This window comes from Felis catus, chromosome C2 (assembly GCF_018350175.1).
Source record: "Felis catus isolate Fca126 chromosome C2, F.catus_Fca126_mat1.0, whole genome shotgun sequence".
Lineage (NCBI taxonomy): Eukaryota > Metazoa > Chordata > Mammalia > Carnivora > Felidae > Felis > Felis catus.
Window position 1 is genome coordinate 85902074 of NC_058376.1, and position 128408 is coordinate 86030481.

Consider the following 128408-nt stretch of genomic DNA (forward strand, 5'->3'; position numbering starts at 1 on the left):
TTTTTTCCAGTATCTTTAAATAGTTGTTCCATATATTTTCTTTGATTTTCTAGTTATTTATGATGCAAAGGCAATTCCTGTAGCAGTTCATTCGTATGGGAGGGAGTAGAAGTCTTAATACACTTTGAAAACAAGTCAGCCTTGGGGCACCTGGGTGGTTCAGTCAGTCAAGCACGTGACCCTTGATCTCAGGGTTGTGAGTTTGAGACCCATGTTGGGTATGGAGATTACTTGAAAATAAAAATCATAAAAAAAAAAAAGTCCACCTTCACTTTCTGTGGTCTGCATTCATCTGAAGAGAAATCTGGTTGTCAAAGCTCTAGTTGATGATTTCATGTACTTTTCTTGACCCCTTCTTCAGTTCAGAGTCTATGTACAATGCAAGAATCCAGAAGCTCTGATCCAGTTTGGTATCCTTAGTTTTTTCCTCTCACCTTCAAAAACAGCCCCTCAATTCAGATAATTTCTCCCAGCTCTACTCCTTCCAACATTCTAAACTCTCCTGACTTTATTTTAATGTCTCTAGTTCCCATCCCATGCCATGTTCCTAGTCTCTACTTCTCAGATCAATTCTTTCAAACTGATACACTTTTGACCTATTTTCCTAGCCTAAGTTCTTTCCTTACTGCTTGTTTCAAATGCTACACATTACATTACAAGTGACATAAAATCCAACTCAAATTAACTTTCATGAAACAAGGTGTTTATTGACTGGTTGAAGTCTGGTGGTGGGTCAGGATTCTGAGTCAGTTGATTCAGTGGTTAAAAGATGTCCCCACACTTTTATTTCCAACTTCACTGAGGTATAATTGACAAATAAAAATTGTATATACTTAATTGTATTAATTGTATATACAATTACATATAATTGTATATATGTATATATTGTGAAATGATTACCACACTCAAGCTAATTCACCCATCAGTCTCCTCATATAGTTACCATTTGTTTTTGGGTGTTGGTGTGGTGACAACATTTAAGACCTACTCTTGCTCTTTCTTTGTTTTCTCTTGCATGATATCAACTTTAATTCTAAGGCCAACCTCACTCATTGTAACAATATGGCTGCAGTACTTCCAGGCTTCTTATCTGAACAAAACAGCCCAGAAGATGAGAAAGATAAAGATTCTTTCTCAGATGTTACTAGAAAATATTTTTTCCAGTATCTTTGGCTCAAATCAGCCCGTGTCACTTCTGAACCTAAATCTTGACCAGGTGACAGAATAATGTTGCTGCATATGCAGCCCCTTCCCTAGAGATAGGAGTGAAGTCAAATTCCCACAAATACATGGGTTGGGTCAAAGAGTAGATAGCCAAATGAAAATAAGGTGACCAAGAGGAGGAACAGATTTGAAGACTACACCCTGAACTTTGCTCCTCAGAGCTCCCTTGGCTCCATGTTCTGAAATTCAATAACCATATTCAAGCCTCTCTCATACAACTTCAGAGCCTGACCCCAGCCCCAGGAAGCACTGATAGCCATCGCTTACTCAGCAGGGAAGTTTTAGAATAAATAATATCCTGGAAATAAATTTATTTTGTGACTTTATTTCTCTATATGAAACTATATATATCTTCAGTGTACTATACACCCTCACTGAGCTGAAGTAATTTCAAATACTTAAACCAGTACTTGAGTATCTTACTTACTCTAGCTCTGCCTCTTAATAGGTGTGTGACCCTAGGTAATTTACTGGTCTTCTATGTGACTCATTTATCTCATTTGTAAAATGGGAATAATAATTGTACTTACTTACAGAATTTCAGAATAAAATTAGCTTAAATGTATTAATACACATAAAACACTTGAAATGTGCCTCAATATAGGAAACATTCAATAAATCTTTATTATTTCTTTGTTATTTCATATTATTATTTTTAGTAGTAGTAATACTATTAGTATTGGTATTTCAATATGTGACAATATACAGGTCTATTCATGATGTGATTCAATCATAGACAATTAATCTTCCTATATTTATCCCACAAGCATATCATCCCTTTATCATCTCAAAACATATACATAATACTGTCCCAAACCATCCAGGCCAATTTTGTCTCCCTAGAAACTTGTAAGTTAAAATAAATTATGTTGATGTGGACAACACATAAAAGGGCTTTTTTGGTTAAACAAAATGATCTATAAGAATTATCAAAAATTAATTTTGATATTACAGAAAATGAATAATAAAATATATGAGTGGTACATTCCAAGCATGTCATGATGATGGGAAAACCTTCACACGCTTCTAGTATTTGAGGTAAATATTCCTGAAAAGGGGGGTTTCCAATAAACTGAGATGATAGAAAAAAGGCAGTTTGATGAGTAATCAGGGCAGTCAGATAAGCCAAACTGGGACAAAGATGGTAAGCCAAGGTAACAAATATTTAAACTGTTTGGTTTTTGGGGACGCCTGGGTGGCTCAGTCGGTTGGGCATCCGGCTTCGGCTCAGGTCATGTTCTCACAGTTCGTGGTTCAAGTCCCGAGTCAGGCTGTGTGCTGACAGCTCAGAGCCTGGAGCTTGCTTCCAATTCTGTGTCTCCCTCTCTCTGGCCCTCCCCCGCTCACACTCTGTCTCATTCTCTCAAAAATCAACATTAAAAAAAAATTTTTTTAACTGTTTGGTTGTTTTTTTTTTTTTTTTTAAGAAAGGAAAAAGGAAAGGGAAAGAAGGGAAAAGGGAGAGAAAGGCAATAAAAAAACATCTAGCGGGGAAAGATCTGGGTTTGTTTCCTGAAACTGCCACTTACCAGCTATACACTCTTAGGAAAACAACCATTCTGATTCAATTTATTCATCTTTAAAATAAGAGAAATAATAGTACCTACGTACTATTGTCTTTCATCATTCTAGCATTTTAACATGAAATGAAAAAGAGCACATTTTATAACCTATGGAATCTTAGAATCAATGAAATGTGGTAATACTATGATGATCATTAAATAAGATTATGCATGTAAAGCACCTAGCACAGTGTCAGGGCAATCTCCTTAACTTCTCTGGCTACACTTGTATTCATTTTCATAAATTAGAAAACCTAAAGTTATTCCACCTAAAAAAAGTGGTTTTCCCAGTGTATAAAATAAATTCTGAAGAATATAAAAATGTCTACTAATCATAAATAAAATTAAATCAACAAGAACTAAGGAACCAAACTCTAAAATTGACTGTAAAGAGAAAAAATAATCTAATTCCATTTGAAATAAATAATATAACCTCAAAAAGCAAAAAGAAAGAAACCAAAGAACTAGGACTATATGTCCTCAATCTAAAGACAAAATGTATTGAAAAAGAAAAAAAATAATAATCCAAGTAACTTCAGAATGAAGTAACTAATCTAGATCACTGGCCAAATCTAGATCACTGCCTGCTTTTTACACATAAAGTTTTATTGGAAAACAGCCATGTCCTTTTGCTACTTATTTTTTATGGCTGAATCCCCACCACAGTGGCAGAGTTTAGTAGTTGTGGCAGAGATTATATGGCCCACAATGCCTAAAATGATTATTATCTGGCCCTCTACAGAAAAAGTTTGTTGACCCCTGTTTTAGAACACAATTGTGATGGTTAATTTTATATGTCAGCTTGACTGACAAGGAGGTGCTCAGACTAAACTGTTTCTGGGCATGTCTGTAAGAGTATTTCTAGGTGAGTATCAGGTACCTCCTGATTTCTAGATTGAGTCCATGGACTCAGTAAAGTAGACTGCCCTTCTCATCATTCAAACTCTTGATGGCCTGAATAGAACAAAAGGCAAAGAAAAAGGAATTATCCCCTTTTTTCCTGCATCATTGTTTAGCTGGTACATCTCAGCTTCTCTGGCCTTTAGACTGGGATTTACACCACTGGCTCCCCTGGTTCTTGGTCCCTCAGACTTGAACTGAATTACACCACTGGCTTTCCTGGGTCTCCAGCTTGTATATGACAGACCATAGAACTATTCAGCTTCCATTACTGCATCAGATAATTCTTCATAATATATATGAACCTGTTTCTCTAGGAAACTCTGACTAATACAATACATAGACTGTATACTTAAGGATTAAGATAAAAAGATCAACAATCTTGAACTCTATTTAGTAGTTTTCATCATAGTGATATGAAGATAATAATTCTGAAACTATATTTTATGTATTATAGAAGTGACCAAGTGAGTAAATATTGAAATTATTGGGAACCATAGTTCTCACTGTTGGAAAAGAACGATATAAATATGGAATGAGATAACGCTTAGATGAGCCATCAACCTAGATCCATCTGCAGAGATCCAAAAAGTGATGTCCCTAATAGCAATTAACATACCACTGCCTAGATCTTGGTTTCTAAATATCATTCCCATATGAAATGAACCAGAACTCTTTAGAGAAATGGCAGATTCCTCACAAGAGGCAAAAAAATAAGATGAGACTGGAACATCTCATTGTGCAATGAAGTTAAAATTGCTCAAAAATTGATGGGACATGTTAAAATAACCAAGAAGCCCGCTTAAAAAATGTTCTCACAGGAAGATCTTGGAAATTTTTTAAATCAAAAATAATATCTGGAGAAACAGCTGATTCTAAGGGCTAGAGAGGGAAATTACAAAATTAGTCTGGACCATTTTTATTTGAGTATAGTTGACACACAATGTTACATTAGTTTCAGGTATACAACTTAGTGATTTGACAAGTTTATACATTACACTATGTTCACCACAAGTATAACTACCATCTGCCCCATTATATTACTATTACGATATCATTGACTATATTCCTTATAGTCTGCTTTTTACTTCCATGACTTACCTATTCCATAACTGGAGGCCTGTCTCCCACTCCCCTTCACCCATTTTGCCCAACCTCCCACTCCCCTCCCCTTTGGCAAGCATCAGTTTATTCTCTGTATTTATTAAGTCTGTTTTCTGTTTTTTATTCATTTTTTAGATTCAATTTATGAATGGAATCATATGGTATTTGTCCTTCTTAGTCTGACTTATTCCACTCAGCATAATACACTCTAGGTCTCAATCTCATCCTTTTTTATTGGCTGTTTAATATTCCATGGTGTGTGTGTGTATGTGTGTGTGTGTGTGTGTGTGTGTACACCACATTTTTCTTTTTTTAAAAATTTTTTTAATGTTTATTTTTGAGAAAGAGAGAGAGAGGAGAGAGAGAGAGAGAGAGAGAGAGACAGAACACGAGCAGGGAAGGGGTAGAGAAAGAGGGAGACACAGAATCCGAAGCAGGCTCCAGGCTCCAAACCGTCAGCACAGAGCCCGACGTGGGGCTTAAACTCACAAACTGTGAGATCACGACCTGGGCCGAAGTCGGACGCTTAACCAACTGAGCCACCCAGGCACCCCAACACCACATTTTTCTTTTCTATTCATCTACTAATGGATACTTAGGTTGCTTCCATGTCTTGGCTATTATAAATAATGCTGCAATAAACACAGGAGTGCATATATCTTTTTTAGTTAGTGTTGTTGTTTTCCCTAGCTAAATACCCAATTATGTAATTATATGTATACTGGATCATATAGTATTTCTGTCTTTAATTTTTTGAGGAACCTCCTTACTGTTTTCCAAGTGGCTGCACCAATTTATATTCCCACCAACAGTCAATGAGAGTTCCTTTTCTCTACATGCTCACCAACACTTGTTTCTTGTGTTTTTGAGTTTAGCCATTCTAACAGGTGTGATGTGACAGCTCATTGTGGTTTTTATTTGCATTTCTCTGATGATGAATAGAGTTTGGGCATCTTTTCATGCATCTGGTGGCTATCTGTATGTGTTCTTTAGAAAAATGTCTATTCAGGTCCTCTATCCATTTTTTAATTGGATTGTTTGTTTTTGCAGTGTTGAGTTGTTTTTGTGATGCCCTGAAAGTAAGAAACTGCTGAGCCAAAAAGGAACATGTAAAAAAAGACTCAGAAGCCAAACCGAAAGAAGTATAAATGGCTGAAACAGGAATAATTTGAACTTCAAAATTAATAACATAGTATTGAATTATACCCCAAAGTATAAAATAAGTAGGCATGAGTTAATACTGATATAAATGATTTAATAAATAAATATATGGGAGCAAAGGAACAAATTTTCATTACACATGAACTCTAAACAATATATGTAGATATCCCCCACTTTAAGAAGTAGAACTTAATTTAAATCCCTTTGAGTGGGGTGCCTGGGTGGCTCAGTCAGTTAAATGTCTAACTCTTGATTTTGGCTCAGGTCATAATCTCATGATCTCATGAGATCAAACCCCACCTCAGGCTCCACACTGACAGCACTGACCCTGCTTGGGATTCCCTCTCTCCCTCTCTCTCTGCTTCTTTCCTGCTCATACTCGTGCTCTCTTAAAATAAATAAATAAACATTAAAAATAAAAAATAAAAAAATAAATCCCTCTGAGTGTGGGATACCTTCAAAAGAATAGTGTCTAGCTTCCAAAAAATAAAGAAAGGGAAAAACAGAGATATCTGGCAGATACTATCTTAACCAAGTGATCAAAGTTAAAATCATCAGTGATAAGGCAAGTTAATATCATGTACCACCTAATATAATGCAATGAGAAGAATATCCCTGTGGTATTCTTCTCCAAAACCCATAACCCCAGTCTAATAATGAGAAAATATTAAACATACCCAAAGTGAGGTACATCTCACATCTACAAAGTACCTGACCAGTAATCTTCAAAACTGTCGAGGTTATGAAAACAATGAAAGACTGAGAAACTATCACAGATCCAAGGAAACTAAGGAACCATATAGGCTAAATGAACTGTGGTATTCCAGGATGAATTCTGGAACAGAAAAAGAATATTATTGAAAAAACTCATGAAAGGCAAATAAAGTCTCTAATCTAGCTAATAGCATATTCCAAAGTTAAGTTTTTTAATTTTGATAAATATATCATGTTCACATAAGATGTTAACATGAGGGGAAACTGTGAGAGGAGTATATAGGAATTCTCCCTATACTAACTTTTCTATTTTTCTATATACTTAAATTATTCCAAAATAAAAAGTTTATTTTAAAAAATGATAAACAATGATAACCCACTTAAGAAAATAAGAATGAAAGAGTACATACTGATAGTGAATATAAGTGAATGAACAAATGAATAGGAAAAAAGGAAAAGCTCTTTATAACTGCAGAATATCAATTAATAAATGTAAAAAGAATGGCGGAGTTAGGAAATTCCATTTTACAATCATCATAAAAATAATAAATTCAGGCAAGAATCAGAAAAGGATGTTATAACTATTGAGAGAGACTTTAAGGAGAAAAAGATACACAATATCAGAGAAACGCATATCAGTTACTAATTTCAAAGGTAAAAATGATTAATATTATCAATAATAGGACAACTGACATCAGGTACCTCCTGATATGATGCACTAAGGTGGACACAATGTCGCTTATGTAATTTTCCTATCAAAAGTTCATAATCTAGATTTACTTATGAGGAAACAACAGTCAAACCCAACTGAGAGTCTGTAAAACAACTGGCAGGTAGGGGTGCCTGAGGGGCTCAGTTAGGTTAAGCATCTGAATCTTGATTTTGGCTCAGGTCATGATCTCATGGTTGTGGGATCAAGCCCAGCCTGGAATTCTCTCTCTCCCTCTCTTTCTGTCCCTTCCCTGCTCACATGTGCATGTGCTCTCACTCTCTCAAAATAAATAAATAAACTTAAAAACAAAATCAGCAGGTATGTTCCAAAAATAACAACATGAAAGAAAAAGAAGGATTAAGGAACTATTACGAAACTATAGAATTATAACAACAAGGTGTAGTGCATAATCATGGATTGGGTCCCGGGTTGTAAAGAAAAAAATGTTACACTGTCATTGATTCAAGGCAATAAACCATTCAATCTACATCAATTTTTAATTGAATCAGTTCTACCATACATGATTCAGAAAACAGAACCAGACAATCATGCTGAAAAATTAGTATGACTTCTGCTTTTAGGAATTAACACTAAAGAAATAAAGATATTTCAAATAGTTAACAATGTGAACATATTTATTATAGCATTATTTATAAGAGCCAATATTTTGAAAATAATCTAAATGCCCGTATTGTAACATGTTTTAGGTTGCAAATGACCAAGAACTCAACTTAAAAGGGTTTAAACAGAAAGAAACGTTATTTGTTGGCTCTTATAACTGAAAAATCTCCAAGAGAAGAAGATTTTAGGGGTATCTTCAGGTTTCATTAATGTCACCAACACTCATCCTTTGATTCTGCTTCATTTTTTTTTCTGAAGGTCAGTTACATCTTCTAACTGGTCCACTTAATGGTTATTATTTGAATACACCAAACAGAGTATGAAAATCTTATTCCCAGAAGTTCTGACAAATGTCTTCTTAAATCATACTAGCTCTAACATGGCTACATGTCCACCCTGAACATGATCATATGGCTTTGCTAGAGTAATCTCACCCATAACATATGGCTAAAAATTACATAGTGGGAGTTAACAAAAGAAATGCAGAATACAATTACTACTAAGAGGGAGAATTGATACTAGGCAACAGACACAGGTATCTCCCATGATGTCCAGGATTAAGCCACTGCTCAAATATAGTATAATACATCCATTAAAATTAGGTTGAAGATTATTTTTTTTACATGGAAAGATTTCCACAATATATTGTTAAGATAGGAGAAAGCAGTAACTAAAAGAATAAAATTATTTACAACATATTTAGTGGAGTTTATAAATCCTCTGAACTTAGCAAAATTCTGTGTGAATAAGCCATTTAGTATGGATATGCTTCATAGTAATTATCTGGTTCTCAAAGGGTTATAGTTCCCAAAAAAGGAAAGAATGAATGATGAGGGTGCCCTTGCAATTTTGAAGAGGAGGAAACTGAGGTTCAGAGGGATTAAATGCCTTCCTCAATGTCACAACAATCTGCTAATATCAGAACAAGGCAAGATTCCAGTCTTCTGATCCCTGAACAAATGCTCTTTCCATGTTGCCACGCTGCCTTAACTTAGCTCACTGGGCAGTATGGTCCAGGTTGCAACTTCTTTCAAATTAAAATTTTATTAAAAGTTGAGAACTGGATAAGCTTTTCTATTTTCAAATGTATCACAGAAGTTCATAATGTGAAAGGAAGAAACTAAAAAAAGCAATTTTTCTCAAATATGGATCCACTGACCTCTTAGAAATGTGCACCAGAGACTTATTCCCAAAAGTCAACAAGTTCCTTATAGCAATATGTTTATGTCTGATTTATAATAATCTAAAATTAATATTTCAAATCTATATTGATATTCCTAGTAGAATACAAGCTCTCTGGGGGCTGAGCTTTTTTTTTTCTTTTTTATTCACTATTTATCCCCAGTGCCTAAAACAGGGTCTGAAACATATAAGTATCTGACACGTGAATTACTAATGAACAAATCAACTCATAACTAATTTCTGCCACATAAATCCATTACACATGTTTGTGTCATGTTCACACTGGCACTAAGGTGTCCTGTTTCTATTGTTAAAAGCTAAAGAGAGGCTCCTGGGTGGCTCAGTCAGTTGAGCATCTGACTTTGGCTCAGGTCATGATCTCACAGTTCGTGGGTTCGAGCCCAGTGTCGGGCTCTGTGCTGACAGCTCAGAGCCTGGAGCCTGCTTTGGATTCTTGTGTTCCCTCTCTCTCTGCCCTTCCCCTGCTCACACTCTGTCTCTATCTCTGTCTCTCTCTCAAAAATAAAGATTAAAAAAAATTTTTTTTTAAAGCTAAAGAGAAAAAGGGAAAGGTAGATTAAGTAAGTAAATGATATGCTTGCACTTACTTGAGACCAAATAATATCTCAGTTTGCTGTACAAATGAATAAAAGAAATTGGTTAAACAGTTGAGTCATGACTGGGCACTATTAATTAGATATGCCAAATTAAAACAAACTTACCCCATAACAGACAGTATCAAACACAACTTTCAACAGATGATTTGGTTTCAGCAAACAACATCATCCAATATATTAAATTAAAATTTTTGCTTGTTTATGCTTAATTTATTGATTCCCTTCAATTTTGTAGAAGCTACAAACATAAGAAATGCATGCCTAATTTTAGATTCTTAAACTTTTACATACTTCACAATTATTTAAGTCAGTATCATAAATCTAAAATACTTTTTCCTCTAAAAGTTGTCTTTATATTACTCAAGTTTTAAAACCTATAAAGTAGTATATGTGTGGATCAAAAATTAGGAATTAAAAAAGGTAGGAATTCAAATCCGTTTCATAAAAGCCTTATTATATAACCCTGAGTTCTAATACCACTGTGGCTCCGTTTTCATTCGTAAAGGTGAGAATAACTTGAAAAGTATTCAGCAGAATAATTTTATTAATCATAAATTTTAAGAATCTGAAATAATCTGGAAAAGTAATATCCAGTCCAACATTCATTTTACAAATGAGGAAGCTCAGAGGAATTAGAGTGACTTGTCCAACATCAACTAATAAGTCATGGTAGGAATGGGCTGAGAACCTAGATCTAATCATTGCATCTACTGAAAAATGCCAAGCATTGTAAAAATACCTCTTAATCACAATGATGCTTTAACTCAACAGCCTATTGTTCTTAAATTGATTCCTGGGCACTGTTCTTGTTACATTCCTTAAGTACAAAGAAAAGCAGCATACTGTTCTGAATTTATACAATCAGATTTGAGGGCTGACATTATTGTAATTGCTTGGTCCTTGAGTCAACTGGCAGTGCATCAACCATTAAAATCAAAAGTATGTTAAAAAGCAGGAAGATCCTGGCAATGTATAAATGCACTTACAAAGAAAAGTCAAATTTGAACCTATCAACCTTGGCAGTTTTCCTTTAAGAGAGCCCAGAAAAGCCACAGTGGCCATGGAAATTAAAACTGTGTCTTAAATGAATGAGATGCTGAAAATATGAGAAGCTAAGGAAAGAATAATAAGCACTTGAAGCCTCTATACACCAATCAGGGTTTTTAAGATACATTTGGGATTCCATGTAATAGATGAAGCATTGGAGTGAATAATAAGACCAAACTATAAGAATAATTCTGTACTCCTTATCCTAGACTCAGACCAATCAGTGTGATAGTGCACAATTTATATTTAAATGTAAATTTCAAAACTAATTATGATTTCCAAATAGCAGATGGTAATTCAGTTAGAAACACAATCAAAAGAAAGATTCATTTAGTTTGCTTAAAAGGTTTTAGCAAACAGGATGAAAAACAAAGTTCATACTGGTCATGGGTTTCAGAAAGTACACTGGAAGCTGTGGACATCCCATGGATATTATAATCAATTCCATTTAATCAAGATCCTAACTGAACCAGAACCTTCTGATTTCTCACTGAAGCTGTTCTGAAAACTTGCAGAAAATCCAGCATCAACCCATTCCCATAGGGGTTTCTCTTTAGGAACAATTCAGCCAGTAGATGCGCTGGTTTTCTTTGCCAGGCATCTTAGGCCTATCCTTATAGGCTACCACATACTATATGGTATATCCTAGATTTGCTGAAATGATCTCAATCCCAATTTTTGTATCCCATTATCAGAATCATGAGTCCCAATATTTGGCTAAAGAAATATGATCTCCATGACTTGGCACAAAAGTGAACCAACAAGGCCCCATTAAGGGGACTCTCAAATCTTTGAAGCAGGCCTAGAATTTAATATTAAATTTTTTTAAATGTTTATTTATTTTTCAGAGAGAGAGATAGAGTGCAAGCAGGGAAGGGGCACAGAGAGAGGGAGACACAGAATCTGAGGCAGGCTCCAGACTCTGAGCTGTCAGCACAGAGCCAAACACAGGGCTGAAGTCAAACGCCTAACTGACTGAGTCACTCAGGTGTCCCTAGAATTTAATATTAAAGATGAGTTCCTGGTTACCATCATGTGAAAGCCAGTTTCTTACTGGCTTTTCTCTCTCTCAAACATTTTTTTAAATTTATAAATAAATAAATAAATAAATAAATAAATAAATAAATAAATAAATAAAATAGACGCTAAAAAAACAATAGAACAGATCAATGAAAGCAGGAACTGGTTCTCAAAAAGATCAACAAAATTGATAAACTTCTAGCAAGACTCATGAAAACAAAAAAAAGAAAGAGACAGGACTCGAATAAAATCAGAACTGTAAGAGGAGAAATAACAACCAATATCACAGAAATACAAAGGATTGTAAGAGAGTATCACAAAAAATCATATGCCAACAGATTGGGATACCCTGGAAGAAATGGATAAATTCCTAGAAACATATAACCTACCAAAACTAAAGTAGGAAGAAATGGAAAATTTGAACAGACTCATTACCAACAATAAAATTGAGTTAGTAGGATGCATGGGTGGCCAGTCGGTTAAGCATCCAACTTCAGCTCAGGTCATGATTTCATGGTTTGTGAGTTCGAACCTGGATCAGGCTCTCTGCTGTCAGCACGGACCCTGCTTTGGATCCTATGTCCCCTTCTCTCTGCCCTTCCCCTGCACTCGCTCATGCTCTCTCTCCCTCTCTCTCAAAAATAAACAAACATTAAAAGATTGAATTAGTAATCAAAAAACTCCCCAAAAGCAAAAGTCCAGAACCTGATGGCCTCACAGGCAAATTCTACCAGACATTTAAAGAAGAGTTAAAACCTATTCTTCTCAAACCATTCAAAAAAACAGAAGAGGAAGAAAAATTTCCAAATTCATTCTATGAGGCCAGCATGACCCTGATACCAAAATGAGATATAGACACCACAAAAAAAAGAGAACCACAGGCCAAGTATCTCTAATGAACATAGAGGCAAAAATCCTCAACAAAATACTAGCAAACCTGATTCAACAACATATTTTAAAGACATCTCACACAATCAAGTGGGATTTATTCCTAGGATTCAAGAGTGGCTCAGTATTCATAAATCAATCAATATGATACATCACATCAATAAGCAAAAGGATAAGAACTATATGATCTGTTCAAAAAATGCAGAAAAAGCATTTGACAAAGTACAACATATATTCACAATAAAAACCGTCAACAAGGTAGGTATAGAGGGTACATACCTCAACATAATAAAAGCCATGTATGAAAAACCCACAGCTAACCTCATACTTGATGAGGAAAAACAGAGCTTTTCCCCTAACATCAGGAACAAGACAAGGATGTCCACTCACACTCTCTGATTCAACATAGTACTGGAAGTCCTAGCCACAGCAATCAGAAAAGAGAAAGGAATAAAAGCCATCCAAATTTGTAAGGAAGAAGTAGAAGTTTCACTATTTGCAGACAACATGATAATATATATAGAAAACTTGAAAGATTCCACCAGAAACTGCTAAACTAATAAATGAATTCAGTGAATTCACAGGATACAAAATAAATGTACATAAATATGTTACACTTATATACAAATATTGTAAGCACGAGAGAGAGAAATTAAGAAAACAATCCCATTTACAACCGCACCAAAAATAATAAAATACCTAGAAGAAAACTTAAAGAGGTAAAAGACCTGTACTCAGAAAACTATAAAACACTGATGAAAGAAATTGAATAAGACACTAACAAATGGAAAGACATTTCATGTTCACAGATTGAAAGAACGAATATTGTTAAAATGTCTATACTACCCTAAGCAATATACACATTTAATGCTATCCCTATCGAAATACCAACAGCATTTTTCACACAATAAGAACAAACAATCCTAAAATTTACATGGAACCACAAAAGAACCCAAATACTCGGAGAAATATTGAGGAAAAAAAATGAGGTATCACATTTCTGACATCAGGTTATATTACAAAGCTGTAGTAATCAAAATAGTATGGCAATGGCACAAAAAAAGACACATGGATCAATGGAATAGAATAGAAAACCCAAAAATAAACTCACAGTTATATGATCAATTAATCTTTAATAAAGGAAAGAGGAATATCCAATGTGAAAAAGACAGTCTCTTCCACAAATGGTGTTGGGAAAATTGGACAGTTATGTGCAAAAAAAAGAATGAAATTGGACCACTCCTCACTATACACAAAAATGAACTCAAAATGGATTAAACACCTAAAGGTCACACCTGAAAACATAAAAATCCTAGAAGAGAATACAGGCAGTAATTTCTCTGACATCAGCCTTAGTAACTTCTTTCTAGATATGTCTTCTGAGGCAAGGGAAACAAAAGCAAAAATAAACTATTGGGACTATATCAAAAGAAAAGCTTCAGCAAAGTGAAGGAATCAACTAAACTAAAAGGCAACCTCAGGAATGGGAGAAGATATTTGCAAATAACATATCAGATAAAGGGTTAGTAAAAAAAATAGAGAGAGAACTGATATAACTCAACACCCAAAAAACAAACAATCCAATTAAAAATGGGCAGAAGATTGGGGTGCCTTAGTGGCACAGTCGGTTAAGCGTCCGACTTGAGCCCAGGTCATGATCTCACACCTCGTAAGTTCAAGCCCCACACTGGGCTCTCTGCTGACAGCTCAGAGCCTGGAGCCTGCTTTGGGTTCTGTGTCTCCCTCTCTCTTTGCCCCTCCCCCACTTGCATTCTCTCTCTCTCTCTCTCTCTCTCTCTCAAAAATAAACACTTTTCAAAAATGGGCAGAAAACAATAGACATTTCTCCAAAGAAAACATACAGATAGCCAACAGACACATAAAAAGATCCTCAACATCACTCATCATCAGGAAATGTAAATCAAAACTACAATGAGATATCACTTCACACCTATCAGAATGGATAAAATCAACAACACAAGAAACAACAAGTGTTGACGAGGATGTGGAGAAAAAGGAACACTCATGCACTGTCAGTGGGAATGCAAAGTGGTGCAGAACTGTAGAAAACAGTATGTAGGTTCCTCAAAAATTTAGAAATACCTACCATCCACTACTAATACCATTACATTATTTACTCAAAAAAAATACAAGAACACTAATTCAAAGGGATACATGGACCCCTATGTTTATTGCAGCATTATTTGCAATAGTCAAATTATGGAAGCAGTCCAAGTGTCCATCAATAGATGAGTAAAGAAGATGTGGTATATATATGTGATGGAATATTATTTAGCCACAAAAAAGAATGAAATCTTGGCATTTGCAATGACATGAATGGAGCTACAGAGTATAATGCTAAGTGAAATATCAGTCAGTAAAAGACAAATATCATGTGATTTCACTCATATGTGAATTTATGGAAAAAAACAAATGAACAAAAGAGAGAGAAAAAACAAAGAACAGACTCTTAACTACAGAGAACAAACTGATAGTTACCAGAGGGGAGATGGGTTGGGGGATGAGTGCAACAGATGAAAGAGATAAAGAGTACACTTATCATGATGAGTACTGAGTGATATACAGAATTGGTGAATCACTGTATTGTATACCTGAAACTAATATAACACTGTGTATTAACTAACTGGAGTGAGTGAGTGAGTGAGTGAATGAATGAATGAATGAATGAATAAATAAATAAAGACTTGTGATTAGTTGGAAATATTGAGATGATTGGTTCTGTAAGAGAAGCTTTTTCCCTAGCAGGAAAGTAAAGGAATGCTCTGGTATTCAATTGTCACTCACCCATCCAGGAGTGGATAGTGACACCACAATTCAAGTATTCTCTTGGGAAGCTGATTTTGAATTTTTCTTTCTTTTTTATTTTTAAAGTTTACATGCCTTCCTCAGAGGAAAAGCACACCTCTCTTTGATCTCAGTGATATCATGAGACTAAGATGCTGCTATGGACTGAAATGTGTCCCTCCAAATTTATGTTGTCGTCCTAACCCTCACTATGACTGCATTTGGAGATAGGACCTTTAAAGAGGTAATTAAGGGGGCATCTGAGTAGCTTAGTCCAACTTTGGTTCAGGTTATGATCTCACAGTTCATAGGTTCAAGCCCCGTGTCAGGTTCTGTGCTGACAACTCAGAGCCTGGAGCCTGCTTTGGATTCTGTGACCCCTCTCTCTTTGTCTCCTCTCTCTCTCTCTCTCTCTCTCTCTCTCTCTCTCTCAGTCTCTCAAAATTAAATAAATATTTTTAAAATTTTTAACAAAAAAATAAAGAGGTAATTAAGAATAAATGAGGTCACACAGGTGGGGCCGTCATCCAATAAAACTGGCATCACTATAAAAAAAGGAGAAACATCAGGGGTCTCTATGCATACCCAGAGAAAAGGCCATGTGAGGATACACCAAAAAGGCGGCCATCTGCAACCAGGAGGAAAAACCAAACCTGCTGACACCCTGGTCTTGGACTTCGAGGTTTCCAAACAGTGAGAAATAAATTTCTGCTGTTTAAACTACCCATTCCAGGGTATGTTGTTATGGCATATCTAGAAGACTAATGTGGATACCAAATCCTTAATATAACTTCTCCTACTAGACGGTGCCTGAAACTTCACCTTAGGTACTCTTCTTAAATTATTTAAAGAGCACACAGCTAAGGACCAAGTACATGACATTTGGGACACTAAAAATTAGATAGAAACATACAGTCTTATGAACTCAACACGTTAAGGAAAGACTCCAAGATAATCACATCTGGGAAGAAAGGACATCCCAGAAAGAAGAGAGCCAGAAAAGAGTGTCCTAGATTCTGTCTATAATCTCTGCTCAAATCTCTGGCTAACTCTTGAACCATGTTTGCACAGGGCAAATTGCAATCAGCCTAGATAAGGCTAGAGGAGCTAAAATGAAACTTCAGCTATTGCTCTCTTATAGAAAAGACCAAATTTTCAGTTTGAGCTGAGCCAAACTGACAAAACAAATCAGTATCTTCAAAAAAATAACGAGTGACATTACTGCAAATGACAGAATGGAGAACCCCAAACCTTCATCCCTCTTAAAGCAATCAACAAGCTGACAAAAAAAAAAAAAAAAAAAAGTCAGAATCAACTTTTTCTGAACTCTGGATATAATAAAAGACTTAAAACATCCAGAAGAACACATAATAAAGAAAGAAACTACTGAGTTTTGGTAAGAGAGGACTGTAGCATTTATTTACCTAAAATCCCCACCCCACCCAGATCAGGTGGCAACCATGAAGATAGTGGCCCAGATTCCTGATGCAGCTTTCTGGTGACAAAGGTGAACAATATGAACCTTGTCCTTAAAGAACTGTAGTTGTGTTTTTGTTCTATCTGACAGCTCACTGAGGTGTCACCTCAGGGGCTTCTCTACTCCCTCTTTACACCCACATAATTTAGAGCTTTCTCAGGCCTGAAGAGTGGTGGGAATATAAAATTATGCAGTTCTTTTGGAGAAGAGGTTAGGATTTACTCAAAAATGTAAGCAGAGAATTAACATGTAACCCAATAATTCTAATCCTAGGTACATATCCAAAAGAATTGAAAATAGGTGTTCAAATAAAAACTTGTACATTAATGATTCTAGCAGTTCTATTCACAATAGCCATAAGACAGAAACAACCCAAATGTCCATCAACTGGTGAGTGGATAAACAAAATGTGGCATATCCATATAATGGAACATTATACAGCCATAAAAAGGAGTGAAATACTCATAGACATACTACAACATGGATTAACCATGAAAACATAATGCTAAGTGAAAGAAGCTAGACACAAAAGACTACATATTCATTATTTGACTTACATGAAAAACAGAGTTGGCAAATCCATAAGAAAGAATGCAGATTAGTGATTTCCAGAGGATGGGGGCAGGGGAGAATGAGAAGTGAGTAACCAACTGACACAGGTTCCCTTCTAGAAGATGAAAATGTTCTGAAACTAGATAGTGGTGACAGTTAATATTATGAATACACTAAATGCCAGTAAATTGTAAACTTTTAAATGGTTAAGGGCACCTGGGTGGTTCAGTCAGTTAAGCGTCCAACTCTTAGTTTTGGCTCAGGTCATGATCTCATGGTTTGTGAATTCAAGCCCCAAGTCAGGCTCCGTGCTGAGAGCATGAAGCCTACTTAGGATTCTCTCTCTTACTTTCTCTCTGCTCCCCATCCCCACATCACATGCTTTCTCTCTCAAAACAAATAAACTTTAAAAATAAATAAACAAATAAATAAAATGGTTAAAATGTTGGGTTTTATGTTTTATGAATTTTATGAATTTATTAGAATAAATGAATTCAGTAATGTTGTAAGATACAAAACCATTACACAAAAATCTGTTGTATTTCTATGCACTAATAACAGACTATCAGAAATGAGAAATTTGAAAAACAATCCATTTAGAATTGCATCAAAAAGAATAAAACACCTAGAAATAAATTTAAGTAAGGAAGTGAAAGACTTGTGTAGTGAAAACTATGAGACATTAATGTAAGAAATTGAAGATACAAAAAATGGAAAAATAATTTTTGATCATGGATTATAATAATAAATACTTTTTAAATGTCCATACTACCCAAAGCAATCCACAGACTCAACGCAATCCTTATCAACATTCCAATGGTATTTTTCACAGAAATAGAAAAAACAATCTTAAAATTTGTATGGAGCCACAAAAGGCCCCAAATTCCCAAAGCAATCTTGAGAAAAATGAACAAAGCCAGAGATGTCACACTCCCTGGTTTCAAACTCTATTACAGAGCTATAATAATTAAAACAGTATAATTACTGGCATAAAAGCAGACAGATTAATCAACAGAATAGTGAGCCCAGAAATAAACACATGCATATTTGGTCAATACAATTACAAGAAAGGATCCAAGAATATATAATGGAGAAAGGGCAGATCAATAAACAGTGCTGGGAAAACTAGACAGTCACATGCAAAAGAATGAAACTGGACTTTCATATACCATACACAAAAATTAACTCAAATGGGTTAAAGATATGAATGTAACACCTGAAATTATAAAAGTTCTAGAAGAAAACATAGATGGTAAGCTTCTTTTTTTAAATATTTTTTAAAGTTTATTTATTTATTTTGAGAGAGACAGTGAGTACATGAACAGGGGAGGGGCAGAGAGAGAGAAAGAGAGAGAGGTAATCCCAAGCAGGTTCTGCAGGGACAGCACAAAGCCCAACAGGGTGCTCAAACTCACAAAACTGTGAGATGATGACCTGAACTGAAATCAAGATTTGGATGCTTAACCAACTGAGCCACCCAGGTACCCCAGGTGGTAAGCTTCTTAACATAAACTTTGGCAATGATTTTTTGAATCCGACACCAAAAATAAAAACAAAAGCAAAAATTAGCAAGTAGGACTATATCAAACTAAAAAGCTTCTGCACAACATAGGAAAATAATCAACAAGACAAAAAGGTAACCTACTGGATGGGAAAAGATATTTGCAAATCATATATCTTGTAAGGGGTTAATATTCAAAATATATAAAGAACGGTAACAACCCAATAGTGAAAACAAATAATTCTATTTAAAAATGTGAGAAGATCTGAATAGACATTTTTCCAAAGACATACAAATGGCCAACAAGCACATGAAAAGATGCTCAACATCATTAATCTTCCAGAAAATGAAAATCAAAAACCACAATGAGATATCACCTCACACCTGTCAGAATGGCTAGTATCAAAAAGATAAGAAATAACAAGTTTTGGTGAAGATATGGAGAAAAGAGAAAACTTGCGCACTCTTAGCGGGACTGAAAATTGATACAGCCACTATGGAAAACAGTTTGGAGGTTTCTCACAAAATTAAAAATATAATTATCAGGGTACTTGGGTGGCTCAGTTGATTAAGCATCTGACTTTTGATTTCAACTCAGGTCATGATCTCACAGTTTGTGGATTCAAGCCCTGCATTGGGCTCTGCACTGACAGCACAGAGCTTTCTTGGGATTCTCTCCCTCTCCCTCTCTCTCTGCCCTTCCCCTGTTCATGCTCTCTCTCTCTCTCAAAATAAATAAGTAAACATTAAAAAAATAGAATTATCATACGATCCAGCAATTCCACTTCCAGGTATTTACAGGAATATATATGAAAAATGAAAACACCAATTTGAAAAGATAATAGGCATCCCTATGCCCACTGCAGCACTCTTTCCAACAGAAAAGATATGGAAACAATCTAAGTGTCCAATGATAGATGAATGGATAATAAAATTGTGGTATATATACCATGGAATATTATTCAGCCTTAACAAGGAATGAATCTTTTTCATTTGCAACAATATGAACCTCAAGACTTGAGGATTTTATGCTAAGTGAAGTAAGTTAGAGAAAACCAAATACTGCATAATCTTTTATTTGCCATCTTTAAAAAACAAAAAAAACAAGATCATAGATACAAAAAAACATATTAGTAGTTGCCAGAGGCAGAGAAAGGGTAAGAGAAAAGGGCGAAGAGGGTCATAAGTAAAAAAAAAAAAAAAAAAAAAAAAAGTTTTTAATTAAAAAATAATTTAAACAAAATTTTTTTAACATAATAAAATTCAGTCTCCATAGTCTCCAGTATTTTTCACAATGTCCAGGATACAATACAAAATCACTTATCAAAAAATAGAATAAACATTATTTATACTCAAACAAAAGGACAGGAAAGTGTGACCTCAGGATACTCTGGACATTAAAATTAGCAGACAATGATTTTTCTTAAGTTTATTTCTTCATTTTGAGAGAGAGGGAGAGAACACCAGCAGGAAAACTTCTGCTCTGTGAAAGCCGCTGGTAAAAGAGTGAAAAGAGAAGTCCAAGACTTAGAGAAAATATCAACAAAATATATATTGGAAAGAAGACTCTTATCTAACACATACCAAGAATTCTTAAAACTGAACAATAAAAAAAATAATAACAAAAATAGGGAGATTCATGAGATTCTTTGATGGACTATACCCCACTTCCAGTGCCACCATTCTGTCACTGAAATTGTTCTCAAGAAACTGAATGACCTGTTGGAAAAAGCCAGGGCTGTTAATATGGGTGTTGCTGTGGGCTTGTCATATATGGGCTGTTTATTACATTAAGGTATATCTCCTCTATACCCACTTTGAGTTTTTACCATGAAATGATACTGAATTCTATCAAATGCTTTTCCTACATCTATGGAGATATTTATATGACTTTTATCCTTCATTCTGTTAATGTGTATCGCACTTGATTTATGGATGTTGAACTATCCTTGCATTTCAGGGATAAATCCTTCATGATGATGGGATATAATCCTTTTAATGTGCTGTTGAATTCAGTTTGCTAGTATTTTGTGGATGCTGCCCCATAATGATGTTTTCTCAATCTTAATATTCAGGGTCCTCCAACACAATGGATGGTCCTCACACAGAGCTCCCAGTCAATCTTCATTTTCCTTCATTTCCAAACCAAGAATAGGCAGATAAAAATCATCATATATTTAAGCAAAATCTACAGCATGGAAGAAAAAAATCATGGGAAGCAGAGAAAGAAACTGTCCTTTTAGGAAAAAGCAAGAATTAAGAGGAACAAAAAAAACCATTTAAAAAGTATGCCCTGATTGAAGTAGTCTTTGGAGAGCCAAATATTTCAAACTTATCTCTTGTTTGATACACTGGGATTGTGAAACTTTGGAACAATAAACCAAGATTTGGAGTGGATAAAAGCTACGCTCTTCTTGCAGTCTGATCAAAAGTTTATGGCCGGTAGACCCTTAGGAACATTGTCATATATCCTCAGAGATACAAGTACTCTAAAGATTGCTGTTATGTTCAAATCGAAACTAAGATATTAAAGGGGCACCTGGCTGGCTCAGTCAGTGCAGCATGTGTCTCTGGATATGAGGGTCATGAATTCAAGCCCCACATTGGGCAGAGAGACTACAAAAACAAAACAAAAAAAACACTAAAATATTAAAAAATTTTGATGAGGGGAGGCTTGGTGGCTCAGTCAGTTAAGCATCCGACTTCAGCTCAGATCACAATCTCACTGCTCTTGGGTTCAAGCCCTGCGTCGGGCTCTGGGCTGACAGCTAGGAGCCTGGAGCCTGCTTCATATTCTGTGTCCATTTCTCTGCCCCTCCCCTGCTTGCGCTGTCTCTCTCTCTATATATCCCTGTCTCTCTCTCTCAAATATAAAATAAAACATAACAAAAATTTTTCTCATTAAAAAATTTAGATGAAGTGTTTGATTGTTATAAAAGAAAAATTAACAGAGGAACCTGGGTGGCTCAGTCAGTTAAGCATCCAACTCTTGATTTCAGCTCATGTCATGATCTCATAGTTAGTGGGTTCAAGCCCTGCATCAGGCTCTGTGCTCCCAGGAGATTCTCTCTTCCCTCTCTTCCTCTCTCTGCCCCTGCTCCACTCACACACATGTGTGCGTGCTCTCTCTCTCTCAAAATAAATAAATGTTTTTTGAAAAAACAAAAATTAACTCTTTAAAAAAGAGTCAATTAACAATTGACTCAAAATGAAGTAAACAAACTGAATGGAATAAACTGAAGTGGCAAAGTTCTACATCCCAGTTTTTACCAATGCATGAGAGGGAGAGAGAAGGAAAAAAGAAACCAGGCCCAAAGAGCTTTACTTGTTAATCTTCTATAAAGTCAACAAGTAACAATTATTAAGTTATTTAAATTTTACAGCCTTCATAAAAAGATAGAAAACTTCCAGGGCACCTGAGTGGCTCAGTTGGTAGAGCGTCCGACTTCAGCTCAGGTCACGATCTTGGGGTTTGTGAGTTTGAGCCCAGCACCCTGTGCTGACAGCTCAGAGCCTGGAGCCTGCTTTGGATTCTGTGTCTTAGTCTCTCTCTGCCCCTCCCCCACTTGTGCTCTGTCTCTCTCTGTCAAAAAATAATAAATGTAAAAAAAAAGAAAAGGAAAAAAAATTCCCAAGCAAAAATAATATATTAGCAAGTTTGAATTCAAAATTTGATTAAGAAGATAATATGTCATGATTAAGTAAATATTACCTACAGATGTCAGCAAAACTGGCAGGATAAGAAACTCTGAAAGTTCAATCCTCCATAAAATCAATGAAAAAACTTGCAAAAATTGTCAGAATTTATTTAATCAAGAAAAACTATTAGATATTGGTTAGAAGAGCGAGCTTTGTGGCATTTTAACTTACCCTACTCCCATCTCCTGCTTCCTAGCTATTCAGCAGCTTTGAAAAAACAACAATCCACATTTAGGTACTGGAGAGAGCAAAACAGACCTAGAGCTCTGTCAGAGGCTCAGTTCCAAAAACGAGTCAGTATTTGATCTGTCTTGTTCCTATAAGGCCCTACTCAAAAGATCTGTCGTTATCAATAAGCAAGAAGGAAATGCCTCATCATATACAAGGGATTCGCAATAACATTAATTGCTAATTCCCCATCAGAAACCATGGAGGCCAGAAGGAAGTGGGAAGACATATTCAAAGTGCTAAAAAATTTAAACTATCAACCAAGAATTCTATATCCAGCAAAATTAACCCTCAAAAATGAAGGAGAAATTAAGACATTCCCAGATAATAAAAAAAGTAAGATAGTTCTTCTCTAGCAGATCTGCCCTACAATTAATACCAAAGGAACTTTTTCAGACTGAAATAAAAGGATACTAGACAGTGATAAAATAAAGAGCACCAATAAATGTAACTACATAGGTAAATATAAAAAATGGTATAAATGTGTTTTTTGTTTTTAATTTATTTTCCATCAAATATAAATGACAGGTGCATAATTCAATAATTATAAATCTACTTTGGCAGGCAAATAAAATTATAAAGATGTAATTTGTGACATAACAGCATATGAGGGTGGGTGGAATGGATCTATAGAGGAGCAAAGTTTTGTATACTGCCGAAATTAAGTTGGTGTTAATTGAAACCAGATTGTTATAAATTAAGAGGTTAATGGTAATCCCTAAAGCAATCTAAGATCCATAGCAAAAGAACTGACAACTGATATTTTCTATAGTAGAAAATATCTGCTCTTTCCTTGCGGCCACCCAGTTGCGTGGAGGCAGAGGCTCAGGTGCAGTCAAGATTCAGCTCCACATGGGTGCCTGGGTGGCTCAGTCAGTTAAGTGTCCAAATTCAGCTCAGGTTGTGATCTCACAGTTTGTGAGTTTGAGCCTCGCATTGGGCTCATGCTGACAGCTCAGAGCGTGGAGCCTGCTTTGGATTCTGTGTCTCCCTCTCTCTGCCTCTCCCCTGCTCATGCTCTGTCTCTCTCTCTCAAAAATAAGCATTAAAAAAAAAGTTGTTGTTTTTTTTTTAAAGATTCAGCTCCACCCATAATCTGCCACCATGGCTGAGGAAGGCATTGCTGTTGGAGGTGTAAATACTGAGTTGCTGAAGACCACTCTCATCCATGATGAGAGTACATGGCCTAGTACATGGAATTCGCAAAGCTGCCAAAAGCTTAATAAGCGCCAAGCCCATCTTTGTGTGCTTGCATCCAACTGTGATGAGCCTATGTATGCCAAGTTGGTGGAGGCCCTTTGTGCTGAACACCAAATCAACCTGATTAAGGCTGATGACAACAAGAAGCTAGGGGAATGGGTAGGCCTCAGTAAAATTGACAAAGAAGGAAAACCCTGTAAAGCAGTTGTGTGGTGGCTAAGGACTATGGTAAAGAGTTCAGGCCAAGGATGTCATTGAAGAATACTTTAAATGCAAGAAATGAACAAATAGAAAACTTGGTTCTTATTCCAAGAAAAGAAGGAAAGAAAGAAAGAAAGAAAGAAAGAAAGAAAGAAAGAAAGAAAGAAAGAAAGAAAGAAAGAAAGAAAAGAAAAGAAAAGAAAAGAAAAGAAAAGAAATAGAAAGAAAAGATCTATTTAACACAAAAGAAAAGAGTAATGGATAACTGGAGGATCAAAAAAAAAAAAAGACACAAGATATGTTAAAAACAGCAAAATGTGTAATTATTAGTAATTGTATTAAATGTAAACAGATTAAACTCTCCAATTAAAAGGGAGACATTAATGAACAAAGAAACATGATGAAGCTATATGCTTTATACAACAGACACACTTCAAATTCGAAAACACAAATAGGTTAAAAGAAAATGGAAAAAGATATACCACGTGAAAAGAAATGAAAAGAGCTAGAGTAGTGATATTAACATCAGACAAAACAGAATTTAAGACAAAAATTGTTACTAGAGGGGCACCTGGGTGGCTCAGTTGGTTAAGCATCCTACTCAGCTTCAGCTCAGGTCATGATCTTACAGTTCATGGCTTCAAGCCCCACATTGGGCTCTGGACTGACTCTGTGCCTGCCTCTCTTTCTGCCCCTCCCCCATTCACATGCACGTGCTCTCTCTCTCAAAAATAAAAAATTGTAATAATTTTGTATTATTATAATTTTTGTATATAATAATTTATTATTGTAAATAATAAAAAAAATTCAAAAAATTGTAGTAGAGATAAAGAATGACATTTTATAATGATAAAAAATGTGAACCAAGAAGATATAACATTTATAAACATATATGCATCTAACAGAGCTTCAAAATGCGGGAATAAAAAACTGACAGAATTAAAGAAAGAAATAGTTAATTCAACAGCACTAATTGGAAATTTCAATATCCTCATTTTCAATTATGGACAGAACAGCTAGACAGAAGATCAGTAAGGAAATAGAAGCTTTAAACAACACTATAAACCAACTACACCTAACAGACATCTACAGAATGCTCTGTAACAGAAAAATACATATGCCACTCAAGTGCACATGGAATATTCTCTAAAACAGATGATATTTTAGGACATAAAACAATTCTTATTAATTTGGGAACTGAAATCATGCAAAGTGTATTCTCTGATGACAATGGAGTGAAACTAGAAATCAATAACAGAAGGAAATTGGGGAAATTAAACAACACATTCCAAAATAACCAATGGGTCAAAAGAAATCAGAAAGGAAATTAGAAAATACTGTGAGATTAATGAAAACAAAAATACAACTTCTAACAATGTGGAACTGAGTCAAAGCATGGCTCAGACGAAACTTTATAGCTGTAAATGCCTACTAATAGAAAGAAGCTAGGGGCATCTGGGTGGCTCCAGTTGAGCATCTGACTCTTGGTTCCTGCTCAGGTCATGGGTCCTGGAATTGGGCTCTGTGTTGAGCTCTGCACTGAGCCTGGAGCCTTCTTAAGATTCTCTATCCCTCCCTCAGGCCCCTCTTCCCTGCTTGTATGGTCTCGGAGAGGAGAAGGAGAAGGAGAAGGAGAAGGAGAAGGAGAAGGAGGAGGAGAAGGAGAAGGAGAAGGAGGAGGAGAAGAAAATATTTTTTTAAATAAAATAAATAAAAATTAAAAAAGAAGTTTAATTCTGCATATCTCTACACCCTTCCCTTCAGTGACTACACTCGATAATTTAAAAATAGCATTTATAACATTTAAAAGCCTTCTCTAATACATGGCCCATTTCCTGGCTACTGTATTTCTGTGTAAACAGTAATATTTTCATCACTCACATATAAGACTGGAAACTCTGTCCCCTTCCTACCTTTGTCCCACCTGATCTTCACCAGAAGGGCGGAACAGGATTCTCTCTCTCATCCTACCCCAAGCTCACACCAAATGAAAAGAAGATGATTTACCATAACAATAAATTAACTGCAACAGGAAAGGTCTGTTTGTTTGACAGGTCTCCAGTGTGGAGATGGTGAAGATCCAGGGCAAGCCAGAGCCTGGTAGGGGGAGGGGTAAATGGAAAGAAGACAGGAGAACAAGAGGGAAACAGACTTCCTAGTGCCCCAGGTAAATTCTCAACTGTCTGAAAGGTGACCTGAGGAAAGAAGTTCACAGAAATCATTCAACTCCAAATTTATCCTTGATTCTGTCTAATGAATTCTGTCTGGTATTTGAGACTGAGCCCATATGTCTTTCTAACTATGGCAGTTAATTTATTACAAACTATATTTCAGTGTATGGAGAATGAATGATTCTGTTCTTAATTCCATTTTTCTTTTCATTTGCTTAACAGTCACTAAGCCCCTCCCCTACAAGCTAATCCTACTCTGCTGACAGATTCCTTTCAGTGATATCATTGCTTCACTATTCTTTTTTTCCTTTTATAAAACCCTTCAACTTTGAATGATCTAAGCATCTCAACTAAAGGATATGTCAAAAATAAAGAAATGCAAGCATAAATGAATTGTGTCATTAAAACAATAGAATTTGGGGAGCACCTGGCCGGCTCAGTGAGTGAAGCAAGTGACTCCCAACCTCAAGGTTGTGAGTTCAAGCCCCACATTGGGTGTAGAGAATACTTAAAAATAAAATATTTAGGAGCATCTGGATGGCTCAGTCAGTTGAGCATCTAACTCTTGATTTTGGCTCAAGCCATGATCCCAGCATCATGAGATCAACCCCCTCATCAGGCTCTGTGCTGAGCATGGAGCCTGCTTAAGATTCTCTCTCTCTCTCTCTCTCTCTCTCTCTCTCTCTCTCTCTCTCTCTCTCAGCACCCCCCCACCCCGGCTTGTACTCTCTCTGTCTAAAATAAAATCTTAAAAAATAGAACTTTTTATAATTTATATAGAATCACTATTTTTAACAATATCCTTGTTCTAAGGATATTGATCTCACCTCTAGGCTAATGACTGCCAAATTTGATTTTTCCATACCAAATTCTAACTCATACTCCATAATTCAGTTGCCTATTGAACTTTCATTAGATGTCTCATTGTCACAGCACCAAAATACTTAAATGGCACTTGATTCCCACAGAGTTCCCAGTAACAAATCTTCTCATGGTCCTTCTGTATCTCACCTGTTCCTGGGAATTAGGACAGCTTTGCTGGTGCCCTCATTTCAATAAGCCCATCATTAAGGCAACAACTTCAGCTTCTGCCTAAAGTTTCTCTCTCCACAAGGCTCAGGCTCAATCTAAAGTACCAAGGTCTCCTCCTCCCCATTTCCAGTCACATCTGATGAGGGAGCATAAAGCAAGCTGAGGACAAAACACAAGCTACCAACCTCCCACGCCCAGGTGGGATTTTGGTGACATTCCCCAGGCACTCCTGGTAGCCCAAGAACAAAGGAAAGGACAGAAAACAAGTGGTTAAATTGACAGAGTCTCCATCAGTTTACAAATATCTTATCAACAGCCTTACCTCCAGGAACTCCCTACTATCTTAATGAGAATGCTTTGCTAGAGGTAAAACAACCCTAGCTTGACAATAGCTAGGCCTCCAGTAATCTGTGAGTCTTCTTTAGCATATGGAAATCCCTTTAAGAAACTTCCTCTTAAAAATGAAAGACTGGGACTTCATCAAGATAAAAAGCTTCAGCACAGGGAAGGAAACAATCAGAAAACTAACAGGCACCAAAAGAATGGGAAAAGATATTTGCAAATGATGTATCAGATAGATAAAGGGTTAGTATCCAATATCTATAAAGAACTTCTCAAACTCAATACCTAACAACAAAAACAACAACAAAAATCCAGTGAAGAAATGGGCAAAAGACATGACTTTTCCAAGAAAGAAATCCAGATGGTTAACAGACACATGAAAAAAATGCACAACATCACTCATCATCAGGAAATACAAATCACAACCACCATGAGATACCACCTCACTACCCTATGACCCAACAATTGCACTACTAGGTATTTATCCAAAGGATACATAAATGCTGATTTGAAGGGACACATGCAACCCAATGTTTATAGGAGCACTATCGACAATAGCCTAAGTATGAAAATAGCCCAAATGTCCATCAACTGATGAATGGATAAAAAAGATGTGGTATATACAACGGAAAATTACTCAGCACTCAAAAAGAATGAAATCTTGCCATTTGCAACAATGTCGATGAAACTAGAGTGTATTATGGTAAGCAAAATAAATCAGTCAAAAAATGACAAATATCATATGACTTCACTCATCAAAACAGATGAAAATAAGGGAAGGGAAGCAAAAATAATATAAAAACAGAGAGGGAGGCAAACCATAAGTGACTCCTAAATATAGAGAACAAACTGAGGGCTGCTGGTGGGGTGTTAAGCAGGGGGAAGGGCTAAAGGGTGAGGGGCATTAAGGAGGACACTAGTTGGGATGAGCACTGGGTGTTACATGTAAGTGATGAATTACTAAGTTCTATTCTTGAAAAAAATATATTTTTCTTAAAAAAAAAAAAAAAAAGAAACTTCTCTTGACTTACTTCCCCCAACTCCACAGTATATAAGCAGTCACTCTTCACAACCATCCAGTGCAGATCTTACTGCCCATGGGTCCTGTCCCATGCTTTAATAAAATCACCTTTTTGCACCAAAGATATCTCAATAATTCTTTCTTGGACATTGGCTCTGGACCCCCAACACTCCACAACCCCGTCAACATCCAACCACAATCCTTATGCAATTAAACCCTGTGACAGTTTATCTCACAGGCCTATATATAAATCTGTTTTAGACTTATAGTAATATCACTGTAAACTAGTCTGTTCTCTCTTTTCTCTCTACTCCCTCCTCTCTCTCTTTTCCTCTTCTTTCCTCCCTCTTTATCAACTAAATTCAAAATGTCACATCAGCTTGTCCATTCCATTTATAATCTATGTTATAAGAGCTCCCAAGGAAAATTAGATACATGAGACTATATGAAAACTATATGAAGAGATCTCTTCAACTATGTTCCTCTTCATTGGAAGTAAATGGAATAACCATGATTTGTGATTTCAAGCAAGGTATGCAAGATTTTCTATGTCCATTCCCAGCAGATGAACAATATTTTTGCAACAAAGGAAAAAAATGCAATTTCTTCATATTCTTTGTTAAGATCCTTTATTTATTTATAGTCAGATCTTGCTAGTTTTTTTATATTGCTATAAAGAACAAGGAGACTTTGGATTTCAGTGATGGTGGCCAAAGTAATTCAGATCATCCTCTGAAAAAAGGCAAACTGGAAAGAATAGATAACATACATAAAACATTGACTTGGATAAGTCAGGACAGCTAACAAGATTAAAGAATAATTTATCTGAAATATTAGAGAAGTCAGAGATTCAGAGAGTTTAGCCAAACATTGGCCTCTTTTGCCTTGACTGGTGGCATTTGCCAATTTTGGGTGAGGTGACTGAGATACTATAGAGCGTTTTTTGACAGGTTTATGCAGCAAGGATGACAAAATTGATTCCAGGCTTCCCAATGATAAGAGCTCCAGTAAGCCATCCATCTTTGTATTAGCACTCCCAAAGAGCATTCTCTGTTGAGTTGAGAGAACCAGAATGAAACCCAGCTTCAAGTTAGTTATCTGAGTGGTTTAGAAAATATTAGTTGGATTAAAGTAATTACATAAGTAGGTGTTTGTAGACATTTGGAAAAGGGAGAAAAAAATCCCTTATGGAAAATGTAACATTTCTCAAGTTCCAACTAATTTCTACAAACAATTTTTAAATGAAATATCTGGTAGAAAATGAAGTATAAGCAAATACAAGAGAAGTCAGGACAACAAACAAGAATAAGTATAAACAACAAACAGCTCTAGATTTGATCATACATGAACTTAAAATAGCTATGCTTTTTTTTTTCATTGAAGAGATTAAAAATTTTGTCAGTGGGCTAAAACTATACCCAGTGACCAGAAAGTTTATAAAGAGCCAAACAGAAATTCTAAAATTGAAAAGGAACCAAAATTAGGAACCCAACTGCTGTGTTTAGCAGCATATTAAACTTAGCTAATGAGGGAATCTATAAACTGAAAGATCAGGAAAAAAAAAAAAAAACCTTTAATAAGGAAGCACAGAAATAGAAAAGGATGCACAAAACAGAATTCAGAGTTTGGTGGTTTTAAGAAATATCCATAATATATCTTATATATTCCATATATCCACAATATATCTTAAGATATATCCACAATATATATTTGACATTCGTCCTCTCAAAAGTTAGAGTTTAATTCCTCTCCTCTAGACTGTGGGCTGGACTTAATAATGTACTTCTAACAAATGGAATATGGTGGAAGTAACAGTGTAGAACTTCCAAAATTAGGTCATAGAAGGCATTACAATCTCTTCCTTGCATTCTCTCTCATTTCACTTAATCTGGGGATAGCCAGATACCCTATCATGAGACATGCAACAGCCTTATGAAATATACTATCCACGTGGTGAGGAAATGTGGCCTCCTTTCAAAAGCCATGTGAGCAAGCCATTTTGAAAGAGTTCCCTTTAGCCACATAAAAACCTTTAGATGAGTATGCCTCTAACCAACATCTCAACTGCAACCTCATGAGAGAGCCTGAGCCAGAATGATGATTGCTCTATAATTCTTGATCTAAAGAAACTGCATTATAACTAATGTTTGTTGCTTTAAGCTATAAATTTTGGGGTGGTTTGTTATTTAGTCATGGATAACAAATTCACAGAATAAAAGAAAACAGATGCAGTAAGAATTTTTTACACGTTATCTAACTGAGGTTTCAGAAAAAGAGAAAACTGAAAACAGGGTAAAAATAATACCTGAGGAAATATGACTGAGAATTTTTCAAACCGAAAACAAAAATCCATAAGTTCGTGAAGAAAAACTATTCCCAAGAAATGTAAATTAAAAAAAAAATCCACATCTGGGGCACCTGGGTGGCTCAGTCGGTTGAGCGTCCAACTTCGGCTCAGGTCATGATCTCGCAGTCTGTGAGTTCGAGCCCCGCATCGGGCTCTGTGCTGACAGCTCAGAGCTTAGAGCCTGCTTCTGATTCTGTGTCTCCCTCTTTCTCTGCCCCTCCCCCACTCATGCTCTGTCTCTGTCTCAGAAATAAACATTAAAAAAAAAAACCCACATGTGGGGCGCCTGGGTGGCGCAGTCGGTTAAGCGTCCGACTTCAGCCAGGTCACGATCTCGCGGTCCGTGAGTTCGAGCCACGCGTCAGGCTCTGGGCTGATGGCTCAGAGCCTGGAGCCTGTTTCTGATTCTGTGTCTCCCTCTTTCTCTGCCCCTCCCCCGTTCATGCTCTGTCTCTCTCTGTCCCAAAAATAAATAAACGTTGAAAAAAAAAATTAAAAAAAAAAAATAAAAAAAATAAAAAAACCCACATGTAGGTATATTATAATTAAATTGCTGAGGGAAAAAAAGATAAAGATAAAAACTTAAAAGCACACCCCTCCAAAAAATGATAGAGGTACAAAACTATACTGAGAGACCTTTCTTCTCACCAGAATACAATGGGAACCACAGCTAATGAAATGGCTTATTTAAAGTTATAAAAGAAATTAGCTATTAATCTACAGCTATATATCTACAGGGTATATAGAGAATATACCCTTTAATAAACAAAACAAAGATATTTCTGAGTAAACAAAAATTGTAGGTCACCAACAGGCCTGCAATAAAGAACTACTGGAAGTATTTCTTCAGGTGGAGGGAATGTGATCACAGACAGAGGTATGGAAATGAAGAAAAGAAAAACAAAAAGAATAAAGAACAACAGAGATGATAATTATAGGGGTAAATCTTAGTGAATACTGACTGTATAAAATAAAAATAAGGTTTTCAGCATTTAAAATGCATGTATAATTAAAATATATGAAAATAACACAGAAGGCAGAAAGGGGAAAAAGTCTTTTAAGAAATCACAGAAGTATTAATGTATATTAGATTCTAGTAAGTCGAAAAGCCATGTCATACTATTAAGAGTAGCCACCACATTAACAGTAAAAGAGTGTGTAACTAACAAGTAATGGAAGAGCAGAAACAGAATTCAAAAAACAAAACACTTGACTAATCCAAAAGAGGATAAGAAAGAAACACTGCAGTTAAATTCTCTGCTCAGGGTCTCACATGGCTGAAACCAAGTTGTCAACTCAGGCTGCAATCTCACCTGAGGCTTAGGGGCCTCTTCCCAACTCAGTGCAGTTATTGACAGAATTCAGTTCTTGCAGGTGTAAACTAAGGACTCATTTTCTTATTGGCTGTCAGCTCCTAGAAGTTGTTCTCAGCTCCCAGAAGCCACCTTCAGGTCCTAGCCACAGGCCTTTTGAAACATGACGGCTTACTTCTTCAAAGCAAGTGGGAGAATCTCCTTCCAGTCTATGACAGTTTCTTACATAAAGTAATATAACCACAGAAATGACTATCAAATCACCTTTGCCATATTATGTAATCTAATCAAGAGCAATGAGCCCACCATGTCCACAGGTCCAGCCCACACCCACAGGGATAAATCATGCTATGGATGAACACCAGTGCCTCGGAATCTTGGGAACTATCTTAGAATTTGACTTACCACAGTGTGGACTGTGGGGAGGGAGAGAATACAAAGGAATGGGAAAACCATGAATGGGTAGAGAGTAACTGGAAAAGGGAATAAAACGGATTGAGGAGTGATGGCAAGGGGAAAAAGAGCTGAGCAAACAGCATTGAGGGGAACTGGGAGCGCTTAGAGCTTTGTCTGTCAATAGATTTTGTGTGAGGCAGACAGTAAGAAAGAGACAATAAGGACACAAGACCTTAAAGAAATTCTTCTATTACGTCTTAGTCCCTCTTAAAATATTTTCTTCAGAGACTGCCGAAAATATCTTAATTTCTTTCAACAAATTGTATGTGCAGTTATTTTTGTTTGTTTTTATGTTCTGCTTCACTGTTGTTCCTATCAGTGCAAGTATGTGCTCAGAATGAACTTCAACATGAGCCAACATTGCTTTGATTATACTGGAAAGTTCAGGCTTAGGACGCAAACAGACCTTAAATAAAATCTCTAGTCCTTCACGTACTGGCTAAGTTATGTTTTTAAACCAAGAGCCGCTTATTAAGCACTATGTGCCTATGCTAACTGATGTTGCTTACTTTAGCTGATGATCAAGATATTGCCTCTAGTGGACTGTTTTATCTCCTATAACCTGGTTAAGTGACAGCTGTGATCACCAGCTTATCCAGAGTGACAATGAAATAACTAAATGTTGTTAATTGCTTCATTAACTTCCTTATGGATAAATTGCTTACAGATAAATTCTCTAATGTCCTTATGGTTACATGCATTAAAAAGGGTATCTATAACTGTCTCAAGTACATAATAAATGTCAGCTTCTACTATGATAGTTTTTATTATTTCTTGCATCCTGGTAAACCAAATAGCATATATTATTATTAAGTCATGATCTGAAAAACAGAACAGTGAAATTAAAACATGTCAGGAGGAAAGATCATACTAAGATCATGCTTCCCAGCCTAGACTGCAAAAGCACCACAGAGGCTGAGGTTTTCATCTGTCTCACCATAGATTTTTTTCTCAGAGCTCTGCTCTGAGTGTTCAGTGAGTACAGTAAGTGCTCAATGAGTACAATATTTAATAAATGAAAACAATATTCAATGTCTGAATACCAGTTGTATTTGTGGTGCACAATGGCCTTATTGAGGGATCCAGGTTCGGATCCAGGTTCAAAGTAGAGGTAGAAGACTTACCTGTCAGAAAGTGAAGGGCTTGGTAGGGCTTAGGAGAGTGGAAAATAAATTGTGTTCTTGATAGAAGATACTGTAAGTAATAAGTTCATTCATTTTACAAATATCCTTTGAGCACTTTCTATATGATAATAGATATGATAATAGATCTTGTAAGGAGTAAAGTATATGGGACATGATTTCAACTCACAAGAATCTTCAGTTCAATAGAGAAAATACTTATATACCAATAATTTCTATACAAGGCTAGATGAGGTAAGCGGCATGTGTAAAACAAAATTGTACAGTTTAGAGAAAAGAGATCACTTTAGACCATGGACTAGCTCAGTGCCATGAGCCAAATTCATCCTGTGGGTTGTTTTTGTCAAGGTCCACAAGCTAAAAAGGTAGTTTTCACATTTTGATAGAAGAATAAATAGATTACATATGGCCTGGACAGCCTAAATTTTACTATCTGTTACTTTACATAAAGTTTATGGACACCTGTTCACAATGAACAAAGAAGAATAAACAAAAGAAAGCTTCACCGCAGGCACACTGGATCTGGGCCTTTAACTGATGGACAGAGATACGGGATGGGGAAAGGGCACTTGGAACAGAGAGAATCACTTGAATAAAAACCTAGGGGCAGTGGACTTGAGTGCACATCTGGAGAATACTGGTGACAAATCCTATTTGGCAGGACTATGAGGTTTATGAAGGGAGAAGTGGAAGAGTCTGGAATGATTGTGTGGTGGGTGGGCTAAAGAAGTTGACTATGCAGTCACCAAGGACATCACAGTTGCCAGGAAAAATTTCGTGGGGTTTTTGCAATGACCTCTCTTCAAGGACTCTAGAAGATGATTTGTTTCACAGTAGAGCACTATAGCAATGAGATGCTTATGACAATTAGCCAGGAATGAATCCCATGCTTCATTCTGGCCACCAAATAACTTACGAATGCAACACGTATCCCCTTAACTTCAGCCTACGTCAAACTGAAACTCCCAAACGGGTGCCTAAAGACACCTTGTTTTATTACATCTCATCTCCTCCACCATCTACCTCCCTGAAAATGTGATTTAAAATGGGACTTCAGACAGACCTTCCAGTGTAGCTTTTGTTTCACATGACACTATGTTATTAATTCATGACACTATATTATTAATAATATTCACCAACAAGTCGCAGACCCACTATTTCACCCTCATTTAGTGGCAATCTCCTGCAATCAAATAATTGTGCTTGTCTGTCTGGCCCGGGCACAAGATGCACTTACACAGACTGTTCTGCTGGTCAGTTCCATTTGCTGACAGCTCAGCAGGGAGGGCTCAATTTACTCAATGCATAAAGCTACTACATACACATGGAACCCTGGCTGGGGAAGGGGGAAAAAGAACTGAGAAACACAACAGAAAAAGACATGCAAAGATGGAATGAAATGGAGGGTTGATTGGGAAATCTCCGTTTGGAAAAAGGCACCTAGGCTACCCCAATTTCCAAGTCCCCTGAAATTCTGAGTGCCTCAATTTTCCTTCCTCACAGACTGAGAGCAGAGTCTTTATCTACAAATACATGCCCCCTAAGGCTGTCACCCTGGTCAAATACATTTCATTTTTCTGACTGGCCCTCCACTCATGCTCTGGACCAAATAAGGAGAACAGTTCTGGTAATTAAAAAGTAAATCAGGGAGTCAGACTAAGATGCAGTAAGGAAAAAATGAAACAGCTTGAGAAAAGGGAAGCAAAAATCACAGGAGACATAAATTATTTTATAATAGCCACAGGGCAGGGCAGGCTCAGCTGACTGGATGCAGATGAGGCTGACTGGAGTAAACAGTGTCTGGACCTTGGGCCCTCCTTTCTGGCTTCATAGCAACCCCTCCACTTCCCCATTACCCTAGGTCTTTGAATGGTTCCTACCTGGGCAGTCTTTGGTCCCACTTGTTCTAAATCTCTTCTTTCTTCCTTTCTTTCTGTACTCCAATTAAAGTATTCCTCTTACTAGTTATAACCCCAAAAGTATCTCTTAAAATACTTCACAGAGGAGCTGTTGATCACAGCTCAGTATTCATATCCAAACAGGGAACAACAAGATGAATTCCCAATGGTAGATTGTCAGGTCATGGCAGGATCAGTGGAGGAAAGGAGGGCAGGAATAGGATAAGTGGAGGTGGAATGAAGAAGGAAAGGAAGAAAATATATACTGAGCACCGTTTAGTTTTACATATAGCATTATGTGAGCAGCTGCCTACATAAGATTCCCTAGGCTAAATAGTTGTTAGTCAGGAACTTAAGACTCCATTAATCCAGATCTGAGATAATTCCTAAAAAACAGTGGTCAGGAAAGACAGGAAAAGGTAATTCTGTGACCCTCTCATCTCATGACCCTAACATTACACACACCTGGAGTGTGGACAATAAGGGTGGGCAGTTACTGAACTGTGTCAGCGCTTTAGAAGTCAGTCAACCACTCCGAGGCCCTGTATAAAGCAAAGCTGTTGGGGAAAAAATGGTCTCTACACTTTCTTCTCGTTCTTAAATTATATAATTTAATTTCATCAAAATTATTAGATTCAGTTAAAATAACTGAATTAAAATATTAATTAACTTGGGGCGCCTGGGTGGCGCAGTCGGTTAAGCGTCCGACTTCAGCCAGGTCACGATCTCGCGGTCCGGGAGTTCGAGCCCCGCATCGGGCTCTGGGCTGATGGCTCAGAGCCTGGAGCCTGTTTCCGATTCTGTGTCCCCCTCTCTCTCTGCCCCTCCCCCGTTCATGCTCTGTCTCTCTCTGTCCCAAAAATAAATAAACGTTGAAAAAAAAATTTAAAAAAAAAAAAAAAAAAATATTAATTAACTATATGGTTAAAATATGTAATTCAATGAATTTTGTCAAATTTCCCCCTCTATAAGGTCATTCCTACAGCAGATAAACATACTTTTATTTCTTCCATCTTAAAAAAACAAAAACCCCTCCTTACACTACTTCTCCCTCTGGGAACTGTCCTCTTTCTCCAATTCCTTTCTCAGCAAAATTCTTTGAAAGAGATGTCTTATAATCCCTATCTCTATTCTTCTGTCCCCATCACAGCATAGAAGCTCTTCTCATATCACCAGTGATCTCTAGCAGTCAATTCTCAGTTGTTGTTTCATTTGACTATTAGCAGCATTTTACACACTTCTCCACTCAACACTTTCTTCATTTGACTTCCAGGACACCACACTCACCTGGTTTCTGGTCACCCTTTAGAGTCTAACTTTCTGGTTCTTCCTCATCTCCCTGAATTCCAAACACAGAGGATCCACAAAACAGCCCTTATTCCTCTTCTTTCTCTCTCCACTTAGGCAATCAATGATTTCATCTGTTCCTTGGCCTTGAAGACTATCTCTGGGCTGATGACTCCCAGACCTCTCTCTTGACATCAGACTTATACATCCAAAAGCCTATGTGAAAACATTCTTTATATACCTAATTGATATCTAAATTCAAATTTAACATGAAAAAAGTTCCCCAGCTTGTTCTTCCTGAAGTCTTTCTGGTCCCATCCAGTGGCAACTCAATCCTTCCAGCTGCTCAAGCCTACACTTTTGGAGTCACTGTTGACTCCTTTCTTTTTCTCACACACTACATTTCCTCCATCAGCAAAATCTATCAGTTCTTTCTTCAAAACATAAGCAGGAGTCCAGCCCTCCTTTCCATTTCCACTGCTACCATCATCTCCTACTTGAATTATTTCAGTAGCTTCTTAGGACAATCACCACCCATGTTAGAGACAGACAGAAAGCATAGCCAAATGGAGTAACTGGGGAGAATTTAATAAAGGAACTATTTACAAAGGTATCAACAGGATTAAGAGAAACTCAAAATGATGGCCAAAGTGTCTGCGTCTAATAAGGCCACTGGGGCCTTATTAGTAGTAGTAGTCACTACTACTCTTAGACTTGAAGGAGCAAGGAGTGGGAATAACACACATATGTTCATATGCAAACACACACATACAACAGAAACTGTATTCTTCAGTGGACAAACTCAGTCAGCCTGTGGCAACCACTAGGTATGAAGATGGAGAAATGAACATCATTAACTGACTGTCCTCCTACCTTCTCATCTTCTGATCATGGACATAAATGAACCCCAAGCCAGAATATAAGAGAGCTTCCTAACTTCGTGCGTTCCTCTGGGATATAGAGCAGAATGGAAAATGACAGAGAAGGGATCTGTAGGGAAAAACAATATATATATCTGGCAAAATATCCTCATCTGCAAAACAGAAATAAGTATTATCGTCATGAAGTAAAGTGAAATAATCTACATAAAGAATACAGCACAATGTCTAGCACATAGGTTTTAGGGAAAAACAATCTTATTTGCCTGGTATCATATTTCCAAGTGTGGAATTTTATGGAGCTATGCTTTCCATACTTCCTATCATGACCAATTAATGGGCTGTAAACTTCATGGGTTTTCCAAGCATTTTTTTCTAAGAAACAGAAATGACCAGCATACATCTCATGAAGTAAGGATAAATATTGTCTCAAAAACATTCATTTCAATTAAATTCAATTTAAATACACATAAAATTCAAACTCAAAATAATACCTAGGACTCAGAATGTTTTTTCTCCTTCCATTTGGGAGCTACTGAAGCCTTGGCTATCTCACCCCTCACTTATCTCATGACCACTACTTCCTTGAACTGCTCTTTTGTAATCTAGGATTTTGCTAGCAAAACATCTTTGGCTCAGATGAAATTCAAAGAGGTATTTCCCTGGCTTGGGTACCCCAACTGGTAAGCTACACTGGAAGACATATTATTTTAGTATTTAAAGATGGAGTTGTTCAAATTCTTGAACTCTGCGATCCAAAAGGCCTCACAATTTTGCAGAAAGGAAGAAAATTTCAAATGCAGATATTCATTTGAAATGGTTTTTCAAATCCTATATTGCTTGTGTCACTGTTTTACCTTATGAACATGATGGAGAAATTCTAGCTACAGGGAATAAACACCAAACTGTCTTCTTTGAGGCAGAAAAAGATTATAAGCTAATCGATTATGTTACTAGTCTTGGACCTGTTTGCCAGTTAATATGGTCTTTGACCTCCCATCCTGAAAGTACTTTACTGATTATCTGCGAAACGGCTATGCTCTTGAAACTCTATTTCCAACCATTAAGGAGGAAGGGGAAGATAGTGATGTAGTTTCCTATGAAATCAAAGACATGTGCATAAAATGTTTCCATTCCTCAGGTGTCAAATCTAAGATTCTGTGGTTAACAGAAACAGAAAAGAGAAATAAATAAAAGGAGCCAGAAGAGAAAGAAATGAAAGAAAGGAGGAAACGGACAGCAGCAGAGATGAGAAAAGATGGAGAAAAGGATTTCCAGGGCAAAAAGGAGGAAGAGAAACCATTACCTGAAATCTTTATTCCATCAATTCCCTGTCACATCCTCTATGGATTTTACTCTGAGCCAGGGAAGTTCTAGGCTTTTTTGGGAGGGTATGATTCTGGTTTTCTATATCATTGTGAGTTCCCCCCATATGACAAAAGTAGTGATATCACAGAAAAGAAAGATGAACTTGTTGATTTTCATCTTCTTGAAGATACAGAGGATAATACCATCCAAACTATCACTTTCAGCATTAACCAAGATATGATGTTTTTTGGAATGCAAATGCAATGCAAATTGCTCAAAACAGAGCAATTCAAGTCTATATCCTAAATCAGAAAAATCCTTCATTGACAACTATGGTGGACTACTGGCACTTCAATATGCATGACAATATGCATGGATGAATTAAAGGCATCTATCCTAGCTTGATGACCATTTCTTGGTGACTACTGGAATAGATAATAATGTTTTTGCTTTCACCATTTTTTCTGAATTTGAGCTAAAGAAAGCCATCAAAGCCCAAGTGCTGTTGCTCAGGTTTGGAACTGAAGCAGAGCCAATTACAGAAGATATTGAAGATCCCAAGGCCTACGGCATTGAGAACGCCAGAAGAAAAAGAGAACATGATAAGTTAATGAAAGAAGTGAAAGAAATAAAGGTGGGAAGAAAGAACAACTCAAAGCTTTGAGGAAAAAAATTTGGAAACTCCTAGAAATGAATGAATAATTACCAAAGCGAGGCATCTAAGTGGCTCAGCCATTTGAGCATCTGACTCTTGATTTTGGCCCAGGTCATGATCTTAGGGTCATGGGATTGAGCCCCGTGTCAGGCTCTGCACTAAGCATGGAGCCTGCCTAACATTCTTTCTCTCTCTCCTTCTCTCTCGCAAACAAACAAACAAAATTAAAAAAAAAAAATTACCAAAGCATACACAATTTAAATGAACAGATTTTTATCTAGATTCCAAAATTCATGCCAAGATTGACAGCTTATAAAATTCAACAAGTGGGAAAGGAATTTGCTTCGGAAGAAGAGAAACATCAACTTGGCTTCATGAAGCTACAGAACAGATTTCATGATTCATTGTAAAGTGATACTATTGGGAAGCCTGGGTGGCTCAGCTGATTAAGCATCCGACCTCAGCTCAGGTTGGGATCTTGCAGTTTGTGGGTTTAAGCCCCACATCGGGCTCTATGCTTACAACTCGAAGCCCGGAGCCTGCTTCAGATTCTGTCTCCTTTCTCTCTGCCCTTCCATGTTTGCACTCTGTCTCTCTCTCTCTCTCTCAAAAATGAATAAACATTAAAAAAAATTAAGAAAAAAAAGCAAGTGATACTATTGTGGTTCATGCCATACAAAGTGATCACAAGTATCTTCCTATAGGTTTGTGAAGCCCTCTAAGTACTCCAAGTCCAAATGAGTAAGTCAATCAAAGAGAAGAACAAGTAAATTGGAGAGGTTTGAAAAAGGGAGCTGGAAGAAAGGGTGGCCAGAAACATACAGGTGGGATTATTAGTGTGCTGGAAGAATCGATTACAGAAAAAAGGAAGAAATATCGGCATAAAACCCTAAGTGAAATTATAGTGGAAAATCAAATTGAGAAAAGGAGGAAATATATAAAAACTGAAAGGGCCCAATTTAAGATGCAGCAGTGAAAAAAAAGAATGGAAGAAACCATACAACAGTAAATCTTATGATGACTATGAAGATCCCAAAGATGCTCAAACCATCAAAGAGGCCCAGTTGTAACACGGCAGACTTCAATCTGAAGACAGCCTCAGACTATAAGATACCTGAGCACATGAGAATAAACACTGTCAAGAAGAAAGAGAAACTGGGACACCCAGACTCCATGGCCCATTCAAAGAAAATGCACATGAACAAGTGCATCCTCTCTCTTCAAGACCTTAAAGTGGCTGTCATCAAAGAAATACAGTGCCTGGTACAAGAACTGAAGAGCATTCAGTCAATTCTTCCCCACATATCCCAGCATATTCCTAGTCCCCAAATGCCCCAGATACACCCAGGAGAAGTTCCAGAAAAGATATTTCAATATGATGAGGAAATGCTCCTAGTTTTAAGCAACAGTAAATGAAGAGTCAAGATGAAAAGGCTCCCTGAAGTGGAACAGGCAGCATCTGCAGGCCCAGGTGGAGGATTCCAGGTACAGGAAAACTTAACAAAGAATGTTGGGAGAGGTATAAACAGCTTATCCAAAAAGAGAGAGATGGTAAAACTATAAGCAGAATAGAAGAAATAGTTTGTCAACTAACGATCGGAAAGTTTGGCGGTATGATATACCTAGAAGTCCTTCAGACGGTTTCTGTGAATACAACGCTTGGAGAGCTAAAGATCAAGAAACTTTGAAAGGAATTACTGAATGCAAAAGATGTGGTAGGAAAAGCTTGCTCAAGTGTGATGGGAGCTGATGACAAAGACCAAGGAACACACTGAAAAGCTTCATCAGATGAATGATTTATGTATCGAAAAGAAGGAACTTGAATCTCGGTTGAATACCTAAAGAACCACCAGGGCACTGCCTTCCAGGGCCCTAGGAAAGCAGACATTGTGGCAAAAGAAAAGGTCACAGAACTGATCCAAGTCCAGGCAGAAAGGATTTGGGTCTTAAAGGAAGAGGTTTCTTTTACTTCAGAAAGGTGGTCTCATCCTCTCACCCATTCAGCCTCCACAAGAGAATAAGATGAAGCCCGTATGCATTGTCTCTAAGTATGCCTTTTTCTCAAATCCATCCAGGATTTCTGACATAGAACTGACCAGAAGTTGTTTCCTTGTCTCCGGCAACAATCCTATTATTTTAAAGTAAACTTATCTAAAAGTCTAAGACCAGGGGCGCCTGGGTGGCTCAGTCGGTTGAGCGTCCGACTTCAGCTCAGGTCACGATCTCGCGGTCCGTGAGTTCGAGCCCCGCGTAAGGCTCTGGGCTGATGGCTCAGAGCCTGGAGCCTGCTTCCAATTCTGTGTCTCCCTCTCTCTCTGCTCCTCCCCCGTTCATGCTCTGTCTCTCTCTGTCTCAAGAATAAACATTAAAAAAATAAATAAAAATAAATAAATAAATAAATAAATAAATAAATAAATAAAAGTCTAAGACCAGATCCAGTCATACAGTTTTAATAATTTTTCTCCAACTTGGTTACCTTAGAACTGACTGAAGCACTTAACATCTATTTCCTATTGAACTGAATCATTTTTGATCCATTTGGAACCCAGCGGATTGAATATGGAGTCTCAGAAGGCTGTACCTCAAAATTGCAAGAAAGCATCTGTAATACATCGTGTCTTAGTAAATTTGTCTCTTGGTTATCGGAATTTTTAGCCATTGGCAAGACAAACTATCATTCAGCAATCTGTGAGAAAACTTGCTTTTTTCCGATGCTTGGAAAATAAACTCTGAAGTCAAGTGTTCCCTGAGAGGACAAAAAGTAAAAGCACAAACTATTCTGCCAACATTATCTTAGAATAAGAAATGCAAATTAGAATTCAGACATTGTTAACTTCACAGAGCAGTTATTTAAGGGTTCAGGATGCAGGAAACACAGAGCAGTTTGCTTTGGACTGGCAGAAATCAGGAGACTACCCAGTTCCCTGAATCGCCTCTGGTTTCAGCAAATTACTCAGCTCTGAATGGAGTAGTGTGTTTTACAAAATGGTCAATCAGGAGGCTTTTCTCTGAAGATGTTTGCAGCTCTACCAGTATTCTAGGTATTTCCATAGTTTCTCATGTCCTATGCCATTTTCTTTCAGGTTCTAGTAGAGTCATTTACAGTTTTTGATATAGATCCAGAAGAAATGGTAGGTTACATTGCCCTGAGAGATCATCTCTAACAATCACTTTTGATTGTGCATAACATTTTTTTAAGTTTATTTATTTATTTTGAGAGAGAGAGAGACAGAGAGAGAGAGAGAGAGAAGGGGGGAGCATGAGTGAGCGAGCATGAGTGGGGGAGGGGCAGAAAGAGAGGGGGAGAGAGAATCCCAAGTAGCCTCCTCGCTGACAGAGCCAATGCAAAGCCCGATCTAAGAACCATAAGATCAAAAAAAAAAAAAAAAAACAAAAACAAAAACAAAAAACAAAAACCATAAGATCATGACTTCAGCCAAAATCAAGAGTCAGATGCTTAAGTGACTGAGTCACCCAGGCGCCCCATGATTGTGCATAACATTTTAACTAATTTGAAAGTGTCCTTTTCGTTTGGAGGTTAAGTGCTCATGGAATTCATGGCTGTACCCACTTATGGTCCCACTGATATTTGGATTCCTATTAGTAATAGAACAGAGCAATTTAGATTCAGAGCTCTAATATTGGTCCATATTAATGAGCTACTCCACTGAGCTGTCCCAGAGTATAAACTGATTGCTGAGAAGGAAAGCTGAAGAAGCTAATATTGCATCAATGCAGAAAGTGACTCAGCAATGTCAAGTCTTCCTAACCTGATGAGGTTGCTGATCTATGCCCCAAATTAGATAGGACTTGTTTCTTCTCATAGATTTTTTTCATATTCCTAATTAAGAGGTCTGAATAGTTCAGACCTATTACCATAAGTCTCTGGTATAGGAGCTTCTATACTGGAGAACATCCTTTACCTGCTTTTTCTGTTGTATGCCCTAAACTATGTGTGCCTTTCAAGCATTTTAAAAAATGTGTCAGTCATTAAAATAAACAAATAAACAAATAAATAGATACATACATACACACACACACATTAAATTCAGTGCGTATTTGTGTGTGCATGTGTGTGTGTGTTCAAGTATGTATTTGTATGTATTCTCTGTAATGTAAAATGTATCTCTTACTAAGAGATCATAGTCTCAAAGTATTTGAAAGGCACAATGCAAGAACACTTTATCCACTCTCATATCTCACTTATTCTTCCCCAAGAAGTTACTTACCTGACTAGCAAATTTGGGAAAAAAAAATTGACCAGAGTCCTTTCTCATTCTCTTGTCCCTACAAGCTCCCTCTTTTGTCTTCTCTTACTCTCTGTAGTAGACAAAATAATGGCCCCCAAGATATCAGATCCTAAAATCAGGAACCTGTAAACAATACCTTATATGGCAACATCTCTGCAGCTATGAATAAGGATTTTGAGATGCAGATATTATCCTCGATTATAGGATTGGGCCCTAAATGCAACTGTTGCATCCTTTAAAATGGAGGAAGAGGAGATTCTATACATAAAGTCAATCTGAAGACAGAATAGAGAGAGATTTCAAGATACTGACCTTCCCTGAAGACCGAAGTGATGCAGTCACAAGTCAAGGAATGCTGGCGGTCATTAGAAGTTAGAAGAAGCAAGGAATGATTATCCATTCTTCAGTTGCTGGAAATTTCAAAAGATTAATTTTAAAGGTTCTTTCCATGCCCTTAGTGTGAAAAGATTACCAGACTTATATCTATGAGTGAGGTGAGATATCCTGAGAATTGGGAAGGCTCTGCACATCAACTTGTACTTCAACATGCCTCATAATAATAATGGCCAATACACTGAGTAATAATTACATGCAGAACATACCATGTACATAATTCGGTGAGGTGTGCATCATTACCCTTGTTTTACAAATGAGAAAACTCAGAGTCACAAATAACTTATCCAAAGTCCTACAACTAATGACAGAACTAGGTTGTACATCTACTTTGATTTGCCTCCAAAAACAGAGCCCTGTCCACTTCAACTTCAAGTGTCTCTCTGTGTTACCTATCCTTGGTTTCCTGAGACTGGGCTTCTGTATGTTAACCTGTTCCTCAAGCAAGCTGTATGCTGCAGTTTGTACATACAAAAATATACATAATAAGAAATTCTTTACATATTACATAACAAGAAATTTTGTTCACAAGAAATGACATTACAAAAATATCAGGGTTAGAAGAATTCTTAAAGATCCAAATAGCGAATCTTTTTACAGAAAGGGAAAACAAGGCCAACAAATTTGCATACATGTCTAATATGCAACCAGCTAATCAAAGCAAATTTCCTTGCAATGTAAGCAAATTTTTAATACTTTGTAAATTCTAAGTGGAAAGTAACTCCAAACTTACTTGATCATCCAAACACTGTAAAACTTCGATTAATGTCTCCGTTACTTTTATCTTCCCAAGCATATATGTAGGGCTATATGAAGCTGATGCCTTGTAATGGCAAAACCACCCCTACTTTTTGAGGGGTTGTGGGGATTTGGGGATCCCATGATCAGAATACTAACTGTATTTAAAGTGGTAATCCCACTTTACAAAACAAACCCCAAATATTCCCACAAGGTCCCATCAAGTCACAAATTAAAATTCTTTTAAATATGAGAATGCTACCGAGCACCCCTGAAACATAGTGTGGTTTGTTGTTTTAGTTTTCTGGGACATATTCTCGTTTGCTATACTGGCTTGCTACATATTTATTTGGCTTCAGGTGGAACTGTTACTGCACATTTAAGAATATTCATTACCCTCGACAATCATAAACGAAATAAACGGTGAATGCATGTGCTGAGAAGGGAGGAAAAACGTTCTGAGTAAGGCTACACAGTATTTGTTCACGCCCTGTTGCACCAATACCTTTCCCCACAGGAATTTCCAAATACCTCCGGCCAGGTAGCAAAGGGCAAAACACAGAAAAGCCCCAGCTTTGAGCCCAGTAAGGAGGCCATCCGCCCACCCATCAGCCAATCTGAAGCCGTATTCCGCACCTGCCCACTGCTTGAGCGACCTTTCCCCTACGGCCCGCTGCGGTCCCCTTTTACGACAGTTTTCCGGCCTAATTTGCGGCCGCTACTGCCGTATTTCCTGGGCACTTGTGTCTGAGCGGTTTGTGCCTGCTCGTGTCCGCGTCGCTCTCTGGTAGGGGCGTGAAATTTTGTGGCTGCGGCATTTGGTCTGGAATGAACCGCGCTCTCGGTGGAGGCCGGGGAGCCGAGCCAGAGCCATGGTGAGTGCGGTTTTCTGGTCCCCTGGGCGATCTCGGGCCCAGGCCACAATCTCAACTCGTGACCTGGGAGGAGGGGAGCCGAGGTTGTCTCCCCAGTGAGACTCTGAAGATGTAGGGCCCCGAAGAGTCGCACCCTCTAGGACACAGAGCTGCTGGCACAGCTCTCTAGGGCCTTTGTGTTCTACTATGGCCTTTGTGCAGGGGGCTGCAGTCCCTGGTCCATTGTCTCCGAGGCTGAGAGATTAGTGGAAACGCGTTTGATTAGATCTGCCCTTTCGCAAACATCCTAACAGTACCTTCTCTACTTTGCTCTTTTTCCTTGGCTCTTGCCGATACATCTCTTCTCGGTTCCTGATCACATTTGGGCGTCGGTTCTGTGGTCGAGAGACGCCCCAGTGCCGAAGGCACTCTGAAAAGCGAGTCTAGTGAAGTCCACATTTGACGTTGAGATGCGTTATCAGAATTCTACAGTGACCTTAAACAGTTCTTTCTCTAGCAGAAATTTTATTTCCATTATTCTTGATTGAACTTGAATGTGGCCTCATTTGCCCGGAGATGCAAAAGACGTTTTCAAAGGGAGGGAAATCATTCTTTTCACTGCTGTAAAGGTAAATATGCAAGTCCGCTCGCCCTTCCCTTTCACAGTGAAAATCCAGTATCTCTACAATGAATTGGACATAAAAGTCCTTTTAAAGGGCCATTGGGTAGGATATTTTCATCCTAAAAGTTGTTTCTCCCTTTGAAATAAAACTTGTGATGAGGTGGAATGGGAGAATGGGTACCATAGGGAAGGGTGATGATTAAAAAAGTAAATATTTACTCTGCTTCCCCTTACCAGGCCAGTACAGTGGTAGCAGTTGGACTGACCATTGCTGCTGCAGGATTTGCAGGTTTGTTTATGGTTTGGAAGTGGAAATGAAGCAGGGAAAGTTGGAGACTTTTTAATTATTTTGTTGCTTTTGTTTTTAGGCCGTTATGTTTTGCAAGCCGTGAAACATATGGAGCCTCAAGTAAAACAAGTTTTTCAAAGTCTACCAAAATCTGTAAGACTTATAAACATTTTTGCTAATTCTCTGCTGTGTTATGAAGCCCAGAGTCATATTTGAAGAGGGTAAATTTCCAAACATCCATGAAGCTCTTAAGAGATTACTTTGGGCCCCTTCTCTTGCTTCCCGCAAGAAGGGTTCTGAGCTTTGTAATGTTGTTACCCTGAAAAAAATCAAAATGTTTTGTGTGACAGAATTGGGGCTGAGGGATTAACACAATTCTGGTACCATGAAAATCAATTCTACTTCATTGTGTAGATACTATTAACTCCAGCATCATTTGTCCACAAATTCTTGCCTTCCCTCATCTGCTCTACATCACAAAAACACAGGAATCTAGGAATCTGAAGTGATCCATTCTTAACTGTGTGGCCCTGGCATTCTCTAATAGATACTTGGATATCACTGGAATTAAGTAGGCTATAGGGTATGACTGGATATGAATGTCACACCTTCCATGGTCACAGTTCAGAATGAAATTGGCTGTGGCAGCCTGTTGAGTATTTTTATTGTTGTGATTGAATGTGAGAGAATAGAGTGATGGTAGGCTTTACCAATATGATCTCTGACATAACAAGGTCAGAAGAGCTGGTAGCATAATTTTCTCGATACTTAGTCTTGTTTTAGTAGTTGCCTTGACCCTCAAAATACCCTTGACTCACTCATCTGAAAACATCTCCAAATCCTTTTCTTGAGGCACTTGTTTTTCTAAAACATATAATCATATTCTTACATCAAATTTTTATCTGTAACACAGTTAACTTGGAATAATCTTCCTGTTATTCCCAGAACTGGCTTTGAGGCACTGTTGTTTTGTCTTACATTTTTAAGACAGTTTTTCTGGGGGAAAAAAAAAAATATGGATGTTTAACAATCATTAAAGTGTTTGCTGCTACTTACAAAGCTAAAATACCATAGGAGTTGCAGTTAAAATTCTCTGAAAAGTCTTAATTTTTCTGCTGTCTAGGAACAGTTATCAAAATTAAACTTTCAGTTTTTCAGTTATCAACTTTAATAAACATTCAGTTTATTCTAATAACCCATTTTTACGAATGCATTTCCTCTTTCAGGCTTTCAGTGGTGGCTATTATAGAGGTGGGTTTGAACCTAAAATGACAAAACGAGAAGCAGCATTAATACTAGGCGTAAGGTAAATAATTTCTAGTATTTGTAATATTTTTCTACAATTCTAGAGCTATGAGCAAACATAAAAAGATCTTTTGTTAAGAGTTATAATAGTTGTATACATTTTTAAGATCTAAACACTCCCTACAAGTCCATTGAGAAGGCACTCTGGTACATAAGCACTCAATTCATTGAAAGGCTTTTAAACAGATAATTGCAGTGCTCAGTGTTGTTCTCTAGAACACTTTTTTTTTTTTTTTTTGTGGTGAAATTCTGCCTTCATTTCCAGATACTTAAACATGTTTTACCTTTCAGTAAAAGGGTTTTTAGGATTATCAAGTTCAACTAATTTTTTAAGAATGTCTTATTTTTCTAAGGAGCGTTTTAGTTCCTTGATTCAGAATATTCATCTTCCATATGTGATATGAAAGAGGTTCCTAAACCACTTCTCATATTGTTTTGATGACTTGACTCCAGTTTCACAGCATCTTTAATTGGCTTTTATATACAATTTTTTGATGTGATCCAGACATAGTCTGAAGTAAACTATACCTTTTCCTTTTTAAATTAGCCCTACTGCCAATAAAGGAAAAATAAGAGATGCCCATAGACGAATTATGCTTTTAAATCACCCAGACAAGGGTAAGTACCTGTTAAATTCTTACACATGTTTTAAAGTGACTAGTTGTTACTAGTGGAATAATTTCATATTTAATTCTTGGCTATTACAAGGGAAATGCTTAAATCTGTGTGTAAGCACTGTTGCCCAGGCTGGATCTGTTTTCCGGTGTCTTAAAAGAATAAATCCTGAGTGAAAAAATTTATAGAATAATGACCATGTCATTTGAAAGTAGGGGTAAGCATTAACAGTGTTTTCAGATCTTAAGTAGTGATAAAATGTGACTTCTAAATACTATTAATACTGTTTTTTTTTTTTTGGTGGGGGGACATATTCTTAAAGGAAATGTTAAGTTTCAGTTAAACTAAAAATTTAATTTTTTCTATCCATTTAGACCTTTGAACTATAGGTTTCCTAGTTAGAAACCTATAGGATATATTTCTCTCTGATACATGTCTAAGCAGCCTTGGCTGTGTTCAAAGAAAGCAAATAATTATTTAAGAATACCAAAATAGAGACCACAAAATACATGTTCCAGTGCACAAATCTTTTTACTTTCGTAGGATAGGCCTTTCATTTAGAGTGTTTTGAGTTTAAACTTGGTTGTGATTGTTTTTATCTGACTGTAGTAGCCTCCTTTAACGAAATTTAGCTTGCATTAACTGGGGGGGCTTCTGATTCATTAAGTATAGTATGGTGCCTATAACATTGCATTTCTACCAAGCTTCTTACTGGGATGCTGATGCTTGCTGGTCTGAGAATCACACTTTGAGAATCATTGCTCCAGCAGAGTAGTAGGAAAGCACCTGCAGATAACATCATGAAGGCACAATTAGTAACATGAAAAGAGAAAAACTGTGAAGGATAGAAAAGGAGTGCAAATCATAGTGAGGTCTTTCCAACAAAGCTCAGAAACCTCTGAGAACATCATGTTTTCAAAATAACATAGTACAATAAATTCATGTTCATTTACAACTTATAATCATCATAAATAGGTAACATACACCATTTCAAGGTCACATGTGGAGGTGTTTTTAATCCTATTTGTCAAGTTTAAGTTTTTAAAGGTGCCATTTTTGTGGAAATATTCCTCATGTGATTTCGTTTACTGTTGATCATACATATTACCATACACTTGGTGATCTGGTTGCAGTGTCCTCATTATTTTCTGCTAATTCCACCTATCAGATGAGCATAGGGATCCTTGAAGAGAATAGGTTTTCACCAAGCAGAAATTAAGAAGCCATATTATAACTATTCCTTTTGGGGCACCTGGGTAGCTCAGTCGATTAAGCAGCTGACTTCAGCTCAGGTCATGATTTTGCGGTTCATGGGTTTGAGCCCCGCGTTGGGCTCTGTGCTGACACCTCAGAGCCTGGAGCCTGCTTCTGATTCTGTGTCTCCCTCTCTCTCTCCCCCTCCCCCACTCCGGCTGTGTTTCTCTCTCTCAAAAATAAATATTAAAAAAAAATTTTTTTTTAATAAAATAACTATTCCTTTTTTTCTTTCTTCCTATAGGAGGATCTCCTTATATAGCAGCCAAAATCAATGAAGCTAAAGATTTACTAGAAGGTCAAGCTAAAAAATGAAGTAAATGTGTGAATTTTAAGTTCTTGTTAGTTTATGTATATGCGTGCTAGCTTTTTATAATAAAAGGCCTCAAAGCTACAAATTTTAAAAATGATTTAGCACAAGCTAAACCAAAGCTTGGGTATAAGTTTCTTTGAATTTGAGGATTTTAAATCAGATGATAAAATATTTGGAGATTTTAACACTCAGTAATTATGGATAAATGCATACCATCTGAATGGAAATAGTTTTCATTATTCATTTAGCAAGTAATTTCTTACCCACTTCAAGGCAAAATGAATGTGACAGTCTGACTTTGAAAGGGCTCCTAATCTAATGGGATGCTGATAAACTGGTAATTAAAATACAGCGGGGATAGGGGCACATGGATGGCTCAGTCTGTTAGGCATCTGACTTCAGCTCAGGTCATGATCTCACAGCTGTGAGATCAAGCCCCACATAGGACTGTGCACTGGGCATGAAGTCTGCTTAAGATTCTCTCTCTCCCTCCCTCTCCCAGGCTCACACACGTGCACACACGCATTCTCAAAAAACAAAAACAGAAACAGTGGGGTATTAGGATGGCATGAATTCACACAGGTTTGTTATAGGAGGGATTCATCTTATTGTGAGAAAAGGCTGTTCACAGTTCAGAAAACTGACCCTACTGCTTGTAACCTTAAATTTTAAAAATGAATTTAGGTACATCTTTGACCTAAGAAATATATCTAACTATATTATTGACAATTTAGATTTCATACATTAAAAACTATACCACTGTAAGATGTTAGAATATAAGTCTTGTTTTTAATCAAGAAAATAATTACATTGTATTGAACTAGCCACTTAAGAAATGGAATATATATATATATATATATATATATATATATATATGCATAATAAAGTTTTGCATTTGCTATAACCAAAGTTAACCATAATTAGTAAAACTGAAATGAAATGCTCTCAGTTATCAAAATACTCAGCTTGGACTACTGGAGAATTTATACTCCTATTTAAATGATATTTGAGGGTAAAATGGCTATTGGCCTAAACCTCAAACCTAGGGATCTTAACCACAAGACCTGTGTAAAACATATGAAGTAAATAAGTAGTCTGTGGCCACCACTGGAAATACTATCTTTAGCTCTAAAATGGTAATTTATACTACCTATCATCTAAACCTTTAAGTCATCTTAAAGTTCCTAATTGTCAATGGAGAACACAAGACCTTCAAGGTCAAAATGGTGGAAGGCAATCATATTTAGTGTTGGAATGTGTTTACCTGCGCTTCAGAGTTGGGTTAGACCTGCTCTAGGTTTCCCATCCTGTTTCCTTGTTTAAAATCTGATCGAGTCCACTTGTTAAGATTTAGAGTATGAGAAAGCACCAGTTTACAGCAGCCATGGGTGTTACATATGAGAAGTCTTTTTTAGTAAAGAGGTATGAAGGTAGTTTGTGATTCAAAGTAGTTATGTTCTAGAAGTTACTGAAACACTGAATTTAACAAACACCGAACCATTTGTTCATACCTCTGAACTTCTGGGTCCCATTTTTATCAACCAGTCAATATATAACCTTGTTTTATGTGTGCTTCTATTTAAAGACATCTTATTCATGTTGATTCATTAACATTAAACTTGTAGTCAACAATATGGCTCCTGTCAGCATATCGCAGCCTTGTGTTTAGGAATGCTAGGCAGCACTTCACTAGGCTTGAGGACAGTTAAACAGGAAAGCCATCAATAAGGACAAAAATGTGATGAACTTGGCATTAAATGGACCACAGAAGGCATACTTGTTTACAGTATAAATGAAGGCAAGCTTCACTTTGGGCACTGGGTGATTAAATTTTCACTACTCTTTATGGCCACGAATGACTAGGAAAAGTACCTACACATGTTGATTTTGGGGTTACAAATTTTACCAAGTAGGTGAATTTGCAAATAAGGAATCTAATGAAGAAGACCAACTGTATTTTGGCTTACTAACCTTTTATTTCAGTCTTTTCAACTAATCAAGTTTCTTGAACAAGAGCTTTAAGAGATATCAATTAAAACTAAAAACAAATTTTTGAAAGACAAATAGAGTGTTAATATGCCCACAGGCAGTCAAGCATGAACCTTGAAAGGGAAAACGTCATGTAGTAAGTAGGTATATTTTTAGGTGTGTAATACAAATAGCACACCTGTTTAAAGGCAAATATTGACAATGAAAAATGCTTTAAAATAACACTGAGCACAACAAAGCATGTTTTTCTTTCACAGTAATCGGTTTTATTTCCTCTAGGCTTACCTTAAATGGAAGAATCCACATTTCATTGTAGGCTATTAAGCACTCCTACCATTTTTCTTGGGGAAAGGTCACTTGCGAGAGGGCTTCCAGATCATAGTGGGTAATTGATTCAAGTATGATCTGTGTAAAAGAGCCTTCCTCTTTTAATGTGTTTTTTTTTAATGAAATACTTGATGTGTAATGTTAATGTTGACTACTTAACAGTGTGCTAGACAAGTAAGCATTTAAGCGTTTCACAAGGAAACAATAGTGAGATTAAGTAATTTACCCAAAACAGCATTCTGAATGAGAAGGCTGATCTTTCTCAAACCTAAAGTTCCATGCTTTGTTAACCTCTGCACTGTGGTACCCCTCACATATTTGAAAACCCAGGGATATTTGCCTTAGTGGTAAGGAAATTTGAGTCTGGGACTTTGTCCTTACACTTTCAGCTTGGGTCCTTTTTATCAGTAGGTACTCAAATGGTTTTTTAAGGGTGGGGTGGGGGGAAGTAGAGGTATGAACACAACACTGGGACATAGGAATATCTGGCATACCAGAGATTTAGTTCCCCTAATTTTGCCTTGACTGCCTCAGAGTTGACATTATGAGTCCTATGCTGCTTTATAAAAAATGCTTTGTTGGTGAGGAAAGTAGGGTATAATAAGTGGTTCTCAAAGTTAAACCTTTTCCCTCTCTTATTCTCCAAATGATGGAAATACCTATGGGGGGAAAAAAAATTGGGATGCTTGGGTGGCGCAGTTGGTTAAGCGTCCAAGTCTTGATTTCAACTGAGGTCATGGTTTCACCATTTTTGAGTTCAAGCCCCGCATCAGGCTCTGCACTGATACTGCAGAGTCTTGCTTGGGATTCTGGTTCTACTTCTCTCTGACCCTCCCCCACTTGTGCTCTTTCTCAAAATAAACTTAAAGAAAATTCCAGTTCTACAAAATCAGTATCCCAGAACACCCAAACCATTCAAGAACTTGTGTGAAAATAGGTGGAATATTCATACATATGTATTCTAATTCTAGAAGATTGATTATATGGTTTTCTCTGCTATCCTTACTCTAGAATCGAAGCAAAAAAGGGCATAAGGCAGCTAGAAGTAAAAAGTAGGTAACTAGCATCTTTAATACAGGGGTAAAACCCTAAGCATGTTAACTGTGCCACACTACAGTTATATTCAGCGTACTGAAAATGTACACCTTACCTTAAACCCTGCGTCAGAAATGATTATTTAAAAAATTCACTCAGGCAGAATGCTTCAAAGAGTTGACAAGTCACGTTTAAGTTTCAACACTCAGGCTAGAATTGAAACAGTTGTTTCAATGGGAGAACAGGATAGAAAAAATACCTAATTTGAGATAAAGTACAAAAACACTGTTTAAAATGTTAGAGTGGGTTTTTGGTTATAAAAAAGAATCTTGGACTGAAAGTAACCTTGAGTACCAGGAAACATCAATGACCTAAGCTCCTTTTGCTCTTGGCACTGTTGAGTACTGTGTATCTCTGCTTTACAGCCAAAGCCAAGTGTTGCCTTAGCAACAGAATATAGAAGGAGCTTCTATCTAGTGTTACTAGTTTTTCCTGACCAAAAGACAATGTCTACAATCCAGTGTTAAGGTCTAATATGAATATGTTAACACTTGCTGTTACCTTAGTACAAGTGCAATTAATGGCATGTCAAAAGTAATGTTTACATTCTTCTTTACAACCTGAAAATGGGCAGGTTGAAAATGAAGCTCAAACAGGTTGACACAAGCTCCAAGGCAATATAAATTGGTTTATCCACAAAAACTGTGGGAAATTTTTTGCAATACTCTCTAAATTAAAAAATGAGCAACTACTTTTGACAATGCAAGTAAAAAAGTTAACAAAATTATTCACAGAATACCCCTGTAATTTCACCCCAAGAAAAATTTACCAATCACTGAAATTTGGCAAGTTATTAACCAGTATACTAGGGAATAGTGGGGCTTTAGGACTGAGATCAGTGAAAAATAATCTTGCCCTTGCTTTTTGCTATCTTTAGACTGCACATGGCATAGTTGGAAATGTCTGGTTTAAGTACACAGAAACTCCCAATTCTATAAACCTATACCTGCAATTTTCAAATTACCAAAGAAGTAATACGCAAACCAAATGTATTATTGGTGGAGATCCTCTTAAAGAGAAAGCTACATGATAGTCTACACCTTATTTCAGTACTTGAAGTAGTAATATAGAAGGTACAGATGATTCTTTATAACGTGATCCACTGATAACCTTTTAAAAAACAATATATTTCTTGAGTGTATGTACATCTCTCACCAATAAGGGGTTTTCAGGATGATTAGACTCTTGGTTGATTTCTAGAGTAAAATGATCATACTTAAAAAATAAGAAAATGCCACGTTTGTAGGTCAAAAATGGTCAACTGTGGCAATCTCCTATATTTCAACATATTGGACTTTCAACGAGTGCAACTTCAAATTACTACCACTTGCCAAAATTTAACTATACATAGCAGACTGATTGTTGCTTTGAGTTTCTGAAATAAAACCCAAATGCTATCAAAGGTTGTGACTACTATCCATTCAAGAAAGCTTTCTAATAAAACAAAGTTTAAAAAAGGAGTCCCCAAATTCACTATACCAGATGTCCTTATAAAAAACATAGGGGATCCTGGGAGGGGCCCCTGAGTGGCTCAGTCCATTGAGAGTCCCTTGATTTTCAATTCAGCTCAGGTCATGATCCCAAGAGCAGAGCCTGCTTGGGATTCTCTCTCTGCCCCTCCCCTGCCTGCGTGTGCACTCTCTCAAAAGAAAAAAGGTATAGGGGAACCAAAGGTAGGAAACTCAGTGAGGATTCACACCATTCCTTTTATCTTTTGGAATAATGCCAAACACAGAGATCCAGTTCAATCCAAATTCCTTAAAGCCTTCTAGAATATCCAAGTGTAAAAGTAATTTACCTTTACTCTCCAATAATCACCAGTACAGGGCTTAATGCATTACAATCAGGTTTTCCATTCATCTGTCCTTCCTTAGATTAAAAGCTTTATTGTAGGCATAGCCTATGAGAAAACTAGGTTGATTTCAACCTCAAGAAAATGCAAATCTGTGTGAAGTTGTATCTGGTACTATTATCCAATCTAAGTGCAACATTGTTAATATGCCAACTCCGCAGAGAGCTCTCTCAAATTACAAATCAGATTTCTAGCAAATAACAGCTACAAAAATACCCGATGTTAGCATCGAGGTGATGGATCCGAGCTACTAAAGAATGGCTGACATGGAGATCCAGAAAACAATAAAATACCAGCTACTTTTGCCTCTTCCTCAGTAACTTATTAGTGTTTCTGTTCTTAGATATTTTACTTCCCTACGTGTACCTGTATTTGTTTTGCACAACTATTTAGGCAACTTCCCTCAGTCTTGTTCTAAGGAATGTCTGAGGTTTTCACGAACAGTTCGATATCCTGCTTCTCTTAACTCCACATTAAAATACACAAAACGACTTAAAAATTGGTGTATTCTTAGTACAATTTTACCAAAGGTGACTGTTTTACCAAAGGTGACTGATCTATCAACAAAGACCCATACACACCATTTTGCAAGTTTTAGGCCCACTGAAGGCTTTAAAAAGGTGATTCCACGGGCGCTTGGCTCACTCAGTTGGTAGAGTATGCAACTCCATCTCAGGATTGTGAATTTGAGCCACACGTCCGATGTAGACATTACTTAAAATCTTTAAAAAATAATGAAATGAAAAGGTAATGCCAAACCCAAGATCCTAGGCTTGCCAAAGTTTCAGGAAAAGATTTTTATCCCCACATAATCTTAATAAGCTTCCAGATGTGATTTCACCTAAGTATACTGAAATATGGGGGTTGCACAAGACATTTGGGCTTTTCTGTTGAGTGTCTTTTAGCATGGCCTAACTTAGCAGTAAGTTTTCCCAGAGCAACATCTCACTTAACTGGTGTAGTAGCCAAAAAAACATATCCCTCTCAAATAATCTGGTGGGCTACCTAATCACCAATAGCTGCTGCCTTTGGGGAATAGGCTTTTTTGAATCAGAGTATACGGTATTTACCCAAGAAAAGACTCATGGTTCTGCAGTACAGAAGATGCTGGGTTTAGTTACTTGTAAATAATGAAATCTTGATACTAATTTCCTAGAATGTGGTTATTCTGAACAACTGCTTGTACAATACCCACTTTCTAAGATGGTTTTAGGTTACTTTCTCAGTGAAGCAATCTTTATGGCAGAAGAATCTTAGTGAATCTATTCTACATGGAAGAAAATGAAAAATCATTTTTTTCTTTACACCGTATTTACCACTTTGGGGATTAATGAAAATTCTCTTAACTTGTAATTAATCTGTAACCCTGTTACTCTAGACAAGAATTAAAAGGCCAACAGTTTTACTTCTTTCTTTTGATGGTTAAAAAAGACATCTGTGGGTTAAGTTTTTTTTTTAAACTCAGGATATGATTTGATACTGTTATTCAAAATCCAAGGATTGCACTATTCATACCACACCTTACTTATAAATTCTATTATTAGGATTTTAGGGAAATGCAGTTAATGCCATCACATGTTAACCTCAGTGATAATAAACGTGAGGTCTAGGGTTATATGTACACTGACCTGACAATTATTACATTTTTAGCAATACCTTGAAATGTCTTTCAGCCATTATAAATTAACTAAAACCACTTAACAGTTTTATGCACATAACAAATTAACACAAATTATGCACATAAAAAACACTTTCAAACATCAAGTGACAGAAAGGGCTGTCTTTCTTGCTCAGTGGTCTATATATACCACTATAGAAAAAAATCCTCCAGTAAATCCACAATTATCTGATATGACCTCACAATTATCTGCATAATTATATCATTATTACTCTTTGAAACACTTTATGTGAAGTGTTCATCTTCCTAAAATTAAGTAATGTGGCTAAAATATATACAAAAAATACAATCATTAGTTTGACAATCTTCAAAATTATTTCCTTGAGAATCAAAAACCAAGTTCATGGTCTACTTCTTACTTAAAAATTGCTCACCATTCTGATTTATAAAAATATTTTTTAGTAAATTATCAAAGGCCAAAGTAAAATTCTGCATTTTATCCCACTGCCTTCCAAAAGTTGCCTTTGAGTAGATTATAAAACTTTTCCTAATCATTAAATGTATGACCAATTCCCTAAGCCAATCTATTCTAACAGACTAAATTTTAAGCTTTCAGAGGTTTCATTACAAAATAACTCATCAATTAATATTTTTATACTATTTATGAGCAAGTAATGCTTTTTTAAAAGCAATTAGGATAACTATTCTAGGCCTATTACTAGTTCCAACTACTATGCTATAAAAAGTATACTGGTATAAAAAGTAGAAAGTTAAAAATCAGCAAATGGAAGATCAAAGTTTATTTACTACCTGCATACAAAAACATATTGCACATCAAACAACCAAAATCAAAAAAAAAAAAAAAAGAAAAAAAAAAGAAAAAAAGGAAAAGAAAAAGAAAAAAAGGAAAAGATACTCTACTGAAGACTAACATGTACTTTTATACAGAATAAACCTGGAAATTGATCTTTTCAGTAGTTCAGGTTATCTCTGAAATGGACATGACTAATTCAGCTTAGTGTTTTAACTAAAGCTATGTTTGATTTTTAAATACTGTACACTTTAATAAATAAACCAAACAAAGCCTCAATGTAGAACAGTCACTGCCAATATCACCCAGTGTCCCTGCAGATGAGAGTTTAACAAATGTATTCCAGTGGTCTGCAGATTTTCCTCAACATACAGCATTTAAAAAACACATTAAAACAGACCAGTTTCCAGACTAAACTAATGAAGAATTACAATTCAGTGCAAAATATTTTAGACTGCATTTCATTCTAGTTTTCCTCAGGTGAAGAAGTGGTTGCATATTATTAAAAATGTAACAAAAGCAGCTAATGCTTTCATAAAGAATATTACGTTAGGGATCCCACCCCACCCTCCTCCCCCCATCTCTGCCATATTTTGAAAACAAAATAACATTTCCTATAGCCAGCAACTTTTTTTTAATGTTACATATACTATTCTCAAGGCACATCTGATGATATATTTTATAACACAGTAGGTGTCAAAGTATGTTTAACATATGATTTCTTCAGGATCCCTCCCCTTTCTGAATTCCAAATGGAGGAACTGAAAGTGCGATGTAAAGACTGGCGATCCATATTCTATCTTTGGCAAGCTTGTACAAGCACTATTGTAAAATGTAATGTAAAAGAACTGTAAACTAGGAACTTCTTCAGTTTATGAAACACCATTCAGGACTGCTGCTTCTTGAGTGTTTTCTTCTTTTAAGGTATTAATCTTTTCTTCTCCTGGAGTACGCTGTAGCTTAGAAATTTCATCGCCAGAAGCACTAGTTGGGCCATTTATTGCCTTTTCTGAAGGACCATGCTCTTCAATCACATCTTTTGCCTGCCAAAGGGAGACAACTTTTTCAACTTCTTTATAAATGAAATCTATAGCTGAGGAGGAAAACAGCTATATAAACATTAGCTAATAAATCATTTCAGTTTCACATACGACATTGGATCAAAGAATTAAAATGTTCTTAAAAGTTTCAAAGCATATACCAATGTATTCCACCTCTACTGGTCTTTCAACTCTATCTCTAGTACCTAGCAGTCCTTAACAACAGGAAGAATCTGGACTTGTTTACTGAAAACTTGAACCTAATTTAATTTTAACCACTGGAAAGCTCACCATGTAAAAAGATATAAGGTTAATACCCTAAGCAAATAATGCCTATTTTACTCACCTTTACATTTCACATCTGTTAAAGCATTTAAAAGACTTGACACTTAAAGAGGTCTATAGCTATCACTGAGAAGAGATATATATAGCCTATTGCTCCCCAAATTAAGCCAATAGTCTCTGTCCAATATCTTTGGATAGACTGAATTTTACAAATGCTATTTGGAATTCTAAATGAAAAGTATTCCAGGCTCAAGCATGCATATCTTCAGTTACCTGGGGCCAAGAACAAAACAAAGAGTAGTCTTTAAAATATTATTTGTCTAGTTGGGGAAACAAGTGATCATACAATAAGATAAGAAGTAAACATAAAGCTAAACCATACCAAAAAAAATAATAAAAAAATAAAATAATAAAAAACAAAAAAACAAAAAAAACAGAAACGAAAACCAAACCAACAAAACCTACAGGTTAAATTCTCCTTACCATTTCTTTCTTGTTTTTAGCCAAAGTTTCCCTTGGGATGTTTCTTTGTCTGCTCTGAGACTCAGCTCTAGAAATATAATCTGCAACTGTGACTGTTGAAGATGAGAAAAAAATTACAGGTGTTGAAAAAATATTTCTAAAGTTTATTTATGGATAAAGAGTAATTTTACTTTTAAAATAAACTGACGGTGGGTAACCCAATTTCAAAATTTTAAGCTGGGTACCACCTCCAACCAAAAACAAAGCTTGAAAAATGTGCCTGTGATTTAGTGCTGACAATAGAAAATTCCAAGCTGGAGATCAAGGAAGCCTAGATTTAAGTCAGCTTTCTTAAGAATCCAGCCATTGCTTCTGGTTGACTCCACGGTTGGGATAAAGTTTGATACAGAAATCCACAACCAAGAATAGGAAATGCAGCATTCTCAGCCCAGTGTTTGCAATTCTCAGTGGGGAAAAAATGGGGCACATTTGGTGCAAATCACGGTGTGCTATACTTCACCAGAGATATAAAAGATGTACTCATATATTAGTTGTTTTTGTTTTTTTGTTTTTTAAGTACAAGATATCCAAGTGTGGTATTTTACAGTCCTTCTTTTAACATTTCACACTAGAAACCATTGTGAGTGATCTAAAATAAAAAACTACAAGCAAACTAAAGATGGCAGACCATCACCCTAAAAACGTGGACATTAATTCTGGTGGGGAAAAGGGCCGCCATTAATTCTGTAACAATCCCTTCCCGGCTTCAATAATCTTTCAAGGGACTAACTGAAGTGTTATGTGTGTCTGCAAGGAAGTGGATGGCAATAGTGACATAAGAAAAAGACTAACACAAGCTAACACCCTTCTGCCAACCCAAGTGGAAAAAAATGATCTGTTCTACAGGTATTCTGGCCTCACTTTACACCTCAATCCTTTCTCTTTAGGACTTTATAGCTTAGAATTTACTGATTTGAAGAAATGTCAAAATGATTGCTCTCTTTCAAAGAATTATTTTCTCCCAGAAACTGGTGAAGAAAATCTCTGATTATGTGAAATACAAGATATGTTAAATTACAGGATGAGAGCAGGTTTATGTAAAGAATGAAAACTTCAAGTAAATTTTAAATTATTTATTTAAAGTCACTAGGGGAGAAATGGTCAGTCCATTAGTTTCAAATTATATGAAAATAAATCATTTTGATAAAATAAGAAAGCTGGATGGTATTTACAATTCACTTTTTTGTGATCACAAATTAACATAATCCCTTTATAAGATCCAAGAACGTTCTGAAACTACTAATCTTTTTAAATCTCAAAAAACCACTTAATTCAAAATGCAAATCATTTATTAGAAACAGCACTAAATAAAAGATGTTTCCTGCCTAAAACTGCCTCTTGTCTTCCAAATTGTAAGAAACTCACTGTGCTCATTTTGAAGCTTTTAAAATCATTTAAATCCACTGTTAATTTATAAAAACATTGAGTAATAGTTTCCACAATTAAGAAGAGGAATACTGTCAAGTCCATTTCATTATTATGTACACATATATGGTGGCAAAAACATTCTAGAAATGATTCTAGTTTGTGTAACACCTTCATGAATTCATTCTGTTTCCATAGTTCAACCCTTAGTGACACCCGGAAGAACTCAGCTACTTGGAAACCCTTCTGCATAGACAGACATATTGCTAACTTTGAGTATGTGACAATTGTTAGAACCCTTGATCCACTATGCACACACACAGAATAATATACTTTTTTGATATGGGTATCAACATTAGAGGCACATAGCTGGAAAGGTAAAAACTTACCAGTGCCCCTCCCCCATAAAGGGAGGTACAACTAAAAACAAACTTAATTGACTCAAAACCTGTTTATAGCTAGTCCTTACAATACTAGCCACTTAAAAGGTCAATGAAGATTAATTAATAATTAGAAAAAAAGATAGGCAATTTGTGCAGCATAATTTGGACTAGAATTTCCTAAGTGGTCTAAGTAAACCAACTTGACAGAAGTGTTATAATCACATTCTTATTAGTAAGGAATATTCACTGCTTAATTTATACTAAAAACAAGAAGTCTTGAGCAAATGAGAATAAATTAAATTATATAAGGGAATGTTGACATTTTAGGAGGCTACTTTCCTAGAAGCACTGCCAGGGGCAAGGAGAAAATGATGTGCCTGTTCCATTAATCCTATCTTGGGGGGCTGGAGGGGGGGCTTTTAACAGTTTTTTAGGGGGAGGCGGCGGAAAGGCAGGCTAGGGAACAAGAATTTCTAGGAAAAGTGGCAATCCAAAGAACAGAGTAAAATAGGAATAAATGCACTATAGAACACAAACCATATTACTGGACACCCCAAACTACTCAATTTTCAATTAATATCATACAGAAAAATCTGCCTCTTCTTTAACACCACTATGTTTTTGATGTCCACTGACTTAATAAACCACCATCTAGTTAAAAAATTATGTTATATGTTAAACCCACAATGTAGCTTGAATTTTCTTATTTATAAACTATGGCCAGAAAGTACTGTATTCACCACTGTGCCAACTTTAAAGAACAAAATAAATATGATCGCTTGATCTAAAGAATATTTCTAACACTACAGAGAGAAGAAGAGAAAGGAAAACAATAAAAAAACTTGGTGGAAACTTTCTATTTTTGACAGTATTAAATTCCTTTTAAATTTACAACTACCTTTAAAACACGGACTTTTCTTCAAGAATGGAACTAACACCTTTAAAACCAGTTTTCCCAAATGTCTCTGCAACCACTAAACCTAAAATATTAAAGATACTTGAATTTACATTCTGTATTTGGGGAATACACACCCAAAAATTTGCTTTTGTAAAGAATGCAGAAAATGATTAGTTCAAAAGGGGTTTATTTTTGGTGCACACATTTTCTTCATTGTGAATATACACGTGATTCTCTGTACACAGGAAATGGAATTATGTTCAAAATAATATAGACACAGCAAACAAGTTTCTTTGAAGTTACTAAAAATTATGTCTACTTAAATTAACATTCTAAAACTAAGTAAGTACTATTAATTTGAATAGTTAGTAGGTGTAAGGGAAAAGGCATCACACTACAGTAAACAAACAAAACATAACATGCATTCCTCTTATTAGAAAAAAGACACTTTCAAGTATTTTTCTCATTTATGCTTTTTTTTTAACTGTGGGTATTTACAATTCCCACAAAAATGAGGTGCTGAATCCAGATATAGTGAGCAGCACCATGCAAAAGTTGCCCAGTTTTGCCAATCAACCTCAACCACAAACTACAACATAGCCCCTGGGATGGCAGGCCCCAATTCAAGTATGAAGAATCTGCCAAGTGGACAAAATAATGGTCTTCTCAATAGTATTTCCATGTAAAAAAAATTAAAACACAACATTAGTTCAATTAGACAGGTTACTAAACATTTACGAAGTGAAGGAAGAATGCATTTTAGTAGTCTTATTAGTTGAGAAAACAATTTATGTAATGCACATCTTGAATGTATATGCACACATGTGTACATGTAAGTATAATATATTTAGAAAGCAGACACATGACATTTTTTTTCATGCTTGTGACCTGGTGTTGTCAACAGGTCCACTCAAAAGTTACCTGGCTGTCTATCTTCTGCCTGACCCCTGAAACGACGCCTGCGGCTACGATTGCGTCGCTGGGGTTTTTTTTCACTATCATCTGTAATTGCAAAGTTTACCATGAACTATTCTGACAAAAACAAAAAACAAAATAAAAAAAAAACTTCTTTCCTTCAAAGATTTAAGAAAAGTGAGAGAGAACCTTTTAATTAAACAGGGAAGATAAAACGACATACATTACTGACAGGAAAATAATTTTGTAGTTTTAACCATTTCAAATACATTAAAAATGGAATTACCATCTGGAAAGTAAGAGGGTTTTAACTCTTAATTGAACAAACTGAAAGACTTAATTTAAATTACCATGATTCAGGAATAAAGTCTTCCTTTCCAATACAATTTAGTTTTTAGCAAAGTTAATAACATTTTAGCCCTTTGAAAGTTAATGCCTACTCAATATACATACCTTCACTAATGTCATCATAATAATTTCTAAAGAAGCAAGCTGAAAGCCCAATTTTGGTTTATGAACAGTAAGAGTATTAAGTGCCTTGCAGTTTGAATATTTATATTGATTTAATGGCATCAAAGGGCACTTTTAATAAACACTTTCAAGTTTCAAATAATTTGGCTATATAAATCTGAAAAACAGACATTTCAGACAGATACAAAGCTATCTACCTTGTTTGAATTGAAGTAAACACTAAGAAAACTTCAGTATGTGAATTGCATTAAGTTTGGGTTTTGTTTTGTTTTTGTTTTTTGAAAAAAGCATCATACATTAACAATAGACAATAATATATCTTTTCCCTAAGTGCTTACATACCTAGCCCATTTTCGTTAACTGAAGCTGTATCAGATTCAGTCATCCCATCCATCAGAACAGCATCTTCATCAGTCCTTCGTCTACGAGACCGCCTACGACGGTTAGTACTGTGATGAGATTCGCTGGCATCAGTGTCTGCAGTCTGATCAGATTCTGTATTATCAAGTAAGCTGTATGGATTGCTGTCTGGATCTTTGAGCACTATATGCATGTCAGAGGCAAGAAATATTCGTTTAAGAGAGCTGCAGTCATTAGAAATGCTTTGATCTATATTGAACTACATCTACAATTCTCCCCCTATATTCCATATTCAAAAAAAATGTTTCCTGTATGACTATTTTTCCTGGAAAGTAATATGAAGAGCTTTAAATGGCAATGAAAAATTAAAGCAGAAGATGAGCAAACACCCTCACCTTCCTACCACTTCTCTTTGACTTGTTTTGAACATGTATTAGAAAACAGTATATTATTACTTGCTATTTTTGACATTCACATCCTTAGCTAGTCCTACCCAGAAGCTAGAGAAATGAAAAGTGGAGAGACATAAATACACAATTTTGTCCCCTTTACCAAGTTCAAGGTGTCAGCTGCTTCTTTGTGCTAATGTTAATGTGCTATACCCAAGTAAATCACAACACCTGCATTCCATGGCATAATAGAAATGTTACTAAACTGAAGCAATCAAAACAAGTCTATACAAAAAAAAAAATCAAACTAAGAAGGTTCAAATTCTAACTGGTTATAGGAAAATATAAAGTTGACTAGTACTCCCATCTCCAGAAACAAAGAATGAAGGTGGGGTAAAGTAGGGTGAGGGTGAGAAAAGGGAAAGTTTTAAGATATAATCATAAGGAAAAAAAATACCCATCTTACCTATGTGCATTTATTGCCTCCACCAATCAAATTATAGAAGAAATTCACCTAATCACGATTTTTCCTTTCTAAGTTTCCGTAACAGCTAGCAAGCTAGCATCTTTGCAAAAGACACTAAGTTTATCAATTAATCATAAGCACTAGGTAAAGTACATTTATTGTGCAATTCAGCATACTACAATTTTACAAACCTTGGTAATAGTGAGCAATGTAGTAAAATATAAAAGTATTTCCCTAAAAGCCTGTAAAATAAACTTAGGGCTCAAAGAAGATCACTGGAAACGGAGTACCTTTTAAAAATTGTGTGATTTGTTCCAGTTTTTTGTAGTTTGTAAGCAAGTCTGGTATATATTTAATTATATATACGTATGTTCTATAACATTTAAAATACCATATAAACTTTCACGAGGTATATATATACATTAAGAAAACATGGTTTTCTTAAAGTAGTATACAATAAAGATATGTTAAGGCTGTATCTATGACATAATCTAATTCACACATCTCTAATGATTCTGTCCCCCAGCCCATTAAACTAAGCAAAAACATTCTCACAGCTCCTACCAAAAAAAAAAACAAAAAAAAAAAAGGGAAGGAAGAAAAAGACAAAGTTGCTCATGCATCTCAGTTCTCAGTCTTCTATACAGCTCAATTCCTCAAACAACACAAAAATTTTTAAATTTCACAATTCTTCCGTTCCCAAAATCGTACATAGTGCAGCAAAAGTTCTCAGTTGATTTTCAACATTAAGAATATTTAGTATTACATAACTTAGATCTCTCTTTGCATTAGAATTTTCTGGGTCTGGCAAACAGAAATATAGAACCCAAAAATTCTAGCGGGGAAAAAAAAACCATTCTAATTAATTATGTAAGTCCCCCAAAACTAGAGAAATCTTTGACCACTGAAACAGAATCAGCCAACCAAAATTTCTGACTGGAAAATTCTAGCTAAACCTTCACTGAGAAACACTCTCCAAGGTTTCTCCTTATCATATGCTCCACTACCTTCTTCAGCGAGAAGACACTTGGGGAATGAATTAACTTGTACAAGGTTATACTGTTTACAAAATAAGGATGCTGACATAGTATATAAAAGACTACCAGAACTGATGGAGGATTTGCCACCACGTGGTCCACCACGACCTCGACCCCCTGAAACACTTCTCCCTCTTCCTCCTGGGCGTCTCCTACTGTCACGCTGATGTCGGCTCTCTCGATCATCTTCTCCTGCCAATGACCAATCACTCAGCTCGTCTTTACGCTCAGATTCTGTTTCAGAGGGGTTAGACAGCTCAGAGTTTGTACCTTGGGAAAGAGAACATAAGCCAATTAGATTCTTGATTTTTTTAAAAAAGGGAAAATAAGGAGTGAAACTTTCCAAAATTATTTCCTACAATTTATTTTTATCACCCTATTAATTGGCTGATTCAAAGGAAGCTAAATTAAAATTAATGTGAAATTTACTCAGTAATAATCAAATATAATATTATACTAATAATATAGGATCTACTAGTGCGAGATTAAAAATTGGTTTAGATATACTGTAACTTGGTAATTATACTTAGCAGAGATTTGTTTCCATGAATACAGAAAATAAATATTAAAAACAAGCAAAAAAAAAAAAACTGGTTTAGATGTGCAGAAATACAGCCCATATAGTATTACAGCAAAGACACAAAACATTACATAGATAATGCAAATGCAGTTAGTATCTGGAAATAGTCAAAAAAAAAAAAAAAACTTGCCCACTTTTAGGTTTTAGTATAATGAAATAACCGCTATTTTATTTTAAAGCAAATTTAATCATATTCAGAAAAACGAATAGTTTAATTGTACTGTGTATTCTACCATTATTTTATTGATTCTAGGAAGCACACTATTTCACACTTTAACATCTGTGAAATCACAGTGTTTCTCATAATTGATAGTGTCTTATAAATTGTGAGTGTATCTTTAGTGGTTGTACATAAAACAATTACATTTTACGAACAGTGGCTTAAATTAGAATACACTATTTGAAATTACAGAATAAATTTTAAGAATGTTACTGAGAAGACGACTTTAACCTGACAGAAAAATTTATCATGACTCTAAGAGTTTACAGACCATTTCTAAGGTTCCAGTGACCTATTTTAATAGTGATCTTTTAAAAATTTAAACATTGCAAAGATTCTATAAAAGCCTGCAATATCATTATCATTATATCACAATTATGTGTTAGATTTAGATGACTCAATCACTACAATACTCATTTCCACTTCTATTCTTTGTTAATTCCGGGATGCCACTTCCATCCCTCCCTTTTATATCAAATATCCAAATAGATCTCTCCTTGAGAGCCCAGTTCAATTTGTAGTTTCAGACCAATTTAACTGAAAAGACTCCTCCCCTCCTCTTATTTCCTTAAAAGTAACATGTATCTATCATGCAATGCTGTCATGTGTAGTTTTCTATTTTTTTCCCTTTGGATTTACATCTCCCTTGGCCTATGGTAGAGCTTTCTTCTACCTCTAAATGCCCCCCCACACCTAACAATGTGCACAACAATTCTCTGTTAAAGCAATCTGCTGCATGACTTTGATATTCATTTGCTCATCTCCCAAATAAAAGTGATTCCATGATAAACCACAAGTTCCCTAGAGTTAAACCCCAGTCATTTGATGATGGAAGTAAAACGTAAGAATTCTTCAGATGCACAACAGTAAGGTACCCACAATAAAACTTAACAAATGAAGAGGCCTAACAATTTCCTTTCTCCTTTAAAGAAAATTCTTCAACATTCATCTTTTTTTCTCCACTTGACATTAAATATGGATGTAACCAGTCAGTGATATAAGAATGACTTAGTTGGAACTTTTATAAAAAATACAGCAAGTTTCTAGTATTTACACTCAAGTGTGTTTATTAGGAACGAGAATCTCACAAAAGAGAATGTCTCTCCCAAACACTTATTTATCCAAATGACAAAAACGAATTTATTAACTGATGTCACGGTTTTGTTGGAGTAAGGGCAATTTATCATTTCATGAGTAGTGAAAACATCCTTTGGAATGTATCTGAATTTACTGACAAACCTATGCACTGCCTGAAAACATTACCAAAATCTGAAGATAAGTAATCTCATTTTTTAAATTTTTACAAAGTCCCTATTGAATTCTCTCTAGAAATACAGTGTATTTAACTCAATGTCACAAGCAAGGGAATTCCTACTAAAGTTTAACCTAAATCTAATATTCACAGGAGTGCTGGTACATAGGGGCACATGTACCCCAATGTTTACAGCAGCACTTTCAACAATAGCTAAATTATGGAAGGAGCCTAAATGTCCATCAACTGATGAATGGATAAAGAAGATGTAGTTTATATATACAATGGAATACTACTTGGAAATGAGAAAGAATGAAATCTGGCCATTTGCAGCAACATGGATAGAACTGGAGGGTATTATGCTAAGTGAAACAAGTCAGAGAAGGACAGATACATGTTTTCACTTATATGCGGATCTTGAGAAACTTAACAGAAGTCCATGGGGAGAGGGAAGGGGGAAAAAATAGTTACAGAGAGGGAGGGCGGCAAACCACAAGAGACTCTTAAATACAGAGAACAAACTGAAGGTGGATGGGGTGGGGGGGTGGGGAAGAGGGGAAAAAGAGTGCTGGGCACTGAGGAGGGCACTTGTTAGGATGAGCACTGGGTGTTGTATAAAAGCCAATTTGACAATAAATTATATTAATTAAAAAATATAGTATTCAAAAGACTTAAGGGGGAGTGGTCTAAATCATGAATACATTTCAGTAGATAAGACAGATACTGAAGTCAAAAACAAAAATGACTAATGAACTGGCTAGTGCTTTTGCTTTATTCATATTAAATAAAGCTTAAACGTTTCTGGGATGGCAAAAAGAACTTTGCAGATGTGATAAGGTTAAGGATACTGAGGTGGGGAGATTATCCAGGTGAGGCCAAACTAATCGAGTGGATCTCAGCTACAGAGAACCAGAGACAGAGCAGCAGAACTCTACAGTCACTGGCTTTACAAAACAGACAAAGAGGGGGTCAGAAGCTGGAAATATCAAGGGAACAGATTCTAACCTGGAGCCTCAAGAAAGGACGAACATACAATCCTGCTGACAATTTTAGCCCACCGAGACTCATGTCTGACTTCTGACCTAGAAAACTCTTAATACATCAGTGTTAAAGCCTTTAAATTTGAAATGTGTTAAAGCATCAACAGAAAACTGTGTTGAAATCACTGCAACCATTCCTTTAATTTTGTAAAATAGAAGTTAATGAATCAAAAAAAAAATGATTTACACTGGGCTTTAAAAATGATTCAAAGTAATCCATTTTTTTCATGACTCCAAATACTTATTTTTAACAGAACTTTACATCATATTTTCCCCTCTCCAAAACTTCTAAAAGCTCTTATGAAGATGCTTTACATCCTTTTCTTTTTTTTTTTTTTTTTAATTTTTTTTTTTAACATTTTATTTATTTTTGAGACAGAGAGAGACAGAGCATGAATGGGGGAGGGGCAGAGAGAGAGGGAGACACAGAATCGGAAGCAGGCTCCAGGCTCTGAGCCATCAGCCCAGAGCCCGATGCGGGGCTCGAACTCACGGACCGCGAGATCGTGACCTGGCTGAAGTCGGCCGCTTAACCGACTGAGCCACCCAGGCGCCCCTACATCCTTTTCAATGATCATGACTGCTTAACAGCAAAAGTACCATGTTTTGTCAACTCCAACATGCCATCCATTCACTGAAAGACATATTTTGTGTGCCACTAAAGAAAATGCTGCCAATTGCAGTTTTAAAACATCATCCATTCTAAGGTATATACCAACTTCAGTGCTACTAGAAAAAGTTTCTTACATGACTGACACACACACACACACACGTATATGTGTATGTGTGTGTGTGTGTGTGTGTGTGTATTATCACCTAAAAATCCTGGTATTAAGTAGACAAGAGAACATCTATAACCAAATTCAAATGGTTCTCTCAAGCCCACTAAAATTCAATAGCTATTTCAACAAACGCAATGATACTACTAGTCTGCAAAGTCTCAGAGGTAAGAGTGCCATCTACTGAACAACTTGCATAACTTTCTTCAATCCAGAGGATATTCCCTCTACCACTCATAAAAACTTATTATCTAATCATAAAAACTTATTATCACTTTCAACAAAGGTATTTTGCAAAAGACTGGCCTCAGTAAGTTGACTTCCCAAAGGTTTATAAAAGTCTTCAATGAATTCACCATCCTCATCATCCAAAAAAAAGCCAAATCTAATTATCTGTACTAGTAATTTGTGGCTCTAGAATCATTCAATATACTTATTTTCTCTTTAATCACTCATTATCTGTCTTCTGTATTAAATGTATTTTCAAGAATACAGCAGTACTTCACAATTCTCAGATCTTCACATGCTAAAAACATGTTCCTGGAATTTTGCTTTTCAGCTCTCAATACAGAGTTAACTTTAAGTAATAAAAAATATCAAGAAATTAGAACATGGAAATATATGAAAGGAAAGGGATAATTAACCTTTCAAGTCTACAACAAATCAAAGTACAGATTTAATATAATGTTGGCATTAGATGAGTCTTCAAACATGAAATCAGATGTGGAATCTGCACACTGTAAGCTTTTATGTATTCCCACTTTCTCTAAATGCCTTCTATTTTGGAAAAGGCTTATGAAATATTTTCCTAAAGCAGTTAGGATGAACAGAGGAATGGAGAAAAGAGAAGGAAAAGAGAAAGGGAAGAAAACAAGGGAAGACAAATCAGGTCACTGCTAAGATCCAAGTCCAAATGCAGAAAAATGGAACTCCGAAGCTGAAGAAGAATAAGTGAAAATTTAGGATTAGAAAATTGTTGACCACCACCATCGACTGGCCCCTTCATACATCGGTTAGGGCCCCATCCTCACAATGAAATACATTTTAGAAAAATGTTCATCTATAAAGTATTGATTTGGTTCTGGCTTTTAAAAAGCCCTCATTTTAGTGAAATGTTCTTTGGACAAAATATTGGCAGATGTGAGAGATTTATATTCAAAACTGCCAACAGAGCTATTAAGTATATTTTAAAAAGCTAGTACAGATGTGCTACATACAACCTTAGCACACTAATTAGCATAGTATTTCATTTTTACTTCTCCTGGAGGGTAGGCAAAAGAGGATTAAAAAAAAAAAAATGATTCCTAGCAGTATCATCACCATTAGGTTTGATATGTTTACATTCTATATATAAATATGTGTACAACAATTCCATATATATTTAGAATAAACATGATCATGAACTGCCAACCTAACAAAAAACATGTTTGATCTCATTACATAGCTCCTTGAACATCATATACCTTTTACAGTCATTACTATAAAGACATATGACTTGGAACACTCTCCTGCTCTCCATGCCAAAACAGAGTGAAGAACTAACTAAATCAAAAAGTTTAAAAAAAAAAAAAAATTGTTTTTTTTACCATAACCGGAGGTGTAATTAGGGCCCCGACGACCTCTGCCTCTTCCACTATAAGACCTAGAACCTTGTACAGAAGAGACGGTACTTTCATCAGTGGCATATCCTTTTTCCTTTTCAGGCCCTCTGGTGGAAGAAGGTCTGAAACCCATACCAATCTGTCGTAGCTGTTCATCAATCTGTAGGCGTTCCATTCTTAGCTGTTCTACTTCCTATGAGTAAAACAAAAAAGGTAAATATTCTTCTATGTTGTATCATTTTTACCATCTTAAAAAAAAAAAATGAAGCTATACTACTCCCTACCAATGAAAGAAACTATGATCGTGACCAATTATTTGGTAAAATACAACTGTGTACTTAATAAATACAATTCACAAGGTCATTTGCTGACTCAATTCATTAAACATTTATTAAATACCTTACTGAGCACCAACTACGCTAAGTGTTACAGGCATACAATATTAAAAAAGACAAGGACTCTCCATGTTCAAGGGTATGTTTAACGGACAAGCATTAAACTATTCGTTGGTGGTTACAAGGTAGAATAAATGTTTCTTATGCTAGGGCAGTATTCTCACTGGGAGTTTTAGTTCCCGTATGTAATAATGTATGTATGCATAAACTGTTAAATAGCTAATAATTACACAATATTACCAGACTCACCCCTCAAGAAATTAAAACTCTGCTAAGTGGGATATAGGTGCCATGTATAAGAGGGACTATTAACCTACTTTTCCATCAAAACAGTGACACCCAAGTTGTGGCCTAGAGGTACCAGGAGACTTGGTCATTCAGAAACTAAGGTCATTACAAGATGTGAAGGTAAGGTAACTTGACAAAGCTCTTGACTAAAAGGTAGTAGAGTACTAGAAGATAAAGCATGAACATAAAATGCCAGACTGAACTAAGATTTCTAGAGATGAGTTTTAAAAGAATGGTATCAGATGTGCTTTCAAAATATTAACATAGCAGCAATGATATGAGTGACTAAAAGAAAAACCCACTACTAGAGACAGAGCTGTTGAAGGTTTTACAAGAGAAACTTAGTAATAAAAGTAAAAAAATAACAATTGTAACTTTTAGTAACTTATGGGGCATTTTCCTAAAACCCTTGCTCTTTATTTATCAACTCAAATAGATTATATTAGAAACAATGGTTAAGATCAAATGAGGTCTACAAGGTAGTGCGTCTGATTCAGAGAACATCAGTTACCAAGAAAGCACACTTTCACTCCCAGTTCTCTGCCCTATTTGCACCTAAAACATCAAGGTAAAATAAAATGGTTTCAGTGTAGCACAGGTAGATACATAAAGTGATGACAGTCACATTATAGGAACACAAGCATGATCATTTCCTAAAGAATAAGGAAAGAAATATAACAGTTCAGAAAAAAGAGAAACAACGTGCATAAAGCCCATGATTTTATTATGGGACTTTAAATTTTTAAAATTTTTAAAGGACTTTTTACTTTTAAACTCTCATGTAGAAAAACAGGGTAAATCTGAAGCTTGATTAAATTATTTTAAAATAAAGAATTGAAATTTAACATAAATATAAAATTGATGTAACCTTTAGTTTAACATGTGAAGCAACAATGACATGAATGTGTAACAGCATACAAACCTTTAGATAAGCAATATGGTACTCTAAAAGAACTTGCACATTTCCGATGCTTTCTTTAGTGCCAACAAATACAAATGGAACCATACCCTGTAAGAAAACACAATGTCTTCAGTATTTAATATTTTAATAAAGTTCTAGTATAAATGTGACATACCAATGTATAATTTGGAAAACTTTTCTAAAACAGTGATTTAAAATTTAAAATTTTTACTTTTAAAATACCAGTTTATATCAGATTTTCTAATTTCTAATTCAATCTTTCTCTGTATACAAACCACCTTTTAAAGACATTTTCCTTGAACTGGTATGAATTTACAGACTAGATATCTCACCTTGGTGGTGATGGCTTTAAAATGGTAAAGTACATCACCTAGATTATCCCTGACAAGGGCACATAACAAAACCGTTAACATCTGTGTATTGGAGGGAGTGCTTCCTGACCATTAACACAAGTGTCACCTAAGGAATACAAACATTTACACAATATAAAGGAATTACTAATATGAGCAAATATTTAGTCACCACTATTAAAGCAAATCACAGGATTAACTTTGCTGAATTTATGAAGTAGTACACTTCCAGCTTCTTAATGGCTAAGGAAAATAAGTAAAGCCTAAATACACTCACCCAATCAGTTTCAGTGCCTTGCCTTATTTTGATTCTACAAATTAGTTCCTAACAGCTATTTAAACAGATTGGCTAAGAGAGCCTGAAAAAAGGGAATATAACAAGCTTAGGAAGTACGGAAGTCTTGACCCTGTCCTCTGGAATTCACAAGCAGATATAAGAGAGTGCAAAGTGAATTAATAAGGGGGGGGGGGGGGAGGGGCGGGGAGAGGGGTGGAATCTAAAACATTTTAAGCACATACTATATTTCTGGGAGTATATTATTTATTCTACATCTGTATCTTAATATTCATTAAAAAGTAACTTTAATACTCCAATTAAAAAAAAATAATCCACTTTTACAGTTGAGAAAGCAATTTGCCCAAAGTCATATAATTAGCAAATCAGTCAGCCAATTTCATATACGGTCACCTAACTCCAAATAACAACTACATGTTACTTGCCAGAATCTACACTAAGGAAAATGGACAAATAAAACAAAGTCCCTATTCTAAAGGCAATCACAATCTCAGAAAAGATACTAAACATTTCTGCAATAATCTTATTATGTAATATTAGTGATATCAATAAAAAACACAAGAATATTAAAGTAGAATATGGACTATGCCACCACCCCAGATATGGAAACTTTGGGAATTCCTAAGAATATTATTAAAGTAAATGTTAAAAACAAATAGAATTTACCAAGTAAGTAAAGAAGAGAAAGTCATTCCAGACAGATGATCTGGAAGGAATTAAGAGAAATACAATGCCTTGACCCTGAAGATGAGATGCTATCACCAGTTAGCTACCTCCAAAGGACAGGCAGAAACACAACCTTAAAGGCACATATACTACAAAATATTTTAATGACTACTCTAAAGCCACAATAAAAAATCTGAAGAGTAAATGATTATTACTAAATATACAGATTTCTAAGAATTTTTTCAGTGAAATTTCTTGATTTTTTAAAAATACTAGTAACTCATCACTTATATTTAATAGATGGCACTGAGACTACCAACTAGCACATGGGAAAAATAAAGCAGGATCCCTGTTCCTAATACACACACACACACACACACACACACACACACACACACACACACAAATCCACTGGAGTGAAAAATTTACATACTTAAAAAAACCCCGCAAATGAAATACAAATGAATTTCTGAATTACCTACATGTAGGAAAGACCTTGCCAAGCATGGCAAAATCAAATGTCTTAAGTCATAAAAGTCTTAAAAAATCCCAACAACATAAAAAATTTATGGGGGGGGGGGTGCGTATCAAGGAGAAAGAAAGAATATTTACTACAAATATGAAAAGACAAAAGACTAGCTTCCTTAAAACACAAAAGCTCTAGGGGTGCCTGGGTGTCTCGGGGGACTCTTGGGCTCCACACTGAGCTTGGAGACCACATTTATAAAACAAACAAACAAACAAACTGGTGGCAAGTATGTGGAAAATAGACATAATTCCTACACTGATAGAAGGAATGTGTGGTGTGTGGGAAACTAAGAAGATCTAAAAATTTAAATATCTTTTACCCTTTGATCTAAGAAATCCACTTCCAGGAATTTACTCTCCAGTTGTAAAGGATGTTTGCTGCAGCACTGTTTTTAGTAGCAAAACAAAGACATAAAAAAGGCAACCAACAACCATCTAAAATCTATTAGACACAATAGAGAGAGGAGAGATATGGGCAGAACATAGACACTCATTTGTTTTTCACACTATACCCTTCTGTGCTAGTCTAACTTGTATATAAATATTATTTATTTTTCAGTGAAAAACTCAAATCCACCAACATGGGGCTTCAACTCAGGACCCTGAGATCAAGAGTCACATGCTCTACTGACTGAGCCAGCCAGGCACCCCTCAAACCCAATGTTAAAAATTGATATAAAATATTTATCAAGTACCTAACCCTATACAATTCATTGGGCTAGAGTAGAGAATATGAGAATTCAGATTTCATTTCTTGATTCAGAGTCCATAATGTGGCTTGGTGAGGTTAAGATAATAAACAGAAGATTGAGAGAAAAACCATTAAATACTCAATTATACAGATAATAATTGCTATGATAGAGATAGAAAAAGACCCTCTCAGGCTAAAGGTGGGTCACCAAGGACTTCAGAGTAAACAAGCTATAAACAGAGTTGGCCACAGGATTTAGCTTATGAAATGGTAGCCCCAAGTAAGTGAATGCCAACCTTCAGATTTGACTTAAAATGCGATGTTTTGAAAATTTTTAAATTTTACACATTATAGGTTTCTAGCTTCTCTTAATACCAAAGATATGGCAACACATAACACATACATTCTCACATGGCAACCAGATAAAAGCTAAGCAGCATCTGTTTCTTTTATAGAAATGGACCGTGTACTCCCCTATCCCTGGTCTTGTATAACCCAACCTGCTTCATCATTTAATAATCTGCTTGGTTTCTGTAAGCATATAAGTTTCTTAACCCTGGCACAGAAATAGGGGTGACACTGACCAAAACTACAAACAGTATATAGTACGGCGAAGTTCTTATTTATGAAGAAAGACCTAAAAGAGTCAGCCTGCAACAAGATTTTTTTTTTTTTTTTTTTTTTAAGTAGGCTCCACACCCAACATGCGGCTTGGACTCTTGACCCTGAGATTAAGAGTTGCTTGATGTATCCACTGAGCCAGTCAGGTGCCCCACAAGAAAATGTTAAATACTAGAAAGCAACTAGAGGTAAGTCAAGCTAAGAGAAGAACAGATAAGTAAGTAGATAAAACTAAGAAATTTACACTGGAGTCCTATAATGGCCCTAACCAATACACATCTTGATAGTCAAACCAATTTTTAGGCAGTGGTTGTATGCCAAATGGATTATTTTATACATTAAACATAAAGGGGAAAAGTACAAATTCCAATACTATGACACCTTGATTTTAATCCCCCTCTCAAAGGCAATGGGAGGTAGGGTTGCTTAAAAAGTAAAATTTACTTGAAATTTAAAGCAACTTTGGAAGCAGTGTAGGCATGAAACCAATTTGAGCCACCAACTAGTCATTTCTCTAAGTCATGTGTTTTTCTTTTTTTTTTTTTTTTTTTTTTGCCTCTACATTCTAATTAAAGGGAATAAAGGAAATGGCTCTTCAGTAGGCATCTTTACAACATCCAACACATAAGGACTCCTTTGACTACAGTTGTTTTTGTTTTTTTAAAGAGGTGGTTTTTCCCAACAGGCTAACAAACTCTTCAAGCAATAATCTATTCTGCAAAACTAAAGCTGCTTTCTAGGAGATAATTTGGAAGAAAATGCTTGCCTTATATTCACAAGCATACAAAGTTTAAGACACTGGAGCCACCCAGTTAAGAGATCCTTAAAGGGATGGATGAGAAGTAAGGAAGTGCAGTATAGACAAAACATTAACATGTGAGAAGGGACTGAACAAGAAATTTCAGAAAGTTGTTGTCAGAATAGCAACACAGGGGCGCCTGGGTGGCTCAATTGATTGAGCATCTGACTTCAGCTCAGGTCATGATCTCAGGGTTCGTGGATTTGAGCCCCATGTCAGGCTCTTTGCTAACAGCTCAGAGCCTGAAGCCTGCCTCAGAGTCTGTTTCTCCCTCTCTCTCTCTGCCCCTCCCCCACTCATACTCGGTCTCTGTCTCAAAAATAAACATTAAAAAATAAAAAAAAATTTTTTTTGAAAAGAATAGCAACATAAAACCTTAAAGATTTCAATTAAGAAATAATCAGGGCTTTCAGATTCCAAAAAGGGTCAAGTACACAGTTATTTACTAAGAATTCCTTTAAAACAAACTTTTGTCAGAGTATCAAATTTTACAGCTCTATCCTCTGGTTAAGTACAAAAAATAACTGTTGAAATTATCAAATTGAAGTCTTTTTATCAAAAATGGGGTTTTTTACTGAAGTACTAAGAAACCAAATGAGATCCCAAAGCCCATGTTGAAAGATGACTTATTTTCTAAGTATGTAAAGCAATACAGTAAAGGACAAAAATTTTTTAAAGAAAAAAACCCACTGTTATCAGAGTGGAAGTACATCACTACATACAACTCACCAAAATGATTTCCAAAATATAAAATAACATCGTAAGTTAGCCAAGAACAGAACATGGTGAAAGAAAGAAGAAAGGAAAGAAAGGGGGGTGGGGGGGAGGGAGGGAGAGAGAAAGAAAAGAAAGGAAAGAAAGAAAGGAAAGAAAGAAAGAAAAACAGGCAAAGCTCAAACCAAATTACATTTTGAATACTTACATCTTCTCTAGGTAGTTTATTTTCATTGTCTCCTTCAATTCTCACCCGAACCACACCAGATTTGTCCACTATTTCCTGAATAACTTTGCCATTTTTTCCAATTACTTTTCCTTTAATAAGAGAAAAAAGATAGCAATAAGTTAAAAATCAGTACTGCTATCCTTCCAACACTATCTCCCAAATAATTTGACTTGCTATCAAATTTTTAAAAACCAAGCATAGTTCCATCTTCTTAATCTCAATATATTCATCCTGAAAACTACTGAGAAATTTTTATCCTTGGTCTGAAACTTCCCTTCTCTTTAGAATTCCTTAGGCTATAGTTAACTAGGATTGACAATACTGCTCACATGTTAAGATATTTTCAAAGACTAAACATGTTCTATGTCATTTTTCAATATTTTTAAAATATCAATGCAACCCATTCCAAAAGCTTAGATATACAAATAAAGGCAAAAGAAACACTTTTATTTTGGCATTAATCATAACAATTTGTTTATTATATATTATTTTTAAGTTAACAAATTCAATCTTGCTTTCATATTCAAGTTGCTACTCATCCAAAACACGCCTATAATTTGAACATACTTTTAAAATGAATATTCTCTTCAATGAAATGTCTGTAACATTTTTCACCAAGTTTTTAAGTATTTCACAGCTATACAAATACACATAGCATGTACATGGTATGCTATCTTCCTAGGTATGAAATACTGTATACAGACACAAATTCCAAATTATTTACCTTCTCCACACTTAACATGTAATGTGTCAAACAGCAGTTATTGAGTATCCAATAACGAAAACAGAAACTAAAAGGGGGGAAGGAAGATTCTCTTCCCCTTAGGAAATTGCTAGTTACAAAGACAGCAAAGTCAAAATACCAAAGCAATAGTGGACAGTGTTACCTGGTAACAGAAGTAAATATTCAGGTAACCTTCCCTGTATGAAACAGATGTGTACACTCCTTATAAAAGTTACTAAGTCCAAATCCCCCCAGTTTTTTTTTTTTTTTTTTAACTAAATCAAGCAATCTATTTCTACAATAAATTCATTTTGGTTGAAAAGAGTTAAAATAGAAAATTTTCCTATTGCATGCTTGAGAACAGTTTCCATTAAAGAATAAATGGGAACAACAGCAACAGTAAGTGGGTCAATACAGCAAAGACACCATTACAGGATTTTTCTATCCCTATTCTCAACCCTCCTTCCCCATTCATAACCCTAAATTTAAAAGCAGCAGCAACTGAACAGGTAAAAAAGAAAAAAATACAGTAGGACAAGGGATTCACATGATGTAGATCTTCTCTGAGCAGCCCTAGCAGCAGTATATAAAAGCAACCTTCATTGTTAACACAGTGAAGCTCAAGCAGCAACTCCATCCTTGACCCTGCTAAAAATAAGCAAATGTCTTTTCGAAAAAACAAAAATCAGATTGATATATCATAATCCCTCCCCCAGATCATTCATTGCCCCTTCCTTCTATGAACTATACCACTGGTGAGTGTACATCCATCACCCTTCTGGGGTCTGTGGCAGGGACCTACCTGCAAGTTTTATTTAGTCCCACCAGAGACCGTCAATATTTTAACTGATCATTTCCATAGTTTAAATTCCAAAGCATATTGACAAACTGAAGCAGACCTGTAGTATAAATTGAGCACTGAGCATAAATGCTGAAGGGACAGAGTAAAGAAGTGATTAAGGAAGGCTTCCAGGAGGCGAAAGGTTTCAATTCACTATAAATCAATGACCACATAGTATTTTTTTGACTTAGGAGGGGTGGGAATGATCAGGGTCTAGAATTCTTGGAACCTGAATGTATAAGGAAATTCTCTTGAACTTACCCACCAAGAAGTCCTCATTCCCTTCTACTCCTCAGTCCACTTTTTCTTTTTCACTTTGACTAAGAATTTACTATTTTTCAAAAGACTGCTTCACCCATAAAACATTTTGAAGCAAAACGTAGCATTATTATACACAACAACCAAGAAATCTTTACACTGAGTATTTCACTAATGTAACAGTTCACTAATGTAACAGTTGCTGCTAATATATATTTTCTGAAGAGTCCCAAATAATCCAAATCACCAAAGCCAACCAAGACAGAGTAAAAAAAGAGACATGACACATACTCGTATCATTGCACAGATAAATGAATAAACAAAAGAACCAGAGAACTACAAATATATCCAATTTTGTTATTTCTGAAATATCAGGAATTTTTACTCAAAATTAACACTACCACAAATTCTAGAAGACCAAGGCTATCTTTTACATACTTGTTGGGTTGGAAAAAACCCTGATTCCCATGCACACACTCATAGCCAAATCATTTTTACAAGTGAAGAAACCAAAGTTAAATTATGTTCTGTGAAGCAGCCACCACAATGTTAGTGCTGATGGATGTCAATAATTGTGATTTAAACAAAACAGGGAATCATTTTCAAAAGCAGCTTTTTGAAGGTGATTTCATTTGACAATAAACATCTGATTATATTTTGTGTATTGTTTATTAGAATTATACAAAACCCTTCAAGCTTAGACTCAATTTTAACATCTAAACTCATCTTTTCAGTTCAATCTACAGTGAATAAAAACAAATAAAATGGAATTAACTTAATCAGCAGTATGTCATACCTATCCAAATGCTTAGGCAGAGCTAGAAGCAAACAGATAGTTGAAAACAAAGAAAACTGCCCAAGTTATTGTACTGTAGACTTTTGTCCCAGGGTATATTAACTTGTTACTGGTCAAAACAAACATCTTTTTAAATATTTTCTCCAGCTAATTTTTTTTTAACAGTATTTGAAAAATAGAACACCTATAGCAAGAAACCATTTCCTAAAGGCATAACAGGCCTAATTAAATATAAATGAAGCCCAAGGGGCTCTGTTTCAGTAACATCAAGAAACCACAACAGTGGACAAAAACTCAAGCCCCTCCTCTAAACATCTCTGCTTTCTGTGAATGCTTATTTTTGTATTAAACGTTTAGGATAATCACTATTTAATACAGGACAAAAATTTCCCCATTTGTCCTAAATAGCATTTAAAAAGGACAGTTAGCACAGATGTAGAGGATTTAATACCAAAGCTATTAAAGAACTCATCCCAAACTATAAAGCTCCTTTACAGCTTCAAACTCAAAATTTGGGGGCGAGGGAGGAATCTCAAAGTTTTGTCACTATCTTAATAAGCCATGGGTACAATAATTTTCATTAATGGTGTCAGAAACTTAGTAGTGAAAACTCCCCTCCTATCACAATCACCATCCTTTTCTCCTGCCCATGACTTCTTACCTTATTCTATGCCTTTGCAACAACCAATTATTATTTATTCAGGGCCTACTGTGTACTTACTTTTTCTTCTGCACTAAACAGAAGAAATATCACAAACACCTTCTCAAAAATTACGATGACAACTTTGATGGACATATGAATGATAAAAAGGCATTAAGTGAATAAGAAGATAAAGCCCAAGGGATGAAACGGCTTTTAAAAAACTTAATGACAAACTATTATAAAAATCATGGATCTTATCAGTGAGTCACTCTGTACAGAAGAAAACTCCTTTACTTTTTTAATAGGATAATGAGATACAAGACACACACAATGTTACTAAAAAATGAAAAGTACCCCTATCAAATGTTCCCGTAACTATAAAATATGGTTATCAGAAACATTAAATCTCCATTAAATCACTGTATATAATTACTAACATTTAACTTATTTGTTAGTAGAAGTACCTACCAACAAGATTCCTAGGAACCTGAATAAAATCCTCCACAAATTCCAAGAAACCTCTAGCCTTTTTTACAGCATCAGCACTCTGCAGAACGAGGAAAAAATAAACATAAAAAAGAATCCTGAAGAAAACCCCAACCCAAAATAAAAACAAAGAAATGAGAAGTTCTGAATTATTATGCTCTGTTACAAGATTCTGCTCAGCCCATCAATGTGACATTTTAAGTCAAGAAATTCATGAAGTACTTAAGAAAAAAAAAGAATTGTAAAAACCCTAGGAAAAAGTGTACTATTAGAACATCTCTTTAAAAAAAAAAATCTCTTCTAAGCCCTTTTAAACTCCTAATAAAACAGAAAGAGTTAAACTTACTTATCATGTTAGCCAAACTTTAACCTTATCCTAAATGTATTTGTTCTACACTCACATATTCAATTTCTTCAGGTGAATGCTAAAAACAAATTGTTCATGGGGCAGCACCTGGGTGGCTCAGTGGGTTAAGCATCCAACTCCTGATTTCAGCTCAGGTCATCATCTCATACTTCATGAGATCGAGCCCATTACTGGGCTCTGCACTGATAGCACGCAGACTGCCAGGGATTCTCTCAACCTCTCTCTCTGCTCCCCCACCCGTCTCACACTCATACGCTCTCCTAACAAATGAAGTTTAAAATAACCAAATTGTTCACACTGTCTATACTGTCTGTGCAGTTTTTTCATTCTCAACATAAGAAATTATTTAAAAAGCTATTTTTGTGCAGACACCTACTGATTATGATCATTAAAATTCCTAGGGCACCTGGGTGGCTCAGTCAGTTAAGCATCTGACTTGGGCTCAGGTCATGATCTTGCAGTTTGTGGGTTCAAGCACTGCATCGGGCTCTGTGCTGACAGCTCAGAGCCTGGAGCCTGCTTCAGATTCTGTCTCTCCCTCTCTCTCTGCCCCTCCCTCGTTTGCACTCTCTCTCTCCCAAAAATAAACGCTAAAAAAATTTTAAAAAAAAGAAAAAGAAAAAGGCTCCTCTACTACATGCTATTTATAAATACCAGCGCCTGACATGTAGGAAGCCCTCAAAACAAAGTGCATTATTTATAATGCACATAAATCGGGAGTTAAAATCAGAAGCAGTTGGGTTAAGAAACTTCAGAAAACAGTACATATTAAATACTCAGTAAATCTCTCATTGCCCCATATAATACAATATCCTCTTTAACCCACGTCCATGCATGTAATGATTACTTGGGCTGACTGATTTTTAAGTATTTTATCACTGGGAAACTGAAATTCCAGAGAAAATACAATCAAACAATAGTTATGCTCTAAGTTACCCAAGGTGGGGTCAGACAATAGCTTACCTCTCCATAGATCCTGAATGTGCCAGTATCTTCATCTAGCTCAATAGCTGTAACTCCAGGAACCTTCCTAGCTTGCTGTATGTTACTACCATGTGTTCCTATTGCCAGGCCCATTAGATCTTCTCTCACAACAAATTCCTCATGAAAAGCTGCCGCAAGTTGTTTTGTGCACTAGTAAAAGAGGTATGTTAGAACTTATTACAAAAGATTAAAAATAAAGTTTTTTACACATCGGTTTGCAGCATTACTCCTAACAGTCAAGAAGTAGAAGTAAACCAAATGTCAACTGAATGAACAGATAAACAAAATGATATATGCATACAAAATGATTCAGTCTTCAAATGGAAATTCTAGGAGTGCCTGGGTGGTTCAGTTGGTTAAGCGTCCCAACTTCGGCTAAGGTCATGATCTCACAATTTGTGAGTTCAAGCCCCACATCAGGCTCTGTGCTGACAGCTCAGAGCCTGGAGCCTGCTTCAGATTCTCTGTCTCCCTCTCTCTGCCCCTCCCCTGCTCATGCTCTCTGTCTCTCAAAGAAAAAAAAGAAAAAAAAAAGGAAAGAAATTCTAACACATGCTACAATGTGGACTGAGAACATTGTGCTAAATGACATGAGCCAGTTAACAAAAAACTAATACTGTATGATTCCAGTTACATGGTTTCTAGAGTAAATTTATAGCAACAAAAAGTAGAATGGTGGTTGCCTGAGGTTGGGAGGAAGGGGATACGGAAGTTGTTTAACGGGTATAGTTTCAGTTCTGCAAAATGAAAAGTTCTGGAAACTGGTTGATTAACAATGTGAACATACTTCACACTCCTGAACTGAACACTTAAAAATGGTTAAAATGAGGGGTGCCTGGGTGGCTCAGTCAGTTGGTTGAGCATCCAACTCTTGATTTCAGCTCGGGTCATGATCTCATGGTTTGTGGGTTCAAGCTCCTAGGGATTCTCTCTCTCCCTCTGTTGCTACCCCTCCTCCACTCAGGCTCTCTCTCAAAATAAATAAACTAAAAAAAAATAAAAATGGCTAAGATGGTAAATTTTATGTTGGATCTTACCATAATTAAAAAAAAGAACTAAGAAAAAATATATAAAGGATACTCATTTGGCATCATGTAATAGGGGGAAAAAGAGTTTGATCAGCCTATTTAGTCATGATCACAGAAAATAGTAATTCTAAAACAATGTTCTGGAATTACTGATACAACGAGTTCCCCAATTCAGAGGATTCATTTTTCACAACACAGTCACATATCCCTTATTTGGAACTTTTAAATTAATAAGGGTATGCACAAATTTGTCCTAAACAAACATCAATTTCTAAAAGATTTGAATGTATGTTGGGTTCTCCTAACAGTGGGCCAGTGAAGAGTAGGTGAAAAGAGAGGAGTACCTTAGGATAGGATAGAAAAGCCAACAACAGGCTCTTTTCAAAACTACATGCTATGTGTCCTCCTCTCCTCTTACGTAAGAGTTATTAAACTGAACTACTTACTAATGGAAGTGTGTTATGACTGACAGCTGACAGGTCACTAAAAAACGGTAAGGACAGAATAAAGAAAAACTAGCAATACAGTTTTCTACTGGACATCCCTAATGTGTTTCTAAGTTCTTTTAGCACCTGTTATCTCAGTCGTAACAAAAAACTCAACAGGCATTTAGCAAACAGAAGGCTATATTTGGGGAAAGTAACAAAAAACAATCGTTCTATAGACACAATGACTCCTGGTATTAGCCACAGAACAGGTCCCAAGTTGCCTTACCTAACAGTCAAGTAGTTTGAGCCAGGGAACTCAATATACTTATGAATAATATACTTATGAAACTAAGTGGGACACACAAAAAATCTTTTAAGTAAACCCACTTACTTCTAAATGCTTAGTGGCCTCTTCATTTCTGGACATAAGCATCAACTTCGTACGAATACTTCGCAAATGCATGTCACTTAAAATGTTTACTCTCTTCACAGTTGCTTCACTGGCAGACTATTAACAAACAAATTAATCACTCAAAAAATCTTATTTTTCAAGATAATACAAAGGGCTTCCACATAAAGCCTTCCTTGATTCTCAGCTACTACACTTCTCTCCTCACCCACCATACCCTCTTCCACGAGTAATCTTACTCTTTTCTGAATTCCCATATTATTTAGTTCTGCTATTCAAATTATGATTGGTGGAGACAGAAGGATCCAGGATCCCACATGTTAATCATTTCATGTTGTTAAGAATGTCGTATTTTTTCCTCCTAATTCCACAAAAGAATTTAACATTTTATAGCTGTAAAAATTTTTCTCCCACATGGATTAATAAATTCACTATTGTACCAAGTTAGCTTTTATCTTATGAAATACTTAATTATAAAATCCGGAAAATATCCATTGACTACCTTAAAATATGGAATTATCTTACCAGTATCATTAGCTGTGTGGTTTCTGGATGGTAAAAAATTCTGCATGCTCCTACTGCTTTCTTAAAATCTTTATGTGCATTTTCATTAGCACACCTAGAGAGGAATTCATATTTAAGACTTAAATAATAGATTAAATTCAGAAGGCAATTATAACACAAACTAAGTTTTTCATTTCGACACTACCCATTAAAACTTTTGTTTATTAAAAAGATTTTCTATCAGAAGTTTCTGATTGGGTATTTGGGAAAAAAAGATTTTTGTAGCACTAAAAAATCCTCTTAATTCACAAAGCAATTCAGTAGTAAACAAAACTACTCACGCCTCTCTCAAATCCTCAGGAACATCCACTGTGCATTTAAAGAAGGTATTTTTTTTGACAGTTTTATTTTGATTGACAGGCCGAAGTCGTTCAAATGTGACTATTTCATTGTAAGTGGCATCACAAGCAGCATATTCAATGACATAAAACTAAAAGACATCAGAATACTTTTAAAATCCCATCTGAACAAAAATAATGAGCTTTAAATGAAATTCTAATTGCCTTGCTCAGCTTAACCAGTAGACCCTCCCCCTTGTGGCACAAATACTAAGTACAGCTTAGTTACGTCAATCTGATTTGCCTTAAAACTAGATTATATGTTCTTACAAGCATGAACCTTGGTGTCCTCACATGTTTGAAGTGCACCCCTGGAGAGCAGCTTTGATGTTTGCAAGTTCAGAAAACAAATAAAAATTAATGGTCTGATGAACTTTTTAAATGTATGATGAACTATTTATAAAGTGGGCATTTAGAAACAAAACTAAGAGTTGAAGTAGCATTAACAGAAACCAAGAGTTGAGGTTATTTCCCTAGAAACTAGTCACAATGCAAGCGTTAACATTACTTACCTCTCCTTTCATCATTCGAACTTTAGCCAACCACCATCCACATGGTTCTTGGTCATTTGCTCTTGAATACACCTAAGAAGAGGGGGAAAAAAAGGTCCTTATCTTTTTTGAATGAAGAATCCTTCATTCTGAAAGACTTCAACATTATAAACAATGACTTATTTTAAATGCGAAATCCCATGAAACTCCAGAATCAAAAATGTCACTGTACTGAAACTAGTGTGCTACAAATAATTTAATAAGAGAGTCATGTACACAGTTAAATTTTACTACTGAAAAACAAAAATGAACCCTTTTTTGGGCCATTTGGCTCCTTGGAAATCTAATTCCAAATTTGTGAGTTTCCTAAACATAAGTATTTTAAAGAATTCTTCTTACAAGACAGTTTAACACAGTGTGAAACAGTTCTTTCAGTTTCTGTCAATACTGTTCATCTGGAAAGCACTGTGTTGTGGTGATGCAAGTATCAGACACAAGGATAATCTAGAACTTATTAAAGATGTATTTGAAATCTGATAACTATTTTTAAAATGTTGAAATCAGGGGCGCCTGGGTGTCTCAGTCGGTTGGGCGTCTGACTTCAGCTCAGGTCATGATCTCACAGTCTGTGAGTTTGAGCCCTGCGTCAGGCTCTGTGCTCACAGCTCAGAGCCTGGAGGCTGCTTTGGATTCTGTGTCTCCCTCTCTCTCTGCCCCTCCCTCACTCACACTCTATCTCAAAAATAAATAAAAACATTAAAAAAAAAATTTTAATGTTGAAATCAAGAGCTGTTTTCAAAAAGAAACCCAATTTTAAAATTCCTTCAAGGATACGGTATTTAGATTCCTTGCTGAAGAACCTGAATCAAATGCACAAATGGTTCACCTGAACAATAAATAAATTCTAAATTTAGTACCTCTAGCAGGGTACATAAGTATCTTACAAGCATCCTATGCAACAACAACAACAACAACAACAAAATCACCTTATATGCTCTGTATTTGTAATTATCAAGTAGTTTAACATAACACATTAGAGAAGTTTCCATTAGGGATTAGAGTTATTATGATACAGCATCTTGTTTGATATATCATTTTCAATACGTGGAAATCGGGGTGGAGGGGGGAGGCTGGAGGAACAGATGACCAAGAAGTACCCCACAAAAGTCTTGATTATATGAACTAAGGATGCCTCTGCAGAGAAAACCTACCAATGATAACACCCATACGTGGGTTAAATGCAAACTATTAAACATGCAAATACTGTTGGAAAGCCTGAAGCTTCACTGAGGTGATCTGAGAGTAATCTTGAAGTGGGGGAATCTGGGAATGTAAATAAGTCAAAACCTCATGATCAACTTCACAGTGCACCATGATCAGAAAAAAGGAAGACCTGTATACCAATCAGGCTCCAGTGGACTTAACTTTACCTGTACATTTTTTATGAGCAAATCTACTTCGTCACAACTTTTATCCTTTCTTATAGGTCTCCAAAAAATAAATTTTACTTTCTTTAGAGTAAAACAAAACTCATTCTATCTTGCAATTATTGTATGTATCCAATGGAACCTCTCTGGGGAAATCTAGTGATCCTGTTTCTTCTGGATCTTGAAACACTTTACTACTTCACCATCATTCATCAGTTATTTCCAATTGTGCTTTAAAAAAGTCTAAAGAAAAGAATGACGGTATCACCTGAAAGAACACAACAGTGAAATATAGTGTTACTACTGCATCACCCTGTAGTTTTACTGCATAGTCTTTCAAGAATAAAGTATAAAAAGACTGGAGACACCATTCTTGCAGTCTGCTTTTGGTTTTCACTGAACAGTTAAGAATTCAGAATTTTTAATTTCCCACCCATAACTGTAAAGACAAAATTTACAGAGGAAGAACTTTCATAACTTCAGAGGAATCAGGACTGATGCAGATAGCACCCTAGATTCAAATGATGAATGTGAAATTACAAGCAGAATCTCCCCAATATGAAGCCCTTAGATGACAACAACCTAGATGAATATTCTCAAAACAATACACTTCTAAGGAAAAAAAGGAAATTTAGTATTCTCATCCAGTTAATCATTCAAATTGGACTTCATCATACAAAATCCTGAGACAAGACTGGGGACCATTCTGTTTTTCTAAAAGGACATGTGACCATATTCCATATTCTTTCATCTTTTGTTTGCACACCAAAATGTACACCATACAATTCATAAATGGACAAATGCCAAAACAGCTGTGCATGCAAAGATAACTAGAAAGAAACAGATGATGAAGACATGAAAAAATTCAATGGATTAGTCAATGCAATCGGTTAAATATGAAAATGGTATAACTGTAGCACAAAGATGACTATGGTCTGTTCAATAAAATTAGAAGCTACTAAAAGTTCCAAAATATTCTTAGAGTACTGGATTCTGATAATTACAATTATATAATTATAATTATAATTCAAGTATAAGATGAACTAGAATGAAATGATAAACCAGAACTTACTAGATGTGTTTTAAATTTGACATTAGTATCTGTAAGATGAATTTATTCTGGGTTTATATGCATGAGCTGATGAGCAATAGGGACCTGTTCTCACTTTAGGTAGATGTATTATCAAAACAAAAAAATACGAAATAAAAAGCTGAATTTGCTGGGGTGCATGGATGGCTCAGTCGGATGAGTGTCTGACTTCAGCTCAGGGCATGATCTCACTGCTCCTGAATTCAAGCCCTGCATCGGGTTCTGTGCTGACTGCTCAGAGCCTGGAGACTCCTTCAGATTCTGTGTCTCTATAGTTCTCTCTGCCTCTCCCCCCCACCACCCCCCCCCCCGCCTCTCCCCCGCGCGCTCTCTCGTGCTCTAAGTAAATAAACATCAAAAAAAAGTTGAATTTGCTATCTTTTAAATGCTCATTAAAATCCTTAATGTTGACTTTCAGCATCCTTTTATTATTAACTTCTGTGAAATTATACGTGAAATGACTTTAAAAAAAAAATTGTTTTAATGGCCCACTGGACCCAAATGGAAGTGATGACCATTTTCCCCAAAACGCTGCAGATTACAAGAAAACCCTAAGAACCAGAGGGAAAGTGTCCATGCCAAGTACTATCTCGGAAAGGCAGTTCAGCTAAGCAGACTGGAGTATCTCTTGGTGATCTAGTGAATGGGTGTCTCAAAAGTTTGCTGACAAAAATAGGTCTTTAATCTACCTAATCCCCTTGTTCTAATTCTGTTTTCACCAAAACACAATCTTCTAGGAATCTGGCTTCCTATTTGAGTTTACCTCCAAAAGAGAGAATAAACCATTCTGAACTGCCTTGAGGCTTTATCTCTCATGAACATTAAAATGCTGGATTCCATTCTATACTTAACATCTACCTCTGTAAGCTTCATTAGTAAGTTTACCGCTGAAAGACAAAGCCACTCAACTCACATAAAGAAAGCCAACTAAATCCAAGTCCCTGAAGCTTGAATCAAACAGTATGAATTTGGCTCCACCTGAGTGCAGTGGGTCAAATCACACTCTTTATAAAATGAAGAGTGTATTCCATACAATAAAAAAAATCACTTTATTGACCCAGCATTGTTATTGTGACCTACTATACTATGTCTCAGATTTGACTACTATATTTATGACTACATCACTGGAGTAGAAGCACCTCATAGAAATTCCCTTTATTCAGACTTTAAATTTCCAAACTATTCCAAGGGAGCAAATCACACTCTCAAGCGATGGCCCTCATTGTTTTTAATATTCTCTTTCTTCAAATCCAAGGAAGATCTTTAAAAAAAAAGGCAGATCAAAAAGCACCTGTGACAGACCTAAACACACAACAGTACTCAAGCTGAAAAAGTCCAGTTTCATGTAGTGGAGGATAGAATATGAAGACTCAAATTCCAAAAATCTATTTCAGGGTTCTTGCTACCAAACAACTCCAAGTCAAATCTTATTACAAAATGGTCTCCAAATTCTAGCACACTACCAAACTATTACTTAAATGGAATTCAGTCTGGATCCTAACGTAATCAACTGTTCATTCAAGATAATAACATTCAACTATCCCTTTCAAAGTCACAACCAAATAAAGATAATATGAACACCAGAAATAAAGAATGTTTATTAATTTCACCGAATTATAAAGAAAATTTCTAAATAATATTAACCATTAAACTGAGTATTTAATCACAGCAGCTGGTTTTATAACTGAGATGTATCTGTTGAGTACTATTCCTCTGTATCCGCTATCTCATTACAATCATAATCTATTATGAAAAAATGGAATATGTACATTAGAAAAACAAGCTTAACATCTAGAACACACTAATGTGACTTATCTACCTATACAATAGTATTTCCTCATCTGTGTATGTTGCTGATACTTTTAACAAATGAGTTTCTTAAGTCTTGGAAAATATCCATTTCCCACATAATAAAGATGAGTATGTTCACCTCTTCTTTAAGAAGCACATTTAAGAACACTTCCCGAGCACTAAGACTAACAGACTTATTATTATAAGAAAGGTATTATAAGAAAGGTATTATAAGAAAGACTACAAATAGGTAAAATTTTCAGACTGGTTCCAAGAATCAAACGGAGACATTTTTTAAAGGTACAACGGAGGGGTGCCTGGATGGCTCAGTCAGTTAACCTTCCGTTAAGTCAGTCCAACTTCGGCTCAGGTCATGATCTCACTGTTCATGGGATCAAGCCCCACGCTGGGCTCTGTGCTGACAGCTCAGAGCCTGGAGCCTGCTTCAGATTCTGTGTCTGTCTGTCTGTCTGTCTGTCTCTCTGTCCCTCCCTGGCTCTTGCTCTCTCTCCCAAAAATAAACATTAAAAAAATGTTTTAAATAAAGGTACAATGGAAACTACACATATCTTGCATCTTTTGTATAAGTCAAATACTTATTTTTTTAAATTGTTTTACATTTTTATTTATCTTTGAGAGGGAGAGAGAGAGAACGTGCACACATACAAGAAAGGGGGAGGGGCAGAGAGAGAGGGAGAATCTGGAGCAGGCTCCACACTGTCAGAACAGAGCTTGATATAGGGCTTAAGCTCACAAACTGTGAGATCATGGCCTGAGCTGAAATCAAGAGTCAGATGCTTAACCAATTGAGACACATAGGCACCCCTAAAATACTGAATTTAAAAAATTTTAAGGTAAGGGAGTGTCCTATCTCAAAGTATTCTTATTACCTTTACCTACTTTCTCTCAAGGCCTCTATCCCAACATTTATTAAAGTATTAACAAAGCCTGACAATCTGCCATAAAATGAGAGAAAAGTCCTATGCTGCAAGAACAAAAATGTGCGAATTCTTATCTCAAACAAAAAGCATCACAATTCGAAAGAAAGAAAGAAAGAAAGAAAGAAAGAAAGAAAGAAAGAAAGAAAGAAAAGAAAGAAAAGAAAGAGAGAGAGAGAGAGAGAGAAACAAAGGTTTTTAATCTGTTAAACCCAAGAAGAAAACTTTAAAAACCTTGTAAAATGATACACTAGCCTCAGAAGTCAGACTTTCTATGTAATGTGTTTGTGTGAGCTCACGTATTAACTTACTGAACAAGGCAGGTATCTATAATAAAGACAAAACTTCACATGTAAAATCACCAGGGGAAGAACACTTTCTACTGCACTTCCAATATCTCACATTATATAGCCATCTTAAGAAATTCTAAAAAAAAAAATCTTTGTTTTCTCATTACCTCCAACTTCACAAGCTGAGCATTTTCTTAGCAATCTTAAGTTAGCAAAATCAAACAAGCAAACAATCACTTAATGAAAAATTTAATTGTATTAAATGCTGTAAGGATTTTAAAACCTATGTCACCGCTTCTTAAAAGTCAAAAAAGAAAGTGACAAAGAGGGCTTAAAAATAAAGCTTGGAATTGTAGACCTCTCAAAATCATCTTTCTATTATAAATCATATAGTGTTTTCTTGACAACACTGGACCAATGACATTAATTTACGTTCTCTAATTCCACGTCAGCCTCAGGTTGACTGGAAAGGTAAATCCTCAAGTAGCCTAACATTTTTATAACAGAAATATTTTAGAGTACATCATACGAAATTGTCAATATTCAGCCATTCCTGACTGACAAGAATGAAAATTTCAGATGGCTGAACTTTAAACAAATGCCTGAAAAGCTCCACAAAAAGCTCTCTCCTGGATCATTTTTGTTCTAATTCATTACTGACAGCCAAATCAAAGTGATCTTTCCCTTCTGCAAAAAGGAAAGGTTCCCAAAGGTGCAAAAGAACAGGAGTTGCAAGTCTGGCACACAACTGACAACACCCTGTGAATACAGCATAATTAATATATTAAAGAATAACACTTAAGACAAAAACTGAAACTGGTTCTCAGCTTCCCAACCTTCAGGCTATACGACCCAGGAAAGATTTAATAAAGTATTCACAGCATTTAGAAGAGGCCCTAAAGAGACTGTTATGTCAAACTGAGATAATCTGTTTAAAAAACCAATTATTCGTATATTACACGTTAGTGCTATACAAGCATCAGCTATTATTACTGCTTTATGATATGTGACTACCAGAAACAGTGGCTGATGATTTAAATATATCAATATACTAAAATATACTGTGTACTAAGTTAGAGAAGTTAGATTAAAAACCTAAACACTCCTTAATAAAAAAAAAAAGAACAGATCATACCTGTAGAAATACTAAAAAATACTAAAAGTATCTTGAAGGCCACACCAAAAAATATTGGCAGATTGGAATAAATTATAACTTTGTGGCAAAAGGCATTAAATACACTTTTTAACTGACTGTGAGAAAGTACAATATATAACACAAAAATGGGGGTATAGCTCAGGGGTAGAGCATTTGACTGCACATATACCACAAAAACCTACATAAAATACAAAAATGTTCTATTATCAAAATCTACATGGACAAAAAAACACACAATTCATAGAACAAAGGGCTAAAAGCCAATAAACTAATTTAAAAGAAGCTCCATATCACTAGTGATCAAAGAAATGAACACTCAAAAGACATCCCCTTCCTGTTATCAGGTTTATAAAACTTGACAATTAATAACAACCCAGCCGGCCAATCTATGAGGAAACAAACACCTTTATGTGTTAGCCAATGTGTAAGTAGTAAATCAAAAATGCATTTTGATTTTTTTTTTTCCAACGTTTATTTATTTTTGGGACAGAGAGAGACAGAGCATGAACGGGGAAGGGGCAGAGAGAGAGGAAGACACAGAATCGGAAACAGGCTCCAGGCTCTGAGCCATCAGCCCAGAGCCCGACGCGGGGCTCGAACTCACGGACCGCGAGATCGTGACCTGGCTGAAGTCGGACGCTTAACCGACTGCGCCACCCAGGCACCCCCAAAAATGCATTTTGGAAGACAAAATTGGTACATTTTGGTACCATCAAAATTTGAAATATACATGCCTCCAATTTAGCAATTTCAGTGTCTTCTAATTATGATACACCTATCTTTTTTTTTTTTTTTTTTTTTTTTTTTTTAATTTTTTTTTCAACGTTTTTATTTATTTTTGGGACAGAGGGAGACAGAGCATGAACGGGGGAGGGGCAGAGAGAGAGGGAGACACAGAATCGGAAACAGGCTCCAGGCTCTGAGGCATCAGCCCAGAGCCTGACGCGGGGCTCGAACTCACGGACCGCGAGATCGTGACCTGGCTGAAGTCGGACGCTTAACCGACTGCGCCACCCAGGCGCCCCATGATACACCTATCTTAATAAATATGATGGGGTGCTTAGAAAGAATGAGGTAAATCTGTATATGCAGACATGAAAAGGTCCAATTATATCCTAACTGAACACAGAAATCACAAATATAATGTATTCCCAATTTCTGTAACTTAAAAGAAAACATTATTTATAAATACAAATAAAAAAGCTGAAGAGAAACACAACTCTGGTAAATGATAATTAAGATATGGTGAACAGACAAGCACACCCACACTAAGAGGGAAGGTCTGCTTTTCACTTTATATAATTCTGTATCATTTCATTTCTTATATTACACTTTACTTAAATTTAAATTAAAAATAGAACTATCTTACAACCTACTAATCACACCACTGGGTATTTACCTAAAAAATACAAAAACACCAATTTGAAGGGATACATGCACCCTTATGCTGACTGCAGCATTATTTACAATAGTCAAACTATGGAAGCATCAAAATGTACATCAAACCAAATGTGCATCAACTGATGAATAAAGAAGACGTAGTACACACACACAGAACATATACAATGGAATACAATTCAGCCACAAAAAGAATGAAATCTTGCCATTTACAGTGACATGGAGGAAGGTAAAGGGTATAACATTAAGCAAAATAAGCCAGTCAGAGAAAGACAAATGCCATATTTCACTCATATGTGGAATAAAACAAAAGAAAGGAAAAAAAAGGAGGATAAACCAAAATACAAATTCTTATAGAGAACAGATGGTTACCAGAGGGGATGGGTGAAAAAGGTGAAAGGAATAAAGAGTACACTCATCTTGATGAACACCAAGTAATACATGGAACTATTCAATCACTATATTGTACACCTAAACTAATGTAACACGGTATGTTAACTACACTAAAATTAAAATTTTTTTAATTAAAAATTAAAAAAAAAACAGTGGAGTTTTCAAAAAATTGGTTCAAAATATAAAGCACCAATAACCACAATTCCTAAACATTCCAGGTCATGTAGACAGATTCCTAACTAATGATAGCAAAAAAAAAAAAAAAGGGGGGGGGGGGAGCCAACAAATCCATGGGTAGAATATCAATTTTAACTTTACATAAATTTTCGAATTTTTCAAAAGTGGAAAAAAGGACAAGAACATCTTAATTTCAGATAATGAGTCTCACAATTTAAGGAGCAAATTTCACCAACTGAACCATAAAACACAATGTGAAATAAAATACTCTGCAATCATCAATTTCCAATTCATTCCATCTCTTACACCAGTATTTTGTATACTGCTGGGGAGGCAAGCCAAAAAGACGTCCAGGAACTGGATAGGAACTTTTAAGTCTGAGACAGGGGAAAGCGCAATGTAACAACATTGTGAGCACACCACCAAGTTTTTCCTTAAATCTGAGCCTTTACACTATCAGTGAGTATCTGACCAACAATTTAAAACGTATGAAAAGCACTAATCTCAGAATCAACCACCACACATTCCTAATTCTAGAACATTTCGAAAAATGAAGTCATTCCTTGCTTTTCCTAATTACCAGAATTCCAGAAGGAAGAACTTCTAAAACAGAAATAAAATTTGAAAACTGAAAATAAATCAAGCTCTTTTACCATCCCTAATTAGGGATGGATAATTAGGAAAGGATACAGTATTGAGAAAAACATTTTTTCACTGAAGTCCAAGCGAACAGGTACAGTAGTAATTAGCAGCATCACCACTACCAGTTCATAGTACTACCCACCAGTAACCTACTTCACATTCCTTAATTTTTAGCAATCACTGCCACTTTGTTTCCCTGTGTCTTCCCATACCATCTATGACATTTCCCTAAAGGACACAAATACACACACCAAGACTACAGTTACAGATCTCCTTATAAAAAAAGTTCTTAGTACCCACTTTTGGTGGAAGTGAACTATAAAAGAAAAAAGTGAGTAAAGTGAAACCTATACCATTATACCATAGGGAGCAGGCTCATGGTGCCCAGACACAATTAAGTTACAACATGCCTTGATTTACCAAAAACAAGAGTGCCCCCACAAACTTAGAGCAAGTAATTAAAATCTAGGCTGAATATTAGAATGGAAATGCTTTCAGGCTGTCAGGAGTGCCATAATTCTTTGGTTTCCTGGTATATAACACCTACAGTTAATGGGAACTCAAAATTTACCATTAAAAATTACAGGAAAAAAAGGCAAATAACTAAATGAATTCATGTGCAAAGTGCTCATACCATTGTCTGGCACAGAGTAGGTACTGGTAAGTGCTTATAAAAACATTTAGACAGCTATTTCATCTGTATAGGTTCTCCTATTCCTCTGGTTTCCCTACCCCCGCCCTACATAAACTAGGTACAAAGGAAACCTGAAAATTCTTTCAGTGTTATCAAACCAACTCCCTGTGAGAAATATATTCAGCGTATTAGAGCACTTGAAGGAATTATGTCAATTTCTTGAAAATCACAAATTTCTATCTCCAACAAACTCATAACACCTCTATTTGACAAGTATTTCCAAGTTTCATTTTACATAACATCAGGCATATTAACCAACACTAACATACTTAAGACAGACATCTAAAATCTACTAAGTGTAAAAAAAAAAAAAAAAAAAGCTATATACAAAGAAGCAATACTATATGATCCCACTTTTATTTTTAAGAATAGGTGAGAGCGAGCCTGGGAATGACAAAAATGGTTAATGGCAGTTTTGTTCTCTCAGCAGCAATTCCTGTTTAGTCCTTTGTGTTTTTCTGTACTTTTAAATTTTTCTGGACATTTCTAAAATATTCAACAAGGCAATATGCTAAATACAAAATTTCACAGTTACGTATCAACGATATTAACGTTCACCATATTAAAGGATACCTATTACAAAGACACTAAAAAAAAGCACAAGAGAATTTTCAAGTAATTAGCAAAAAGAAGGAAAACAGCAACCAACACCACACAGTTGTGTTAGATTTTATACAAACCAATACAAATGTACTACCATGTTTAATTCCCAAATTATTTTCATTTTAGTGGTAAAAAAAAAATTAATCAAGGCCACAAAGGTAAAAATGGTAAAGGTGAGACAATGAATCCCTGTTCTGGTTCCAAAACTCAAGCACTACTATATTACACACCCAATTAACAATACAAAGAATAAAGAAGAGGAATTATATTTATTCTCTATCAGCTAAAGAGACTTTCCTACAAGGATATTTAAAACAAAACAAAAAAAAAAGCACAAGAAAATAAAACTTAAAATACGTACCTCTACTTCGTCTCCTTCACTAATTTCTTTTTTTATATCAGGCGGTGGTGGTAATCTAACTTCATTAAATGGAACCTGGCGTTCTGGCTGCCAGCTGAAGGATCAGAAAAATAATTAACAATTTTAGAATAGATTATTCTATAAGCCCCTAATATGGAAACTATACAGTCTATGCTTAGAGGTGTATATTTTTCAAGTTAATCATTTAGCTTTCCCTAAGGAAAAACAAGCTTCGTTCATATTATTTTTCCAAGTAATGAGTTTGTTGAGGTAAAACAGACTTTGCAAGACTGTTGATGAAGTTTCTAAATTAACATTAATAGTAATTATGTATCACCATCCAAATTACTCATCCTAAGGGAATACATACGTTATCCTAAAAATGAAATAGGCTAAGTTCATAGTAGTAATTTAGACTCAAAATAATGTCACATCTACACTGCTGCCAATAAACGGCAGTGCAATCAACTTCTCTCAATTTTACAAGTAAATGATCTATCAAGGAACAGAATTTCAGAGATTATAAAATATTAGCTGCATAATGTGTACATGTTCACAGAAACACAGAAAATTACTCAATTATTTGTCATGCCTGAATTATAAAAGATTTTCTTACACAGAATTTATGTTTTCTGCAATGAATTCATACAACAATCTTAAAACCTGGGAAAAGTTTACTTTCAATCTTTGTAGCAAATACTGTATTAGAACAAATTTAGGAGGTGCCTGGGTGGCTCAATCCGTTAAGTGTCTGAGTCTTGATTTGGGCTCAGGTCATGATCTCACAGTTCATTAGATCAACCCCCAGGCTGAGGGAGTGGAGCCTGCTTGGGATTCTCGCTTTCCCCCCTCTCTCTGCCCCTCTGACTTGCACACTCGCACGTGTGCTCTCTCAAACTAAAAATTTAGCTGTTGCTTAACTCACATTTTTTGTGTGGATATTCCTACTCTAAGTTCTAATAGGTCATTCATATGCCTGGGAGGTACATCAGCACATGAATTCCTATAGCTTCCAGGTGCAAATGCTGTGCAAAACATCAGGAGATAAGGAATATTTTTGAGTGCTTTCTTTTCACCATTACAGTCTAAATGGCAGCTGCTAAAGGCAGAAATCATTCCAACACTTGTTTCTACATGACAACAGCTGCTGGGCAGCTACCTTTTAAAAAGTGGAAGTTGAAGATTTATTTTCTGACCTTTAATTATACAATGCTCCTTTATAGCTCTTCCTAATCAAGTTTTAAAACTACATGACCTAGATCTTACAACAGTTATAAAACTGATTATTACTCCTTATTAATATCCAGCTTAAATTAAAAGCAGCCCAATACTCAACTCTGACTACCAGTAGCCATGTGAAAGGCCTTCGATTTTAAGAATTAAGCATTGCATAATCCCATTTGTGCCGCCTATTTTTACAAAAAATACGGATTCCTGTTCACCTATTTTGGGAAAAAAAAAAAAAAGTCATGAAAAAGTGACAAGTACATTGTGGGCAGAAAAATGGTGAAAAGTCACCAAAACTAGAATTACTTGAACTGATAAGATGATCAAACAACCAAAGATCCCCACCCAAGAGCAAAATCACTTTCACTGGCAACAGGAATATCCAAAAGCAAACACCAGTTTAGCACAACCAATCGTTAAAATCAAGGTCTGTATCGATTTAAAAAAAATAACTTACTTGTTCTCAAAAACAACTGTGAGGGAGTCTTCATGAACATCTTTGATAAATCCCTGTGAAAAACAAAAACATTATCAAAAGTATATCAATATTCAATCAAAGGTTATACTGGGGTGTCTTGCTGGCTCTGTCAGTAGAGCATGTGACTCTTGATCTCAGGGTCATGAGTTCAAGCCCCATTTGGGGCACAGAATGGAATTATGAGACCTTAAAACATTTAATAGTCACCACAGTACTTGGTGAAATTATGATTATAAATATTAAATTATAATCAACTGTTAGTAAAAAGTATGACTTCATTCTGAATACTAATCTCCCATTAATTTAATCTCATTTTTTCCTAACTTCCCATCTTCCTTCACTTAAAAAAAAAAAAACGGGGGGCTACAGTAAATACATGGTCGCAAAACCATTTTGGGATGAATATAAAGATTCTCAATAAAAATCAGGGGTCATTTTCTAGTTGAGTATTTTTAATCTATCGTCATCTGACTGATGCAACTGAAAGAAACTGTCCGAGGACATTCAAGAAAGCAAAGGACTTAGGTGTAGAATAATGGTTCAAGCGCTTGCTCCACGACTGTACACCTTGGGAAAGCAGTCCTTGGCACTTGTATGATTACAACTGACATTAAATGATACTTTATATTACTGTCACACAGAACTGCAAAGTTCTCAGCCTTAGTCAAATGCTTACACACACACTTTGAACCACAAGATATTCAGTAAATAATTTTCTAAAACATTTTTATCACACTAAACTCCATAATGTCCACTAAAAACTAGCTAAATAAAGAACACACTTGCAGTACCTGCTTAAAACAAAGCAGGAATGAACATATCCTGTTGACCTCATCATCCTCCCAAAGTCCATTAAATAGTACTAAAGGAATTTTAAGGCGTAAACTGACACAAGAATAAAGACAATAAAGAGAAAACATTACAACAAAACTTTAGAAATTTACAAAACAGAAGAGGAAATGTCAGTTATTTAAAATCAAACCAACAATTACTAACATTGAATACTTACTACATCAGACATAATTCTAAGCAAATTAGCAAACCCAACACTGAAACAAACTGGCAGTGGAAAAACCGAAAAGCAGGAAAATCAGTACTACAGAAAACTTTTGGAACTACAGACAGAAATTCTTAAAAAAGGAGAGAGTAACAGATGTGGCTTAATACAAAAACATTTTCCTTAATAATGCAGACTCACCAATCACAGAATGTAGGTAACTAATAAATCTAAGGTCAGTGCACTGTTCTCACGTTTGCTACTCAATTAACTGCATCATTTTGTATTTGGCCCTGATTCTCACTCCAGCTTCAAACGTCTATTACCTGCTTTGTTTGTGTACTTTGGGACATTTCAATGTAAATATCCTCATATGAGGCCTAAAATTCAGAATACATTCCTTTTAAGAGTGTTATAGAAGCTCCAGCCATGCAATTCTGGATATCTTTTTAGTCCTTTCTTCCTCAAAGTTAAAAATTAAGAGCTAGGGGCGCCTGGGTGGCTCAGTCGGTTAAGCGTCGACTTTGGCTCAGGTCACGATCTCACAGTCTGAGTTCAAGCCCCACATCAGGTTCTGTGATGACAACTCAGAGCCTGGAGCCTGCTTCAGATTCTGTCTCCCTCTCTCTCTGCCCCTCCCCTGTTCACGCTCTGTCTCTCTCTCTCTCTCTCTCTCAAAAATAAACATACATACATACATACATACATAAATAAATATTAAGAGCTAACATTCCACTTCTGATTATCTGACCATGCTATAATGACAGCCTAGCCAGTTTATTTCTAGTAGGTTCAGCCACACATCCACTTTCAGCAATAATTTTAGTCATCACTTTCATAGTTACATCACCAACAAATCTCTTTATTAATACCCATAACATCTGCAAGGAATACTTCAGAAACTGAAAATTTCCAAGTTCACGAATATGACAATACAACACATCTTGCCATCAGAAATGAGTCATATTTCCAACTTTCACTAGTTTTCGAGTCCTTCACAAACCACTTTCAGAGTCTAGAATGTTTCACTAAGTAACCCTTAAGATTTCTGTATAGTTTACACAGTGAATTCGTTCAAATAAGAACTTCAAGCCACTGGGGAAATTCTACCCTTCGTTACAGTAAAAATCTCTTTTTATCCTATCTAAAATTCAATGCTTATTCATCTCTTTCCAGCCCCATCCCCTTTACTTCCATCACCAACACCAGCTTTATTTGGATGCACATTTTCCACAAACTTTAAGAGAAAATACAACTCTAGACACCTATTCTAATTACTTAATACCCCTCAATCGTGAGATTAAGCAGATTAAGAATTGGACACCCAGGAGGTACCTGGGTGGCTCAGTCAGTTACATCCTACTCTGGATTTCAGTTCAGGTCACTGATCGGCTCAGGTCACTGATCTCCTGTTTATGAGATTGAGCCCCGAGTCTGGCAAGGAGCCTGCTTGGGATTCTCTCTCTCCCTCTTTCTGTCCCTCCCCTACTGGCTCTCTTTCACTCAAAATAAACCGGTTTAAAAAAAAAAAAAAAGAATGTAAAACCCGGTTCTTAAAATGTATTTGGGCTGTGATGAACAGTTAGGAAACATGTTCTAATCCCCAAACTCTAGATTCTAAGGATAAGGTACCTCTAATGGCCAGATCTCTATGAAACTTTGTCCATTTAATTCAGGACTCAGTCCACACTCCTGAAATTATTTCTGTACATTCAAAGTCACCAGAATGATGATGCTAGGTCCCTATACACTCAAGACCCAAAATGGCAGGGTTGGGTCTTTGCCAAAATCTTGGGAGTCAGGGGACACTGAATTACAAAGGTCACATTTCTCTGCACAAAGCAGTAGGGGGCTTTATGACTAAGTCTTCACAACTTCTGTCCACCTTGTATTCTAGTCCAACCTTTGGGGATTTGTTTCTCTCTTCCTATTCACTATTCATCTGGCCCAGGACCCAGATTTCTCAGAACAAAACCTTTGAGATTTCTTTCTTTTCTTCCCATAGATATGCAAACATGGAAGATTCATCATTACAAAATGGTCTCTTTATATGATTATATGTAACACTATTAACTGTAATTTAAAATAGCATTAATAAGCAACAAGGCAGTATACCACATCTAAAATGTGATGAAATATTTTTGGGGCACTTGGGTGGCTCAGTCGGTTAACCATCCAACTCTTGATTTCAGCTCAGGTCATGATCTGTTTTTGAATTCGAAGCCTATTTCAGGACACTGTCAGCGCAGAGCCTGCCTGGGATTCTCTCTCTCTGCCCTTCCCTTGTTCATGCTTGCTCACTCTCTCACTCTCAAAATAAACTTAAAAAAAAAAAAAAAAACTTGAAAAAATTAAAAACATGTATGTATCTTTAAAATGCTATCCCCAACAAAACAACAAATAGAACATTACATAGTAAAACAACAAATAGAACATTACATAGTAAAAACCTAAGAATGTCATGAACCATGTATAAAATTGAGATAAGGGACACAATGAACAGCAAGAACCCCTGAGCTATAGAACTGCCTGAAGTGATTTTTCAAAAGTATTTTCAAAAGTATTTTTCAAAAATAAATTTTTCTTTAAATTTCAACAATTCAAGCATTAGATAAAGCAAAAAACAGCTGGAAAATAAAACAGACCAAAAAATTCTAATAGCAGTAGCAATGAAAAAATATAATCTTAGGTATGCCTCCACAGTTAAAACAACATAAATGTACAGGACCTATGTACAGAAATTTGAAATTCAACTAATGAACATAACTAGAATACTCAGGAAAATGTAAATCGTATCACATTCTTTGATAGGAGATCTTAATATTGTAAAATTTTCAATATGCCCTTCCATGAGACCCCACTAAAATACTGAGAGTGATGATTCCATTGGGGGAAAAGGGGCTAATATTAATAAAATTACACCAAAGTCTGTTTAAAAAAAAGAAAGAAAGGAAACACTCAAAAAGGAAACTTAAGTGGGAGTAGGAAGTAAAGATAACACACTATCCCAATCAAATATTTTAAGTTTTAAGTAATCACTACACCCAACGTGGGGCTCAAACTCACGACCAAGATCAAAAGTCAGATGTTCTGTGGACTCAGCCAGCCAGGCACCCCTATGCCTACCAAATAGTAAAGCTTATTTTAAAGCTACAATAACCAAGACAAAAGAAAACACATTTTAAAGGAAAACAGATTCCAGAAACAGGTCCAAGTCACTTAGGAAATTACAAATAGAGGGAGGAATGGATTGTTTTTAAATGGTACTGGGACACCTGGATAATTATTGGAAAAAAAATGAAATTGATGTTTTCACCAAAAATAGAATTAATGGATGAAAGACTCAAAGTGTTTTAAGTCAATAAAGATCCCAAACTACAAGTTACTTTTAACTTCAGAGTAAGGAAGGCCTTTCTAACCAAATAAACAAAACCCAAAAGCCACAAAAAGTTTGACAAGTTTACAATACCTAAAAGCTAAAATAGGTAAACAATCATCACATGAAAAGAGTAGAAGAGGATGGACCACAGCAGAGTTAAATTCCCAATTTATAAGTGTCAAGTGAGCTAAAAGCTGAACAAAGCTAATAAGCAAAAGTAACAATGGGTATGAACTATATGAAGGGGTAATCACAGAAAAAGTTGTAATTTCAATAATATACAAATCCTCTTTAAAATCTTATGTTTACTGTCAATTCCTATGAACTTCCCTTTTCTCCTTTCTATCTTGCAGATCCTTCCTTATCAGAATATAAACAGTAACCTCATTTTTTTTAGTATTTGCATAATGTATTTAGCAATTTTGAGGTGAGAGCTTAAATTGTCTGTGGAAAGAACAAGGTGCACAGAATTATCTACCTAAAAGGCAGAAAACACTACAGCTGAAAAACAGTTTTCAACTTGATGAAGGTAGTCATGGGAGGGTGTAGGGGGTGAATCCTACTGATTAAACAGAAAAAAACATGGTATGAATTACTTCAGGAATGGGAAGAATGATTATAAATATAGTCAAATATCAGGACAGATGAATCAGGGACCCTGTCTGTGGAAAAGTTAACTAATGATCCTGAAGATAAAATTTCTACCAGGGTGCCTAACTGGCTCAGTAGTAGAGCACACCTGGACCTTGGAACCTTGAGTTCAAGCCACACGTTGGGCGTAAAGTTTACCTAAAAAAAAAAATGTATTTTTCTTTTATAGACCTTCCAGATCCTTCATTTTTGCAAAAGGGAAGCTGAAACCACATGCACACAGCCCCCAAATTCACTCCATAGGAGGCTGTAAATGCTGAATTTAAAAGCTCATCTTCTAGGGGCAACTGGATGGCTCCACATCAGGTTCGTTACTGTCAGCCTGTTAGCACAGAGCCCACTTTAGATCCTCTGGCTCCTGTCTCTGTGCCCCCCCCCCCCCCCACTGGGGCTCTCCCAAAATTAAAAAAAAAAATTTTTAATTCTATATTTCTGGATGCCTTTTCCAATGTGTTAAAACATCACAGCTGATGGCTTAATTATAAGCAAATTTGTGACAAAATACTGTATTTCTAAAAATTAAGTGGATTAAAAAATTATATATTAAAGGCACTGGGCTCAGTTTCTTAGATCCTTTGTTTCCTCTGTGCTAACTCTCCATTTCCCCAGCTACATCAGTAAAAGTTACTGCTGTGCATAAATAGGATTATGAAAACAAAACCCATGAGAAAGGAAAAGTTGACAGCATATAAAAATTCACCTCAGGTCTTCCTCTGCCACCACCACCCCCAAAAACTACCCCCATGGATTTGATGATCACTTGTTATCCCTCGATCAATTACCTACTTACTTACTGATTGTCTGGCCCCAGTCTACCTTCCTAGCTCTTCACTTCTAATTTAATCTCTCTGAAATCAGGATACATCTTAAAACTGATGGCATCTTAAGAGAACAGCAGATAGCCACATGGCAGCCAGGATATAAATGTCACTGAACACCCTCAAACTCGGTTTGCCTGCAATTTTCTGTGGCACTTGACTGCAACCTCTTGGCATTTCATTCAGCAAACCAACAAAAGCAAGGATAAAGGTTTCTTACCAGAAGGTAGTTCTGTTGACACCTTCTGATAAAATCAAGAAAACACCAGCACCAAAACTTACAGAGTGGACGAAAATTCTTGCAAGAAAATCCTGAAGTTAATACAAGAGAGTTCTTTTTAAAGTATGCTTGCAACATCAATGCTCTCTTTGGCACTGAGGAAGATACTGTAAGTAGAAACACAACCACCTGAATGTGAAGATACTTTAACCAATTTAATTTGCTTACTCCTTCCATTTTATGCATTCAAATGTTGAAGAAACCCTTCAGGAGCCCCTGGGCCACTCAGTCTTGAGCATGCAACTCTTTCGGGGTTGTAAGTTTGAGCTCCACGTTGAGTGCAGAGATTACTTAAAAAATAAAATACTGAAAAATAAATAAAGGGGTGCCTGGTGGCTCAGTTAAGTGTCCAACTCTTGATTTCGGCTCAGTTCATGATCTCACGCTTCATGAGTTCAAGCCATGCACGGGGTTCTACACTGACAGCGCAGAGCCTGCTTGGAATTCTCTGCCTCTCCCCCACTCTCTCAAAATAGATAAACTTTAATAAATAATCTTTCAATAAACATCAACATCCACTAAGATTAACTGGCAATATTTCTTAATGCCACTTAGAACTGATACCACTTTAGATACAATGAAATTGTACATATCTCCCACGAACTTACCAAATCTGTGTACAGAAAAGTAACCTATTCCTTGGACTCTAAACCCCAATTTCAACTGTACAGGTCATCTCTGCTGCTAGCTCACTCTCCTACCTCAAACCAACATGTCAACAATCAGAATCATCTCTTGTCCTGCTCTGCACTCTACATGTTATGATCCATTTTACAAGGGTAAAAATAAGGCAACTGAATATAGCACACAGTATTTCTCAACCAGGGTATTAAGAGAATACATACAATCCATTCACTAAGCATTACCATGTGTGATGAACTTCTCTCCCATGCATCTAGAATGGTACAAGCTATGCACTAACCTCGGAAAAATTAAAGAAAATAGTGCTTCTATATAATTCAGATGACAAACTCTATCAGATTATAACTGACTTAGATAATAGGTTCCCAAATACAGGTCATCATCATTGCCTAAGTAATTTTTTATGTCTCAATTTGTAAGCTGAAGGAATCAAAGCTTCTTAAATCAAGGTATTCCCACACACTCAAAGGTGTGCCAGAAGTACTTAAAACTACTCCTCTCCCTAAAAAAATACCATCTAAAAACCTTCCTCCCAGTGCTTTTATGTCAAGTAATATAATAGTTCACATTTAAACATTTTATGTTTCTGGACTATATATTCAGGTAACAGATATAAAAAGACCTCATTAAGGAAGGGGGAAAACATTCTTGCTAAAAAGACTAGAGTGCAATGGTTTCACTGTATTGGGTTTGTTTTTTTAAGATTTTTTTATTTCTAAGTAATCTCTACACCCAACATGGGACTTGAACTCACGACCCTGAGACCAAGAGTCCTATGCTCTTCCAACTGAGCCAGCCAGGTGCCCCCAGTGCTTTCGCTGTTAAAGACTGGGTCGCAGATACACTACTTACTATGTGACTGGTAAAACAAGAGGGCCCAGGGCAGTAAGGTAAGGATAAGACTCCTAGGTGGCTGCATTTTTGCCAAAAACATGTCACACATCCTCCTTCAAGGACTCTTTACGGTCTTCCCAGAGCACTCCAGAAGACTTTCTGCAGCAATTCTCAGAATGTTCTATCAACCCTGAATGAGACCCAGCTCTCCTGGATGCTGGACATCCTCCTCATAATTCCCACACATGCAAAAACAAAACAAAAAACCTTTAAAACAACAGATGATTTTTTAATACATGGTACTAACACATTTGCCTATGAATATTCAAACATAAGTCTTAAAATTAAGATAAAATAAATGAAAACACCACAAAAGAATTTAGGAAATTATATGTATAAACATGACACAGGCTGTGTTTAGCCAGGACTAGAAACTCTGGTTTCTGTCGAGGAAAAAAATAGTTCAGTATGTAAAACATAAAACTTCTCTACAACCCAGAGATACCAAAAAGTCAACAAGAATTAAATGAGAAGGGGACACTCTTAACAATAAATGAATCCTAAGAGATCTCAAAAAGTGACAAAAGGCACAACAGGAATATGGGCAAACTTCGAACAATTTACAGAAAAGCAGATCCAAATGGCCAACAAAACATTAAAATTCTCACATAGAAACCTGCAAATCAAGGTTCCGATATGATAATCCTTTAGGTCCAACAGAGACTGGCCAAAATTAAAGATTATAGAACCAATTTTCTGGCAAGGATGTAATGAAAAGCATTTACATTTACTGACGGAGGAAATACAAAGGGTCAAGCCCTGTGGCAAGTAACGTTAACATTTATTAAAGTTAAAAAAGCTCTCTTCCACCAAGCTATCCCATCCTTTGAAACTTATCCAATGGAAACATGTGGAGTAGCAAAAATGTGAGAACAAAGTGAGTGTCTATTAACTGGGGAATGGCTGGATTTCATAATTCTTGCCATGGAACATTATATGACCATTTAAAAATAAATTACACTCCAAGTGAAAACAGCCAAAATAGATTATCATACTTACAAGAGCAATACTAAAAAAAAAAAAAAAAACAAAAAACAAAAAACAAAAAAAACAAACCTACATTCGTGTATGGATATTTATCTATGCACCATTATAGGAGTAGAGAAAAATCTAGTACGATACGCTCCGGTTATGCTACCTAAAATGGAGTGTGAATGAGAGGAGATTAAGTGGCAAATGGAAGCAAGGAAAAAAACTTAAAGCAAGTTCATGAATACTTAATGCATGGGTGTATAATTATACATATGTATATGTATACATATGTATAAATATTCTTTAAAGAGTTGAAACATATCTTAAAACACTTTGTCAACCAGCACTTTTTCCATACAGCACATTTATACACCTTTTTAATTTTTCCATCTCTAGAGATCTCAATTCTGCATTCTAATTAACAAACTAGTTTGATGCTTACAACACCTAAAAGATCTGAATTGTAATTTGATTCCAGTATCAGGCACAACCATTCAAGACTGATACTGCAATCAAATTTAACTTCAAACAGTATTTTTTTTGAAGGCGCGCCGGGGTGACTCATTTGGTTAAGTGCCCAACTTCAGCTCAGGTCATAACCTCACAGTTCGAGGGTTCAAGCCCCACATCAGGCTCTGTGCTGACAGCTGAGAGCCTGGAGCCTGCTTCAGATTCTGTGTCTCCCTCTCTCTCTCTGCCCCTCCCCGGCTCTCACTCTCACTCTCTCTCAAAATTAAACATAAAAAAAATGTTTTTGTTTTTTTTTTTAAACCTACATAACTAAATCTAGAAATGGACATCATTTCAAATCAATGGACACATGTTCCACAGATAAAAGTCTGCAAATTTACTAAATACGTTATACATTAAATTATTGGATAATGGGGTAAATTTTACCATGGAAAAAATTATTTCAGGTAAACCTCCAGCATTCCTTAGTATTGAGCACTTAAGAGTTCTGAATAAAAAAAAAAAAAAAAAAAGAAAATGACAATGAGGCACCTGGGTGGCTCAATGACTGGCTCAGGTTGCAATCTCATGGTTTCTGAGTTCGAGCCCCGTGTTGGGTTCTGTGCTGACAGCTTGGAGCCTGGAGCCTGCTTTGGATTCTGTGTCTCCCTCTCTATCTGCCCATCCTCTATTTATGCTCTGTCTCCCTCTCTCAAAAATAAACATTAAAAAAAAAAACTAAAAAAAGTAAATCTTAAAAAAAAAAAAATAAATTTTAAAAAATGACAATATGAGAATTTCCTAAGGATGCATAAATACCTACTAATGCTTACATACCACAATGTTCTTGGATTAATTTCACAAATTTACAATACCCAACAGTTCTCCTTGAAAATGGAATTACTTGAGGCACCTGGGTGGCTCAGTTAAGCATCCGACTTCGGCTCAGGTCACGATCTCATGATTTGTGAGTTCGAGTCCAGCACCGGGCTCTGTGCTGACAGCTCAGAGCCTGCAGCCTGCATCGGATTCTGTGTCTCCTCTCTCTGCCCCTCCCCAACTTGGGCTCTGTCTCTCTAGGTCTCTCAAAAAATAAATAAATGAAAAAAAAAGAAAAAAAGAAAAGAAAATGGAATCACTTACTGGTTCCACATGGCCACCCAAAACTATTGTGACCTTTCCAGTTGCAAAGAGTTGAAGTTCCCTATAGTTCTATGTATCCATAAAATTCAGTGATAACATCAGAACTTAACAAGGATCAATATGTAGGCCTTAAAAAAGTTTAATATTCGGGGCGCCTGGATGGCTCAGTCGGTTGAGCGTCCGACTTCGGCCTGGGTCACGATCCCGCAGTCCGTGAGTTCGAGCCCCGCATCGGGCTCTGGGCTGATGGCTCAGAGCCTGGAGCCTGCTTCCGATTCTGTCTCCCTCTCTCTCTGCCCCTCCCCCGTTCATGCTCTGTCTCTCTCTGTCTCAAAAATAAATAAACGTTAAAAAAAAAAAAGTTTAATATTCAAGTAATCTCTACACCCAACATGGGGCTTTAACTCAAGACCCTGATATCAAGAATTGCATGCTCTTCAAAGCTAACCAGATGCCTCCCCCCAAAAAAATTTTAAGTTGAATGAATCAAAATCAGAAATGATGAAGTCAATTTTGTGTATATGCTATTATATTGCCTAAGTTTAAAAACAAATCAAAGAATGTCTTGAAGCCAAGAATGACTGAATCACTTGTTCATTCAACAAACACATAAGGTCTACTATGTACTAAATACACATTCTCAAGTCACTGGAAAATTTAAGACTTGAAAATATCCTACCACCTGAAAAACTATAAAAGCCAAAGGTTACAAAACGGGAAAGAAAGAAGAAAAGTTTTACTATTATTAATTAGCTAATGTTAAGAAAGGTGGAGATACAGAAGCCTGAGAGAAATTCTTGACCCTGAAGAGATCACAAGGAATGCATGTGCTTCTGCCAACAATAACTACAAACTTCATAAATTATTACTGGGGGAGACTGCTACTCATTCTCCCAAAAAGGCTAAGCAAAAAATGCTGGGGCTTAAAGGAGACAAGTTAAAACTACTGATAATTAACTGAGATTTAATGTTGGCCAAATTTTGCCACAGCTTTCAGCATCTTTTAATATAAGGACAAATAAAATAATTCTACATTTTTTAAATTTTTTTTAATGTTTATTTATTTTTGAGACACAGAGAGAGAGTGCAAGCAGGGGAGGGACAGAGAAGGAGGGAGACAAAGAATCTGAAGCAGGCTCCAGGTTCTGAGCTATCAGCACAGAGCCAGAGGTGGGGCTTGAACCCACGAACCATGAGTTCATGACCTGAGCTGAAGTTGGAGGCTTAACCTACTGAGCCACCCAGGCGCCCCCAAAGAATTGTACATTTAAATATACACATTCAGACCCCTAAGAATTGTACATTTAAATATACACATTCAGATCAACAAAGCAACCCTTTGTGTTGCTTCATTTTGTTTTGCTCAAGGTATTTAAGACTTGGTACTAGGTAATTTAACAGGGCTATCAAAAATCTCTTATTATTGCCTAAACATCCACCAAAGAATGTTCTAAAGCCTTTTAATATTCAACACTATGTGGCCAGATTACCCAGAGGTGCCACATCATAAGAAAATTTGAATGTGAATAAGAAAATGTGAATAGTAAGTTTCATGCAGTTGGCCCTTGAACAACCAAGAGATAGGGGTACCCACCATGTGTATTATCTGATTCCCCCAAACTTAATACGAATAGACTACTATTGACCAGAAGCCTTACCAATTAGTCTATTAACACGTTTTATATGTTATATATACTTTTGTTACAGTAAAGCTAGAGAAAAATGTTAAGAAAATCACAACAAAAATATTTACATATGTAAGTGGACAAACATAGTTCAAACCCATGTTGTTAAAAGGTCAACTTTATATGCATATGGGAAGCATTTCAAATATTTCCCAAGATACTTCATACAAGGAATAATGTAAAGCCAGGAGAGGAAAGTATATTTAAATCATAACTGTCTAGCATAAATTATAATCCGAGGCAAATATCTAAAGATTCTAGTAACCATACTAAAGTTAAAAAAAAAAAAGGGCAAAATTAACTTCAAATTTACCCCAATATATCCAAAATATTATTTTAACATGTAATCAAGATTCTAAAATTGTGATGTCCTACCTTTTTTTCATACTAACTCTTTGAAATTCAATATAGATTTTACAATTAAAGCACATCTCAATTCGCACTAACATACTTCAGCCCTGTAGCTTATGGCTATCATATTGGAAAGGAATTTTTGTAATGTGAAGGCACAGATCAAATCATTTCTCCAGGAATCCTCTCAATTAGTTCCGGACTCCAACTGTATTAATATGTATTAATAGCTTGTTAGTAACTGTATCTAATTAATGATAGTTTCTTAAGCTATATATTTGTACTTTAAAAAAAAAAATCACACTTTGAGGCAGAAAAGAAAGGCCCTGGCAGGCCAACAGGCTCAAAGAAGATGAAGAGGAAGAAAATGAAGATGAAGAGGAAAAAAAAAGAATAACTGGCTATCCTGTAATGATGTGTGTAGAGTGGGTGTGTACTCAGCCGACTGTTCTAAGAATGTGAACTCAAGTGCAGCTCAATAAAAGCTGTACATGGGGCGCCTGGGTGGCGCAGTCGGTTAAGCGTCCGACTTCAGCCAGGTCACGATCTCACGGTCCGTGAGTTCGAGCCCCGCGTCGGGCTCTGGGCTGATGGCTCAGAGCCTGGAGCCTGTTTCCGATTCTGTGTCTCCCTCTCTCTCTGCCACTCCCCTGTTCATGCTCTGTCTCTCTCTGTCCCAAAAATAAAAAATAAAATGTTGAAAAAAAAATTAAAAAAAAAAAAAAAAATCATTTAAAAAAAAAATAAAAGCTGTACAGATTGTTATACAGCTGATAACATTCTTTGTAGAGAAAATATTTTTTAAAATGCAGGTTGTAGCTTTTTGAAGGGCTACTACAGTTAGATTTTTAAAGCTCCTGATGGTGAATGTTTCTAATTTATTAACTTGTGTACTGTAGCACAGCAAACTTGTAGAAATTAGCATCCATAGTAAATTCTGGGGTTTTTTTTTAATGTTACATTTTGGGTTTTTTTAATGTGTGATAAAATTATGTGTATTTTTAAAAATCACACTTTAATGAAGTCTGAAAGACCAGTGGGAACCATGAATCAGTCTATTAATTTTATGGACCTGGATTCACTTGGTCTCATTTCCTCAGGTGTTGATAACATTATCTCCCCTTCACTGTGATTGAGAAGACTAAATGAAATAAGTTCATGAAAAGTACCTGTGCAGTCTGATGGATAGCCTGAGTGCCAATAAACAGTAGCTTTGTTAGGAGCTAAATGAGACCTAAATGAACCTAGCAGAGACCACTTGATAAACTGTTAAATCTAACTGCCTAATACTGCAGATGAAAGAAAGAAAAAAGGTCTTACAACCACCTAGTACAAGAAGTGAAGTCACTCATGGAACAAATATTGCTCTTCTCACTATTTAAAAAAAGAGGGCAGCTCCTGGGTGGCTCAGTAGGTTAAGCATCCAACTCTTGATTTAGGCTCAGGTCATACGCTCACGGTTGAAGAGATCTAGCCCCACACTGAGCTCTGCACTGGCAGTGTGGAGGCTGCTTGAGGTTCTTTCTACCCACCCCCCCCCCGCCCTTCCCCCACTGGAGTTCTTTCTCTCAAAATAAACATACATTTAAAAAATGGGGGGGGGCACACCTGGGTGGTCTCTGACTTCAGCCCAGGTCACTATCTCAAGGTTTGTGAGTTCAAGCTCATCAGGCTCCACACTAACAGTGTGGAGCCTACTTGGGATTCTCTCTCAACCCCCCTGCCCCTCCCTCACTTGTGCGCTAGCACACTCTGAGATCTCAAGATAAACTTAAAAAAAAAAAAAAACTAGTTTGGGACACCTGGCTGGCTCCATCAGAAGAGCATGGTGATCTCAGGGTCAGGAGTTTGAGCCCAACAATAGGTGTAAAGATTGCTTAAAAAAAAAAAATAGTAAAATTTTTTTTAAAATGAGCCACATGGGTGGCTCAGTTGGTTGAATATCTGACTCTTGATTTGGGCTCAGATCTTATGTCCTGGGGTCGTGGGATCAAACTCCACGTGGGGCTCCAAGCTGAGCATGGAGCCTGCTTGGGATGTTCTCTCTCCCTTTCTGCCCCCTCCCCCCCACCCATGCACACACACTCTAAAATAAAAAAACGTAAAAAATTTAAAAAGCTAGTTTGCGGGGCGCCTGGGTGGCGCAGTCGGTTAAGCGTCCGACTTCAGCCAGGTCACAATCTCGCGGTCCGTGAGTTCGAGCCCCGCGTCGGGCTCTGGGCTGATGGCTCGGAGCCTGGAGCCTGTTTCCGATTCTGTGTCTCCCTCTCTCTCTGCCCCTCCCCCGTTCATGCTCTGTCTCTCTGTCCCAAAAATAAATAAACGTTGAAAAAAAATTTAAAAAAAAAAAAAAAAAAAAAAGCTAGTTTGCTACATCCTTAACACTGTGGTAAAACCTCACTTCTCGAATTATCAAGTGTCTGCCTTGTCTAATTAAAATACATTATAAGCTCACTACCCTGAGATTTCCTTTGAAGATCCTCTAATATCACACTAAACTAGGCACCGGAAGTGAGAAGCCCTAGATTTAAATCTCTTTTCGGCTACAGTGTAGTCTTGGACAAAGTTATGGGTTATTGTCAGTTTCCTAATATATAAAATGGGAATAAAAACACATGCCTCATGGAGCCTATGAGACAAAAAAAAAAAATCAGAAATACATATAAGCTTCATAGACTATCCAGCAAATAACAGGCACTTATAGTAAACTATTATTTAAAATAACCAGAAAATGTACAGGTGCATGAAAACATGGAAAAGAATATGTTTTCTCTTAATACATAAAGCCAAGGCCTTGATGATTTATCTCTAGGTAGACAAAATTTTTTTCATTTTTTGCTTTTCTGTTTTCAGGTTTTTTATACTTACATGCTACTTTTTTTATGTTTATTTTTGAGAGAGAGAGAGAGGGAAGGAGAGAGGGAAGGAGAGACACACAGGAAGAGAGAGAAAGGGAAAGAATCCCAAGCCGACTCTGCGCTGTCCAAGCAGAGCTCCACTCAGGGCTCAAACTCACAACAGGGAGATCATGACCTGAGCTGAAATCAAGAGTCAGCCACTTAACCAGCTGAGCCACCAAGGCACCCCTACATACTGCTTTTATCAAAACTTTACAGACAGCATTTAAGTTTAATTTTTAAAAATTAAGTGGCCTTTCCAGTTAAATCTTAGTTCTTTTATGTTTTAATAAAAAGACATTTTTTTTTAACGTTTATCTATGAGACAGGGAGAGACAGAGCATGAATGGGGGAGGGTCAGAGAGAGAGGGAGACACAGAATCTGAAACAGGCTCCAGGCTCTAAGCTGTCAGCACAGAGCCCGATGCGGGGCTCGAACCCACAGACCGTAAGATCATGACCTGAGCCGAAGTTGGACACTTAAACCGAATGAGCCACCCAGGCACCCCTAAAAAGACATTTTAAAACATTGAAAACAACTAGGACAATCTTTGGAATTTCCACATCTGTGTAGATACCCCATTTGTACATGTATTAAATTTAATAAAAAAAAGGTACAACTAAAAATCTTTAAAATATCTGGAAATGTAGGGTTTTAATTTAACACAGTTTCCCTAATATTAATCAGCCACCAGGAAGCCTGAGTGGCTCAGTGGGTTAGCATGTGACTCTTGATTGATTTCAACTCAAGTCATGATCTCAGTTTGTGAGACTGAGCCCCAAACTGGGCTCTGTGCTGTCAGCACAGAGCTTGCTTGGGATGTGCTCTCTCCCCCTCTCCCTCAAATATAAATGAACTTCAAAAAAAAAAAAAAAGTAGCCACCATCTTTTCCCAAATTATTAATCTGCACAAAGAAATCAATATGCTAAACTGTGAAAGATCAGTACACTCCCAAAAAACTCCTTTACTAAAGTTCTATAGGTTTTACAACATTTATTAATGTTAATAAACCTACTGCCTAATTTACTCTCTCAAACTTCATTTTAATATTAAGGTAAAGTAATGGGAAATTTTGGAAACACTGCATTGCTTTGAAATTTGTAGTCAAGGAATCCCTGGGTGGCTCAGTCCGTTGAGCGACTGACTCTTGGTTTTGGCTCAGGTCATATCTCGAGGTTCAGGAGTTCGGGCCCTGCATCAGGCTCAGTGCTGACAGTGGGGAGCCTGCTTGGGATTCTCTCTCTCCCTCTCTTCTGCCCCTCCCCACCGCTCTCAAAATAAATAAACTTACAATTAAAAAACAAAATGAAATTTGGAGTCAATTAGTAAAAGCAGAAATCGTAGAGCTCTGAAAGTAATTCTTTTACAAAGAAGGCCTGAAATTTCATTCAGCCATCTTAGAGATTACATATTTGCTTGGAACACCATGGAAACTTTCCTTTACATCAGCTAGGAATTGAGGGGTTACTTTCAACTTCCATTTAAATGATATTCTGCCCATGGCTATGCAAGTTGCAATGCAATTACAAAGCCCATTTATATAATAAATCAGTTAAAAAGCATTTTAATGACTCCAAATGGGCATAAGGTTTTTTTTTTTTTTTTTGGATGTTAATGGAAATGTTCTAAAGTAAGGTTGTGATAAGGTTTACACAACTCTATAAATACGCTAACAATCATAAAATGTAAATTCTATCTTAAATATTTTTTTAGAAAAGCTCCTTAAATGGCCAGTAGTATAAACCCTAAGATGTCTCACTCTAGGTAGAAAAGGCTATAAACACAAATTTTTATATAAAATTATATCCCCTATCAGGTACTTAATTAACATATCTTCCATTAATGTATCAAGATTTTTATCTCTTTAACAACTATAGATCCACTTGTTTAAAAAAAAAAGGCAAGATGCAAAACATATTACGTGTTTTGTTTTTTGGGGTTTTTACCGAAGAAAAAAACGATCCTAATTTTAGGTCACATCTTCAGCTTTTCACTGATTCCAATTAACTTGTAAAATGCAGTTTCAGTTCCACCAGAAAATTTTTAATAAAGGTCTACAGAACATTGCCTCAAGGAATGGTGACACTGGCTACTAAACCCAGGACTCTGAAATTCTTCTACTGAGATTTACAACATTTACAGCTGTGTGTGTATATGGGGGCAAGGGAAAAAAAGGAAAATCAGAATCACCTGCACATTGAAAAAGAAAAAAAAACAACACTACGAAACAATAAACTAAAATGTTAACAGTTGTTATCCCAAGGCAACTTTTGTTTTCAAAATGCCCTCACTGACCACTATTATTGTTTAAATTAAGAAATTTTACTTAAAATTAAACTGCTGCTATGCTAAATATAAGAAACCAGACTCAAAATACTAATCAGCATAGTGTATGAATCTATTTATAGGACATTCTGGAAAAGGCAAAACTATGAGGACAGGAAAACCCCCTTGGATCTGAGGGTGAGAAGACAGGATGATTACAAAGAGGCATAAGGAAGACTGGGGGGCACAGTGGAACTCTTCTTTCTCTTCAATGTTGATGGTGGTTACACAACATTTTACCAAAGCTCATGTAATTGTGTGCCAGAATAGGTGAATTTTACCACATGCAAATTAACCTAAAAACTCATATACTTAAAAATACTAAATTGCTTGTGCCATAAATCAATTTTTCCCCAAGTAGGCAATTCTGTGGATTAAAAAAATTGGGAATCTGAACTACTTCAGACCCTTCATTTTACACAAAAGAACACGGACTCAAGATTTATTCAAGAGTCCACTGGCAGATAATGGTAAACTGAAGTAGAGACCTAGAATTCCCATCTATTTAACTTCAAATGCAGGGCTCCTTCCACTTCACCATTCCCACTCTTTTCAGAGTTCTAAAGATCTCAGTTTCCACAAAGTACAAGTGGATTATGACAGGACATAAAATTCTGTATGTTCAAGTGCAATTATTTTGGTACAATGCGGCTAGGATCTTTCCCAACCTCTGCAAAAGAACCACCTTTATTTATGAAATAAAAATAAGTAATGGACTCAAAGTCTAAGTAGAATCAAGTAGATTTGTAGAGTATGAGTAAGAATCCACAATACTTTGGAGTTCCAAAATGGGAATATTGTGAATTTAATTTTTAAAAAACTATGAAAAACTCAAGACTGTAAAAAACAATCTTTAAAGTTTTAGTGAACTGATGACCTTACATAATGAATCTTACAAAATAAAAATAAGAAATGAAAAACAGCTTATTTAGCAACCAACACAATACTTTGGCTAAACAAGAAATGTTCTACCATCTACATGCTGCGAAATGATTTAAGACAAAAAATCTTTTTTCTATTTTTCAATTTGCCAAGAGGAAAGAAAAGTATACCTCCATTACACAATTGTATCACCAAAGAGTAGGAATCTGAAACTTTTCCGGGCGGGGGGCAAAAAACGATGAACCTTACCTACCCTTAACAGAAGTATGGCAAGCCCATTCTTTGCGCACTGTGTCACAACTGTATTGTATCTAGGGTCTGAGAAGGCAACCACTAGATTTCAGTAACAGAAGTCAATGAAATATCTACTCAAATTTCACTTGGGTCTTGTCTGACACCAAGTTTTAAATCTTAACTGCTAATACACCTAGTCAAGCAAAAAAGACTCCTTTCCACCAGGCAGGCAGTTTTCACTTCATGTTGACCACCTAAGGCTAAACTTGTAAAAAGCTTAGGGAGATCCTTTAGACGCCAACTGTGATTCCCCACCATGCTATTACCACGTGACAGTTAAACCAAATCCACACAGCTTATCAGTAAACTACAAAAGGAAAACAACGCTGAAATAGGAAATTACGACCATCAAGTAAAACATAATCCTGTGGGATGAAAGGTACGCCGAAATGAAACCCTGGGAGAATGCATTCTGCGTACGCACAATACTCCTGTTTTAGGAGAAGGCCCTTCATAAAAATAGCCAGGACTCTCAAACATTTGAGATGCTGGCTTAGTGAGATTGACTGACAGACAACAGCTGGGGAGATTTTGTATTGATCTCGAAACATTGTGGTGGTATACTTTTGGAGAAAGAATCAGGACAAGGGACCTTTATATTGGCAAAACTAAATTGTAAGGATTTCATTTTCAGTTATGTGACCCCTGCACTGGAAGCCCCCACTGAATTCCTCTACTCTCGAAGTCCTCTTCTGTTTTCCAGCCCGATCCCGTAATAATGCATCTCCCAGTGCAAACAAACAAAAAACCTCGTGGGGAAGAAAAAAAAAATCAACACTTCTTTCCAAAAACACTGGGCAATATAAAGAAACTAGTCACCTCCCCACCCGTCTCCCTTATCGATTTCATTTTTTAAATCTTGCTTTAAAGCCTATAACTCTAACCTTTTCTTCCGTAATAGAGGGGCTAAGGCGCCGCCCAAATTCCCAGGCCGCAAAAATATTTCAACCCGCCACATTAAAAGGTTTTCCTGTTTTCCCTTCGATCCTAACCCTCAATTCGGTACCCGCTTCCCAATCAGACACTAAAGTTTATTAGCCCAAAACCCTAAAACAAAGGTGAATTCTTAAGATTCCGCGACGCACCCCCCCTCAAAGGGGTGGGGAGGGGTCGGAGCAGCGGGCCGACGCGCTCCCGCTCGGCTCGGTCCGAGGGGCGGGGGAGCTGCTGTGACCACACAATCCCACCACCTCCTTTCACGACTCCCCAACCTCCCGGCGCTCAGGCCTACTCCCGGGAAGCTCCCCGCCGCCGAGCAGCGACTGGGCTTCTCTTCACCGGCCCGCCAAGGACTGCACTAGCATCCAAGAAGAAGGTCCATAAGTAGAAAAACACAAGAGGTGTCCGACGTGTTGTTTCAAAACATAACGGAGCCCGGGCCCCCGAGACCGTTAAACCGCGGGTGGAGGGGGGAGAAGCGAGGAAACCAGGAGCCTCGGGCTTCGGCCTGGCCGTCCTTTTCGACCCCAAAGCTCACTCTCCAGGACCACCAGCATTCTCCCAAACCTGACTTAACCCCCACAACACCCGACAAAGCGGCAAAAGGGTCGGTACCTTGTAGAAAGCCCCGTTGGAGCCACGAACCTCCACCGTCAGCTCCGCCATGTTGGAACCGCAAAGGCCGCTGGGAAGAGATTCTAGAAACTTTCCAACCAGAGGGGAGGAGGGGGGAGGGGCGTAAGGGAGGCGGGGGGAGGGGCGGGGAAAACACGGCGGGGACTGGGATCCCCCGCCCCACACCCCTGGGGTCTCACAACAACGACCCCGACTCTCCCAGTGAGATCCCTCGCTTTCTTACATCACTCGTCCTGGGCTCCGCCCGCCGCCGCCCACGCCCCCGTTCGCCTCCCGACACAATCGCCCGACCTTTGCTGACCCGCCCCTATGTCCCCGCCCTCCAGTGCCCGCGGCTTGCCCGCTCCGGCCAGTGGGTGCCTCCAGCTGCCCAGGCGTGAGCTTCCCTGACGCCGCCTGCCCCACGCATCTGCTTTCCTTGGGGCTCGGGCATTCTGCCCTAAACTTCTTGCAAGTGCTGGTAGCCCTGGAGTAGCTTCCTCACCTACGGAAGGGCAACTTTGGGGGCTCCAATTGTCCACTGGCACAACTTTTGGGCTGAGCAGGGAGCATAAAAATGTACCTATGTTCTCCGAATTCTTTCACCTCACTCGTTTTTATTTAAGTCGGATGGCCCTCCCTTGACTCAAATTCCGCAGTTCCACACCTCCTGACAGTTCGCCTGAATCCTCCCTCCACCTGTTAACGTTTCAAATGCTTAAATGTCAAGCTAAAGCTGTTAGTTTTGGGTCAGAAGTGTGTACAACCTGCAGCCGAGTTTAGGTTAGTACCCATTGTTATAAGTAGGCGGAGAAACTTAGTTCTGAGCGGGAGACCATGTTTTCCCCTTCCGCAAATCCTGCAAACTTCCACGAAAAGGATCAAAGCAGAATCATCTTGTATGGCTTTCTACCAAGCATTATGACGGAGATATTTTGAGTATCTATTTTAACCATACTAAAAAATTTTCCCCTAGCAAGGCCGTTGGAAAAAATGTTAGGACTCTTTTATGTGTGTGTCTTATTAGCATTCTGACAAAAAATTCTTTAAAAAGGGTGCTTTGCTGACACTGTATTCTCAAAGAAACGCCCATGGGCCCAGCCTTCCTAGGACAGGGGGTCTTAAATGTACATAACTTTTCATCAGCGCATCTACATCTCCAAATGTTCAGAAGGAAAACAATATATAAGTGTTCAGTATTGTTTGCACTGTACAAAATGACCTTTTTACAATGTTAATTATGGTGAGGACACTGTAATTAAACTGAATTCATCAATGGGTAATGGCCACCATTTATTAAGGGCTTCATCTGCCCAACACTTTTTAATATCATCCTATTATGATCCTTCAAATTACAATGCCCTAGTTTGCTTTATATTCCAACAGCTTTATTGAGATATAATTCACATACCATACATTTCATCCATTTACAGTGTCCCATTCAATGGATTTTAGTACATTCACAGAGTTGTGCAATTATCACCACAATCCATTTTACAGCATTTTCATCCCTCCAAAAAGAATCTCTGTACCTGTAGGCAATCACCCCCCAATTTCACACAAGTCCCAGACACTATGCAATCTCTAACTTTCTGTCTATAGATTTTCTTAATCTAGACGTTTCGTATAAATGGAATCATATAGTACATGGTCTTTTATGACTGAGTTCTTTCAGTTAGCCTATATAGTGTTTTCAAGTTACATCCATGTTGTAGCATCCATGTATCACTATTCATTCCTTTTTACTGTCAAGTATACCATTGTATGGATATACAACATCATTTTATTAATTCATCCATCCTTTGATAGACATTTGAGTTGTTTACATTGTTTTGTCTATTAGGAAAAAATGTTGCAATGAAGATTCCTGTACAAGTTGTTGTATAGATGTATGTATTCATTAATATATGTAGAATTGAAATTGCTGATCATATTGATACCAGCAGGCCAGGTTGAAGGACCCCGAGGGGGTCCCACAGGACCAGCCAAAAGGGTCCTTGACTTGACACAGGATGGAAATCAAATGTAAGCCAGCAGGACGTGAGAGCAGTTTACTGAAGATATAGAGAGAGCAATTGACAGAGTGAGTATCCAGGAAACTCAGAAAGGAAAGGAGGGAGTCCCATCTTTGTTTGGGGAGAGAGTGCTGGAGGGGTTATTGAGAATGGAGTTCTGATCTACATGTCCTGTTGAGAATGGAGTTCTGATCTACATCTCCTCTCAGAGTAAGCAGGTGTCATTCCTTGGAGCCAGGGGGTCTTGGTGTTGAGATGTCTAGGTCTAGGAGTCTGGAATGTGCATTATGGTAGCTTCTTCTGGTCATTCTCACCTGGTCTTTAGATGTAATTTACTCTGGAGAACTATGCACTGTTTTCTTCTACTTCTCAGTGTGAATGACTTTGGGTAGGGCTGCAAAAATTCCATCTGGAGACAAACTAAAGCATTCCATATTATCTGAACTTTGAAGAATAAAAGTTGGTCCTCTTCAGGACTTGCATGCTAAAAACATGTGAGTTTGCCCCCACCCCCTACCCGTTGCCGCTAACACTTTACTACTCCTGCTAGGTAGACCTATGATTTCCATTAAGCAATTGAGATTCACAGCAAAGACATTTATCTAAGATCACACAAGTTCTAAGTAGCAGACTAGGATTGAAGTCCTCCCTTTTCCATTTCCAAATCCCCATCAGTGACCCTGTTTGTTATATTCATAATGAAATATTACACAAAGTTTAGAATTTTGAATAGATCTATTTTCATCATCTTAGACGTTTGTAATGAAAAGGAAAGAATGTCAATTATATCTCAATAAAACTGGAAAAAAGTAAAAGTAAAAAAAATCATTAAAGGAAAAGAAAGGCAACATGCATAATCACATTTAAAATATTGTGTGTGTTTATTATTAGTGTATATTTCCACAGGGGAAACTTATGGTAGCCATAAATTTTATAATTGTTGTATTTTTTGCATATCTGGATCTTTTGGAATGAGCAAATCACTTGATTCTCACAAAAATATTTCCATTTTTTAAGCATTATACCATAGACTCCTCTGTGGCCATTAGAGATGAAGTTTTAGAGTAACATTTATTAATATGAGAAAATGTTTATAATATACTAATAAAAAGAAGATTGTGAAATATCATGTGGAATCAATTTTGTACAGAAAATTGTAAAGAAAATACATTGTAAAGACTTCTACCAAAATATTAACATTGGTTATCTAAAAGCAGTAGCATCATAAATGATCAATTTTCTTCCTGTTTTCTGTTTTCCAAAGTCTCTACATTGGCAAGTAGTACCATTTCTAATTTTAAAAATTATAAATTAGTGTGGAACTGCAAAAGCCCCAAATAGTCAAAACAATCCTGAAAGAGAAAAAAAACAAACTGGAAGCACCACAATTCTGGATTTCAAGCTATATTACAAAGCTATAGTAATTAAGACAGTATGGTATAGGCACAAAAACAGACATATAGATCAATGGAACAGAATAGAAAACCCAGAAATGGACCCACAACTATATGGTCAACTAATCTTTGACAAGGCAGGAAAGAATATCCCATGGAAAAAACACAGTCTCTTCAACAAATGCTGTTGGGTAAACTGGGCAGCACCATGCAGAAGAATGAACCTGGACCACTTTCTTACACCATACACCAAAATAGATTCAATATGGATGAAAGACCTACATGTGAGATACGAAACCATCAAAATCCTAGAGAACACAGGCAGCAACCTACCCTGGCCATGCTCGCGCGCGCTCTCTCTCTCTCTCTCTCTCTCTCTCTCTCTCAAAAATAAACATTTTAAAAAATTAAAACCAAAAACTGTCTCCCTCTCTCTCTACCTCTCCTCCCCCTCAGAAATAAACAAAAAAAAAATAGAATTGGGGTGCCTGGGTGGCTCAGTTGGTTAAGCATTCAAATCCTGATTTCAGCTCAGGTCATGATCTCATGGTTTGTGAGGTCAAGCCCTGGTCAGGCTCTGAGCTAACAGTATGAAGCCTGTTTGGGATTCTCTCCCTCTTCTCCCTCTGTCCCTCCCCTTGGCTCCCTCCACCCATTCTCATTCTCTCTCTCTCTCAAAATAAACAAGTAAACCATTAAAAAAAAATTTTTTTTAATGGTTTATTTATTTTGAGAGAGAGAACATGAGGTGGGAAGGGCCAAAGAAGAGGACAGAGGATCCAAAGTGGGCTCTGTGCTGACAGGCTAACAGCAGCAACCCCATCGCAGGGCTCAAACTCACAAACCATGAGATAACAACCTGAGCTGAAGTTGGACACTCAACTGACTGAGCCACCCAGGTGCCCCTAAATAAACATTTACAAAACAGAATTAAGTATGCACCCAATGAGACTTTGTATGTACACAGCTACTGAAACACTAAGAATTTAAGTTTTGATCAAGTTTTTGGCACTATATTTAGTTTGAGTTGTATTAATGAAATATGTTATGGAAACATGCTATATTCATTTTAAATCTTCTCAAGGTACTGCACTGGAAAATAATTTTAACCCAACTAATTTGAGACTGTGAATTTTCCTTTCTCAAGAAAGGAAGAAAGAAACAAAGATTTAGAAACTGTGAAATACGGGTACCTGGATGGCTCAGTCAGAAGAGCAAGCAACTCATGATCTTAGGATCATGAGTTCAAGCCCCACGTTGGTGTAGAGATTACTAAAATAAATAAATAAATAAATAAATAAATAAATAAATAAATAAATAGCTTTATTATTTTTTAAATGTTTATTTACTTATTTTTGAGAAAGAGAGAGAGAGAGCTGGGGAGGGATGGAGAGAGAGAATCCCCAGCAGGCTCCATCCTGTCAGCTCAGAACCTGACTAGGGCTTGACCTCACAAACCATGAGATCATGACCTGAGCCAAAATCAAGAGTTAGATGCTCTGGAAATGCATGCTGGTGCATCCACTCTGGAAAACAGTATGGAGCTTCCTCAAAGAACTAAAAATAGAACTACCCTATGACTCAGCAATTGCACTACTAGGCATTTATCCAAGGGATACAGGTGTGCTGTTTCAATGGGACACATGCACCCCCATGTTTATAGCAGCACTATCAACAATAGCCGAAGTATGGAAGGAGCCCAAATGTCCACTGAAGGATGAATGGATAAAGAAGATGTGGTATATATATACAATGGAGTATTACTCGGCAATCAAAAATAATGAAATCTTGTCATTTGCAACTATGTGGATGGAACTGGAGGGTATTATGCTAAGTGAAATTAGTCAGTGAAAGACAAAAATCATATGACTTCACTCATATGAGGACTTTAAGAGACAAAACAGATGAACACAAGGGAAGGGAAACAAAAATAATATAAAAACAGGGAGGGGGACAAAACATAAGAGACTCGTAAATACAGAAAATGAACTGAGGGGTTGTGGGAGGGGGGATTGGCTAAATGGGTAAGGGGCACTAAGGAATCTATTCCTGAAATCATTGTCACACTATATGCTAACTAATTTGGATGTAAGTTTAAAAAATTAAAAAATGAAAAAAAAAAAGAATTGGATGCTCAACCAACTGGGCCACCCAGGAGCCCCCAAAAATAAATAAACTTAAAAAAAAAAAAAAAAGACTGTGTGAAATAACTTTTAATATTTCAACCAATAGTTTCCAAGATAAATTGTGCCCTATATCATAAATAGCTAATGAAAGACTCAGGGGTCATAGTTTAAAATATTTTAGCTTTTGCTCCACAGGCATTTTTAATTTTTTAATCACAATATATGTTATCAGTCATTGAGTATAAGAACTAATATTAAAGAAAACTACATTAAACCTAACTATCGAGTTCAGTTGCCTTCATATTATAATGCCTCAATTTATTTATTATGATATTGGCAACTAGAGTGAAAGAAGAAAGGCACCATATAAGTTTTATTTTGCAAGTCAGAAATTGAATCTCATTCCTCTCCACGGCCCTAACCTAATGTAAAGTTGAATTTAAAGCAAAAAAGACTAGATTACAAATAATAAAATCAAGAGCATAGGCTCTGAATGTGGATTGCCCTTCTGAAGTTCAGCTCTGTCTTTTTTTTTTTTTTTTTTTTTTTAATGTTTATTTAGTTTTGACAGAGACAGAGAGACAGAGCTTGAGCTGGGGAGGGGCAGAGAGAGAGAAACAGAATCTAAAAGCAGGCTCCAGGCTCTGAGCTGGCACAGAGCCCTACACAGGGCTCAAACTCACAAATCATGAGATAATCTGAGCTGAAGTCAGATGCTTAACCAACTGGGCCACCCAGGTGCCCCAGCTCTGTCATTTTCTAGTTCAAATTATATGTGAGTGAGAAAGAAAATTTTATTAATGTTAAGACACAATGATACTAGACTACTAACATTTCTACTCTACTACTTCAAAATAAATTCCAGTTGAAACAAAAACTTAAGGGTAAAAATAACCATGGAATTATGGTAAATAACAGGTAAATATAGTAAATAGTTTAAAAACTATTGTTTGACTGATTCTGCCAAAACAAAATATCCAGAAGCCAATGGGGAAAGACTTGGAAATGTGAATACATGAACATTTATAACTTCTCAATGGAAAGAAAATATTTGTCATAAACAAAGTCAAAATATAGCCTGAGGGGGAAAATAACTGAATTCCTTACTAAACAAAGATCTCTTGCAAATCATAAGGACACAAATAAGCCCAAAGAAAAATGGATAAAGGACATGAACAATTGACATAAAACTAAATATAAATGGTCAATACATATTTAAACTCAAGTAAAACTCTCAACAAAAGAAATACATCTAGATACCGCTTTTTTCCATCTCTGAAAAATAATGACTTATAAATAATATAACTCTCTAGAAATAATAAATATGTATAAATATATAATAAAGTTTGATGAAACATTTTAGAAAAAATTTGGAAAAGAGTCATATTGGTACACAAATGTGTAAATTGGTTCAACTTCTTTGGAGACATTTTTCTTTTTTTTTTTTTTAAGATTATTTATTTTGAGAGAGAGAGAACACAAGTAGGGGGGCGGGGGAAGACAGAGGGAGACACAGAATCCAAAGCCACCTCCAGGCTTAAACTGTCAGCACAAAGCCCCACAAGGAACTTGAACTCGCGAACCACAAGATCATGACCTGAGCCAAAGTCGATTGCTTAACCGACTGAGCCAACCAGGCACCCCTGGAGACATTTTTCAATGGTCTCAATGTTTAAATTAATCATACCGTTTAAGCCAGCAATTCAATTTGTAGGAATTTATTCTACAGATCTACTCAATAAGGTTGCAAGATTATTCATAAGGATTTTTATTGGTGGAAGGAACTTATAGTCACAATTAAGAAAAAATAAATAAAAAAGGTAAGAAATAAAAATCAATGCTAAATTAACCCTTCATACAGCAATAATTAGAGCAAACTTATCCATAAAATTAAATAATATACACCCATTGAAAGGAATGGGATAAGACCTTTAGACTCAAAATTACCAGAACTTCTATTCTGCTGGCCTAGCTATAGATTTCAGACTCACCAGCCCTTACAGTTTTGTGAGGTAATTCTTTAATCAGTCTCTGTCTCTGTCTCTCTCTCCTCCTTAGAATCTCTTAAGTGATGGGAGTGTCTTTTGTTATTCACATGGAGCCTTTTTGAACACTCTTGAGTTTATGCTAATGTGTTTTAGCATGGAACCCCTTATCTGGCTCAGAATTGGGCTGGTCACCAAAAAGACTAAGAGATTAGAGCTGTTGGAACTTTCAGCCCCACCTCTGACCTCTGGGAAGGACAAGAGTGGAGTGGCTGGAAACTAAAGCTCTGTAAAAACTCTTTTTTTTTTTTTTTTGTTTATTTATTTTTTGAGAGAGAGACAAAGCAAGGGCACAAGCGGGGGAGGGACAGAGAGGAAGACAGAATCCAAAGCAGGCTCCAGGCTCTGAGTTGTCAGCACAGAGCACCATGTGCTCCAACTCATGAACTGCACGCAAGAGCATAATCTGAGCCAAAGTTGTATCCTTTACCAACTGAGCCACACAGTCGACCCTGTAAAAACTCTTGAATAAGGAGATTTGATGACACATCCACATACTGGAAGGGTGGTGCATCCTAGTTCCTCAGGGACAGAAGCTCCCATGCTCATGATCTTTCCTGACCTCACACTATGTACCTCTTCATCTGTATCCTTTATAATTTCCTTTATTATAAACTGGTAAACCTAAGTAAAGACTTCTGTGAACCACCCTAGCAAATTAATTGAACCCAAGGAGGAGGTCATAGAAAACTCTAATTCGTAGGTTGGTTGGAAGCACAGGACAGCCTGGACTTACTTAGCTATTGGCCTCTGCAGTGGGTGAAGTCTGGGGGTTGAGGTAGAGAATAGCCCCAAAAATAAGCAATGAAGATTCAACAGAACATACTGTGTTACAACTCTGCCCCTGTAAAGTGGATATTCCAAGGAGGAATGCAATTAAGTGGCACCTTGAAGACACG

The 128408-nt window shown here is 36.4% G+C and overlaps 2 protein-coding genes and 2 pseudogenes across 8 annotated transcripts; 3 read left to right on the top strand and 1 right to left on the bottom strand.

The window, feature by feature from the left end:
• Nucleotides 1-24118: 24118 nt before the first annotated feature.
• On the top strand, nucleotides 24119-24497 carry LOC101094249 (annotated as a pseudogene).
• An 8307-nt stretch (nucleotides 24498-32804) lies between these two features.
• Nucleotides 32805-40449, top strand: LOC101094741 (annotated as a pseudogene).
• A 5902-nt stretch (nucleotides 40450-46351) lies between these two features.
• On the top strand, nucleotides 46352-50979 carry DNAJC19 (DnaJ heat shock protein family (Hsp40) member C19). 3 transcript variants are annotated; one of them, XM_019840078.2, is made up of 7 exons: nucleotides 46352-46521; nucleotides 47018-47129; nucleotides 47360-47411; nucleotides 47491-47564; nucleotides 48638-48717; nucleotides 49264-49334; nucleotides 50830-50979. In XM_019840078.2, the coding sequence occupies exons 2-7, from the start codon at nucleotides 47055-47057 to the stop codon at nucleotides 50898-50900; spliced, it is 423 nt and encodes a 140-aa protein (XP_019695637.2). In that variant the 5' UTR covers nucleotides 46352-46521; nucleotides 47018-47054; the 3' UTR covers nucleotides 50901-50979. The 3 variants fall into 3 exon arrangements, with proteins under 3 accessions (XP_019695637.2, XP_019695636.2, XP_004001228.2); XM_019840077.2 differs by having other exon boundaries at nucleotides 47021-47129; XM_004001179.4 differs by lacking the exon at nucleotides 47018-47129 and having other exon boundaries at nucleotides 46355-46521.
• An 8228-nt stretch (nucleotides 50980-59207) lies between these two features.
• On the bottom strand, nucleotides 59208-120055 carry FXR1 (FMR1 autosomal homolog 1). Of its 5 annotated transcripts, XM_006944239.5 has the most exons (18): nucleotides 119930-120053; nucleotides 99693-99745; nucleotides 98009-98102; nucleotides 87070-87141; nucleotides 86501-86649; nucleotides 86181-86274; nucleotides 85638-85754; nucleotides 83770-83940; nucleotides 82422-82500; nucleotides 78671-78780; nucleotides 73799-73885; nucleotides 72329-72386; nucleotides 72179-72241; nucleotides 66788-66991; nucleotides 64812-65012; nucleotides 64005-64085; nucleotides 60399-60490; nucleotides 59208-59633 (listed from the first exon to the last, which is right to left on the bottom strand). In XM_006944239.5, the coding sequence occupies exons 1-18, from the start codon at nucleotides 119978-119980 to the stop codon at nucleotides 59463-59465; spliced, it is 1947 nt and encodes a 648-aa protein (XP_006944301.3). In that variant the 5' UTR covers nucleotides 119981-120053; the 3' UTR covers nucleotides 59208-59462. The 5 variants fall into 5 exon arrangements, with proteins under 5 accessions (XP_006944301.3, XP_044893160.1, XP_044893162.1 ...); XM_045037225.1 differs by having other exon boundaries at nucleotides 72179-72386; nucleotides 119930-120055; XM_045037227.1 differs by lacking the exon at nucleotides 64005-64085 and having other exon boundaries at nucleotides 119930-120049.
• Nucleotides 120056-128408: the final 8353 nt, after the last annotated feature.

Coding starts and splice junctions, on each gene's coding strand:
- DNAJC19 (XM_019840078.2), top strand. CDS start 47,055: ATGTGGCCTCATTTGCCCGGAGATGCAAAAGACGTTTTCAAAGGGAGG. Junction 47,130..47,359: donor TTCTTTTCACTGCTGTAAAG/GTAAATATGCAA, acceptor TCCCCTTACCAG/GCCAGTACAGTGGTAGCAGT. Junction 47,412..47,490: donor TGCTGCTGCAGGATTTGCAG/GTTTGTTTATGG, acceptor TTTTGTTTTTAG/GCCGTTATGTTTTGCAAGCC.
- FXR1 (XM_045037225.1), bottom strand. CDS start 119,980: ATGGCGGAGCTGACGGTGGAGGTTCGTGGCTCCAACGGGGCTTTCTAC. Junction 87,142..98,008: donor GTGAAGGAGACGAAGTAGAG/GTACGTATTTTA, acceptor CCCTCTTCTTAG/GTGTATTCAAGAGCAAATGA. Junction 86,275..86,500: donor CCTGAGGATTTGAGAGAGGC/GTGAGTAGTTTT, acceptor ATTCCTCTCTAG/GTGTGCTAATGAAAATGCAC.